The sequence below is a fragment of the Aythya fuligula genome, chromosome W, assembly GCF_009819795.1.
Source record: "Aythya fuligula isolate bAytFul2 chromosome W, bAytFul2.pri, whole genome shotgun sequence".
NCBI lineage: Eukaryota > Metazoa > Chordata > Aves > Anseriformes > Anatidae > Aythya > Aythya fuligula.
In genome coordinates, this window is record NC_045594.1 from 6,960,826 (window position 1) to 7,076,942 (window position 116,117).

The window sequence follows — 116,117 nt, forward strand, 5'->3', positions numbered from 1 at the left end:
TGGGGTCCTTGAATAAAGACTTCCTCTCCTTCTTAAAAAGTCCTAACCTCTCTGCTGGTAAGGAGGAGGGGGTAGTTCACCTAAGAGGATACACAGTTAGTGTTAGTACTGTTAGTATCAGGGAAGGCAAAATTCTCAACATATCTTCTACCTTGTTCTAATTCTTGCCAGAGCCTAGAGTACAATCCTTCTTTAGGGACAGTGTTAATTACAGTCCCTGTCTCCCTTCCCGGAGTGACTGCTGCTGCCACCAGTTCAATATTAAGATTATAGGGAGCATAACTTGGCTCCTTCTCTGAAAAAGGAATCTTATTGTTTACACATAAATTTAAAGCCTGAATTTTCATCAGACCCGTATTTTGGCCAAAATACTGCTGTTTCCTTAATTGATTCTTTTGTCCAGACTGATACACAATGCTTAACCTGTGTTTTTTTTTTTTTAATTACTTTTCTTTTACAATCCCTCTAATTTTGGGATTATGTTTCCAATTTCTTATCATTTTTCAGGAAGAACTATTAGTAGGCACTCCCCCAGGGATATCTCCCTGTCCCCTGGAACTCATATTTTCCCATTTTTCCTAACCCTCGCCAGTATGTGCTACAGAAATTTCCCTTCTGCAGTGTACCACACACCAACGTACTGAAAAATGGGGGTGTACCGCCAAGCACTTCCCCGTGCCAGCGTTACCGCACACCTATGAGTTTACCAGATTCCCTGGAACTCGTACTTCCCATCTTTCCTAACCCTCGCCAGTATGTGCTACAGAATTTTCCCTTCTGCAGTGTACCACACACCAACGTACTGAAAGATGGGGGTGTACCGCCAAGCACTTCCCCGTGCCAGCGTTACCGCACACCTGAGTTTACCAGATTCCCTGGTGTACTTCCAAGCACTTCCCCGTGCAAGGATTACCGTACACCAGATTCCCCTGGTGTAGTGCCAGCACTTCCCCGTGCAAGGGCTTACCATACACCAGATCACCCGACCCCCAAGGCAATACTTAATATTTCTTACCTTGGTCTGTGCACAGAGTTACCGGATCGATTCTTAAAAACCCGGAGTGCCTACCTTCTTCCTTTCCCCACTACTTCACGGATCCTGCCTCTTTAACCAGTCTCGGGCCCTCTGTCAGCTTTCCGCAGAACCGCCACCGTCGATGCACAGGACCGCTGAAATCAGCGGGGCATGCCTTCCTGCTGCTGCGGCGGTGGGGCTCCCCAGTAGGTGACTGGATCCCGGACGAGCCCCCAAATTGTGAGAAACACTCTGTAGCCAATAACTTAGGCTCAGGCGAGGATCTCAGTGAAGTAGTAATTTATTCGCGATTGCAATGGCGGGCGCCCCACAAGCAGGAGAGAGCGCATCTACTAGTTCCAAAACACAGTTTATATACTTTTTGAGGACAGGACCCTCCCCTGTTTCCCCACTGAGTGGGTAATCCAGGTTCACAATCTATCTGATGCTTCACAAACGATGCATGGCCTTGCATTTTACAAGGTCGCCTGCTAAGCTTTCACATCACTGTAAGCATATCTCAGTACCACATTCCCTCCTTCCAAACAATGTAACTCTGCAAAAACAACATTTCTATTCCCACAATTGGGTGGGAATAGAAATTGTAAAATGCAGACAATCAGACTACTTAGGACAATTAGGTGAAAATCGTGGTGTTAAGTCAAGTCAGATAAGTGAAGAGACATTACCACTTCAAGCAGTAAAAATGTCAAAAGAAAATTGAAATTTAACAGGCCAGCAACTGAAGGCCATGCATCGTTTGTGAAGCATCAGATAGATTGTGAACCTGGATTACCCACTCAGTGGGGAAACAGGGGAGGGTCCTGTCCTCAAAAAGTATATAAACTGTGTTTTGGAACTAGTAGATGCGCTCTCTCCTGCTTGTGGGGCGCCCGCCATTGCAATCGCGAATAAATTACTACTTCACTGAGATCCTCGCCTGAGCCTAAGTTATTGGCTACGGAGTGTTTCTTACACAATGAAGGTAAGGATGTTTGCTAAATCAATCCCTGTTAACATACCAAACTTACCTTCATCTTCATTGTTAGACTTAAGGTCTAGTAGTGTCTGTGAGACTTTTTTTTAATTGTTTTTGTTTATTTGTTTTTAAAAGCACATTGGACTTGAAGACTCCAAAAGCTCTTCCATTTTACACACACACACACAGAGGTTTATATCAGGTGGTCTAGCAAAAGGTACCATCGCTCTTCACAAACCACTTGTTATTTACATCAAACCCGTCATAGGGTTCTTTAATACACCTAATACAAACTCCATCACACAGGTTCTATCTTGAAGGAAAAGAAAACTGATAAATATCATAGGGAGTTATCTTCTATCTGGAGGGTGGAAACCTCTCTCTAGAGGTGGCTAAAGAAGGGTGACATTTTAAAATACGTTGGCTCTAAGGGAGACAAAAACCCTGTATCTTCTACAACCTAACATGAAACCCAGCGGGAACATAAATACAGAATGAAGATGAGAGGACACAAGGGACTATGAAAAGATACTATCAGTCTGAAGCACATTTCAAGTATAGCTTTTCAAAGCGGTTTTAAAAATTTTGTGCACTCAACTTCTGAATACTTAACTATTTCTGACCTTTCCAACTGATTTTTTCTCCTCTCAAAGAGCTACAGAAAATAAAACATCACGAGAGACAACAAAAGCAGTGAGTTACCATATACTATCAAGTACAAAAAGTATTCTGTAAGCTGTCAAATAGAAGAGCAACACAGCAACTTTAATTTTCCTCCATTTAAAACAAACATGTTTTGAAGAAAATTAAAATAAATGTCCAAGCTCCTCAAAGTTTTAAAGACAGCATCTTACAACTGAGAAAGCAATTTCTTTTTATTTGTAAACCAGAGTTTGAAATACCTTAAAATATACTTTTAATTTCATTTTTCTAAGGAAACAGCATTTAAGAACTGAAAGAACAGCATGACATTAAATGTTAAGGACCATATTTTAAAAAAACTTCATTAAAAAAGTTTACTTAGGTTTGATGATGATTTAAGTTGTATTTTAAAGTCAACTACTTAAGCATATAAACAATACAAACTGAGGTGCAAAATCAAAAGTCCAGTCACAGATGAGACTGTAGAGTTGTGCTCAAGATAGAAGACGTCTACCCATGGTAGGCACAGCTGCATGCTCATACACTAATTCAGTCTGTCTTGGTCACTGTCCTGGTTTCAGTTAGCACAGAATTAATTTTCTTCCTAGTAGCTGGTGGAATGCTGTGTTTTGGCTTAGAATGAGAAGAGTGCTGATAACACCCCGATGCTTTAATTGTTGCAGAGCAGTGCTTATACTAAGCCAAGGACATCTCAGCCTTTGCTCTGTCCTGCCAACGGGCAGGCTGGGGGGTGCAGTAAGAGCTGGGAGGGGACAGACCCAGGACAGGTGACCCAAACTAGCCAAAGGGGTATTCCATACCATCTGACGTCATGCTAAACAATATATAGGGGTGGCTAGCCGGGGGGAGGGGGCCGGACTGCTCGGGGTTAGGCTGGGCATCGGTCAGCGGGTGGTGAGCAATTGCATTGTGCATCACTTGTTTGTACATACTATTATTACTTTCGTATTATCACCATTGTATCATCATTATTATTATTATTATTATTATTTTCCTGTCTTATTAAACTGTCTTTATCTCAACTCACGGGCTTCACTTTCCATTTCTCTCCCCCGTCCCAGAGAGGGAGGGGGGAGGGTGAGCGAACGGCTGCGTGGTGTTTAGCTGCCAGCCGGGTTAAACCACGACAGTCACAAACCCTGCAGATCCGAGAAACTCTGCTGATTAGGTCAGTTTGATCTACTTAATATAAACTCGCCCTTTCTAATAAGAAGGATATTAACCAAAGCCTTCAGTTAAGCAATAAAACCTTTCTAATTAGCAACAAAAAATAAAAATGACATGCTTGCTCTGTTTTAGGCACTTTCAAGATCATAGTTTATTTACTGTAGGTAAAAAGTTAGTATACAGATTAAAGGGATCTTTTAAATTTCAACTCTACAGTTATACACCATCTAGTATTCTTACTCTGAATATTAACCAATAAAGTTTCTAAACACCTGTAAGCCCCACTGTAAATCTGTGTTATAAAGAAAAAAAAAATATATAAATCAACACTTAATTTGTTCAGTGCATAATATTTACATTGTAAAGCCAATGGGAGATGTAACAAGCAATGGTAAAGAGGCAACGCATTTTAAAAAGCCAAAGTTTATATATATATATATATATATATATATATATATATATATATATATATATATATATTATTTTACAAGTGTGTTAATCAGCATAATTGTATATAAAAATTAAAATATAGTATAGTGTCCCATTACAGAAATCTTAATAATCTGAACTGCAGTCATTACTTGCTAACCATATACATGCAACACCTGCTAGGACTGACTGTTTTTAAGATGTAAAATAGATTATGACTTTTAAGAGACAAACATTAACTTGTGTACAAACAAAATTAAAAACCGCACTCAAGAACTGCACTGGTCACAAACCTTTTCCGTACAGGAGGGCAAGAAAAAAATGACAGAAAGCAGTCTCTTTCCATACACTAATTATCAAAGGCAATGCATAGACAGAGAATACCTGGATGGCAAACTCTGTAAATGCTGGAAACAAACAGCTTTTACATACATACTCTTTATAAGAGGCCTTTCTTTCCACCAAATGGCAATGACTGATAACAAGTAAGGGGCACCAGGTGTACAACTACATAGCTCTTGCAAAATACTAAGATGGGGCAGTTGTTAATGTACAACTTGAACTGTATTTACAATATAACGGAATGTATCCCATCCCAAAACTGGTTTATGAAACAATTGGACCTTTCAACACTAGCCTTGGTGACTCAGCTATCATTCTAATGAAAATATAAGTACACAAGAGACTTAAATGAAAAGTAAAATTTATGGGGTTTTACAGGAACTATTGACAAAGCTGTTAAATGGAATTTCTGCTTTTAAAGTAATTTTGTCAGATATAATTGAAACAACATTTGTGTATAAAATGCCCTGACAGACACTTCGACATGGAGCTTTGGTGATTTTTTAAAAAGACCCTTTTTGATCTGTTATGAATTGTACTGCAGAAGTATTGAGGCATGCACACATCTGTGTCAGCTGAGACTAGTGATCCAATTGCATGCACGTTTCCTCGAGGTGCTTTCCATGTTAAACCACTTCAATAACAATAAGATGAAAAACAGAGTAACAAATATTTCAGATAACTCAAATTTAAAAGGAAATGGAAAGCCAATATGGCAGTAAAACCTTTTTCTGTTGTTTTAAATGGGAAGGTCTCTTGTACCAACAGAATCCTGTATACAGATGCACAGAGAAAGAAGGAATACACCACTTATAATTCCATTAAACAAAAGCCAATTCATGTGAGAAGGTACAAATTACAGAAAACATGAATAGCCAATAGAAGAGAAACAATTGGTTTACATGAAAGAAAAGAGAACACTGCAGTCTGATTGCAGTTATTTTGTGAAAGCTGCTACAACAGCCCACAGAACCTCATTCGTGTTGGCTTTCATACATTCAACCTCAGGGTCTAAATCCAGAAGCTGCCGCATTCTCTTTGTCGCTAAATCATACTGCTCATCCAAAAGGGGGGCAAAAGCGTTCTCCAGAACATCTGAAGCATGGGCTAAATAAACGAGTGCCAACAAGCGCTTGTCCATGCGGTGGGGGTCATTCACCCATTTGTCAAGAACTGCTTCTTGAACCTTCTTGATGAGGCGCTGTTTGATATTGTTGTTGGTGAGAGGGTGCGTAGTCATGTCAAAAAGAAGGAAGTTCTGTTTCTCTGTTGTCAGTACACCTTTTTCCACTAGATTTTTAGCTAACCGTTCACGGACATTTCGTAACTGGTAGTGCAACTTTAATGGGTTCCATGTTTCACCTAAAAAAAAAAGCAAACAAAAAAGCCAACAGTCAGGCAAAATCTAAGCTGTACTACTACAGCAATTTTTTCCTCTCCCGTGGCGCAGAATGAGCTGTCAAATTCATATAGCTGACTATTACAGTAAGTTAGCGCGCTCATGTCACCATTTCTCTGATCTCTGACCCATCTAGATACATGCGTAGAGACTGAGACCACGTGAGCATCTCTGAGGAGTTTCACTGTGCATTTAAAGTTGGGATGAAACACTAGCTAAGCCATGTCTTGAGCAAAGATATGACAAACAAGCACTTCTGTACTGAAGAAAAATTAGCCATGAAGACATTTTTTTTTTTTAAACAGTAACCATAAAAATGAAAATTAAAAAAGTTTTAAAAAGCATCTCCTCCAGCCTTGTCTGCTCAGTCTTTGTCAATTCAGGGACTGGAAAAATCACAGAATCATTTAGGTTGGAAGAGACCTCCAAGATCACCTAGTCCAACCTCTGACCTAACACTAACCAGTCCTCCACCAAACCATATCAAAGTCTAAACGTCTTTTAAAGACCTCCAGGGATGGTGCCTCAACCACTTCCCTGGGCAGCCTATTCCAATGCCTAACAACCCTTTCAGTAAAGAAGTTCTTCCTAAGATCCGACCTAAACCTCCCCTGGAACAACTTTAGCCCATTCCCCCTCATCCTTTCGCCAGGCACGTGGGAGAATAGACCAATCTCCACCTTGCTACAGCCTCCTTTAAGGTACCTGTAGAGTGCGATAAGGTTGCCCCTGAGCCTCCTCTTCTCCAGGCTGAACAATCCCAGCTCCCTCAGCCGCTCCTTGTAAGACTTATAAGCATCATTGCTATTCTTTCTGTCACAAAGGCAAGCTAATGCACACCTATCCCATATGCTCTCCTCATTTCTCTTATTGTGGTGGTTTTACCGTGCTGGGCAGCTAAACCCCACAACCGCTCTCTCACTCCCCCTCTTTTAGATGAGGAGAGGGAGAAGTAAAGCAAAGAACAACTCACGGGTTGAGATAAGGATAATTTAATTAAAGGGAAATAATAATAATAATTAAAGATTATTATGAACAATTTAACTAAAGGGAAATAAAAAGGGAAAGGGGAAAAGGGAGGGGGAAAGGGAAAAATAAAAAGAAGGGAGGAAAACAAACAAATAAAATAAATGAAGGCTATGTGGAAGTGCAGAAGAAAGAAATTACTCTCTACTTCCCACAAATGAGCGATGATTGACCACGTCCTTGAAGCCGGGCCTCAACGCACGCAGCCGGTGTTCGGGAGGAGGACCGACGTTTTCCCAACAAGAGCCCACCCCTCCCCTCTTCTTCCTGTTTCCACCTTTTATTGCTGAGTGTGACATCACATGGTATGAAATATCCCTTTGATTGGTTTAGGTCAGCTGCCCTAGTGATGTTTCTCTCCTCACTTTTTGCCCACCCCCTAGGAGGGTTAGAGAGAGGCCCGGTCCCGTGCCAGCACTGCTCAGCAGTAGACACAACACTGGTGTGATACCACTGCTGTTCCAGCTACAAGTGCAGAGTACAGCACTGTATGGGCTGCTGCCGGGAAAGATAACATTCCAGCCAGACCCAGTACACTTATTTCTTCAGTTTTATGCTCTTCTTTCCACTTCTGCTCCCTCCAAGGTGAAACAGACATGCACCATGTGAGTGTGGGTGGATGGATGTACAGAAGAGCACTCGTGTTGAGAAGGGCTTTGATGTTTCTATGAAAACTATTTCTAATGCTTTGTTATGGCAGGACAAATGGGCACTTCAGAGCACATGTATGCACTTAAAGGAATTTTAAAAGCACAAAATAATACACCAGCAGCTACTGATAAAGCTGAAGTTGTTAAGCACTGAGAAATCCTTCTTTGATTAGAAGTTTACTTCAGCTAAAGTTTTTAGGTCCAGCTTAACTCAGTATTTACTTTAAGTATTAAAATCTCCTCCTGATATTAAACAGCCTATGCGCTTTAAGAAGCAAGGGAAGAAACAGCATTAAGTATTTCTTATGTAGAAGTGTTTTTTCCATAAACAATATGACAACTTCTATAGCAACTTGTATCTTAGAAAGCTTTTTTTTTTTTTTTTTTTTTAAATCTTTGGTTATCTTTTAATAATACTACTTAAAACAAAAACAAAACAAAACAAACAAAAAAAACCCCACAGATTAATTTAAGGTTTCACTCATTGCAATGGAAGGTGGCATACTGCATCTAAGTAACAGCCAGGTTAAGTACACAAATGAGGTAACACCAACTGCATAGTGAGAGGTAAAGAATCTACCTAGGCCTGAACTATGTAAGTCCCTATAGGTCCTACACCTCATTGAGGTGTGATTTCCCAGCTTGACCACAAATGAAACTATCATATGCCAGCCACCACCTCCCCCAGAAAAGGCAGTCTCCTTATAGTGTTTCACATAGTAGAGGTTATTTCCTAGATGCTTCTAAATTTGTCAGGTGAATGCATCTATATGATAATAAAAATCAGTACTGTGGTGACACCTTGTGACCAATCTCCACCATTACACAGATGTAACATTTATTTCATCTGCAGGAAGACCTGACATTTTGATCCAAACTTCTATATTCCCTATGCTTGTTTCCCTTAGAGGTGATCTTATAAACAAGAACAGCCTGGAAAATATAGCCTCAAATGTCCATACAAATATTTCTGTGATGGCTTTGAACTTGTGTGTACTGGACCTTTAAGCAGTATTCTTTGCGTCTCTGATAATTATGGCTGGAATAGCTATTTTCCAGGATCCACCCCTAAAGTAAAACTCTAAAAGAATTTACAGAAAGAAAAAAAAAATCTTCACAGGGCAGTTCTCTTAACCATGGGAAATGCAAAGAACCCTAATGCCATCAAAGAACTAGTAATTAAATACCCATGGGCAATTAAAAAGGATTGATCCCCACTAAACCATATCCCTAAGCTCTACATCTAAACGTCTTTTAAAGACTTCCAGGGATGGTGACTCCACCACTTCCCTGGGCAGCCTGTTCCAGTGTCTAACAACCCTTTCGGTAAAGAAGTTCTTCCTAACATCTAACCTAAAACTCCCCTGGCGCAACTTTAGCCCATTCCCCCTCGTCCTGTCACCAGGCACGTGGGAAAACAGGCCAACCCCCACCTCACTACAGCCTCCCTTGAGGTATCTGTAGAGAGCGATAAGGTCACCCCTGAGCCTCCTTTTCTCCAGGCTGAACAAGCCCAGCTCCCTCAGCCGCTCCTCGTAGGACTTGTTCTCCAGGCCCCTCACCAGCTTTGTCGCCCTTCTCTGGACCCGCTCAAGCACCTCGATGTCCTTCTTGTAGCGAGGGGCTCAATCACTCAATAGTGATTCTCTCCGCACTACTGCTCATGCACCTGAAGTACAGCTCTGATCTACTCCAGGGAAGCTGCATTTTGTGTTTTGTAAAAACAGCCAAACCTTGGTGATACATTTTGGCTACAGAAAAAATAATGCTTTTGGCCACTGATCTCTTCAGTTTAATTTATGTAGTTTAATTTATTTCAGTTTACTTTCCTTTACAGAAAAAGCTGCGCACAAAGTGCTCATCTTGAAGCCTTTGTTTTGAACAACTAGAAATACATATATATTCAACATATATTCTAATGTTATTACATTTCTCTAGTTCATGGAAAAACAGAACTCTCTATTGTTTCTTTATGATTGATGGCTGAATTTTCACCCTCAATTTTTACATAGGAACAGTGAGCTCTTTATCTTCTTTCCTCATCAAAAAGCTCTGAATACTGAATCCATGTGATTATACTCTAAACTTTACTACCCCTCATTTCCAGTTACAGAGGAAGGCAGTTATACGCCTCAAGGGCACAGTCCTGATTCACTTCAGATTCAGCAGAAGACATCTCTTCCATAGAGTTGATATGTTCTGACACTTCAATCTAGATCCTTTCAGTACCAACTTAAGTCAAAAGAAACAGTTACTTATGTTTGATTAAAGACTACAATCAGCAAGAGACTGCTCTAAAGGACAGACTAATTACATTTTTGCATAATTTCTTCTCCAAAGTCTTGCAGTGTAATCTCTAGCGATGCCATATTGAGTGGTATCACTAGAGATTACAAAAAAAGCAAATATGTTATGTCCAAGGCTTACCACTAAGCAGTTCAATCCAATTTTGTACTGTTTCAGGAGGTTGGGTCTCCTTTATGTGTTTCAGAGCTTCATCAAGCAGAACATCCCCTGTAGAAGTATCTGACTTGCAAATCACCTATGACAGAACGAAACACAGCATTTTCACTTAGTTCATATGCCATAAACATCCAACAATAAAAAACAGGAAAATTAACTAAACTTATAGCATTCATAAATGCTTAACTCTTTGTTTATATATACATATTTTTAAGGAAGATAATCCACTGACCTGACTAGGTCCTTCATTTCTTCCTCAAAACAAAGTACACTACAGCGTTAAACTGATCTCTGATGGCACTCTATTTTACTGCTTCAAATCAATTTATTTAAAATACTGCAGTTAAACAATTAGGCCACATGAAACTGAGAAATCAGTTAGGAACTGGAAAAAAACAGGAAAACTGGTCAATACACCATCTGTAAGTTTTTCAGCTCTGAAAAACATGCTGACCAGCAATATTACGTTCCATTCACTAACAGTTCATATATATTAAGCAAAATCTGTACGTACAATAAATGATATTATATATTACAGGGGTTTATGTTTCCATTTAATAAATTCTAAAATGATTTATTTGACTTATTTCCCCAAGAGAGCACAGGAGAAAGAAAATCATTCACAGGAATGTAATAAAACTTAAGAACTTGAGTAACTGCTTGTTTACCAGTACAAGCAGTTATATAAACCATGTACAAATACCTTTTTTTTTTTTTTTTTTTTTTTTTCTCTTGGTTAGAAAGAGGACACAGAATCACAGAATCGTCTAGGTTGGAAGAGACCTCCAAGATCACCTAGTCCAACCTCTGACCTAATACTAACCAGTCCTCCACTAAACGATATCCAACCTAAACCTCCCCTGGAGCAATTTTAGCCCGTCCCCCCTCATCCTTTCACCAGGCAAATGGGAGAATAGACCAATCCCCACCTCGCTACAGCCTCCTTTCAGGTACCTGTAGAGAGCAATAAGGTCACCCCTGAGCCTCCTTTTCTCCAGGCTGAACAAGCCCAGCTCCCTCAGCCGCTCCTCATAAGACTTGTTCTCCAGACCCCTCACCAGCTTCATCGCCCTTCTCTGGACTCGCTTGAGCACCTCGATGTCCTCTTTGTAGCAAGGGGCCCAAAACTGAACACAGTACTCGAGGTGCGGCCTCACCAGAGCCAAGTACAGAGGGACAATCACTTCCCTAGACCTGCTGGCCACACTGCTTCTTATCCAAGCCAGGAGGCTGCTGGCCTTCTTGGCCACCTGAGCACACTGCTGGCTCATATTCAGCCGACTATCAACCAATACTCCCAGGTCCTTCTCCACTAGGCAGCTTTCCAGCCACTCATCTCCCAGCCTGTAGCACTGCTTGGGGTTATTGCACCCCAGGTGCAGGACCCGGCACTTGGCCTTGGTGAACTTCATACAGTTGGCCTCAGCCCATCGGTCCAGCCTATCCAGATCCTCCTGCAGAGCCTTCCTACCCTCAAGTACATCGACACACACACCTAACTTGGTGTCATCTGCGAACTTACTGAGGGTGCACTTGATCCCCTCATCCAGATCATCGATAAAGATATTAAAGAGGACTGGCCCCAGTACTGAGCCCTGGGGGACGCCACTAGTGACCGGCCTCCAAATGGATTTGACTCCATTCACCACGACTCTTTGGCCCGGCTACCCAGCCAGTTTCTATCCCAACGAAGCATACACCAGTCAAAGCCATGAGCAGCCAGTTTCTTGAGGAGAATGCTGTGGGAAACGGTGTCAAAAGCCTTGCTGAAGTCAAGGTAGACCACATCCACAGCCTTTTCCTCATCCACTAATTATTCGGCGGTCTATAACAGACCCCCACCAGGATGCTTGGCTTGTTGACAACAGCACCAAGCTAAAAACTTATGGATTTAATTAGCCCAAGTCAATATAGTTTAATTGTAAAAAGGACACAGCCCCAAAAAGAAAACACTGTTTCTTTAGGAAAAGTATAATTACTACAGCACCAAAGCTGCTTATGAAAATAATGATTAAAACTGGCAATTCAAGTTGTTTGATAAGTTATCTTTTTACCTGATGCCTATAAAGTGCTAACAGGAAACAAAGAAAAAAACTTAACCACATCAAAACAACTCCAGAAATAGAGAAGCAGTAGGTAGAAAGTCTTATTTTTTAGTAAAGCTTCCCAGTAATCAGAAAGATGCTTGTTACCAGTCAGTAAAAGCTTTAAGTTTTCCATTGAAATACATCCCAAGTTTAATTCTGTAGTTCTAATAATTCTTGCTACAAATAGAAGAACGTATTCTCATAGGGTCTGTAGATAACACTGAACAGAAATGAGTTGCAGTGATAGGACAGCTTTGTAATGGCAAGGTGAACCTTAACTGGCGATGCGTCCAAGTATGAGATGAAATCAGAAAAAAATGCAAAGTATTACAGTCAGAGTGAAAAACAAGGAACAAATATGAAAGATATAATAAATGACTGCATAATCAGAATGGCAGAAAAAACATTAATAGTAATTCTAGCAGTAAAATAAAAACCAAATGAATTAACAAAAGGCAAGTCTTTTGACAAAGGGAAAATTTCATTCTAAGCTATATTAACAGGAAAGTTGTAGGAAAGATCTTAGTGAATACCTAGCAGGTTATAGCTAGAATATTATGTCCATTTTAGATAGTGTATATAAAGCATATGGGGTCCCGATGGGATGCATCCACGTGTGCTAAGGGAGTTGGTAGAGGTGATTGCTGAACCGCTCTCTATCATCTTTGAAAGGTCCTGGAGAACAGGAGAGGTGCCTGAAGATTGGAGGATAGCCAGTGTCACTCCAGTCTTCAAGAAGGGCAAGAAGGAAGATCCGGGAAACTACAGGCCAGTCAGTCTCACCTCTGTCCCTGGAAAGGTGTTGGAACAGCTTGTTCTGGATGCCATCTCCAAGCAATTGGAAGAGAAGAAGGTTACGAGTAGTCAGCATGGATTCACCAAGGGGAAGTCGTGCTTGACCAACCTCGTTGCCTTCTATGATGGCACCACCAGCTGGGTAGGTGAGGGGAGAGCCGTGGATGTCATCTACCTTGACTTTAACAAGGCATTTCATACTGTCTCCCATGACATCCTGCTAGCAAAGCTGAGAAAGTGTGGGATAGAGGAGTGGACAGTAAGGTGGGTTGAGAACTAGCTGACTGGCCGAGCTCAGAGGGTGGTGATTGGAGGAGCAGAGTCTGGCTAGAGGCCTGTGACTAGCGGTGTTCCCCAGGGGTCGGTGCTGGGTCCGGTCTTGTTAAACATCTTCATTGACGACCTTGATGAGGAAATAGTGTCTGCCCTCAGCAGACACAAAGCTGGGAGGAGTGGCTGACATGCCAGAAGGCTGTGGTGCCATTCAGCGAGACCTGAACAGGCTGGAGAGATGGGCAGGAAGAAACCAAATGAGGTTTAACAAGAGCAAGTGTAGAGTCCTGCACCTGGGAAGGAACAACCCGAAGTATCAGTACAGGCTGGGGGATGACCTGCTGGAGAGGAGCTCTGAGGGTCCTGGTGGACAACAGGTTGACCATGAGCCAGCACTGTGCCCTCATGGCCAAGAGGGCTAATGGGATCCTGGCGTGCATTAAAAGGAGTGTGGCCAGCAGGTCAAGGGAGGTGATCCTCCCCCTCTACTCTGCCCTGGGCAGGCCTCACCTGGAGTACTGTGTCCACTTCTGGGCTCCCCAGTACAAAAAAAGACAAGGATCTCCTGGAAAGAGTCCAGCGGAGGGCCACAAAGATGATATGGTGCCTGGAGCATCTTCCCTATGAGGAAAGGCTGAGAGACCTGGGTCTGTTCAGCCTGGAGAAAAGAAGACTGGATCTCATTAATGTGTATAAATACCTGAGGTGTGGGAGACAGAGGGATTTGGCCAACCTCTTTTCAGTGGTCTGTGGGGACAGGACAAGGAGTAATGGCCACAAGATAGAGCACAGGAAGTTCCGCACCAACATGCGAAAGAACTTCTTCACGGTGAGAGTGACAGAGCACTGGAACAGGCTGCCCAGGGAGGTTGTGGAGTCTCCTTCTCTGGAGATATTTAAGGCCCGTCTGAACACCTACCTGGGCATCCTACTCTAAGGAACCTGCTTTGGCAGGGGATTGGACCCGATGATCTTTCGAGGTCCCTTCCAACCCCTTCAGTTCTGTGATTCTGTGCTCCTGTGATTTTAGATAGTGTATATAAAGCACTAAAATTTAAAACTTTATTAAATCAGCAAGAATGAAACAGTCAGCAATGACAGGTTAAAAAGAACTAGGTTTGATCAGATATAAAAATAAAGCATGTAAAATATTTTTGCAAAGTTGATAGCAATCAGGAGTTTAGAATTTTAGTCCAGACAATCCCTACTTGAAACTAAACACACAGAACGACACATTAACTTTATGATTTACAAGCTTGTAGTGTAACTTCACTCAAAAACTTCATTAACCACATTATAAGGATATATAATATTTTCCAGTTTTATACCAATTTTTCTGAACTTTTGGAAGTTTCTATTCTTTAATTATACATTAGTATATTTCAAGTTGGGTTTTTGGTTGCTAAATTTGGCTCTATTAATACCCACCTTTCATGTATTCCTTTAATAAATAGCCAAAAAACGCCCAACAATTTTATCTTTACTTCTTCTAAAAACTGACATTCCAGCAAAATTTTAGTTTCTTTGAAGTGTCCCATATGATTAATTTCACAGTAACCTTAGTTATAGTGGATAGTTCCAGCCTCCTGAAGCTGGTAACCTATTACTACTCACCATCTCACTAACAGATAAGATGCAAAGTCAAGTTATTGGCTTGTTTTGTTAAAAACAACCACCACCACACATACACCCCTCACTGAAGAGACATAACCCAGACTTCAGAGCATTTTTGAAGAAAAAAAAAAAAAAAAAAAGATTTAAAAAGTTTAGAAAACAGCTTTCCTTGCTTATTTGGGGTTAAAATATTTTTACTGCCACTACAAGGAAGTTTAAGAAGTTAGTTTGAATATAATCCATGATGACAATCTGAGCCTCAATACACAGGCACTTAGAGCAAAGACCTATAAGGAGCATAGACTCTTCCATTCAACTCAGTCAGGACTCCATAAGCTCCTGTGAAGCCACAAAACATGGAGATTTTGTCTCCAAGTTTACCATTCTCTGAAGCCAGGCAATAAAGCACTGTTTCTTATACTATGCTACAGTGAACATTCACTGTACAGATTCTTCCAATTATCCTTCCCCTGAAACAAAAGTATTTTGATTTATACTTCTCAATATTTCTTTTCCCCCTCCCTTTCTCAGCACATGGAGACAGGCAATAATGGGAGCTCAGCCACCTCTCTCCTATATTCACAGATCTGCTCTTTCTTGGACAAGGATTTATTGATCAATGTCTCTTGGTTAATTAAAGCACAAGAAGAGTAGGAAATTGAGTGGGTCGGGCATCTTGTGAATTGAATCATCACAGAAGACTAAGTATCCTCAAGGGGAATATTTTCATTTTTTTAATAGATGAGTTAAGATAGAGAAAGAAGCTAATAGCCTGGTTCTTCAGATATGATGATCCTTAGCTCTATTAAGGAAGCCTTTCTTTATCCCAATTTTTCAGCTGTTTATCACGTAATAGCTTTGCCTGGTATCTGACTGCTAAGAACATTTCAATTATACAGAGTATTTAATTTGCATTTTCCACAATGAAGCTCTGCAATTAGGCAATGCTAAAAATGAAGTACCTCATGCATTGACTTTTTGAGTAAACTCTTTATAATTTAGTTTTAATAATAATTATGAGAAAAAAATCACTCATGCACGAATCACTCAGAATTATCAATTATAAAATACTGAAGTTAATCCACCAATGATTTGTTGAGATTTCTTTTCTTTCAAAAAACTGTAATTATTGGTTTTGCTTTCTGACATAGTAAGGAAGCCATTTTCTATCTTCAATAACCACTAGTCTTAGAAATTGCTTTATTTACATACAAACCTCGGCTTTCATTTGTTTCCAGCAGTGATACCATCAGTAGATACAACTCCAAAACAATGCAGTGATTATATACTCTCAAGCCAAATTTACAAGGATGTTGCAACATAAAAACACATCCTACTGACTTTCAGAATTTTTACTGAAGCTCATCAAGTCCGTCTGCCAGTTTCTCCATCTCATTTGTCTCCAGCATTCAAGCATGTTTATATATCTGCACTACTGACCAAAGAACTAGTTCTACCCTCCTCTTCTTCTCAGCTATTGCTTGTACCACACCTGATGACAAAACCAAGAAAATGATCTAAATAAAAATTTAATGGATCAGATACGTGAATTAGTTTTCAGCCAGAGTAATTACCTGACAAGGCTCCACAAACAGTAGTAAAAACTAAAGAGAGACTCCAAAAATAATAAGCTTCCTTGCAAAGACAGAACTGCTGTCTTTGCTGCTGTGAGGAATGTTTTAACAATTCGTGTCCATAAAGAACAATTCTGTTTGAAATGTTTGAATCCTGTCTGCCTCTGGGCCCTGCACTGGCAATTCAATGCTTGAACCGCAGCTGCAGTGTGTCCCAGTCTCCCCCTCATTCCTCATTCTAGCCAATTTATCACTTCTTAAATTTATGAACCTGCTTGCTTTTGTTATTCTGGACTTCTATTTCTAACACTGCTATAGATGTGTCTGTGAATGGCTGGGGAAGAATGTTTTAATTACCCGTGTGTCTGGGAGTTTCAGAACAACTGATAACAACTAGTGACTGTTATGGGATACTATGTGGATCTTTGGTATCTGGTTAGGGGGGGGCCGAGAAAGAAGCTGAAAGGCGGCTGGGAGACAAGATTTGAAGAAGGTGTTTTGAAGAGGGTGTTCCGTAAACTTGGGATGGTGCCCAGTAAGTACAAAGGGGAAGAGGAAGACTGCGAGCCTTCAGCATGGAAGACCCCTAGAGACCCCCAGAAGAGACCTCAGAGGAGACTGCGCATGCTCCAGTAGGAGGGACTGCACCCCGGAAGCTAATTTTAATAATCTATTTTTTTTAGAAGTAGTAATGAATATGTATTAGTCTAGGAGCATAAAAATCAGTTGCTTGATGTAATTGGTGTGCATCCTGGTGGAGCGGAGACTCCTGGTGCACCCAGCGCTGTTTGCTTACCTCTATTCCTTTATATCCTTTAATAAATCCTATTTTTCATTTAATTCTAATTTGAATCCTGAGCCATTTATAACAATTTGGGGGCTCGTCCGGGATGGCTATAGTTCCTGAATTCTGATTTACTCTAGGAGGGGCGCCCCACCATTTGGTGGCTCCTGTTTGAGTCAGATCGGGACTAATGCCATCCTGAACCTGAATAAAGGTAAGCAAAGAATTTTGATTTTTTTTGAGCTCCCTTGCCGGCTGTGTTTTTGTGCCCGTAATTCTGCGTGCGAAGATCCGGACGAAGACGACAGGGTCGTTTGGATACCGTCTGGTTGGGTTCCGGTGTCCGGGATCGAACCGGACGAAGACGACAGTCGTTTGGATACCGTCTGGTTCGATCCCAGACGAAGACGCTTGTGGATACCGTCCGGTTGGACTCTGGACGAAGACGACTGATTCGTAAGATACCGTCCGGTTGGGTAAAGGTATGGTTGCCTGTGTTTGTGTGTGAGAGTGTAACTGAGGCTTCTAAAGTCTGAAGCGTAGAAGTCTTTTTTGTTTTCTCACTGGTTCTAATCTCCTGTCGGGGGGGCTGGGCTGGTGAATGGAGTGATACGTGGGTGGGTGATAGGTCCTAAGCCCCCTGCAAGACACTCTCACTGGAGGCAACCAAGGGCTGTGGGAATTGCCACTAGTAAAATTCCCAGATGGGTCAGATAAAATCAAAGACCAAGGACCAGAAAGGGAGCGAAATACCAGATATACCACCAGAAAGTCCATTAGGAATAATGATTGGAAATTGGAACAATAGGGGCCCCAGAAAAGGAAAAAATAAATTAAAATTGGTTCATTACTGTATGATAGAATGGCCAAAAAAACCTTTAAGACCGTGTGTTTTCTGGCCTGTTTTTGGATCGTTTGATGATTGGATTTGTCAGGCTTTGAATATATATGTTAATTCAAAAGAGCCTTTCTGTCAGGAAGAAAGTGAGTATGCAGAATTGTGGATTGGGACTCCACGTCCAGCCTCAATATTAGCACTAAAAACAAATGAGGATTCTGGAGGGGAGGAAAAGCAGGAAAAAAGAAAGAATGATGAATGGGAGCCGCTGGATAATTTACCACCACCACCACCACCTCTGGGTCCTAATAACACACTCCCGGCTCTCCCGGCTCCCCCTCCTCCCCCTCTGGTAATCTCTCCGGCAGTGCAGCCATGGTCCCTGCCTCCACCACAAACAGCACCAGAATTAGACCTGCCTCCGGCTGCATGCACAAGAAGTAAGACTGCCGTACCTGAAGAAACCTCTCTATATCCATTAAGAGAAGTACCCCTTGGAGGCAATCAGGGAGGATTTGGGTTCGTGGCAGTCCCTTTAAATACCACAGAGGTGAGATCTTTTAGGAAAGAAATGGGGACTCTGTTAAATGACCCCCTCGGAGTAGCCGAAAGACTAGATCAATTCCTGGGTCCTAACACTTATACCTGGGAAGAAATACAATCCATTTTAGCAATCTTATTTACTGTTGAGGAAAGGGGAATGATTAGGCAAGCTGGAATGAGGATTTGGGAAAGACAAAATGTCGTGGTTTAACCCGACCGGCAGCTAAACACCACGCAGCCGTTCGCTCACCCTCCCCCCTCCCTCTCTGGGACGGGGGAGAGAAATGGAAAGTGAAGCCCGTGAGTTGAGATAAAGACAGTTTAATAAGGCAGGAAAAAAAAAAATAACAAAAATAATAATAACAATAATAATAATGATGATACAATGGTGATAATACGAAAGTAATAATAGTATGTACAAACAAGTGATGCACAATGCAATTGCTCACCACCCGCTGACCGATGCCCAGCCTAACCCCGAGCAGTCCGGCCCCCTCCCCCCGGCTAGCCACCCCTATATATTGTTTAGCATGACGTCAGATGGTATGGAATACCCCTTTGGCTAGTTTGGGTCACCTGTCCTGGGTCTGTCCCCTCCCAGCTCTTACTGCACCCCCCAGCCTGCCCGTTGGCAGGACAGAGCAAAGGCTGAGATGTCCTTGGCTTAGTATAAGCACTGCTCTGCAACAATTAAAGCATCGGGGTGTTATCAGCACTCTTCTCATTCTAAGCCAAAACACAGCATTCCACCAGCTACTAGGAAGGAAATTAATTCTGTGCTAACTGAAACCAGGACATCTATCCACCCCTTATTCCATACCATTTATGTCATGCTCAGGTTACACTCTTTTCCATACATTCTAATTAGTCACCTATAGTAATCATGGTAGTGATAACATACAGTATAATATACTATTTAACATGGTGCAATTCAGTTCATGGGCTATTCTCACCCAGTATTAAATCTCCTTGAGGTACACACCGGACCTCTCCGTTCTTTTGCATCACCCACCAAGTATATCCAGGTCCCTGAGCGAAAACAATTCCACGAATAGGTTTGCCTTTTCCTGAGGCAGGAGTAGCCCAGACTGTTTTACCCAGCATATTTTTTACATGCACTACAGGAACTTTATCCCCATCTACAGTACGTAACAGGTTTGATTGGGCAGGTCCAGCTCGGTTGGTAGATCCCCTAGTATTGACTAACCAGGTGGCCTTTGCCAAATGCGTATCCCAGTTTTTGAACGTCCCAGCGCCCATTGCTTTCAAGGTAGTCTTTAACAGGCCATTGTATCGTTCAACTTTCCCGGAGGCTGGTGCATGATAGGGGATGTGATACACCCATTCAATACCATGTTCTTTGGCCCAAGTGTCTATAAGGTTGTTTCGGAAGTGAGTCCCATTGTCTGATTCTATTCTTTCTGGGGTGCCATGTCGCCATAGGACTTGCTTTTCAAGGCCCAGGATGGTGTTCCGGGCGGTAGCATGAGGCACAGGATATGTTTCCAGCCATCCGGTGGTTGCTTCCACCATTGTAAGTACGTGGCGCTTGCCATTGCGAGTTTGAGGGAGTGTGATGTAATCAATCTGCCAGGCCTCTCCATATTTATATTTCAGCCATCGTCCTCCATACCAAAGAGGCTTTGACCGTTTGGCTTGCTTGATTGCAGCACATGTTTCACAGTCATGAATAACCTGTGCTATAGCGTCCATGGTCAAGTCCACCCCTCGATCACGAGCCCATCTGTATGTTGCATCTCTACCTTGATGGCCTGAGGTGTCATGGGCCCATCGGGCTATAAATAATTCACCTTTATGCTGCCAATCCAGGTCCACCTGAGCTACTTCAATCTTAGCAGCCTGATCCACCTGCTGGTTGTTTTGATGTTCTTCAGTAGCCCGATTCTTGGGCACATGAGCATCTACGTGGCGTACTTTCACAGCCAGGTTCTCTACCCGAGCAGCAATATCTTGCCACAATGCAGCAGCCCAGATAGGTTTGCCCCTACGCTGCCAGTTGTTTTGCTTCCATTGCTGTAACCATCCCCACAGGGCATTTGCTACCATCCATGAATCGGTGTAGAGATAGAGAACTGGCCATTTTTCTCGTTCAGCAATGTCTAAAGCCAGCTGAATGGCTTTCACTTCTGCAAACTGACTCGATTCACCTTCTCCCTCAGCAGCTTCTGCAACTCGTCGCGTAGGACTCCATACAGCAGCCTTCCATCTCCGATGCTTCCCCACAATACGACAGGACCCATCAGTGAACAGGGCATATTTCTTTTCATTCTCTGGCAACTGGTTGTACAGTGGGGCTTCTTCAGCACGACCCACCTCCTCCTCTGATGATATCCCAAAGTATTTGCCTTCTGGCCAGTCCATGATCACTTCCAATATTCCTGGGCGACTGGGGTTTCCTATTCGAGCCCGCTGAGTAATCAGTGCAACCCACTTGCTCCATGTAGCATCAGTTGCATGATGCGTAGAAGAGACCCTTCCCTTGAACATCCAGCCTAGTACCGGTAATCGGGGTGCTAGGAGGAGCTGCGCTTCAGTACCGACCACCTCCGAAGCAGATCGAACTCCTTCATATGCTGCCAATATCTCCTTTTCAGTTGGAGTATAGCGGGCCTCAGATCCTCTGTATCCCCGACTCCAAAACCCCAGAGGCCGACCTCGAGTTTCCCCAGGTTCTTTCTGCCAGAGGCTCCAGGTGGGGCCGTTCTCCCCGGCTGCAGTGTAGAGCACATTCTTTACATCTGGTCCTGTTCGAACTGGCCCAAGGGCTACTGCATGGACTATTTCCTGCTTGATTTGTTCAAAGGCTTGTCGTTGTTCAGGGCCCCATTCAAACTCATTCTTCTTACGAGTTACTTGGTAGAGCGGGTTTACAATCAGACTGTAATTTGGGATGTGCATTCTCCAAAACCCCACAACACCTAGGAAAGTCTGTGTTTCTTTTTTGTTAGTTGGTGGAGACATAGCTGTTATTTTGTTGATCACATCCATTGGGATTTGACGACGTCCATCTTGCCATTTTATTCCTAAAAACTGGATCTCCCGTGCAGGTCCTTTGACTTTATTTTGTTTTATGGCAAAACCGGCTTTCAGAAGGATTTGGACTATTTTCTTCCCTTTCTCGAAAACTTCCTCTGCTGTGTCACCCCACACAATAATGTCATCGATGTACTGCAGGTGTTCAGGAGCTTCCCCCTGCTCTAGTGCAGACTGGATCAGCCCATGGCAAATGGTAGGGCTGTGTTTCCACCCCTGGGGCAGCCTATTCCAAGTATATTGGACTCCCCTCCAAGTGAAGGCAAATTGTGGCCTGCACTCTGCTGCTAGAGGGATGGAGAAAAATGCATTAGCGATATCAATTGTGGCGTACCACTTGGCTGCCTTCGATTCAAGTTCATACTGAAGTTCCAGCATGTCCGGCACTGCAGCACTCAGTGGTGGCGTGACTTCGTTCAGGCCGCGATAGTCCACTGTTAGTCTCCACTCGCCATTAGACTTTCGCACTGGCCATATGGGACTATTGAAAGGTGAATGAGTCTTGCTGATCACTCCTTGGCTCTCCAATTGACGAATTAGCTTATGGATGGGAATCAGGGAGTCTCGGTTGGTGCGATATTGCCGCTGGTGCACAGTTGTGGTAGCAATTGGCACTTGCTGTTCTTCGACCCTCAGCAACCCCACAACAGAGGGGTCCTCTGAGAGACCAGGCAAGGTAGATAATTGTTTAATGCCCTCTGTCTCTAAGGCAGCAATACCAAAAGCCCACCGGAACCCTTTTGGGTCCTTGCAGTATCCTCTTCTAAGATAGTCTATGCCAAGGATACATGGAGCATCCGGACCAGTCACAATGCGGTGCTTTTCCCACTCATTCCCAGTCAGACTCACTTCAGCCTCCAATACAGTCAACTGCTGAGATCCCCCTGTCACTCCACAAATATAGATGGGCTCTGGTCCTTTATAGCTCGATGGCATTATAGTACATTGTGCACCGGTGTCTACTAAAGCCTTATACTTCTGTGCGCGTGATGTGCCAGGCCATCGAATCCACACAGTCCAATAAACTCGATTGTCCCTTTCCTCCCCCTGGCTGGAGGCAGGGCCCCCCTAATCCTGGTCAGAATCTTCCTCGTTTCTGTGTTTGAAGGACTGTCTGCTGGAAGTTGGAGCAGCAAACTTTTCGGAGAATCCCTTTTTCCTGATTGTTTTCTTTTGCAACTCACGTACCCGTGCCTCTAGGGTCGCGGTAGATTTTCCATCCCACTTTCTCATGTCCTCTCCATGGTCTCGTAAGTAAAACCACAGGGTGGCACGGGGTGAGTACCCACCATATCGTCTTCCTTGTGTGGGTGAACGCCTACCCCTGACAGCTGAGACACTGCTTTGTACAGGTGCGAAGGAGAATAATCTCTCTTCAAGTTGGTGAACCTTTTCAGAAAGTTTCTCCCAAGTGTTCTCCTTTGGTCGGTGGGCACTGGTTGGTTCAGGTGGGGAGGACAATAGATTCTCTTCAAGTTGGTGAACCTTTTCAGAAAGTTTCTCCACAGCTGAGACGCAGGCCTGTAAGGAAGAGGAGAGACTTTCTTCGTACTGCCGGAGTTGTTTAGCCGCTTCACCCACTGTGGGTTCCTCATCCTCTTTCCAGGCCATTATTGCCAATGAGCTGGCATATGATGATGGTGCACTCCGTACAAACTTCCGCCACATGGGTCGTGTACACTTGACTTCATCTGGATCTGTGGATGTTTGTTTGAGGTCTGGATCCTCATAAATCACTTCCCATACGGCTAATTCCCTCAGGTACTGGATTCCCTTCTCCATAGTGGTCCACTTGCCTGGTAGACATAAAATATCTTCCTTGAAGGGATACCTTTCCCTCACAGCTGAGAGGAGACGCCTCCAGAGGCTGGTGGGTCGTGCTCCATCTGCAATTGCTTTGTCAATGCCGGCGTCTCGAGCAAGGGATCCCAGCCGCTTGGCTTCCCTGCCGTCTAATTCCACACAATTGGCTCCAGAGTCCCAGCACCGGAGCAGCCAGGTGACAAGCTGCTCACCTATACAGCGACCAAAATCTTTTCGCACATCTCGTAGCTCGCGCTCGTTTAGGCTTCGGGTAGTTACTGTTGCTCTTTCGGCATCCTCATCTTCCTCCTCCTGAATCCTTGACGGCCCAGCGTCGTCATCATCTTCGTCATCTCTATACTTAGTTTTGGCAGAAGCCTTACCTGGATTGGCAGAAGACTCTCTGCGTTCTAAACGACTTGAATTTCTATACCATATTTTCACCTTCTCTACAGGGGCAGCTTGCACTGCTACTGCTCGTTTCTCTGACTTTGTTACAGGGTCTGCCACAGGGGTTGGAATGCCCTCTGCAGGGTCAACTTGCACTGCTACAGCTTGTTTCTCTGACACGGCCACAGGAGCTGGAGCGGCTACAGGAGCTGGAGCAGTTGCAGGAACCGGAGCTGTAGCGGCTACAGGAGCTGGAGTTGGAGCTGGAGCAGTTGCAGGAGCTGGGACTGGAGCAGCAGTAGGAGCTGGAGCTGGAGCGGCTTCAGGAGCTGGAGCTGGAGCGGCTTCAGGAGCTGGGACTGGAGCAGTTGCAGGAACTGGGACTGGAGTAGCGGCCGGAGCTGGAACTGGAGCGACTGCAGGAACTGGGACTGGAGCAGCTGCAGGAGCTGGAGCTGGAGCGGCTTCAGGAGCTGGAGCTGGAGCAGCTTCAGGAGCTGGGACTGGAGCAGTTGCAGGAACTGGGACTGGAGTAGCGGCCGGAGCTGGAACTGGAGCGACTGCAGGAACTGGGACTGGAGCAGCTGCAGGAGCTGGGACTGGAGCGGCTGCAGGAGCTGGGACTGGAGCGGCTGCAGGAGCTGGAGCTGGAGCGGCTGCAGGAGCTGGGACTGGAGCGGCTGCAGGAGCTGGGACTGGAGCGGCTGCAGAGTCCACCGTAGGGGTCACAGTGGCCGTTGGATCTGTCACAGGGTTTGGAGTGGCCGCAGGGTCTGTCACTAAGTTGACAGCAGTATCAATGGCAGCTCGATAGGCATGAGCCAGGCCCCAGCACGTTACAATGATTTGTGTTACTTTGGAACTGCCAGAATCATTACACCTTTTTTTCAAGCATTCTGCCAGTTTTTGAGGATTTTGCCATTGTTCAGGGGTGAATTTCCAACACACTGGGGGTGCCAACTGCTCTAGATGCCTGCCCATATCCACCCATACTCCCTGCCACCCACAACTATACTGCCTCCGGGCAGATCTCCGGATGAGCTTCATAAGTAGTTGTTTAACTTTAAGCAGAATCTGAAGTGCATTCATGAGGCAGAACAACAAGACTATGGTATTCTGAGTATTCCAGAAATATTCAATATCTTGGAGAGCTATTGTGACAAGCTCAGGGGATAAGAGGGTGGTGAAGGAGGAAGGCAGAGTGACCCAGGAGGATACAGGGGTGGTGAAGGAGAAAGGGAGAGTAAGCAAGTAAGGAAAAATATCCTCCCCTTTCCCCTCCACAGATTGACTCTCTAATGGAGAAAAACAATAGGTATAATTGCTAATAGTTCCCAAGATGCTGTTTCCAAAGTACAGAGTCCACGATGTTACTGAGTATAAATACCAAGTTAGAGTCATGACCAGATATCTTATCGTCTCATAAGCCATTGCTATAACACTTAGTACCATAATGGTCTGAAACCAGGGCCCGGAGAGGAGAAACAACACTACAGAGAGCAAATACGGAAAATAATGTACTATAATACTCAATTTGGAAAACAGGCGCAGCAGAGTTGTGATTAAAGCAATCAGCATCATGACAAGTGACTATTAAGCAGGTCTAATCCTTACACCAATTTTAGTTTAACACACTCTGATCAGATCTGCCGTTATCTCAACCTTTCGGGCCCCACGTTGGGCGCCAAAAAGACTGTCGTGGTTTAACCCGACCGGCAGCTAAACACCACGCAGCCGTTCGCTCACCCTCCCCCCTCCCTCTCTGGGACGGGGGAGAGAAATGGAAAGTGAAGCCCGTGAGTTGAGATAAAGACAGTTTAATAAGGCAGGAAAAAAAAAAATAACAAAAATAATAATAACAATAATAATAATGATGATACAATGGTGATAATACGAAAGTAATAATAGTATGTACAAACAAGTGATGCACAATGCAATTGCTCACCACCCGCTGACCGATGCCCAGCCTAACCCCGAGCAGTCCGGCCCCCTCCCCCCGGCTAGCCACCCCTATATATTGTTTAGCATGACGTCAGATGGTATGGAATACCCCTTTGGCTAGTTTGGGTCACCTGTCCTGGGTCTGTCCCCTCCCAGCTCTTACTGCACCCCCCAGCCTGCCCGTTGGCAGGACAGAGCAAAGGCTGAGATGTCCTTGGCTTAGTATAAGCACTGCTCTGCAACAATTAAAGCATCGGGGTGTTATCAGCACTCTTCTCATTCTAAGCCAAAACACAGCATTCCACCAGCTACTAGGAAGGAAATTAATTCTGTGCTAACTGAAACCAGGTCAAGCTGGACCCCCAGGAGATCAAAAATGGCCAAATGTGGATCCCCACTGGGATCACCAGCAACCCCAGGGAAGACAAAACATGAGAGATTTGAGAACAATGATTATACAAGGGATCAGAGAAGCGGTTCCACGAGGAAAAAACATTAATAAAACATTCAATGAACAACAAGGAAAAGAGGAATCTCCAACAGAATGGTTGGAGAGATTAAAGAAAAGTTTACAAATGTATTCGGGGATCGATCCGAATACAGCAATTGGAACCGCACTCCTTAGAACACAATTCGTAGCCAAATCCTGGGTGGACATAAGAAAGAAATTGGAAAAGTTAGAAAATTGGCAAGAGAGAGGATTAGAAGAGTTACTTAGAGAAGCGCAAAAAGTATATGTCAGGAGAGATGAGGAGAAACAAAAAACAAAAGCCAAGATCTTTGTAGCAGCAGTAAAAGAAAGTCAGAAAAAGCCCTTGTTAGGAGAGAGGGAGAAGAGAAGAAGTATAGAAGAAACCCCTAGAGGCCAGCCTTCTCAAGGGAATTCAGCGATCCCCGCTTGTTACTATTGTCAAAAAAGAGGACATTTACAGAAGAATTGTCGTAAGCGGGAACAAGACGAGAAAATGTTTAAAGAAGAATAGGGGTGTCAGGGGCTATATCTTCTGGGGACTTCAACATCAACAGAGCCCTTGATAAAACTATTAATTGGTCCCCATAAAGAAGAAGTACTATTTTTAGTAGATACAGGAGCTGAAAGATCCACTATTCAAAAGCTCCCAGAGGGAATAAAAGAAGGGAAGAGTTATACGTCTGTAATAGGGGCAAGAGGGGAGCCCTTTAAGGTTCCTGTTTTAAAAGATGTGGAAATAGAAACTGATCAAAAGATTTGTCTTAATGATTTACTTTTGCTTCCTGAAGCGGGGTACAATTTACTAGGAAGGGATTTGATTTTAAAATTGAACTTAAGCATTCAGAGTCAAGGGGATAAGTTGCAAATCAAATTATACACTTTAACCCAAAAAGATGAAGAAGTTATTAACCCTTTAGTGTGGTATAAGGAGGAAGAAATTGGAAAAATGGAAATGGACCCCATAAATGTTCAGATAATGGATCCACATCGTCCTATTCGAATTAAACAATATCCTATACCAATGGAGGGTCGAAGGGGATTAAAACCTATAGTTGATAGACTTTTGGAGGAAGGGACTTTAGAACCGTGTATGTCACCTCATAATACACCCATCCTCCCTGTGAAGAAATCGGATGGGTCATACAGACTGGTACAGGATCTGAGAGCTGTAAATCAGCGAACAATCACTAAATTCCCTGTGGTAGCAAATCCTTACACCCTGCTGAGTCATGTCTCTCCCAAATATACTTGGTATAGTGTAATAGATCTGAAAGATGCTTTTTGGACCTGTCCTTTAGATGAAAATTCCAGGGATTACTTTGCTTTCGAGTGGGAAGACCCGGAGACAGGACGAAAACAACAATTAAGGTGGACTGTGCTACCACAAGGGTTTACTGAGTCACCGAATCTATTTGGACAAACTTTGGAAAAAGTTCTACAAGATTTTACATTACCTGGGGAGGTAAAGTTATTGCAATATGTGGATGATTTGTTAATAGCTGGAGAGACTGAAGAAGGAACCCGAAAAGCCACTATTAATTTGTTAAATTTTCTGGGGGAAAAGGGATTAAAAGTGTCCCGATCAAAGTTACAATTTGTGGAACAGGAGGTAAAATACTTAGGACACTGGTTAAGCAGGGGAGAAAAGAAATTGGATCCTGACAGGGTATCTGGGATCCTCTCCTTAAGACCCCCACAAACTAAAAAGGAAATTCGGCAAGTATTGGGATTATTAGGATATTGTAGACCGTGGCTTGAAAGCTACAGTGAAAAAGTTAAATTTTTATATGAAAAACTAATTGATAATCGATTCAAGTGGTCCACAGAAGATGATCAAAAATTTGAAGAAATAAAAAAAGCATTAATACAAGCACCTGTATTAAGTCTCCCAGATCTAGAGAAACCCTTTTATCTTTTTGTGAACACATCAAACCAGACAGCATATGGAGTCCTTACTCAAGATTGGGCAGGAATTAAAAAACCTGTGGGGTATTGTTCCAAATTACTTGATCCAGTAAGTAGGGGGTGGCCTGCTTGTCTTCAAGCCTTGGTTGCTACAGCATTATTGATAGAAGAAGTGAGAAAGATTACTTTTAGTGCTCCCTTAAAAGTGTATACTCCACACAATGTCAGAAGTGTCCTACAACAGAGAGCGGAGAAATGGTTAACAGACAGCCGGATCCTAAAGTATGAAGCTATACTAATTGACTCCCCTGATTTAGAATTGAAGGTAACCTCTGCTCAGAGCCCAGCACAATTTTTATTTGGAAAACCCTCAGAGGAACTACAACATAATTGTTTGGAGGTAATCGAGACCCAGACTAAAGTGAGACCCGATTTGAGAGATACTGAATTAGAAAAGGGAGAGATACTATTCATAGATGGTTCCTCTCGAGTAGTAGAGGGAAAAAGAAAAACAGGGTATGCCATAATTAATAAACACCTGGAATCTGTGGAATCAGGCCCCCTGAGTCCATCATGGTCAGCTCAGGCTTGTGAGCTGTATGCCCTATACAGGGCCCTGGAACTATTAAAGGGAAAAAGTGGAACTATATATACAGATTCTAAATATGCATATGGAGTGGTTCACACCTTTGGAAAAATTTGGGAGGAAAGAGGTTTAATTAATACTCAAGGGAAGAATCTTATACATCAAGAATTAATAAGGAAAATTTTAAAAGCTTTAAGGGAACCTAAAGAAATAGCAGTAGTACATGTAAGAGGGCACCAGAAAGGATTGGAATACCACACTAGGGGAAATAATCTAGCAGATAAAGAAGCTCAGGAAGCAGCTTTAAGAATTCAGGCTGCTAAAATTAATATAGTACAGGAAGAAGTAAGACAAGAAGAAGAAAAACAAGAAGAAGAAAAGAAGTTTACTCCTGAAGAACAAACAAAACTGGAGAAAATAGGTGCTAAATTAGAACAAGGAAAATGGACATTGCCAGATGGACGAGAAATGTTACCAAAAGCTTATGCAAGACAAATATTGGAACGTTTGCATACCCAAACACACTGGGGTACAAGAGCATTAAGTAATCACTTACTTAAACAATTTGGTTGTATAGGGGTTTTTGAAATAGCAAAGCAAATCACACAAGGTTGTTTAACTTGTCAGAAAATAAATAAGAAAATATTTCGACAGGCGGCAGCGGGAGGAAGAAAAACAGCATATCGGCCTTTTGAGAGAGTACAAGTTGATTTTACTGAATTGCCTAAAGTAGGGAGAATCAAGTATTTATTGGTAATTGTTGACCATTTAACACAATGGGTGGAAGCTTATCCTGTGGCACGAGCTACGGCGCAAACGGTGACAAAAATTTTATTGGAACATCTGATACCTAGATATGGGATAATCCAGTACATTGATTCTGACCAAGGCACACACTTTACTTCTAAAATAATAAAATTATTATGTCAATCATTAGGTATTCAGTGGGAGTATCATACTCCATGGCACCCACAAAGCTCAGGGAAAGTAGAGAGAATGAATCAAACAATAAAACAGCAATTGGCTAAATTGATGATTGAGACACAATTGCCCTGGACTCGATGTTTACCATTGGCACTTTTAAACATAAGAACTAAATCACACAGTGAGACTGGATTATCACCATATGAAATGTTATACGGTATGCCTTACTCACAGGGAATGCCCCTGGGGGATAATGTAGTTGAGGATCGAAGTATCCAGAAATATATAATTACTATTGGGAAGAGGTTGCAAGAACTAAGAGAAATTGGAATACTGGTTCAGACACCACCTTTAGGGTTTACCATCCATCAAATACAACCAGGGGATAAGGTCTTAATAAAAACTTGGAAAGAAGAATCCTTACAACCCCGGTGGGAGGGACCGTATCTTGTTTTACTTACCACTGAAACAGCTGTGAGAACAGCAGAAAGGGGTTGGACCCATGCATCCAGAGTGAAAGGACCAATAAATACCCAAAACCTGGAAGGTTGAGTCCGCTCCTGGGGAACTAATGTTCCGGAAATAGGGCCTGCTCTGCATGAAATACCAGAAGAAAGGGACAAGCCTGCAATGAAGAAAGGGGAGAAGGCAAGACCGGGGCAGGACTCTCCACTGCGGTGTGTATAGTGTGTATAGTCTACCGAGGGAGGCAACCCCTACGGGTATTGACTGCCGAGTGTGAGGGCCTCGACCGGACTTCTCCCGCACTGAAATCAAGCTGTCCCAGAAAAAGAAACAAGCGAGCAGACGAAAAATGTATGTATGTAGTAAGAGTTTTTTTTTTTAACCTATTGTAATTAGTTTTCCAGGAGCTGAACCACCCTCGAAGGCTGAACAGTGACACCAGTTTAAGTAGATTCTGGAAGTGGATCCAACCCCTTGATTGAGGACATTTCTCACACCCCTACATACCCCCCCCGGACGACGTAGAAGGATGAGAAGAATGCTATACTTCCTGGTATTATTCTTACAAGGGCAATTGAGCCATGGGAATAACTTTTTTATTCTGGGGGAGGAAGTGGCTAAGACTTTTAATCTTAGCAATTGCTGGGTTTGTGGGGGACCAAGAGGAGCTGAAAGTTGGCCTTGGGTAGCTGGCCCAGTTGAACCTAAATGGTGGGTTAGTAATTTAAGTGAAGTTCATAATGGAACACAATTCTGGAAAGAGGAAGAAGGCCCGTGGCAATTGTATTCATCAGAAAAAGGTATATATTGTTTAAACAGAACAGGGACAGTAAAGGTGGGAGAAAGCATTTGTAAATGGACTCTGTCCCCTGGATATGAATGTACTGATCCTGAATGTAGACCTATAAACTGTACAGCAAGTAAAGGAAAATGGAATGCTACACATGTCCAGCTGAAAAATGGGACTTGGCTGAAATGCTCATCTAAGGAATTCTTTGGACCTGGGTGTAAAGCCATGGCAAGAGCACAATCAAAAGGACAATTCGATGTTCAAATCTTGAGTTGTCAGCGTGATAACACCACTAGGGAACAGCATGTGGTAAAAATCTATCGCTGGAGGTGGCAAAATGAGAACGGGACGCAAGTGTTTTTTAAACATTTCTGGTCAGCCAATAATATGACAAGTCGTGAAGGAGAAATTAGCTGTAATTGTGAGTGGGAATCTAGTGTAGGGGCTTGGAAGTGTATATATACGAGTATTAAGGAAGCAAACATTGTAACGGGGCCACTTGGTAACGAGAACACCTTGTATTTTCATGCCCCAAGGAATAGAAAAAACTGGGATGGTCCTTTTCCAAATGGGACGTGGGCTTTAAAAGGACATTATTGGATATGTGGCAAACGGGCCTATAAAAGGTTACCAAAAGATTGGTCAGGAATATGCTACGTGGGATACATAAGACCTTTATTCTTTTTATTATCTCAAATACAAGGGAATCACTTAGGAGTAAAATTATATGATGATTTCAATAGGGAGAAACGATATATTGATACCTCTTTAGCTGGAGGTAGTGCTCAAAAATGGAGAGAAAATGAATGGCCCCCTGAAAGAATCATACAGTATTATGGACCAGCTACATGGAATCCGAATGAAGTAATATCTGGAGCTCGAGAACCTATTTATAATTTGAATCGCATAATTAGGTTACAAGCAGTTCTCGAAATAATAACTAATCAAACAGCAACAGCTCTGGATCTCCTAGCTGACCAATCTACCCAGATGAGGAATGCTATTTTCCAACATAGAATGGTCTTGGACTATTTACTAGCAGAAGAAGGGGGTGTGTGTGGTAAACTAAATTATTCTAATTGTTGTTTACAAATTGATGATAATGGGAAAGTAGTTAAAAAGATAACCAAGGAAATTAGAAAATTAGCCCACGTCCCAACACAAACCTGGAAGGATATGGAATGGGATTTATTTTCATGGCTGCCTGGTGGACCATGGGCTAAAAGGGTGTTATTTTTATTATTATGTGGTATAATGACATTATTATTTGTACCTTGTATGATACCTTGTCTTACACTATTAATACGCCGGGTGATAAATAGTACATTGGTAATAACTTCATTAAAAAAAGAAGGGAATATGTCAATTATGATGCTTAAGAATTGGACCCTCCAAGAACAAACTGATGAAATCCAATTATTAATAACAGAAGAGACACGAATTGGGGATATTGAAAAGAAGATAAGGGATTGTGAGGAATGTTTTAACAATTCGTGTCCATAAAGAACAATTCTGTTTGAAATGTTTGAATCCTGTCTGCCTCTGGGCCCTGCACTGGCAATTCAATGCTTGAACCGCAGCTGCAGTGTGTCCCAGTCTCCCCCTCATTCCTCATTCTAGCCAATTTATCACTTCTTAAATTTATGAACCTGTTTGCTTTTGTTATTCTGGACTTCTATTTCTAACACTGCTATAGATGTGTCTGTGAATGGCTGGGGAAGAATGTTTTAATTACCTGTGTGTCTGGGAGTTTCAGAACAACTGATAACAACTAGTGACTGTTATGGGATACTATGTGGATCTTTGGTATCTGGTTAGGGGGGAGCCGAGAAAGAAGCTGAAAGGCGGCTGGGAGACAAGATTTGAAGAAGGTGTTTTGAAGAGGGTGTTCCGTAAACTTGGGATGGTGCCCAGTAAGTACAAAGGGGAAGAGGAAGACTGCGAGCCTTCAGCATGGAAGACCCCTAGAGACCCCCAGAAGAGACCTCAGAGGAGACTGCGCATGCTCCAGTAGGAGGGACTGCACCCCGGAAGCTAATTTTAATAATCTATTTTTTTTAGAAGTAGTAATGAATATGTATTAGTCTAGGAGCATAAAAATCAGTTGCTTGATGTAATTGGTGTGCATCCTGGTGGAGCGGAGACTCCTGGTGCACCCAGCGCTGTTTGCTTACCTCTATTCCTTTATATCCTTTAATAAATCCTATTTTTCATTTAATTCTAATTTGAATCCTGAGCCATTTATAACACTGCTGAAGCTCCACACCTCACTGAATTGCAACCTTGTATACAACTAAACAGCTCATTCCATTCACTAACCATGGTACTTGGCTTTGTTTTTTTTTCTGTGAATTAAAGCGAGCAAAGCCTGCAAGCTTGTACCAAAGGAGGGTGGAGGTGGACACTTGGTAGAGTTCAGGCACATAAATCTACTAAACATGGGAACAAGACTGCAATTTCATATTAAACAATGCAAGACTTTACATAAAATGAGAAAAGACACATGAGAATGACTTCTAAACTGAGAGGTAGGGTAGGACAGAAGAAACATCATAGATATCAATAGTTAGGGATTTTACTTGCATGAAATTCTGTAAGCAGAAATCAATCTTCATTTGAATTTTATATTGTCTTTTTCATAGAATGCTCCTGCCTGCAAAAATCTCTAGATTTTCTTACAACAAAAAGAACAAAGCATTGAATACTAGTTAGATTTAGCTCTCCTTAAAGCAGCCAAAAAAAAAAAAAAAAGAACACAGACAGACCCACCCCTAAAAATCACATGATAAAATTTTAAAAGAGGAACGGGAGGCAGACAAGAATTTGGTTTGTATGCTGTAGTAAAGATATGCATGGTTATTTCTCCATTTTCCTTAAAAAAAAAAAAAAAAAATAGAAAAGGCAGTTAAAGCTTCAGGTAGACAGACCTGACAAGGTTTGCATAGAAAGAAAATAGCTGTTAAAGAACATTCCTGAATGCCTAAGGAGCCAAAAGCCTGAATATGCTTAAATGAAGCTAAAAGAAGCAGGTGCCGTTTGCCAGAACAGAGGTTCAATTCTTTGGAGGAGAAGGAAGCTGGAAGAAGATTAGGGAATTTGGAAGTGTTCCTTTAAAAAAAAAAAAAAAATCAGCAAAGTATAATATTGACGGGGAAACAGGCTGTGAAAGAGGATTTCCTTGTGGTGGATAGAAATATTTGACCACGTATTCAATAAACTTATTTTACAAGTAACCACTAATGCTGATGAAGTAGAAATTCAAACAGTATGACTTTTCAAACAGTAGAATTCAAACTATGACTTCGCACATTTTGTACTAAGGAAAAAAAAAAACGACAGCAAAATCAATAAATTAAAGCTTCAAATCTTCATCCTAACTCAATAAAGAACCTTAAAACTTTGCTCATCTTAAAGGTCAGCGAGTACAATCAATTTAACACACCAGTCATGCACTTTACCTAGAGTTTTGCGTTCTCAGGGGCCCAAGGTACAAGGATGTTTCCTTCCTACGCACTGCAAAGCATACCATGCAGAGGATACTGTGTACACCAGCACTAACTGGTGGCTTGCAGGATACATCTGTCTTGCTGTCAGTTAGCTGTCCATCTCAGCCCCAGCTCACATCTCACCGACACTGCAAAAGCCAGTTCCTTCGACAGATTGCAACTGGTGCTGCTGGAACCCAGCAGCAACTGCTATCACTGCACCCTGGCCACAGCCACAGCCAGATGATTGCAAAAGGCTCCCAACAGCAGCAGGAACACATCAAGAGAACAAACAGGAACTGAGAACAAGTACAGAAAATTTTACAAGACCTTTCAACTCACCACTGAAACAGTTTAGATAATAACTGTGCCTGTAACGTAAGTCACTACTCAGAATCTAACCCCATTTATAGGAAAAGAAAAAAAAATGTTTTACCTTAAAACTCACTGTTACTTGTAACTACTGCATTGCAAGAACACGATGCAAAAGCAAATATGAACACATTCCTCCCACTTACCTTTCTTGTCAATAGACTTTTGCGCCTAATTCCGCAAGCCTCTAGCTGAAGACGCCCTCGCAATGCCAATTCGATTAACATGCAGCCACGCAAACCTGAGGAGATGCAATCATTCCAAAATGAAGTGTAACCCTGAGAAGATGAAAAGACAGTAAGATACTTCCACCTCCACCTGAAAACAAATAGAAGAATCATAGAACCATTAAGGTTGGAAAAGATCTCCAAGATCATCTGGTCCAACCATTCCCCCACCACCAATATCACCCACTAAGCACCATGTTCAACCTTTCCTTAAACACCCCCAGGGACGGTGACTCCACCACCTCCCTGGGCAACCCATTCCTATGCCTGACCACTCTTTCTGAGAAGAAATGCCTCCCAATTTCCAACCTAAACCTCCCCTGGGCAACTTGAGGCCATTCCCTCTAGTCCTGTCACTAGTTATCTGTGAGAAAAGGCCAACCCCCAGCTCCCAACAACCTCCTTTCAGGTACCTGTAGAGAGCAATAAGGTCGCCCCCGAGCCTCCTCTCATCCAGACTAGACAACCCCAATTCCCTCAGCCACTCCTCATAGGACTTGAGTTCCAGGCCCTTCACCAGCTTCACGGCCCTTCTCTGGACATGCTCCAGGGCCTCAATGTCCTTCTTGTAATTAGGGGTCCAAAGCTGAACACAGTACTCGAGGTGTGGCCTCACCAGAGCAGAGTACAGGGGGACAATCACCTCCCTGGTCCTGCTGGCTACGCTATTCCTGATACAAACCAGGATGCCGTTGGCCTTCTTGGCCACCTGGGCACACTGCTGGCTCATGTTCAGGCAAGCATCAGTCAGCACCCCCAGATCCTTTTGCTCCGCACAGCTTTTGAGCCACTCTGCCCCAAGCCTGTAGTGTTGCATGGGGTTGTTGTGGACAAAGTGCAGGATCCGGCACTTAGCCATGTTCAACCTCAACCCATTGGCCTCTGCCCATCAATGCAACCTGTCCAGGTCCCTCTACAGGACCTTCCTACCCTGCAGCAGATCAGCACTTCCCCCCAACTTGGAGCCATCTGCAAACTTTCTGAGGATGCACTTGATTTCCTCATCCAAGTCATCAATAAAGATATTAAAGAGGATAGGCCCCAACACTGATCCCTGGGGAACTCCACTAGTGACCTGTCACTGTTGAGGATTTCTTGAAACAGCAAAGATCCCATGGCTTGCTGCAGCTGAGCAAACCAAGCTACCAGGACGACTACGAGAAGTTCCCATGACAGTGTTCCCACATCGCCCGATTGAGGAATTTAGAAAAATATTGTTACCAGCCTCTGGCTTCAAGGATGGGATCTACATGACTGCTAATCACAAGGGGGTTGTTTTCTTGCAGGTGGGGTTGTTTTCTTGCAGTTGTTTGTCTGAGTGCTTTTGACCAATAATCTTGTGTGAGATACTATCCGCCCCTGTTAAGTTCGCTATAAAAGTCAGGCTATTCGGGTAATAAAAGAGAGCATGATCTGACCATACTAGTGTCTGTCGTGTTTCAGCCGTTCTTCCTGCAACAGGTCACCAGCTGGATTTCACTCTGTTCACCACCACTCCCTGGGCCTGGCCGACCACACAGTTTTCAACCCAGCAAAGAGTGTTGCTGTCCAAGCCATGGGCTGCCAGCTTCTCCAGGAGAATACTGTGGGAGACCATGTCAAAGGCCTTGCTGAAGTCTAGGTAGACTACGTCAACAGCCTTTCCCTCATCAACCAGGCGGGTCACCCCATCATAGAAGATGAGGTTGGTCAGGCAGGACTTGCCTTTCATGACCCCATGCTGACTGGGCCTGTTTCTATGGTCGTCCTGCATATGCTGCATGATTGCATTCACGATGACCTGTTCCATCACCTTTCCTGGCACCGAGGTCAGGCTGACAGGCCTGTAGTTCCCTGGGTCCTCCTAATGACCCTTCTTATAGATGGGTGTCACATTACAGAATCACAGAATCATCTAGGTTGCAAGAGACCTCCAAGATCACCTAGTACAACCTCTGACCTAACACTAACAAGTCCTCCACTAAAACGTATCACTAAGCACTACATCTAAAGATCTTTTAAAGACCTCCAGGGATGGTGCCTCAACCACTTCCCTGGGCAGCCCATTCCAATGCCTCACAACCCTTTCAGTAAAGAAGTTCTTCCTAAGATCCAACCTAAACCTCCCCTGGAGCAACTTTAGCCCGTCCACCCTCGTCCTATCACCAGGCACGTGGGAGAACAGACCAATCCCCACCTCGCTACAGCCTCCTTTAAGGTACCTGTAGAGAGCGATAAGGTTGCCCCTGAGCCTCCTCTTCTCCAGGCTGAACAAGCCCAACTCCATCAGCTGCTCCTCGTAGGACTTGTTCTCCAGACCCCTCACCAGCTTCGTTGCCCTTCTCTGGACTTGCTTGAGCACCTCGATGTCCTTCTTGTAGCAAGGGGCCCAAAGCTGAACACAGTACTCGAGGTGCGGCCTCACCAGAGCCGAGTACAGGGGGACAATCACTTCCCTAGACCTGCTGGCCATGCTGCTTCTTATCCAAGCCAGGATGCTGCTGGCCTTCTTGGCCACCTGAGCACACTGCTGGCTCATATTCAGCTGACTATCAACCAATACTCCCAGGTCCTTCTCCGCCAGGCAGCTTCCCAACCACTCATCTCCCGGCCTTTAGCACTGCTTGGGGTTGTTGTGCCCCAGGTGCAGGACCCGGCACTTGGCCTTGGTGAACTTCATGCAGTTGGCCTCAGCCCATCGGTCCAGCCTATCCAGATCCTCCTGCAGAGCTTTCCTACCCTCAAGTACATCGACACACACACCTAACTTGGTGTCATCTGCAAACTTACTGAGGGTGCACTCAACCCCCTCATCCAGATCATCAATAAAGATATTAAAGAGGACTGGCCCCAGCACCGAGCCCTGGGGGACGCCACTAGTGACCGGCCTCCAACTGGATTTGACTCCATTCACCACGACTCTTTGGGCCCGGCTACCCAGCCAGTTTCTATCCCAACGAAGCATGCACCAGTCCAAGCCATGAGCAGCCAGTTTCTTCAGGAGAATGCTGTGGGAAACAGTGTCAAAGGCCTTACTGAAGTCAAGGTAGACCACATCCACGACCTTTTCCTCATCCACTAAGCGTCACTTTGTCACAGAAGGAGATCAGGTTCGTCAAGCAGTACCTGCCTTTCATGTGTTAATGTCTCTCCTCAGTGTTCAATGGGGATAATCCTACCTCAAGGTAGGGGATGCCTTTAAATCTGATGGAGCTCACAGTAGATGCTGATGGATTTAGGTATCAAATCTGTAGTGATTAAAACTATTTGTTTGGAGCTTGTAAACACACAAAGATATATATAAGAAAAGTTAGGAGAGTTTTTGAACTTCATGTATTATTTGATTGTCAAGACACTTTTACTTTAGCTCCTGGAAATTATATCACAGTGAGCTCACACTCATAGGACTCTGCCTGGATTTATTGACTTCCATTGTGGGTGTAAGTGAGGGAGAGGGCTGAAACTTGTTCTAAGAACTACTCTAAGCTGCTAAGACCAATTACAGTTTGTCCTGGTTTCAGCTAGGATAGAGTTAATTTTCCTCCTAGTAGCTGGTAGGTTGCTATGTTTTGGATTAGGATGAGAAGAGTGCTGATAACATGCTGATGTTTTAATCGTTGCAGAACACTGCTCACACCAAGCCAAGGACATTTTCAGCTTCTCACTCTGTACTACCAGTGGGCAGGCTAAGGGTACAGCAGGAGCTGGGAGGGGACAGACCCAGGACAGCTGACCCAAAGTGGCCAAAGGGGTATTCCATCCCATCTGACGTCATGCTAAATATATGGGGGGGCTAGCTGGGGGGTGGGGAGGGCCAGCTGCTTGGGAATAGGCTGGGCATCGGTCAGCGGGTGGTGAGCAATTGCATTGTGCATCACTTGTTTTGTACACATTTATTATTATTGTTATTATTTTCCTGTCTTAATAAACTGTCTTTATCTCAACCCACAGGCTTAATTTTCCCATTTCTCTCCCCCATCCCAGAGAGGGATATATCCTGCCGTATCTGTTCCCCTGTACATTGTGCAACAGAAACCATAAGTCCTGCCAGCTCCTGGGTTAGGATCCCTTTCCCCCTTTGAGACAGGTGGGACCCATTGGCAGCCAGCAGGCCAGGTGCTGAGTAAATCTCCCCACAGTCAAAAACAACAACAAAATAAATAAACAAACAAACAACCTAATTCCTGCAATGGCACCAGCCTCTCAGCCATGTATTAATCATCTGGGCCTTCCAGGTCTGCTCAGTATCCCTCCTTGCCCCTGAAGGGATAGAGGAAGACACCACCTGTGCTCCCACTTCATCCAGTAACTGTCCCAATCCCCTGAAGTCCTTTTTGATAGCCTTCAGGCTTCTCTCAGCAATTTTGTCTCTGCCAGGATGAATTATCACTAAGGGATAATAATCGGAGGGGTGAATCAGGCCAGGAAGTTTCCTGGTAATGTCCCTGACCCGGGCCCCAGGGAGGCAGCAGACTTCCCTACAGGTAGGGTCCAGCTGACAAATGGGGCCCTCTGTTCCCCTCAGAAAGGAGTCGCCTACAACCATTAATTATCCTCCTTTCCTTTCTTGGTGGAGGAAGCCTTCAGGTATGGACTTGACTTCCTTGTCCTAGACAACCTCCTGTGTGGACCTTCCCCCACATCCTCACCAATCTGTCTCTCAAGCTCCAGGGGCCTCAAGCCTATTGTGTAAGGGCACCTGGGGAGTCGAGGTGAGCAGGGAGGAGGCTCACCTGCAATGTCGAGTAGGGACCTGTTTCCATTCCTCTCTATCTCTCAGGTCCCCTCCCCCTCCAACAGCAATAGGGCAGGGGGTCCACCACTATTTGCGGTGTATCGCCCAGGTACCTTTCTCGCAGGCATGTGTCGTGACTAACCAGGTGGCCTTTGCCAAATGCGTATCCCAATTTTTGAATGTTCCAGCGCCCATTGCTTTCAATGTAGTCTTTAACAGTCCGTTGTATCGTTCAACTTTCCCAGAGGCTGGTGCATGATAGGGGATGTGATACACCCACTCAATACCATGTTCTTTTGGCCCAAGTGTCTTAACCCGACCGGCAGCTAAACACCACGCAGCCGTTTGCTCACCCTCCCCCCTCCCTCTCTGGGACGGGGGAGAGAAATGGAAAGTGAAGCCCGTGAGTTGAGATAAAGACAGTTTAATAAGGCAGGAAAAAAAAAAATAACAAAAATAATAATAACAATAATAATAATGATGATACAATGGTGATAATACGAAAGTAATAATAGTATGTACAAACAAGTGATGCACAATGCAATTGCTCACCACCCGCTGACCGATGCCCAGCCTAACCCCGAGCAGTCCGGCCCCCTCCCCCCGGCTAGCCACCCCTATATATTGTTTAGCATGACGTCAGATGGTATGGAATACCCCTTTGGCTAGTTTGGGTCACCTGTCCTGGGTCTGTCCCCTCCCAGCTCTTACTGCACCCCCCAGCCTGCCCGTTGGCAGGACAGAGCAAAGGCTCAGATGTCCTTGGCTTAGTATAAGCACTGCTCTGCAACAATTAAAGCATCGGGGTGTTATCAGCACTCTTCTCATTCTAAGCCAAAACACAGCATTCCACCAGCTACTAGGAAGAAAATTAATTCTGTGCTAACTGAAACCAGGACAGTTGTTTCGGAAATGAGTCCCATTGTCTGACTCTATTCTTTCTGGGGTGCCATGTCGCCATAGTACTTGCTTTTCAAGGCCCAGGATAGTGTTCCGGGCGGTGGCATGAGGCACAGGATATGTTTCCAGCCATCCGGTGGTTGCTTCCTCCATTGTAAGTACGTGGCGCTTGCCATTGCGAGTTTGAGGGAGTGTGATGTAATCAATCTGCCAGGCCTCTCCATATTTATATTTCAGCCATCGTCCTCCATACCAAAGAGGCTTTGACCGTTTGGCTTGCTTGATTGCAGCACATGTTTCACAGTCATGAATAACCTGTGCTATAGCGTCCATGGTCAGGTCCACCCCTCGATCACGAGCCCATCTGTATGTTGCATCTCTACCTTGATGGCCTGAGGTGTCATGGGCCCATCGGGCTATAAATAATTCACCTTTATGCTGCCAATCCAGGTCCACCTGAGCTACTTCAATCTTAGCAGCCTGATCCACCTGCTGGTTGTTTTGATGTTCTTCAGTAGCCCGATTCTTGGGCACATGAGCATCTACGTGGCGTACTTTCACAGCCAGGTTCTCTACCCGAGCAGCAATGTCTTGCCACAAAGCAGCAGCCCAGATGGGTTAGCCCCTATGCTGCCAGTTGTTTTGCTTCCATTGCTGTAACCATCCCCACAGGGCATTTGCTACCATCCATGAATCGGTGTAGAGATAGAGAACTGGCCATTTTTCTCATTCACCAATATCTAAAGCCAGCTGAATGGCTTTCACTTCTGCAAACTGACTCGATTCACCTTCTCCCTCAGCAGCTTCTGCAACTCGCCGTGTAGGACTCCATACAGCAGCCTTCCATCTCCGATGCTTCCCCACAATACGACAGGACCCATCAGTGAACAGGGCATATTTCTTTTCATTCTCTGGTAACTGGTTGTACAGTGGGGCTTCTTCAGCACGACAAACCTCCTCCTCGGATGATATCCCAAAGTATTTACCTTCTGGCCAGTCCATAATCACTTCCAATATTCCTGGGCGACTGGGGTTTCCTATTCGAGCCCGCTGAGTAATCAGTGCAACCCACTTGCTCCACGTAGCATCAGTCGCATGATGTGTAGAGGAGACCCTTTCTTTGAATGTCCAGCCTAGTACCGGCAATCAGGGTGCTAGGAGGAGCTGCGCTTCAGTACCGACCACCTCCGAAGCAGATCGAACTCCTTCATATGCTGCCAATATCTCCTTTTCAGTTGGAGTATAGCGGGCCTCGGATCCTCTGTATCCCCGACTCCAAAACCCCAGGGGCCGACCTCGAGTTTCCCCAGGTTCTTTCTGCCAGAGGCTCCAGGTGGGGCCGTTCTCCCCGGCTGCAGTGTAGAGCACATTCTTTACATCTGGTCCTGTTCGAACTGGCCCAAGGGCTACTGCATGGACTATTTCCTGCTTGATTTGTTCAAAGGCTTGTCGTTGTTCAGGGCCCCATTCAAACTCATTCTTCTTACGAGTTACTTGGTAGAGCGGGTTTACAATCAGACTGTAATTTGGGATGTGCATTCTCCAAAACCCCACAACACCTAGGAAAGTCTGTGTTTCTTTTTTGCTAGTTGGTGGAGACATAGCTGTTATTTTGTTGATCACATCCATTGGGATTTGACGACGTCCATCTTGCCATTTTATTCCTAAAAACTGGATCTCTCGTGCAGGTCCTTTGACTTTATTTTGTTTTATGGCAAAACCGGCTTTCAGAAGGATTTGGACTATTTTCTTCCCTTTCTCAAAAACTTCCTCTGCTGTGTCACCCTACACAATAATGTCATTGATGTACTGCAGGTGTTCAGAAGCTTCCCCCTGCTCCAGTGCAGACTGGATCAGTCCATGGCAAATGGTAGGGCTGTGTTTCCACCCCTGGGGCTGCCGATTCCAAGTATATTGGACTCCCCTCCAAGTGAAAGCAAACTGTGGCCTGCACTCTGCTGCTAGAGGGATGGAGAAAAATGCATTAGCGATATCAATTGTGGCGTACCACTTGGCTGCCTTCAATTCCAGTTCATACTGGAGTTCCAGCATGTCCGGCACTGCAGCACTCAGTGGTGGCGTCACTTCGTTCAGGCCACGATAGTCCACTGTTAGTCTCCACTCGCCATTAGACTTTTGCACTGGTCATATGGGACTATTGAAAGGTGAATGAGTCTTGCTGATTGCTCTTTGGCTCTCCAATTGACGAATTAGCTTATGGATGGGAATCAGGGATTCTCGGTTAGTGCGATATTGCCGCCGGTGCACAGTTGTGGTAGCGATTGGCACTTGCTGTTCTTCGACCCTCAGCAACCCCACAACAGAGGGATCCTCTGAGAGACCAGGCAAGGTAGATAATTGTTTAATGCCTTCTGTCTCTAAGGCAGCTATACCAAAAGCCCACCGGAACCCTTTTGGGTCCTTGCAATACCCTCTTCTAAGATAGTCTATGCCAAGGATACATGGAGCATCCGGGCCAGTCACAATGCGGTGCTTTTCCCACTCATTCCCAGTCAGACTCACTTCAGCCTCCAATACAGTCAACTGCTGAGATCCCCCTGTCACTCCACAAATATAGATGGGCTCTGGTCCTTTATAGCTCGATGGCATTATAGTACATTGTGCACCGGTGTCTACTAAAGCCTTATACTTCTGTGCGTCTGACGTGCCAGGCCATCAAATCCACACAGTCCAATAAACTCGATTGTCCCTTTCCTCCCCCTGGCTGGAGGCAGGGCCCCCCTAATCCTGGTCAGAATCTTCTTCATTTCTGTGTTTGAAGGACTGTCTGCTGGAAGTTGGAGCAGCAAACTTTTCAGAGAATCCCTTCTTCCTGATTGTTTTCTTTTGCAACTCACGTACCCGTGCCTCTAGGGTCGCGGTAGATTTTTCCATCCCATTTTCTCATGTCCTCTCCATGGTCTCGTAAGTAAAACCACAGGGTGGCACGGGGTGAGTACCCACCATATCGTCTTCCTTGTGTGGATGAACGACTACCCCTGATAGCTGAGACACTGCTCTGTACAGGTACGGAGGAGAATAATCTCTCTTCAAGTTGGTGAACCTTTTCAGAAAGTTTCTCCACAGTGTTCTCTTTTGGTCGGTGGACACTGGTTGGTTCAGGTGGGGATGAAGATAGATTCTCTTTAAGTTGGTGGAACTCTTCAGAAAGTTTCTCCACAGCTGAGACGCAGGCCTGTAAGGAAGAGGAGAGACTTTCTTTGTACTGCCGGAGTTGTTTAGCCACTTCATCCACTGTGGGTTCCTCATCCTCTTTCCAGGCCATTATTGCCAATGAGCTGGCATATGATGATGGTGCACTCCGTACAAACTTCCGCCACATGGGTCGTGTACACCTGACTTCATCTGGATCTTTGGATGTTTGTCTGAGGACTGGATCCTCATAAATCACTTCCCGTACGGCTAATTCCCTCAGGTACTGGATTCCCTTCTCCATAGTGGTCCACTTGCCTGGTAGACATACAAGTTCTTCCTTGAAGGGATACCTTTCCCTCACAGCTGAGAGGAGACGCCTCCAGAGGCTGTGAGATTGTGCTCCATCTGCAATTGCTTTGTCAATGCCTGCGTCTCTAGCAAGGGATCCCAGTCGCTTGGCTTCCCTGCCGTCTAATTCCACACAATTGGCTCCAGAGTCCCAGCATCGGAGCAGCCAGGTGACAGCTGCTCACCTATACAGCGACCAAAATCTTTTCGCACATCTCGTAACTCACGCTCGTTTAGGCTTCGGGTAGTTACTGTTGATTTTTCGGCATCCTCATCTTCCTCCTCCTGAACCCTTGATGGCCCAGCGTCGTCGTCGTCTCCGTCATCTCTATACATAGATTTGGCAGAAGACTCTCTGCATCCTAAATGACCTGAATCTCTATACCATTTTTTCACCTTCTCTACAGGGGCAGCTTGCACTGCTACAGCTCGTTTCTCTGACCCCGTTACAGGGTCTGCCACAGAGGTTGGAATACCCTCTGCAGGGTCGACTTGCACTGCTACAGCTCGTTTCTCTGACCTTGTTACAGGGTCTGCCACAGAGGTTGGAATACCCTCTGCAGGGTCAACTTGCACTGCTACAGCTCGTTTCTCTGACCCCGTTACAGGGTCTGCCACAGGGGTTGGAATACCCTCTGCAGGGTCAACTTGCACTGCTACAGCTCTTTTCTTTGACCCAGCCACAGGAGCTGGAGCAGCTGTAGGAACCGGAGCTGGGACTGGAGCGGCTGCAGGAGCTGGGACTGGAGCGGCTGCAGGAGCTGGGACTGGAGCGGCTGCAGGAGCTGGGACTGGAGCGGCTGCAGGAGCTGGGACTGGAGCGGCTGCAGAGTCCACCGTAGGGGTCACAGTGGCCGTTGGATCTGTCACAGGGCTTGGAGTGGCCACAGGGTCTGTCACTAAGTTGATAGCAGTATCAATGGCAGCTCGATAGGCATGAGCCAGGCCCCAGCATATTACAATGATTTGTGTTACTTTGGAACTGCCAGAATCATGACACCTTTTTCTCAAGCATTCTGCCAGTTTTTGAGGATTTTGCAGTTGTTCAGGGGTGAATTTCCAAAACACTGGGGGTGCCAACTGCTCTAGATGCCTGCCCATATCCTCCCATACTCCCTGGCACCCACAACTATACTGCCTCCGGGCAGATCTCCGGATGAGCTTCCTAAGTAGTTGTTTAACTTTAAGCAGAATCTGAAGCGCATTCAGGAGGCATAACAACAAGACTAGGCTGGTCTGAGTATCCCAAGGATATTCAATATCTTGGAGAGCTATTGTAGCAAGCTCGGAGGGTAAGAGGGTGGTGAAGGAAAAAGGGAGAGTGATCCAGGAGGATACAGGGGTGGTGAAGGAGAAAGGGAGAGTAATCAAGTAAGAAAAAATATCTTCCCCTTTCCCCTCCACAGATTGACTCCCTAATGGAAAAAAACAATAGGTATAATTGCTAATAGTTTCCAAGATACAGTTTCCAAAATACAGAGTCGACGATGTTACTGAGTACAAATACCGAGTTAGAGTCATGACCAGATATCTCATCATCTCATAAGCCATTGCTACAACACTCAGTACCATAATGATCTGAAACCAGGGCCCAGAGAGGATAAACAACATGACAGAGAGCAAATACGGAAAATAATGTACTATAATACTCAATTTGGAAATTTGTCCCGCAACTACGACATCATCGGCATAAGCAAAACCTGGTGGGATGAGTCCTGTGACTGGGGTGTTGCGATAGATGGTTACAGGCTCTTCAGGAGGGACAGGCAGGGTAGGCGAGGTGGTGGGGTGGCGATGTATGTGAAGCAGGGGCTGGACTGTGTGGAACTTCAGGTCGGCAATGGCAAAGTTGAGAGCCTCTGGGTAAGGATCAAGGGACGAACGAATAAAGGGGATGTCGTTGTGGGAGTCTATTACAGACCGCCTGGCCAGGACGATAGCGCCGATAAATTATTCTTTACAGAACTAAGAGAGGCCTCGAGATTAACTCCCCTTGTCCTTATGGGGGACTTCAACTTGCCGGACGTTAACTGGGAGTGCCACACGGCTGACACGAGCAAGTCCAGAACGTTCATGAAGCACCTAGATGATAACTTCTTGGTGCAGGTGCTAACGGAGCCAACTAGGAAAGGTGCCCTCCTAGACCTGTTGCTAGAAAACAGAGAGGGTCTGGTGGGAGATGTGGTGATTGGTGGCCGCCTCGGTCATAGCGACCATGAAGTGGTTGAGTTCAAAATTTATGGTGACAGAAGGAAAAGTGCCACCAAAACCTCATCCCTAGATATGGGGAAAGCGGACTTCAGGCTGCTCAGGGAACTAGTCAGTAAGGTCCCCTGGGAAACTGCTCTTGAAGGCCTCGATGTCCACCAGTGCTGGTCACTCTTTAAGCGATGCCTCCTAGAAGCACAAGATCAGGCAATTCCAAAATATCGCAAGTCAGGCAGGCGGGGAAGGAGGCCGGCGTGGCTGACCAGGAATGTTCTAATGGAGATTAGGCGGAAACAGAGAGTGTTTCGCTACTGGAAGGAGGGCCAGGCGTCATGGAAAGAATACAGGGATGCTGTTCGTGTTTGTAGGGAGAAAGTTCGAGTGGCCAAAGCACACCTAGAGTTGAAGCTGGCTGTGTCTGTGAGAGAAAATAAAAAGGGTTTTTTTAGATATGTAAATGGAAAAAGGAGAACTAAAGAATACATAGGGCCGCTCCTTGATAGGGAAGGTCTCCTCACAGACGATGACGTAGGCAAAGCAGAGACGCTTAACGCCTTCTTTGCCTCTATCTTCAATGCCGATGATGGGCTTCGGGACCCAGGGTGCCCTGAGCTGGAGGACCGGGACGGTGGGGATGACAAACTCCCAACCGACCCTGAACGTGTGCGGGATTTGCTAATCCACCTGGATCCCTACAAGTCCATGGGTCCGGATGGGATTCATCCCCGGGTGCTGAAAGAGCTGGCGGATGTCATCGCGGAACCTCTCTCAATTATTTTTCAACGATCCTGGGAATTTGGAGAGGTCCCGGTAGACTGGAAGCTGGCAAATGTTGTGCCAATTTTCAAGAAGGGTCAGAAAGAAGACCCTAGCAATTACAGGCCTGTCAGTCTCACGTCAGTGCCTGGTAAAATCATGGAGAAGTTGGTTCTCGAACTTATTGAGGCGCACCTGGGGGACAAAGCAGTCATTGGTCCCAGCCAGCATGGGTTTGTGAAGGGTAGGTCCTGCCTAACTAACCTGATTTCCTTTTATGATAAGATCGCCCGTATGGTGGACCAAGGGAAACCAGCTGATGTGATTTTTTTGGACTTCAGCAAGGCTTTTGACACGGTTTCCCATAGGATCCTCCTGGACAAAATGTCCACCATACAGCTAAATAAAAACATCATACGATGGGTGAGCAATTGGCTAACGGGCAGGGCCCAAAGGGTTATGGTAAATGGGGCTGCGTCAGGCTGGCGGGCGGTCACCAGTGGGGTCCCTCAAGGCTCCATTTTAGGGCCAGTACTTTTCAATATTTTTATAAACGATCTGGATGTAGGAATAGAAGGTATTTTGAGCAAGTTTGCTGATGACACCAAACTTGGAGGAGTTGTGGACTCAAATGAGGGTGGAAAGGCCTTGCAGAGGGATCTGGACAGGTTGGAGAGCTGGGCGATCACCAACCGCATGAAGTTCAATAAGAGCAAGTGCCGGGTCCTGCACCTGGGACGGGGAAACCCTGGCTGCATGTACAGACTGGGCGATGAGACGCTGGAGAGCAGCCTAGAAGAGAGGGATCTGGGGGTCGTGGTAGACAGCAAGTTGAATATGAGCCAGCAGTGTGCCCTGGCAGCCAGGAGGGCCAACCGTGTCCTGGGGTGCATCAAGCACGGCATCGCTAGTAGGTCAAGGGAGGTGATTGTCCCGCTCTACTCTGCGCTGGTGCGGCCTCACCTCGAGTACTGTGTGCAGTTCTGGGCACCACAGTATAAAAAGGACATGAAACTGTTGGAAAGTGTCCAGAGGAGGGCTACGAAGATGGTGAAAGGCCTTGAGGGGAAGACGTACGAAGAACGGCTGAGGTCACTGGGCCTGTTCAGCCTGGAGAAGAGGAGGCTGAGGGGAGACCTCATCACAGTCTACAACTTCCTCGTAAGGGGTTGTCAAGAGGCAGGAGACCTTTTCTCCATTAACACTAGTGACAGGACCCGCGGGAACGGGGTTAAGCTGAGGCAGGGGAAATTTAGGCTGGACGTCAGGAGGGGGTTCTTCACAGAGAGGGTGGTTGCACACTGGAACAGGCTCCCCAGGGAAGTGGTCACTGCACCGAGCCTGTCTGAATTTAAGAAGAGATTGGACTGTGCACTTAGTCACATGGTCTGAACTTTTGGGTAGACCTGTGCGGTGTCAAGAGTTGGACTTGATGATCCTTAAGGGTCCCTTCCAACTCAGGATATTCTATGATTCTATGATTCTATGATTTGGAAAACAGGCGCAGCAGAGTTGAGATTAAAGCAATCAGCATTATGACAAGTGACTATTAAGCAGGTCTAATACTTACACCAATTTTAGTTTAACACACTCTGGTCAGATCTGCCGTTATCTCAACCTTTCGAGCCCCACGTTGGGCGCCAAAAAGACTGTCGTGGTTTAACCCGGCTGGTAGCTAAACACCACGCAGCCGTTCGCTCACCCTCCCCCCTCCCTCTCTGGGATGGGGGAGAGAAATGGAAAGTGAAGCCCGTGAGTTGAGATAAAGACAGTTTAATAAGACAGGAAAATAATAATAACAAAATAATAATAATAATAATAACAATAATGTTACAATGGTGATAATAGGAAAGTAATAATAATATGTACAAACAAGTGATGCACAATGCAATTGCTCACCACCTGCTGACCGATGCCCAGCCTAATCCCGAGCAGTCCGGCCCCCTTCCCCCGGCTAGCCACCCCTATATATTGTTTAGCATGACGTCAGATGGTATGGAATACCCCTTTGGCTAGTTTGGGTCACCTGTCCTGGGTCTGTCCCTTGCCAGCTCTTACTGCACCCCCAGCCTGCCTGTTGGCAGGACAGAGCAAAAGGCTGAGATGTCCTTGGCTTGGTATAAGCACTGCTCTGCAACAATTAAAACATTGGGGTGTTATCAGCACTCTTCTCATCCTAAGCCAAAACACAGCATTCCACCAGCTACTAGGAAGAAAATTAATTCTGTTCTAACTGAAACCAGGACAGCATGGCAGGGAGTTTCTCCACCAGTCTAACTCCTGTTCACACTCCCTGATAGTCCTTAATCTCTCCACCTCCTCCTTGAGCACTACCTCCAGGCTGATCAGATCCTCCACCTGCTCGCACCTCATGCGAGCAGTATCTCTGCCACCCTCCACTGGTAGCAACAGGCTCAGGCACTCCCTGCAGCCAGAGACCTGAACAGCCACATTTTTGGGCAGTCACTTGGTCTGGGTTGCCGCAGTCCGTTTGGCAAGAGGAGGCTTGCTGCGTTCTGTAAGCAGTTCTCTTACCCTCATGCACTTTTGAAGTAGCACTACTAGACAACCACCATTCCTGTACTGTAAACATGAAAGAGAAACAGACTCATCCTCTGTTAATTTTGACTTAGTCTGTTCTTCAAAGAACAGAGGAACTTCAGGAAAGTGACAAACAAAACAGTACATAATTTTGACTACATATAAACTAAATGTTAACTAATTACATTTTAAGACATCAAGCATTTGGCATTACTGACATCACACAGGCTTATCTGAGTTTCCTGAGACACGTTAATATGCTTTAATATCCATAAACAATATGGCACTGAAGTAATAACCTGAAAAGCAATATTAAGAGATATATATAGTTCTTATGTGGATTACAAAGCTGCAAATCACATTCATTCTATGAACCACACCATACCTATCACACTTCATCTGTATTTCTGCATTGATAGCTGTCTGCTTAAATAGCAGAACCAAATATTTGACACAATAAATTTACTCAATCACTAGAAACACATTTATTCAATTTTGTACTCCACTACTTGACAACCGTGACAAAAAAAAAGAAAATGATTCTATTTAAATTATACAGTTGCCAACATTTAATATTACCAAACATGCAAGAACAGTATGTAGGACAAAGCAAAATCATTCTGAGAAATTTCTTTTGAGAAATGATTGTGGAAACACTTGGTATGATCTAGAAAGACCTTCCAAAACTCCTCCAGCAATGCATCCTCTTTATGAAAAGATCCACTTTGGAATACAGAGAAAAAAAAAAAAAAAAAAAAAAAAAAAAAAGGAGCACACACTCATAACATTTACCCTAGCCAGTAACAACAACCAGCTTAAATCACGAGTAATGCAACTTTATCTTGAATGCAACTTTATCTTGTTCACAAATGACAGCTGCCAGTGTACACACCAGATGGACACACCTGAAGTCCACTAGACGTACAATCCAGTCACCAACTAATAATGTCATCAAATGTAGACTTCTAGGAACAAAAAAAAGTTTCCATTTAGCACTTAGCTATTTTCAAGAGCTTTATTACATAGATGATCTTCTAAAAATTCTACAAAAAACACTGAATTAGTAGAAAGCCATTACTGAAATGTCACAGATGTTTACTTAAAAGGCCATAGACATAAGGTTGGAAAGGCATTTGAGGAATTATCTAGTCATCCTTTTTACTGAAAAACAATGCTTTGTATCAGCTACTCTCAGAAGCCAGGCATTCTGTATATTGTTTTTGGTAAGCACCAGACATTTCCTTGCCATTTGGATTTTTGCCATGGATTTCTTTCAATCCATTACGCTGGTCTTTCCAGGTAGTTCAAACAGATGGATGGATAATGTTTTGCTCTTACTGCAAACACTTCAGACAACTGAAGAAACCTTCAGAGAAGGTCAGGTTAGCACACAACAGTCTAAATCATCCTTTAAATTAACTCAAACTTCCCGGCGTAGCTGAAACGGAATAAAGCGAACATTTATCTTCAATGCTGCAAACAGCTCCTTGACACCTATCTCAAGTGGCATACAGCACAACTAGAAAAAGGTACAGAAAAGAGAAACAGTAACGCTCAGCATTACAGAACTACTGCCTATTAAAGAGGCAATAGAGGGACGGTGAAAAATCTTAGAATCATTAAGACCATTAAGAACTCGAGGCCATTCCTTCTAGTACTATCGCTGGTTATCTGCAAGAAGAGGATGACCCCCAACTCCCCACAACTTCTGTTCCAAATACCTAGTCTGTTCCAAATACCTAGCAGTCTCAAAACACTTGCATTAAAGATCATTGTTTACAGATGCAAGCCATTCCGCTATTTAATACCCTTAAATAGCACTAATATTCCCACCAAATACAACACCAATTTTTTTTGCTGTATGTCTTCCTTACAAGTCTTTTCTAATTTTATAAACACCTTAACTCAATGAAATACTTATTTCATTATAGTTGCTAAGCAAGGTGTCTGTCTTAAAAGGTAATGAATTGTTATTTGACAGCAATCGCATTAGAACAGCGCTTTAAGCTATGAATAGCTCACAAGCCAATTTTATATCTGCATTGATTCAATAAGAATGTTCACAACTGTCATGTTTATTTACACAAAAGTGGTTTTCTTCTGAGCTGACCTAGAAACGCTAAGATTAAAAAAATACTTGTACTAGACAAGCATAAAGGGGAATGAAAATAAGGTTTACAATAGAAACTTACTACTCTATTAACTTTGAAAGCTCAAACTTGCCACTCAAGTATGGCAAAGCACATAACTAACACCAACATCTTCTTTCTACTTAAAGAATAGGTTATCCAAAATCCACATTCATTACACCATTTCCCTCCCATCACCTCTTGCATCATTTATTCTCTTTCTCCTCTTTGTATGTCCCTTCCTCAATTCCCAGCTGACACAAGCCTTCCTGCTCAGTTAGCCTTTAGTTACCTGGAACCTAAATCCCACCCATCTCCTGACCATGGCCCTATGCCTGAGTATTACCAACCTACCACCTTACCTTCTACTTTCCATTTTTACTTTGCCTTTTCAGCTGCATGTCCCCACCACCTGCCCGTGACACCCTCTCCTACAGCTGCCTGCTTCCCCACCTCATGCTCCTGTAACATAAAATACATTAAATTTTCACTTCTGGGTTTATAAAGGATTGAGTTTCTGCAACCCTCATGATTTCCTTAGATGTGTTCAAACAGATGGGGCAGACAAGGCAGAGAAAGTATTTACAGTATACAGCCATCTTACAGTAAGTATTTACAGAATTTACTTACTTACAGTAAGTACTTACAGAAAGTATTTACAGTGAACAGCCATCTTACTCTCTTCCTGGCTCCAAGAAGGGTAGAAAAGCAGCATGATTATATTAAAACACATTCAAGCAAGCAAGCCTTACCAACACACTGGGTCTAGCTTTGCTGAGCAAGGCACAAGCTCTTGCAGCAGGAATCCACATGCTCACATCTGTATACAGCAAGGTGTAACCATGTGCTAGGACCCAGTCCCCTAGAGATGCTGGCATGCAGAGCACAATGGGGCAGGGCTCATGCACACACCCCACAGGGAAAAGACCACGACTTGAAAGGTCCTACCAACATCCCTCAAATCCTTCACTTATGTTATTCCCTAAGGACATCCTTACCCAGCTCGCCAAGATCCCTGAAACTCAACCTTCACAAAACTATACTTATAATAGAATAGGGTCCTAGGACTTGCAAAAGAGTGTTTATAAGGACTGCTAGAAATTGTGAAAAATGCTGCACAGACAAAAAATGATGTCTTAAAGAACGTAAAACATTTTCACTGTGGTTACAAAAAGTCTAGTGCCATCATCTGGTTATGCTGTAACAAAGCTACAGCAAGAAAGACAAACTGTAAAAATAGAAAAAACATACACAACACTGACAACACCAGGATTCTGTGCAGAGTCTATTCAAGTATTTTGTTGAATCACTCAGTACTATTACAGAATAAGTTGTAGAAGTATCAGAGTACACTCCCACAAAACACATTTATTTCCAATTTTCCACGACACTCAAAATTTAAGTTTCTGGATATATAAAATTCATAAATTACTCAAATGCCATGATTTGAAGATATTAAAAAAAAAATCAAGTAACAAATAAGACAACACTTTCTTCCTCTCGGATCCCAAAAGCTGCTGTGCCAATGACCATTATAATTGACCGAGTATGTAACAATCAGAATGAGAAGACCATTACATGACCAGAACAACTACAGGTATTTGGTAAAGACCAATGCCAAGTGTGTTAGCAATTTCTACACAATCAACACTGCTAAAAAAAAAAAAAAAAAAAAAAAAAAATTGCAAGAAACTTCAAGAAATGTTTCACTTAAGCTTACTTAATGCCTTCACAGAGCAGTCATTCAGTTACCGCCTTCATTGCTCTATTCAGTTTCAAGGCAATTGTCAATCTTGTTCTATTAAGAAAAAGTTCAATAATTTCTCTATCCCAAGTGCAAATTAAAGCCACCTAGCAGTAGCAATGAAAAGAAAATTAAATTGCTGAAGCCATTTCACATTAACAGCAGTTCTCAAAACATTGTCTGAGAAAGTCTAACAGATTGCAGAGTGAAGGTTAAAAAAAACAATACTTCCTTTTTAAAATGAGGTCCAAAAAGACTTGTATGGGACCATAACAAAAGACTTGTATGGGACCATGTAATGTCTTACTTCAGAATACTTTGTTTCATCCATAAGAATTACTTAAAAAAAAAAACAAACCAAACAAACAAAAAAACCACCTTCCCATTACAGAAGAAACACATTCTCTCTCTCTCTCTCTCGCTCTCCCCCCAATTCTTCAATTAACTCACAACAGAAGACCAGTAGTTTTAGCCTACCTGGCTGAGATCAGAACAGAGTGGGGAAATCTGAAAAATCTGTGGAAGCATTTCAGATTCAAATGAAAGGAAGAGAAGAAAAGTACTTCCAGAGTTCCAACCCTGAAGCTTCAAGATACACATACAATAATAAAAATCACATTTACATGACTTGGTTAAGACTAGCTGTTTACAGATTCTTCTACGACATACTGCAGACGCCAGTGCATTCCCTGGTCTAACCCAGTGTCCTGGTTTCAGTTAGAACAGAATTTTCTTCCTAGTAGCTGGTGGAATGCTGTGTTTTGGCTTGGGATGAGAAGAGTGCTGATAACACCCCGATGTTTTAATTGTTGCAGAGCAGTGCTTATACCAAGCCAAGGACATCTCAGCCTTTCGCTCTGTCCTGCCAACAGGCAGGCTGGGGATGCAGTAAGAGCTGGGAGGGGACAGACCCAGGACAGCTGACCCACACTAGCCAAAGGGGTATTCCATACCATCTGACGTCATGCTAAACAATATATAGGGGTGGCTAGCTGGGGGAGGGGGCCGGACTGCTCGGGATTAGGCTGGGCATCGGTCAGCGGGTGGTGAGCAATTGCATTGTGCATAACTTGTTTGTACATGTTATTAGTAGTAGTACTATTATCACCATTGTATTATTATTATTATTATTATTATTATTTTCCTGTCTTATTAAACTGTCTGTATCTCAACTCACGGGCTTCACTTTCCATTTCTCTCCCCCGTCCCAGAGAGGGAGGGGGAGGGTGAGCGAACGGCTGCGTGGTGTTTAGCTGCCGGCCGGGTTAAACCATGACACCCAGCAAGCCTCATGTTATTACAGATTACTTTATAGACCACAGAGCCAGAGCAACTGAATATCAGCAAGATATGAGATCTATCCATAGAAAGCAAGACAAGAAATCTACTGTAACCAAACTGAAATAAACCAAACAAAGGGGAACGTTCTTGTTGTGGTTTAACCTGGCCAGCAGCTAAACACCACACAGCCATTCGCTCACCTTCCCCTATCTCCCTCTCTAAGATGGGGGAGAGAAACAGGAAAGCAAAGCCTGTGGGTTGAGATAAAGACAGTTTATTAAGACAGAAAAATAATAATAGCAATAAAAATAACAGTAATGATGATAATAGTACTACTAATAGTAATGTGTACAAAACAAGTGATGCACAATGCAATTGCTCACCACCCGCTAACCGATGCCCATCCTATCCTGAGTAGCACGGCCCTCCCCACCCCCCGGCTAGCCACCCCTATATATTGTTCAGCATGTCAGATGGGATGGAATATCCCTTTGGCCACTTTGGGTCAGCTGTCCTGGGTCTGTCCCCTCTCAGCTCTTGCTGCATCCTTAGCCTGCCCACTGGCAGGACAGAGTGAGGAGCTGAAAGGTCCTTGGCTTGGTGTAAGCACTGCTCTGAAATAATTAAAACATCAGCATGTTATCAGCACTCTTCTCATCCTAAGCCAAAACATAGCACCCTACCAGCTCCTAGGAGGAAAATTAACTCTGTCCTAACTGAAACCAGGACATATATCCACCACTTATTCCATACCATTTATGTCATGCTAAGGTTGCACTCTTTCCCATACATTCTAATTAATCACCATTTTCATCTACGGTATATAGCAATCACGGTAGCGATGACATACAGTATTATATAATAATTAATATGATACAATTCAACTCATGGGCTATTCACACCCAGTACTACATCCCCTTGAGGTACACACCGGACCTCTCCGTTCTTTTGCATTACCCAATAAGTGCATCCAGGTCCCTGAGCAAAAGCAATCCCACAAATTGATTTGCCTTCTCCTGAGGCAGGAGTAGCCCAGACTGTTTTACCCACCATATTTCTTACACGCACTACAGGAACTTTATCCCCATCTACAGTACGTAACAGGTTTGATTGGGCAGGTCCAGCTCGGTTGGCAGATCCCCTAGTATTGACTAACCAGGTGGCCTTTGCCAAATGCGTATCCCAATTTTTGAATGTCCCAGCGCCCGTTGCTTTCAATGTAGTCTTTAACAGTCCATTGTATCGTTCAACTTTCCTGGAGGCTGGTGCATGATAGGGGATGTGATACACCCACTCAATACCATGCTCTTTGGCCCAAGTGTCTATAAGGTTGTTTCGGAAATGAGTCCCATTGTCTGATTCTATTCTTTCTGGGGTGCCATGTTGCCATAGGACTTGCTTTTCAAGGCCCAGGATAGTGTTCCGGGCGGTGGCATGGGGCACAGGATATGTTTCCAGCCATCCGGTAGTTGCTTCCACCATTGTAAGTACGTGGCGCTTGCTGTTGCAGGTTTGAGGGAGTGTGATGTAATCAATCTGCCAGGCCTCTCCATATTGATATTTCAGCCATCGTCCTCCATACCAAAGAGGCTTTGACCATTTGGCTTGCTTCATAGCAGCATGTCTCATAACCATGAATAACCTGTGCTACAGTGTCCATGGTCAGGTCCACCCCTCGATCACGAGCCCATCTGTATGTTGCATCTCTACCTTGATGGCCTGAGGTGTCATGGGCCCATCGGGCTATAAATAATTCACCTTTATGTTGCCAGTCCAGGTCCACCTGAGCCACTTCAATCTTAGCAGCCTGATCCACCTGCTGTTTGTTTTGATGTTCTTCAGTAGCCCGATTCTTGGGCACACGAGCATCTATGTGGCGTACTTTCACAGCCAGGTACTCTACCTGAGCAGCAATATCTTGCCACAATGCAGCAGCCCAGATGGATTTGCCGTTGTACTGCCAGTTGTTCTGCTTCCGTTGCTGTAACCACCCCCGCAGGGCATTTGCTACCATCCATGAATCAGTGTAGAGATAGAGAACTGGCCACTTCTCTCGTTCAGCAATATCTAAAGCCAGCTGAATGGCCTTCACTTCTGCAAACTGACTCGATTCTCCTTCTCCCTCAGCAGCTTCTGCAACTTGTCGCATAGGACTCCATACAGCAGCCTTCCATCTCCGATGCTTTCCCACAATACACCAGGACCCACCAGTGAACAGGGCATATTGCTTCTCATTTTCTGGTAACTGGTTGTACAGTGGGGCTTCTTCAGCACGGACCACCTCCTCCTCTGATGATATCCCAAAGTATTTGCCTTCTGGCCAGTCACTTCCAATATTCCTGGGCAGCTGGGGTTTCCTATTCAAGCCCACTGAGTAATCAGTGCAACCCACTTGCTCCACGTAGCATCAGTTGCATGATGTGTAGAGGGGACCCTTCCTTTGAACATCCAGCCCAATACCGGCAGTCAGAGTGCCAGGAGTAGCTGCGCTTCCACACCAACCACTTCCAAAGCAGATCGAACTCCCTCATATGCTGCCAATATCTCCTTTTCGGTTGGAGTGTAGCGGGCCTCAGATCCTCTGTGTCCCCGACTCCAAAACCCCAAGGGTCGACCTCGAGTTTCCCCAGGCTCTTCCTGCCAGAGGCTCCAGGTGGGGCCATTCTCCCCTTGCTGCGGTGTAGAGCACATTCTTTACACCTGGTCCTGTTCAGACCGGCCCAAGGGCTACTGCATGGACTATTTCCTGCTTAATTTGTTCAAAGGCTTGTCGTTGTTCAGGGCCCCATTCAAACTCATTCTTCTTACGGGTTACTTGGTAGAGCGCGTTTACATTCAGACTGTAATTTGGGATGTGCATTCTCTAAAACCCCACAACACCTAGGAAAGTCTGTGTTTCTTTTTTGCTAGTTGGTGGAGACATAGCTGTTATTTTGTTGATCACATCCATTGGGATTTGACGGCGTCCATCTTGCCATTTTATTCCTAAAAACTGGATCTCTCGTGCAGGTCCTTTGACTTTATTTTGTTTTATGGCAAAACAAGCCTTCAGAAGGATTTGGACTATTTTCTTCCCTTTCTCGAAAACTTCCTCTGCTGTGTCACCCTACACAATGATGTCATCGATGTACTGCAGGTGTTCAGGAGCTCCCCCTTGTTCCAGCGCAGACTGGATCAGTCCATGGCAAATGGTAGGGCTGTGTTTCCACCCCTGGGGCTGCCGATTCCAAGTATATTGGACTCCCCTCCAAGTGAAAGCAAACTGTGGCCTGCACTCTGCTGCTAGAGGGATGGAGAAAAATGCATTAGCGATATCAATTGTGGCGTACCACTTGGCTGCCTTCAATTCCAGTTCATACTGGAGTTCCAGTATGTCCAGCACTGCAGCACTAGGTGGTGGCGTGACTTTGTTCAGGCCATGATAGTCCACTGTTAGTCTCCACTCGCCATTAGACTTTTGCACTGGTCATATGGGACTATTGAAAGGTGAATGAGTCTTGCTGATTGCTCTTTGGCTCTCCAATTGACGAATTAGCTTATGGATGGGAATCAGGGAGTCTCGGTTGGTGCGATATTGTCACTGGTACAGTTGTGGTAGCGATTGGCACCTGCTGTTCTTCGACCCTCAGCAACCCCACAACAGAGGGGTCCTCTGAGAGACCAGGCAAGGTAGATAATTGTTTAATACCCTCTGTCTCTAAGGCAGCTATACCAAAAGCCCACCAGAACCCTTTTGGGTCCTTGCAATATCCTCTTCTAAGATAGTCTATGCCAAGGATACATGGAGCATCCGGGCCAGTCACAATGTGGTGCTTTTCCCACTCATTCCCAGTCAGACTCACTTCAGCCTCCAATACAGTCAACTGCTGAGATCCCCCTGTCACTCCACAAATATAGATGGGCTCTGGTCCTTTATAGCTCGATGGCATTATAGTACATTGTGCACCGGTGTCTACTAAAGCCTTATACTTCTGTGCGTCTGACGTGCCAGGCCATCAAATCCACACAGTCCAATAAACTCGATTGTCCCTTTCCTCCCCCTGGCTGGAGGCAGGGCCCCCCTAATCCTGGTCAGAATCTTCTTCATTTCTGTGTTTGAAGGACTGTCTGCTGGAAGTTGGAGCAGCAAACTTTTCAGAGAATCCCTTCTTCCTGATTGTTTTCTTTTGCAACTCACGTACCTGTGCCTCTAGGGTCTCGGTAGATTTTCCATCCCATTTTCTCACGTCCTCTCCATGGTCTCGTAAGTAAAACCACAGGGTGGCACGGGGTGAGTACCCACCATATCGTCCTCCTTGTGTGGATGAACACCTACCCCTGATAGCTGAGACACTGCTTTGTACAGGTGCGGAGGAGAATAATCTCTCTTCAAGTTGGTGGAACTCTTCAGAAAGTTTCTCCACAGCTGAGACGCAGGCCTGTAAGGAAGAGGAGAGACTTTCTTCGTACTGCCGGAGTTGTTTAGCCACTTCATCCACTGTGGGTTCCTCATCCTCTTTCCAGGCCATTATTGCCAATGAGCTGGCATATGATGATGGTGCACTCCGTACAAACTTCCGCCACATGGGTCGTGTACACCTGACTTCATCTGGATCTTTGGATGTTTGTCTGAGGACTGGATCCTCATAAATCACTTCCCGTACAGCTAATTCCCTCAGGTACTGGATTCCCTTCTCCATAGTGGTCCACTTGCCTGGTAGACATACAAGTTCTTCCTTGAAGGGATACCTTTCCCTCACAGCTGAGAGGAGACGCCTCCAGAGGATGTGAGATTGTGCTCTGCAATTGCTTTGTCAATGCCTGCGTCTCTAGCAAGGGATCCCAGCCGCCTGGCTTCCCTGCCCTCTAATTCCACACAACTGGCTCTGGTGTCCCAGCACCGGATCAGCCAGGTGACAAACTGTTCACCTATGCAGCAACCAAAATCTTTTCGCACATCTCGTAGCTCACAGTGGTATAGGTTTCGGGTAGTTACTGCTGATTTTTCGGCATCTTCCTCCTCCTGAATCCCTGATGGCCCAGCCTCGTCTTCTCTATACCTAGATTTGGCAAAAGACTCTCTGCGTTCTAAACGACCTGAACCTCTATATCATTTTTTCCACCTTGTCTACAGGGGCAACTTGCACTGCTACAGCTTGTTTCTCTGACCTGGCTGCAGGAGCCATCGTAGGTGTTGGAGTGGCCATTGGGCTTTCACTAGGTTGATAGTAGCATCAATTGCAGCTCGATAGGCATGGGCCAGACCCCTGCATGCTAGTGATTTGTGTCACTTTGGAACTGCTAGAGTCATGACACCCTTTTTTCAAGCATTCCACCATTATTTTTTTATTTATTTTTTTTTAGGATTTTGCAATTGTTCAGGGATGAACTTCCAAAGCACTGGAGGTGCCCACTGCTCTAGAAACCTGCCCATATCCTCCCACACTCCCTGCTACTCACAACTATCCTGGCTCAGGACAGATCTCTGGATGAGATTTCTAAGTAGTTGTTTAACTTTAAACAAAACCTGAAGCACATTCAGGAGATGCAACAAGAAGAACATGCTGGTCTGAGTATCCCAAGAATATTTAACATTTTGGAGAACTATCATAACTAGCTCGGAGGATAAAAGGGTGGTGAAGGAGAAAGGGAGAGTGAACAAGTAGGAAAAATATCTCCCCCATCCCATCCACAGATTGGCTCCCTGATGAAAAAAGGCAATAGGTGTAATTGCTAACAGTTTCTGAGATATGGTTTCCAAAGTATAGAGTCAACGACAGTACTGAGTACAAATACTAGGTTAGGGTCATGACCAGCAATTTCGTCACATCATAAACCACCATTACACCACACAGTACCATAACGATCTTAAACCAGGGCCCGGAAAGGATGAACAGCATGACAGGGAGCACATATGGAAAGTAACGTGCTATAAAATTCAATTTGGAAAACAGGCACAGTAGACTTGAGATTAAAGCACTCAACATTGTGACTAGCAACTATTAAGCAGGTCTAATACTTATGCCAATTTTAGTTTAACACACTCTGGTCAGATCTGTCATTATCTCAACGCTTGGTGCCCCACATTGGGTGCCAAAAAGGACTGTTGTGGTTTAACCCAGCCGACAGCTGAACACCACGCAGCCATTCGCTCACCCTCCCCCTCCCTCTCTGAGATGGGGGAGAGAAACAGGAAAGCAAAGCCTGTGGGTTGAGATAAAGACAGTTTATTGTGGGAATAGAAATGTTGTTTTTGCAGAGTTACATTGTTTAGAAGGAGGGAATGTGGTACTGAGATATGCTTACAGTGATAAGAAAGTTTAGCAGGCGACCTTGTAAAATGCAGACAATCAGACTCCTTAGGACAATTAGGTGAAAATCACGGTGTCAAGTCAAGTCAGATAAGTGAAGAAACATTACCACTTCAAGCAGTAAAAATGTCAAAAGAAATTTGAAAGTTAACAGGCCAGCGACTGAAGGCCATGCATTGTTTGTGAAGCATCAGATAGATTGTGAATCTGGATTACCCACTCAGTGGGGAAACAGGGGAGGGTCCTGCCATCAAAAGGTATATAAACTGTGTTTTGGAACTAGTAGATGCGCTCTCTCCTGCTTGTGGGGCGCCCGCCATTGCAATCGCGAATAAATTACTACTTCACTGAGATCCTCGCCTGAGCCTAAGTTATTGGCTACGGAGTGTTTCTCACATTATTAAGACAGAAAAATAATAATAACAATAATGATAATAGTACTACTAATAATAATGTGTATGAAATTAGCGATGCACAATGCAATTGCTCACCACCCCGATGCCCAGCCTAACCCCAAGCAGTTCGGCCCCCCCCACCCCCGGCTAGCCACCCCTATATATTATTTAGCATGACGTCAGATGGTATGGAATACCCCTTTGGCTAGTTTGGGTCAGCTGTCCTGGGTCTGTCCCCTCCCAGCTCCTGCTGCACCCCCAGCCTGCCCACTGGCAGGACACAGCGAGAAGCTGAAAAGTCCTTGGCTTGGTGTAAGCACTGCTCTGCAATAATTAAACCATCAGCATGTTACAAGCACTCTTCTCATCCTAATCCAAAACATAGCACCCTACCAGCTACTAGGAGGAAAATTAACTCTGTCCTAACTGAAACCAGGACAGTTCTGAACCAGAAACATCAATGAAGCTACCCAAAATCCCAAATTCTTGTTCTCAGGAAATTCTAAGTTCTTCTTTTATGAAAGACACAAACCAAAAAAATTAAAAAGTAAAGAATGCAGTTTCTGAAACTTCATGTAGAGACATCAGAAAGGAAATAAAAAATGTTGTAACCCTTTTGAACCCTGATAGCCCCATCAGAATATGAGGTGGCCAACTTGGGAAGTAACAGAAAGCCAAGATAAACAAAAATTGCAGTTCCCAAGGGGCTTGAAAGTCCTAGCTCCAAAGCAATGCAGCTCAGAGTCTACCATGAAGACATGAAACTTAACTTCAGGATTTCTCAGCCAGGAGGCACAATCTAGGTTAAAGAAAACTTTTGCTTTAGCTAACAGTAAAACCGAAATTTACAGATAGCCTGTTTCCCATTAGAAGAATACTTCAGAAGATTTTCAATCAGCTCTACTACTTGGATGCTGAGAGAAAAAAAGAAAAAAAAAAAAAAAAAAACAAACTTCTTGAACTCTGCTGGAGTTTGCTATTATTTTACTTCTGCATGAATGACATTCAAATACTGCATCAGTGGCAGCAGTATAAAAGCTCCATGACAAAACTTATTATGTTTATACATGCATATTACATATATGTTTAACAAGTATCTAGCTTTCCCAACAGTGGCTTTCTTCATTGCCTTATATTCTTTCCTGATATGTAGCAGACTATTTATGGTATGTTCTCAGAAATCACAGATGACAAACATACTGGAAAAAATTCCGTGCCTGGTAGCATCATAGGATGTTATTGAGGTCAATTATCTCCAGGTCTCATTGATCAACTTCACCAAATTTACATGTCAACATAATAAATATAGTGTTGGAGACCTCACGGCCTGCTCTTGAGCCACGATTCAGGAATGTAAAAAAAAATAAAAATAAAAAAAAAATACAAGGTGGTTCAGTTCTCTTTTGAAGATGAGGGTGAGGAAAAATAGCTGTCAACGGATGTATAGCCTGAGATGAACCAGATAAAGCAAACGTGGAACAACTTTGGAAGTCAGTTTGGGTCATTTGTAGGATTGTACAAAGCAACAATCTGAGTAGTCTGCTGGTAGAAGTTATATGTTGCACTGCACAATTATCAGGGAGTCTTCTAGCATTTACACAGCATGGTGCATCATGAAGCAGGAATACCTGAATGATTGTTTTCAATGCTGAGATAAGAACTCACATTTTGTATGTACATAAATTCAAGTATCTTTTCTTAGAGGCACTTAACACTGCAGCAAGAAACACCAGGGAGGAAAAAAAAAAAAACAAACAACAAACTAAAACTGAGAACAAAATGACATCTTAGCATTTAACTACTTTGCCAGCATAAGCATCTCTTGAACTGTACAACTTTTCAACTATCCTTCCTTCAAGAGACTTGCATCAGTTTTGAAACCTACTGGCAGGCAGAGACAATTACTCTTGAAACGTTGGCTGCTGCAAGTCTTATTTCATTAAGGACTTGATCACAATTGCAACTCAATTCTCACTTTTTCAGTCAAGGAGTTCCTGTCTGAAGCAATAATTTAGGGATCTACAGGAAGAGAGCTAGGCAGTACAGAGGGCAAAGGAGTAACAACAGACACTGTCCAGGTGCAGCTGTGTTGGGTCTGTCTGGGATGGAGTCACCTTTCCCTGCAGCAGCCCACACAGTGCTGTGCTCTACACTCGTAGCTGGAACAGCACTGATATCTCTCCAGTGTTGTGTCTATTGCTGCATAGTGCTGGCACAGCATCAGGACTCCTTCCAAGCCCCCAAGAGCCAGCAGGCTGGGGGTGGGCAAGTGATGGGGAGGGGACATCGCCAGGGCAGCTGACCTAAACCAGCCAAAGGGATATCCCATAACACCTGATGTCACACTCAGCAATAAAAAGGGGAGCTCTCATGGGGGAGGGGGCCATCGTCCTGAACAACTGCTACGCTTTTTGAGGCCCTGCTTCCCAGGACATGGCTGAACATCGCTCCTTGATGGGAAGTAGAGAATTTTTTTTTTCCCTTCTCTCTGTGTTTCCACGCAGCCTTGTTGTTTCTGTGGTTTCTTTTTTCCTCCCCATTCCCTTTCCCTTTAATTAAACCATTCTCATCTCAAACCTTGAGCTCTCTGTGTTGTATTCCCCCCCCCTTCCTCTTTGAGGAGAGAGGGAGTGAGAGAGCAGTTGTGGTGAAGCTCGGCTGCCCACCCGAGTAAAACCATCACAGCAGGTTAAAAGGCAATAGGGATTTTTTTCTGCCAGTTTTCAGGCCAGGGATGGCTGTTTCCTTCCCCTTACATCCTCTCACTGACATAATTGTAAAGTGGCTTGCAACAGATTATCTGCTGCACAGCTATCATCATTGATGCCAAATGCTTTTGAAATATTTTGATTTTAATGAAGAATACTAGCAGTTCGGGGAGCATGGGGCTATCATAACCCCCAGAAAGAGGAGAACCACCTTAATATACTGTTCCCTTTACGTAGTCTGAGATTACTAATACTATTTTGAATTTTTGAAAGTAGCTGGAATCACCTCAAGAACGTCAACATCTCCTTAAAGCTGTTATCAAATCCAAAGAGGTAAAATACAAAAAACAAGCAGTATATATTCATAAACTAGATGCTCACGTAACCATTTATTATAATTTATGCTTTAACATAAAATTTCACTCCTTCATATTGATTCAAAAGGTTCATTTTATCAATTCCAAATGCACCTATTGTCAACATTCTTCTACAACAAACATATTTCATCTTCTTGGATATTCAGGTCAAGTCATACAACTAAATGGAGATCCCAGCAGATAGGGGCAGGAAAAGACAAAGAAGAGCAAGTGAATTTCAAATTTGGACAATTCTTTGTACAATTCCATTGTTCCTATCCTTTTAGCTGAAAGTAAAATCACTGATTAAAAAGTTAAAAATTAATCCTGTTGCAGGTAAGTAAATAGTTGTTTTTTTTTTTTTTTTTGTGATAACGCAACTTTAAGCAAAAATCTCATGCAGATCAAAGTCAATAACCAAGTTTGTGTTATAAGTTTACAGTCTTTAGATAAGAACCCCCCCTTGGAAGCTACTGTTTTATTTAGAAACACCATCATTCTGTAAGGAAGAGCAAATAGAATTTCTGAATCTCGTGTGGAAGTCAGCAAGATTTACGCAATGTATGCTTAATTTAACATTGAGCATATTTATGAAGCATTTGTCCAACAAATCTGGTACCTGACTTCTCTAGCTAATCCTAAAAGCTTCAACCACATCCTTTTTCAGGAAATTCTTATATTAGAATAACAAACACAGATTATTTTCATTTATTATTCCAGAATATCATTGCAAGAAGCTTCTCAACATAAAAATAAGTAAACAAGTTTTGTAAAAATGAACACAAAGTACAAAAAATGAGTTTCTCCAAGTTCTCGATAACACATAGGAAAAGCCTATCACTACTTGGAGAAATATCTGCAAATTCATTCTTATCATTTGAATCCCTCAGATCAACGTTTCTCAAACTGTATTCTATGTAACATGGCTGGGTGGAACAACTTCAGATAATATACACTGCCACGTCAGTAGGAACGGTTGACAATCACGCATCTAAATACAGAAATATCAGAAAAGCAGGCACAGAAGTTACTAAGAAGTTGTTAAACTTTCAAAAGCATTGCAAAAGAAAGTGCTGCTTATGTCTCCAACCTGCACAAATACTTAATTTGATGTAATACTGGTTGATCTTCTTCTGTATATTTCCTATAGGCCACTAAAATACTTCAGTACTTGGCAACATTAGACTCTTAATGACCAGGCCATCAGGAATATAAAAGAGTTTAGAGGGAACAAAGAAGGGTGATTCAGGAGACTCCATGCAGTCTCTGGTTTCTTGTTCTCCAGCCCTTAAGGCATGGATGTTTCTGGGTGTTTGCTGTTGTTGTTACATTCAAAGTTGTTTGACCAATGAAAAGTTGTTTTGAAAAGAACTGCTGTGGAGAGAAGGGTATAAGAGGGGAGCCTGCCCTCAAGAAAGAAGAAGAAAAAAAAAAAAAAAAAAAAGGAAGGCAACACGATGTGATGAACTTACATCAATAAAGAAGCAGGAAAAAGAAGTGAAGAGGAACAGGCTGGCAGAACGGAGACTAGGATGGGAACAGGCACATTGATCGCCTTATGAAGATAGGTTTAGCCAAACTCAGCAAACCGCTCAAAGAAGCTTGTACAGAAAGTCGATGGAAATGGGCGCACCAGAGCTGGAAAGAAGCTCGAGCTGAGAGAAGTGGACCTGCGCACACAACTGCCCCTCGCTGGTAAGCAGCTGCGCATTATGGGGAATCATATGTCCTTAGGAACAAAGACTGCCCTGATAACCTTACAGCTTATTCTCCTTATTAACAATCAGACAGTTTATGAGCCTGAAATATGGGACCAAACTGAGGTCAAGGTGTGGGACTCTGCAACTAAAAACGACAAGGTTGCAGTGGGATTGCTCGGCACCTGGCGAGCAGTCTCTGAGGACTTAAAGAGCCATGTGGGACCACAGTCAGAAACGTGTGGTTTGACAGATAATGAGGGAGCTGCAGGCTCCTTTACTGACCCGACTGCTACGCCATCGGCCCCTCTGCTGCTACAGCCATCTAAGGCTTTTGCTGTTATGCCCCCTGCTGACCTGGACGTTCCTTTTGACCCAGGCCTATTGGCCTTGAAAAGGAGATGGATATGCTTTTCTTCGATCCAGGAAGAACGGGATACATAAGGCCTGTAGACTGAGCTGCTTGACAACTTAAAGCGAGACATATTGTTCAAAAGGAATGGAAAATGAAGACTGTTAAGTCATGGAAATTAAAGGATTGTTTGTTACCTTTCCTGATTGTATGTATGTATAGGCATACTCAGGTTTAGTATGTAAAAGCAATGTTCTGTTGTCCTGGTTTCAGTTAGAACAGAATTAATTTTCTTCCTAGTAGCTGGTGGAATGCTGTGTTTTGGCTTAGAATGAGAAGAGTGCTGATAACACCCCGATGTTTTCATTGTTGCAGAGCAGTGCTTATACCAAGCCAAGGACACCTCAGACTTTTGCTCTGTCCTGCCAACAGGCAGGCTGGGGGTGCAGTAAGAGCTGGGAGGGGACAGACCCAGGACAGGTGACCCGAACTAGCCAAAGGGGTATTCCATACCATCTGACGTCATGCTAAACAATATATAGGGGTGGCTAGCCGGGGGGAGGGGGCCGGACTGCTCGGGGTTAAGCTGGGCATCGGTCAGCGGGTGGTGAGCAATTGCATTGTGCATCACTTGTTTGTACATATTATTATTAGTAGTACTATTATCATCATTGTATTATTATTATTATTATTATTATTTTCCTGTCTTATTAAACTGTCTTTATCTCAACTCACGGGCTTCACTTTCCATTTCTCTCCCCCGTCCCAGAGAGGGAGGGGGGAGGGTGAGCGAACGGCTGCGTGGTGTTTGGCTGCCAGCCGGGTTAAACCACGACAGTCTTTTTGGCGCCCAACGTGGGGCACGAAAGGTTGAGATAACGGCAGATCTGACCAGAGTGTGTTAAACTAAAATTGGTATAAGTATTAGACCTGCTTAATAGTCACTTGTCATAATGCTGATTGCTTTAATCTCAACTGTGCTGCGCCTGTTTTCCAAATTGAGTATTATAGCACGTTATTTTCCGTATGTGCTCTCTGTCATGTTGTTTATCCTCTCCGGGCCCTGGTTTCAGACCATTATGGTACTGTGTGTTGTATCAGTGGCTTATGAGATGATGAAATATCTGGCCATGACTCTAACCTGGTATTTGTACTCAGTAACATCTTCGATTCTATACTTTGGAAACTGTATTTTGGAAACTATTAGCAATTGTATCTGTTGCCTTTTTCATTAGGGAGTCAATCTGTGGAGGGGAAAGGGGAAGATAATTTTTCTTACTGGATCACTCTCCCTTTCTCCTTCACCACCCCTGTACCCTCCTTGATCACTCTCCCTTCCTCCTTCACCACCCTCTTATCCTCTGAGTTTATTACAATAGCTCTCCAAGATATTGAATATCCTTGGGATACTCAGACCAGCATAGTCTTGTTGTTCTGCCTCCTGAATGCACTTCAGGTTCTGCTTAAAGTTAAACAACTACTTAGGAAGCTCATCCGGAGATCTGCCCGGAGGCAGTATAGTTGTGGGTGGCAGGGAGTATGGGAGGATATGGGCAGGCATCTAGACCAGTTGGCACCCCCAGTGTTTTGGAAATTCACCCCTGAACAAGTGCAAAATCCTCAAAAACTGGCAGAATGCTTGAATAAAAGGTGTCGCGATTCGGGAAGTTCCAAAGTAACACAAATCATTGTAACATGCTGGGGCCTGGCTTACGCCTATCGAGCTGCCATGGATACTGCTATCAACTTAGTGACAGACCCTGCGGCCACTCCAAGTCCCGTGACAGATCCAACGGCCACTGTGACCCCTACGGTGGATTCTGCAGCCGCTCCAGTCCCAGCTCCTGCAGCCGCTCCAGTCCCAGCTCCTGCAGCCGCTCCAGTCCCAGCTCCTGCAGCTGCTCCAGTCCCAGTTCCTGCAGTCGCTCCAGTTCCAGCTCCGGCCGCTACTCCAGTCCCAGTTCCTGCAACTGCTCCAGTCCCAGCTCCTGAAGCTGCTCCAGCTCCAGCTCCTGAAGCCGCTCCAGCTCCAGCTCCTGCAGCTGCTCCAGTCCCAGTTCCTGCAGTCGCTCCAGTTCCAGCTCCGGCCGCTACTCCAGTCCCAGTTCCTGCAACTGCTCCAGTCCCAGCTCCTGAAGCCGCTCCAGCTCCAGCTCCTGAAGCCGCTCCAGCTCCAGCTCCTACTGCTGCTCCAGTCCCAGCTCCTGCAACTGCTCCAGCTCCAGCTCCAGCTCCTGCAGCTGCTCCAGTCCCAGTTCCTGCAGTCGCTCCAGTTCCAGCTCCTGTAGCCGCTACAGCTCCGGTTCCTGCAACTGCTCCAGCTCCTGTAGCCGCTCCAGCTCCTGTGGCCGTGTCAGAGAAACGAGCTGTAGCAGTGCAAGTTGACCCTGCAGAGGGCATTCCAACCCCTGTGGCAGACCCTGTAACAAAGTCAGAGAAACGAGCAGTAGCAGTGCAAGCTGCCCCTGTAGAGAAGGTGAAAATATGGTATAGAAATTCAAGTCGTTTAGAACGCAGAGAGTCTTCTGCCAATCCAGGTAAGGCTTCTGCCAAAACTAAGTATAGAGATGACGAAGATGATGACGACGCTGGGCCGTCAAGGATTCAGGAGGAGGAAGATGAGGATGCCGAAAGAGCAACAGTAACTACCCGAAGCCTAAACGAGCGCGAGCTACGAGATGTGCGAAAAGACTTTGGTCGCTGTATAGGTGAGCAGCTTGTCACCTGGCTGCTCCGGTGCTGGGACTCTGGAGCCAATTGTGTGGAATTAGACGGCAGGGAAGCCAAGCGGCTGGGATCCCTTGCTCGAGACGCCGGCATTGACAAAGCAATTGCAGATGGAGCACGACCCACCAGCCTCTGGAGGCGTCTCCTCTCAGCTGTGAGGGAAAGGTATCCCTTCAAGGAAGAACTTGTATGTCTACCAGGCAAGTGGACCACTATGGAGAAGGGAATCCAGTACCTGAGGGAATTAGCCGTATGGGAAGTGATTTATGAGGATCCAGACCTCAAACAAACATCCACAGATCCAGATGAAGTCAAGTGTACACGACCCATGTGGCGGAAGTTTGTACGGAGTGCACCATCATCATATGCCAGCTCATTGGCAATAATGGCCTGGAAAGAGGATGAGGAACCCACAGTGGGTGAAGCGGCTAAACAACTCCGGCAGTACGAAGAAAGTCTCTCCTCTTCCTTACAGGCCTGCGTCTCAGCTGTGGAGAAACTTTCTGAAAAGGTTCACCAACTTGAAGAGAATCTATTGTCCTCCCCACCTGAACCAACCAGTGCCCACCGACCAAAGGAGAACACTTGGGAGAAACTTTCTGAAAAGGTTCACCAACTTGAAGAGAGATTATTCTCCTTCGCACCTGTACAAAGCAGTGTCTCAGCTGTCAGGGGTAGGCGTTCACCCACACAAGGAAGACGATATGGTGGGTACTCACCCCGTGCCACCCTGTGGTTTTACTTACGAGACCATGGAGAGGACATGAGAAAGTGGGATGGAAAATCTACCGCGACCCTAGAGGCACGGGTACGTGAGTTGCAAAAGAAAACAATCAGGAAAAAGGGATTCTCCGAAAAGTTTGCTGCTCCAACTTCCAGCAGACAGTCCTTCAAACACAAAAACGAGGAAGATTCTGACCAGGATTAGGGGGGCCCTGCCTCCAGCCAGGGGGAGGAAAGGGACAATCGAGTTTATTGGACTGTGTGGATTCGATGGCCTGGCACATCACGCGCACAGAAGTATAAGGCTTTAGTAGACACCGGTGCACAATGTACTATAATGCCATCGAGCTATAAAGGACCAGAGCCCATCTATATTTGTGGAGTGACAGGCGGATCTCAGCAGTTGACTGTATTGGAGGCTGAAGTGAGTCTGACTGGGAATGAGTGGGAAAAGCACCGCATTGTGACTGGTCCGGATGCTCCATGTATCCTTGGCATAGACTATCTTAGAAGAGGATACTGCAAGGACCCAAAAGGGTTCCGGTGGGCTTTTGGTATTGCTGCCTTAGAGACAGAGGGCATTAAACAATTATCTACCTTGCCTGGTCTCTCAGAGGACCCCTCTGTTGTGGGGTTGCTGAGGGTCGAAGAACAGCAAGTGCCAATCGCTACCACAACTGTGCACCGGCGGCAATATCGCACTAACCGGGACTCCCTGATTCCCATCCATAAGCTAATTCGTCAATTGGAGAGCCAAGGAGTGATTAGCAAGACTCATTCACCTTTCAATAGTCCCATATGGCCAGTGCGAAAGTCTAATGGCGAGTGGAGACTAACAGTGGACTATCGTGGCCTGAACGAAGTGACGCCACCACTGAGTGCTGCAGTGCCGGACATGCTGGAACTTCAGTACGAACTTGAATCGAAGGCAGCCAAGTGGTACGCCACAATTGATATCGCTAATGCATTTTTCTACATCCCTCTAGCAGCAGAGTGCAGGCCACAGTTTGCTTTCACTTGGAGGGGAGTCCAATATACTTGGAATCGACTGCCCCAGGGGTGGAAACACAGCCCTACCATTTGCCATGGGCTGATCCAGTCTGCACTGGAGCAGGGGGAAGCTCCTGAACACCTGCAGTACATCGATGACATTATTGTGTGGGGTGACACAGCAGAGGAAGTTTTCGAGAAAGGGAAGAAAATAGTCCAAATCCTTCTGAAAGCTGGTTTTGCCATAAAACAAAACAAAGTCAAAGGACCTGCACGAGAGATCCAGTTTTTAGGAATAAAATGGCAAGATGGACGTCGTCAAATCCCAATGGATGTGATCAACAAAATAACAGCTATGTCTCCACCAACTAACAAAAAAGAAACACAGACTTTCCTAGGTGTTGTGGGGTTTTGGAGAATGCACATCCCAAATTACAGTCTGATTGTAAACCCGCTCTACCAAGTAACCCGTAAGAAGAATGAGTTTGAATGGGGCCCTGAACAACGACAAGCCTTTGAACAAATCAAGCAGGAAATAGTCCATGCAGTAGCCCTTGGGCCAGTTCGAACAGGACCAGATGTAAAGAATGTGCTCTACACTGCAGCCGGGGAGAACGGCCCCACCTGGAGCCTCTGGCAGAAAGAACCTGGGGAAACTCGAGGTCGGCCCCTGGGGTTTTGGAGCCGGGGATACAGAGGGTCTGAGGCCCGCTACACTCCAACTGAAAAGGAGATACTGGCAGCATATGAAGGAGTTCGATCTGCTTCAGAGGTGGTCGGTACTGAAGCGCAGCTCCTCCTAGCACCCCGATTGCCGGTACTAGGCTGGATGTTCAAGGGAAGGGTCTCTTCTACGCATCATGCAACTGATGCTACATGGAGCAAGTGGATTGCACTAATTACTCAGCGGGCTCGAATAGGAAACCCCAGTCGCCCAGGAATATTGGAAGTGATTATGGACTGGCCAGAAGGTAAATACTTTGGGATATCATCAGAGGAGGAGGTGGGTCGTGCTGAAGAAGCCCCACTGTACAACCAGTTACCAGAAAATGAAAAGAAATATGCCCTGTTCACTGATGGGTCCTGTCGTATTGTGGGGAAGCATCGAAGATGGAAGGCTGCTGTATGGAGTCCTACGCGACGAGTTGCAGAAGCTGCTGAGGGAGAAGGTGAATCGAGTCAGTTTGCAGAAGTGAAGGCCATTCAGCTGGCTTTAGACATTGCTGAACGAGAAAAATGGCCAGTTCTCTATCTCTACACCGATTCATGGATGGTAGCAAATGCCCTATGGGGATGGTTACAGCAATGGAAGCAAAACAACTGGCAGCGTAGGGGCAAACCCATCGGGGCTGCTGCATTGTGGCAAGATATTGCTGCTCGGGTAGAGAACCTGGCTGTGAAAGTACGTCACGTAGATGCTCATGTGCCCAAGAATCGGGCTACTGAAGAACATCAGAACAACCAGCAGGTGGATCAGGCTGCTAAGATTGAAGTAGCTCAGGTGGATCTGGATTGGCAGCATAAAGGTGAATTATTTATAGCCCGATGGGCCCATGACACCTCAGGCCATCAAGGTAGAGATGCAACATACAGATGGGCTCGTGACCGAGGGGTGGACCTGACCATGGACGCTATAGCACAGGTTATTCATGACTGTGAAACATGTGCTGCAATCAAGCAAGCCAAACGGTCAAAGCCTCTTTGGTATGGAGGACGATGGCTGAAATATAAATATGGAGAGGCCTGGCAGATTGATTACATCACACTCCCTCAAACTCGCAATGGCAAGCGCCACGTACTTACAATGGTGGAGGCAACCACCGGATGGCTGGAAACATACCCTGTGCCTCATGCCACCGCCCGGAACACTATCCTGGGCCTTGAAAAGCAAGTCCTATGGCGACATGGTACCCCAGAAAGAATAGAGTCAGACAATGGAACTCATTTCCGAAACAACCTTATAGACACTTGGGCCAAAGAACATGGTATTGAGTGGGTGTATCACATCCCCTATCATGCACCAGCCTCCGGGAAAGTTGAACGATACAATGGACTGTTAAAGACTACATTGAAAGCAATGGGCGCTGGGACATTCAAAAACTGGGATACGCATTTGGCAAAGGCCACCTGGCTAGTCAATACTAGGGGATCTGCCAACCGAGCTGGACCTGCCCAATCAAACCTGTTACGTACTGTAGATGGGGATAAAGTTCCTGTAGTGCATGTAAAAAATATGCTGGGTAAAACAGTCTGGGCTACTCCTGCCTCAGGAAAAGGCAAACCCATTCGTGGAATTGTTTTCGCTCAGGGACCTGGATACACTTGGTGGGTGATGCAAAAGAACGGAGAGGTCCGGTGTGTACCTCAAGGAGATTTAATACTGGGTGAGAATAGCCCATGAACTGAATTGTACCATGTTAATTGCTATATAATACTGTATGTTATCACTACTATGACTACTATAGGTGACTAATTAGAATGTATGGAAAAGAGTGTAACCTGAGCATGACATAAATGGTATGGAATAAGGGGTGGATAGATGTCCTGGTTTCAGTTAGAACAGAATTAATTTTCTTCCTAGTAGCTGGTGGAATGCTGTGTTTTGGCTTAGAATGAGAAGAGTGCTGATAACACCCCGATGTTTTCATTGTTGCAGAGCAGTGCTTATACCAAGCCAAGGACACCTCAGACTTTTGCTCTGTCCTGCCAACAGGCAGGCTGGGGGTGCAGTAAGAGCTGGGAGGGGACAGACCCAGGACAGGTGACCCGAACTAGCCAAAGGGGTATTCCATACCATCTGACGTCATGCTAAACAATATATAGGGGTGGCTAGCCGGGGGGAGGGGGCCGGACTGCTCGGGGTTAAGCTGGGCATCGGTCAGCGGGTGGTGAGCAATTGCATTGTGCATCACTTGTTTGTACATATTATTATTAGTAGTACTATTATCATCATTGTATTATTATTATTATTATTATTATTTTCCTGTCTTATTAAACTGTCTTTATCTCAACTCACGGGCTTCACTTTCCATTTCTCTCCCCCGTCCCAGAGAGGGAGGGGGGAGGGTGAGCGAACGGCTGCGTGGTGTTTGGCTGCCAGCCGGGTTAAACCACGACATCTGTATATTTAGAACATTTGATGTTTGTGTTTGCGTGTTGGTGGAGTGTAGACTCCCCGCACACCCAGTGCTGTTTACTTACCTTTTATACCTTTTGTAAATTTTCTTTTATAAATATTACTAAATTCAGATTGAGTTGAGGCTTCATTTATAACACAAATGACCTTCAAATCCAGAGAGAACCAATTAGAAGTCCTTTTACCAACATAAACATGTTCATAAGGAGTGGGGTGAAATTGCAAACAGTAGAAAACAATGATGAAGAAAAGATGAAGAAAAACTTCATTGCAACATTAGTTGAAGAGAGGTTGGAATGGCTAAAAAAGTTTTAGACATCAAGGTAATATAAGGCTGACCTCACCACAGGTACTTATTATACACATTAATCCATTTTCACCTTCAGAGGATAAAAAGATACGTTATTTTCTTTCCACTGCAGGTTATTGCAATTTAATCTACCTGAAGACAAGATTAACCAGAGCACAGAAGCTGCAACTGACAGTGAAAAGGAGACATGGTCAAATGCTGTATGTGCTTTAATAACCTAGGGAATCTCCGTTACTTTCTAATACACATTCAAAGCTCCTGTATTAATCTCAAGTCTAACAGCTATAGATTTTTTTATTTTTTTTTTAACCTCTAACAAAATCTGATACTCCTTGACACTACAGTAGTGCACGATGCCAGATGGATCAAAACACAAAAACAAGTTCAGCTTCTGTGGCAGAAATCTCTAAGAAGTCCCAAGTCAATTTCCTTTGTCAAGGAACTGTATAGGCCCAATTGCCTAACAGCTAGGCAGTATTAAAACTACAGTTTTCTCCCCTGAACTTATAAATATACCGTATCTGTCCCCAAATACAACAGCTTTTTTTTTTTTTTTTTTTTTTTCTTTTTCCCTTTTTTACCCAGTAAGACCATAAAGGGAGATGATTAGAAAGTACCTAGCAATAAGCAGCTTACACATGCTTAAAAGAAAATTAACAGAAAGATATGCAAAGAAGCCCAATAGCCTGATTTCCTAGCACGAGGAATAAATCATACAGCATCTACAAACAAAGAACCTGCAAACGTTCAATTCATTTGCAATTACAAAGATCTAGCTCACAAGGCATACCATTCATCATTTTAACAGTCCACCACAAACTACTATATTTCAGTCCTTTTGTTTATTTAGGGTTTGGGGCAGGGGGCAGATCTGACATATATAATACAGGTTAATCGTAATACCACAAACCTATGTGCTTCTACTCGTCCAGGCTTATATACAGCACAATTTAGAGGAATAGATTTATATTATTTTACGTGCAATTTTATTTCTGAAATCTTTCTGCAGTAATGTTTTATGAATATTTCTTTATGAAAGGAAAGAAAAATTACTGAAATTCACATTTTACAAGCAGGTTAGCTGTGAAAAACAGTCAACAGTGGCACAGTAGGCTGACTTTTTTCCTATAACTTTTTTCCTTTCTTTACCAAAAGTTCTGACAAAACAGCCTGAGAATGTTTTCCATGTAGAAGAAACTAAAACACACACCTACTGGAGACTAGCTTCCTCTTTCCCCAATACCGCAACACAAGCAAACGTGCAGTAGTCATTTGCTCCAAGTAGAACAGTCATTCTCAACTTTTCTTACTGTCTGCAGCACTTTGGCTGGTCAATTTAGTCTTGCAAAGAAGGCCCATTACATGTAGCTTAACAGAGCTAAGCACAGCAGTTCCTGAAATACTTTAATATAAAAAAACACCGCATCTGAATACCACTTCTTTAATGTAAAATGTTATTTTTTCAGTTCCACGATTACTTACTCAATGATTAGTCAGCCATACTTTCTCAGGTATACCTCATGCAAAATTTTCAAAATAATCACCTTGCTGTAGGAGAGGAACAGATTTGCTTTTTACAAGCACTTAAAAAAAAAAAAAATTAGAAATATCACTAGAAAGGCTCTGGCAAATTTTTGTCTGGCCTTCTTACACAAGACAGCTTGAGATTAAAGAACGAACTACACTACACTTGAAGATATTCACAAAGAAGTAATATAGATTACAAATTACCCATGCTAGAAGAGCAGGGATAACCATACTGTCTACATGAAGAAACATGAAAAATAAAGACTATTTTAATACGTAAAGTCAACTTGTATCTACAATGCTGCCTCCAGATGAACATGTCCTCCAAAGAGCCCCAAAACAGCAGGTTTTACTGAAAAGCCTGGCAAAGAGGCACTTCACTGCATCTTGTAGTGCTCAGAACTTGGGTACTCCTCCTCCCATGCCATCTCTTCTGATGACCTGTAATTTATGTATGGCCATGAAAACAAAACAAAAAAAGACCAGAAAGGTAGGCAATTATGAAAGAATTTTTCATCACAGACATTACACGCTTCGTTGTTATTAGGCCTTGAACTTTTGAGAAAAAGCATGTCTTTGTCAAGGTTTCAGCATTCATACAGCATTCTTCAACTCTGATGTGAATTCCCAACAGACACCTCCTCACATTTCATTCATTTGTCCCAAAATTTTTTCAGCAAAACCTGGGAGCTCTTGAGTGGATATTCTGGCTATTACTGAAGCTTTTTATTAAACAGAAAAGAACAACTGAAAACTAGAGATACCAAGACAACTTTCCAGAATTTCTTTGTTACACAGGAGGAAAAAAAAAAAAAAACACACACAACTCTTCTGCATCAAAATATGAATTCCACAAATCCAAATTTTAAGATTATAGAAAATGCCACCCATATTCCAGATGTTTTTAAAAACTCTTCTTACTTCTTTTTAAAAAAATCTTTAGGATTAAAACACATTTCAGTAACAAACCCAGCTGCTCAGATTTATATATTATATAATAGATTTGTTCTAACTGAAACCAGGACAGAGGAATAAAGAATAAAGTTTCATTTTTAGCACTAATCAACACAAACCACCACATTTAAAGCAGGCAAAACACCTCCCTAATAACTTGTTTATTTCCATACAATGAAAACACAATCCAGAAACCTTCATAGGAACTACTTGAACAGAAAGCTATGCTGTAAGACTACTGCAACACTAATTTTTCAGTAATAAATGAACCAATTTGAGTAGCAAAGATCCAAGAAAATTTCTGTACTGAACAAAGTGACTGAACACCACTTCACTCTCACTGCTTTGGTGCGACAATATCGCACCAACCGAGACTCCCTGATTCCCATCCATAAGTTAATTGGTCAACTGGAGAGCCAAGGAGCAATCAGCAAGACTCATTCACCTTTCAATAGTCCAATATGACCAGTGCGAAAGTCTAATGGCAAGTGGAGACTAACAGTGGACTATCGTAGCCTGAACAAAGTCACGCCACCACTGAGTGCTGCAGTGCCGGACATGCTGGAACTTCAGTACGAACTTGAATCGAAGGCAGCCAAGTGGTACGCCACAATTGATATCGCTAATGCATTTTTCTCCATCCCTCTAGCAGCAGAGTGTAGGCCACAATTTGCTTTCACTTGGAGGGGAGTCCAATATACTTGGAATCGGCAGCCCCAGGGGTGGAAACACAGCCCTACCATTTGCCATGGACTGATCCAGTCTGCACTGGAGCAGGGGGAAGCTTCTGAACACCTGCAGTACATCGATGACATCATTGTGTGGGGTGACACAGCAGAGGAAGTTTTCAAGAAAGGGAAGAAAATAGTCCAAATCCTTCTGAAGGCTTGTTTTGCCATAAAACAAAATAAAGTCAAAGGACCTGCACGAGAGATCCAGTTTTTAGGAATAAAATGGCAAGATGGACGCCGTCAAATCCCAATGGATGTGATCAACAAAATAACAGCTATGTCTCCACCAACTAGCAAAAAAGAAACACAGACTTTCCTAGGTGTTGTGGGGTTTTGGAGAATGCACATCCCAAATTACAGTCTGAATGTAAACGCGCTCTACCAAGTAACCCGTAAGAAGAATGAGTTTGAATGGGGCCCTGAACAACGACAAGCCTTTGAACAAATCAAGCAGGAAATAGTCCATGCAGTAGCCCTTGGGCCAGTTCGAACAGGACCAGGTGTAAAGAATGTGCTCTACACTGCAGCCGGGGAGAATGGCCCCACCTGGAGCCTCTGGCAGAAAGAACCTGGGGAAACTCGAGGTCAGCCCCTGGGGTTTTGGAGTCGGGGATACAGAGGATCCGAGGCCCGCTATACTCCAACTGAAAAGGAGATATTGGCAGCATATGAAGGAGTTCGATCTGCTTCGGAGGTGGTCGGTACTGAAGCGCAGCTCCTCCTAGCACCCTGATTGCCGGTACTAGGCTGGACATTCAAAGAAAGGGTCTCCTCTACACATCATGCGACTGATGCTACGTGGAGCAAGTGGGTTGCACTGATTACTCAGCGGGCTCGAATAGGAAACCCCAGCCGCCCAGGAATATTGGAAGTGATTATGGACTGGCCAGATGGGCTCGTGATCAAGGGGTGAACCTGACCATGGATGCCATAGCACAAGTTATTCATGACTGTGAAACGTGTGCTGCAATCAAGCAAGCCAAACGGTCAAAGCCTCTTTGGTATGGAGGACGATGGCTGAAATATCAATATGGAGAGGCCTGGCAGATTGATTACATCACACTCCCTCAAACCTGCAACAGCAAGCGCCACGTACTTACAATGGTGGAAGCAACCACCGGATGGCTGGAAACATATCTTGTGCCTCATGCCACCACCCGGAACACCATCCTGGGCCTTGAAAAGCAAGTCCTATGGCGACATGGCACCCCAGAAAGAATAGAATCAGACAATGGGACTCATTTCCAAAACAACCTTATAGACACTTGGGCCAAAGAGCATGGTATTGAGTGGGTGTATCACATCCCCTATCATGCACCAGCCTCCGGGAAAGTTGAACGATACAATGGACTGTTAAAGACTACATTGAAAGCAACGGGCGCTGGGACATTCAAAAATTGGGATACGCATTTGGCAAAGGCCACCTGGTTAGTCAATACTAGGGGATCGGCCAACCGAGCTGGACCTGCCCAATCCAACCTGTTACGTACTGTAGATGGGGATAAAGTTCCTGTAGTGCGTGTAAGAAATATGCTGGGTAAAACAGTCTGGGCTACTCCTGCCTCAGGAGAAGGCAAATCAATTTGTGGGATTGCTTTTGCTCAGGGACCTGGATACACTTGGTGGGTGATGCAAAAGGACGGAGAGGTCCGGTGTGTACCTCAAGGGGATTTAATACTGTGTGAGAATAGCCCATGAATTGAATTGTACCATGTTAATTACCATATAATACTGTATGTTATCACTACCATGACTACTATATACCCTACATGAAAATGGTGACTAATCAGAATGTATGGAGAAGAGTGTAACCTGAGCATGACATAAATGGTATGGAATAAGGGGTGGATAGATGTCCTGGTTTCAGTTAGGACAGAGTTAATTTTCCTCCTAGTAGATGGTGGAATGCTATGATTTGGCTTAGGATGAGAAGAGTGCTGATAACACCCCGATGTTTTAATTGTTGCAGAGCAGTGCTTACACCAAGCCAACGACGTCTCAGCTCCTTGCTCTGTCCTGCCAGCGGGCAGGCTGGGGGTGCAGCAGGAGCTGGGAGGGGACAGACCCAGGACAGCTGACCCAAACTAGCCAAAGGGGTATTCCATACCATCTGACGTCATGCTAAACAATATATAGGGGTGGGTAGCCGGGGGGAGGGGGCCGGACTGCTCGGGGTTAGGCTGGGCATCCGTCATCAGGTGGTGAACAATTGCATTGTGCATCACTTGTTTGTACACATTATTAGTAGTAGTACTATTATCATCATTGTATTATTATTATTTTGTCTTATTAAACTGTCTTTATATCAACTCACGGGCTTCACTTTCCATTTCTCTCCCCCGTCCCAGAGAGGGAGGGGGGAGGGTGAGTGAACGGCTGCGTGGTGTTCAGCTGCCGGCCGGGTTAAACCACGACAAAAGGATAAATAAATCCAGAAATATTCACTGTTGCAACACTATGGGACTATTATTTCAGCAGACTTCATATGAGTTTTCTTTTAGCAAATAAAGAAATAGTTACAGATAAAATAAGTATTTTTATCTTATTAAGCACAATTATGTGATCTACAGAAGTAGGTGTCACATCTCTATAGCTAGTTCAATTTGTTGATCTGTGGCACATTGTGTACAGGAACAGCTGTGAGCGTTGCTGCATTTGAACAGATTCCCCACTACTACTACTACAAAAAGGAAAACTATATATATATATACACACACACACACACAAATGAAACAGAGACAGTCAGAGCACAGCCACCTTGCAGCCTCTCAGTTTTCTATGGGACAGAGTCACAAGATGTCCAGAAGGGCCATAGCAAACAAACTGGTCTATACTCATCTCTAAGCTGTCATTTTCAAATAAGCTGTTAGTATTTATTACTCCATTCTTTTGGCAGCAGTGACCTTAGATGCTTCAGGAGTTCTACATAATAGCCTCTCTTCCACTGCAGCTTTGACCTATCCTATTGCAAAACTATTTTTAACTTAATACAGCAAATTATTTTATTTCAGTGAGTATTTTTTATTCCTATAGCAACAGGCTATTATTGCTCTGCTCTAAATGGATGAGCACAACTCCCATTCCCAGCTTTATTTCTGAAGGGATTCCAAGTATTTCCTCAGGGATGCTCCCTCTAGAATTGTAGTAATGCATTCTATTCTAGTGTATTACCTGCTTCTCCAAGGACACTGCATTTGTCATATTATATGCGGGCATTTCAGCGTATGCCCCTTGCAACCTATTTTGACTTTGGAATACAGAAATAGTTACATATACATAGAAGATACAGATGAAGAGGAACCATTGGTGGAAAAAAAAAAAAAAAAAAAAAAGAGCAACCAGCCCTACATAAACTACATTTTAATAAGATTAAACTGGGGGGGAGTTATGAGTGAAGGCATGCAAGCATTAAGAATTGCATGCAAGCATTAAGAATGGGCTGAGGCGTGCTGTGTTTTAGGGCAGCTAGACATTCACATCACTGAACCAATACTGCAGCAACAACCATGCAACAACTCAAGAGTTCTGCTATGGCTGTTAAAGGCCTTGCTCTGTTCTGAAGGCAGGAGTCACATAAGTATCTAAATCTCCTAAAAACATACAACTCATCTATCCATCACTGCCTGAATCTTCCTGTAAAACTCTAAGAGTAAAGGCTCTTCCACCTACACATACAAATTATAAACTGTCTACTTGCATGAAAGGCATTCCATACACAATTTACACTGTATTATGCCATATTCACCAGCGTTTAACGTTAGAAAAAAAAAATTACCCCCAGAAAATCTCAAAGCTAAGTTATCGATGCAGTTATCAGTGACTTCTCAGAGAGAAGCTATTTTCAGGGAAAAATGCTCTTATACCAATTCAGACTTGAAGCCAAATTATTATTTTATTCCAAGAGGATAAAATAATTTAGTGTTTAGTTGAACGAACAGGAAGGATGTTCTCAGCTTTAGATTTACTGGTTTTCAGTTTAAAGCTCACATACCTGCCTTTGCCTTTCCCTTACACTTTGTGTAGTTTCACAATTATACTTTACAGACCTTATTTTACTTTTCTCTGTTTGTTGTCGTAAGATAGACTCGCACAAATGTCACTTGGAACCAACTCTATTGGAAATAAAAACTTTATAAAAACTATTCCCAGTTCCATAAATTTCTTTTGCTTACTTATTCAAAAAATAGAGAACGAAAAATTCATCTTTGAAAATGAACCTATAGTTTAAAATAAGAAAGACAAAGAGCTTTATTTACTATAAGGGAGAGAGGCACAAGGGACACAAAAACAAAACAAACCCTGGTGATTCATATCTAACAAACCTCAGGAACTTTCTATGCTGTTTATGCACATAAGCCCCTACCCTAGAGACGACATTACCATTCTTCTTGGCTGATGTTTCAACTGCAAAATCTTAAGGGAGTCATGAATATCCACATCACTGTAATCAGTTCTTTTTTCATTCTAAGAAATAATACATTATCTGTAGCACATGCCCCTGCTGCTCTTAGTAAAGTCATGTGATTTATAATTTTGATGCACACCAGTGCAAAGCTGGATTTTTTAGGCCCAATATTAATTACTAACTTTCATGTACTAGGAGTACTTACACTGTATATTCCTAGGCAGACAGAACGCTACCTAACTTGAAATCTTTACAGCCCAGTACCCACAAATTCAGCAGATTTACCACAGATTCATGAGAAACGGGGCTGAAAGATCACCCGGTCTATCACATCTTTCTTGTAGGCAATCCTGACAGAAACCTGTCTTGGTACGCCTAACACTTCCCTGCAACTATTCAGCTGAGTCAGAAGAGAAATGTGCATAGGCACATACATCTTCAGAGTCAACAGGTGGAAGCACACATCATTGTGAATATCTACTGACTTTATTAGGATATCATGGCAAGGTCCATCTGAAAAAAAAAAAAAAAAAAAAAAAAAAAAAAAAAAAAAAAAAAAAAAAAAAAAAAAAAAAATGGCCTAAAGCACATAGCCAGAGAGAAATAAAGCATGTTACTGTAGCAGGTATGCACACAGATACACCCCCCACACATTAGAAAACAAACATTAAGCAGGAAAACTACTCTTTAATCTAATCATCATCAACCAGCAAATCTATTTTAGATGCAATGCACTGTCAAAGAACATACAACTTATCACCTACTCCCCCCCCCCCCCCCGTTACTCTGTGCTCATAAACAGGCACAACTTCAAGATACTTTCACTCAAATCAATGAGCTGTCTTCATTAGTTTACAACAAAAAATAAAGCAGGTCACTTAATGACATTCATGTCATAACTCAGATCTGAAATAAACATATTATGCTTCACCACACACCATATCAAACTATTTCCCCTGATAGGGCTGACTTTCAGCAGTGTGCGTATTTTTTATATTGATTATCCCTTCCAAATGATAATCAATATAAATTTGACTCCCATGTCAGTAGAAATATACCTTCTGTTATTCACAGTACGATGGTGAACAATCTATAAATTCAATAAAAACACTGAATTATCATTTTGACCCACTTAGGACTCAAAACCTATTTTTGTCACATGTATTGCCTTAAATTTTAAGACATTTAAGACATTTTTAAGACATGTGCATTAGTCTGAAAAGTTTTTTTAGAAAGAGCTGCTGCACATCCTAAAGCCCTGTAAGTACAATATAGTTGTGTCTGACAAAACATGGACAAGTCTCCCAGGTAAGAGCTACAGGTAAGTTGGAGGAGGAGTATAAACATCATAGGTCTACACAGGCCTTCAAGCCAAGCTCTAGTGCTGTCTGAAGGCCTTGGCCCTCACCTCAGGGTACCTGTCCACCAAACCCTTCCTCAAGCCTTCCTTGAGATGCTACAAACTGAAAAACCATTCCACCAGCCCCATGTCCAAAAGGGGGGGGGGCAACTCTCCCTCAAGTGTCTTCCCCACCTCCAAATCCCTTTGCATACACCCTGTCCTCCAGCAACATCATGAACAGAGAATCACAGAATGGTTTGGATTAGAAGGGACCTTAGAGCCCCTCCAGTTCCAACCCCCTGCCATGAGCAGGGACACCTCCCACCAAAACAGGCTGCCCAAAGCCCCATCCAGCCTGGCCTTGGGCACCTCCAAGGATAGGGCAGCCACAGCTTCTTTGGGCAACCTGTGCCAGTGCCTCACCACCCTTTCAGTGAAGAATTTCCTCCTAACCTCTAATCTAGATCTCCCCTCTTTTAGTTTAAAACCATTCCCCTTTGTCCTGTTATTATCCAATTGAGCAGAGAGCCACTCTCCTTTTTTTTTTTTTTTTTTAATAAGTCCCCTTTAAGTACTGAAAAGCTGCCTTGTTTTCTCTAGACAATCCCCCCTCTCCCAGCACCTGCCCCAAACCCTCAAGTTACCCCGCGCCTGCCCTGCCCTGCCCCATCCCCCCCGCACCCTAATTCGCCGACGCCCTCCCCCGACCTCCCTTTCACCGTCAGCACCCCCCACAACCCCTCGACAAATCCCGCTCCCTTCAGGGGCCGCCGCACCTCGCGGTCCTTGAGGCCGAGGAGTAGCACCTCCTCCATGAGGGTGAGCCGCGTTTCCTTGGAGTCACCCTTCACGTCATCCCCCAGCTCATCTCGGTGGCCTTCGTCCTCCAGGCCGCCGCCAGCCCCCCACTCCTTGTCGGCGGCGGCGGCACTGCGGGAGGCCTCAGTGCGGCGCTGCACCAGGCCGGAGCTGCGCTGGGTAAGGGAAGTCATGGCCGGAGGCGGCGGGGAGGGTACAGGGAGGGGGAGCGGGGAAAAGTAAAGCGCGGGAGCCGCTCCCACCTCGGCCCTACCCGCACCGCCGCTGCGGCCGGCCGGGAGGACTCATGAGGAGCAGGGCTGGGGCTCGGCCACAGTGAGGGAGGTGGAGGCGGCCGGCGTCCTCCCCTGCGGCGACCGAACTGGAGGACTGCGCTCCTCGCCCAATATGGCGGCGCGGGCTGATGTCAGCGGAGGATGTGGCAGCGGCGGTCGGGGGGAGGCACCGGAAAGGGAGCGAGACCCGACCCATCCCCGCTCTCCTGCCCGCCCCGCTCTGCCCTGAGGGACAGCGAGGACGGTCCCCCGGGAGGGGCGGCAGTGGGCGGGGGGTTTCGGGGGGTTCCACAGCAACAGACGGGCGAAGTGCGGTACAGAGGGAGGGGGACAGGGACAGGGACAGAAAGGGGGAACGAAGCCCAGGGGGTGCCGGCTGCCGTCGGGGGTATCTCGGCTATAGCCGGGGCGAGTCTGTGACTCCTCGGGAACTGTCCCCCGAGCCGGCCATGGCACTCGATAGACAGTGCCTTACTGACGGCCATCGCTCTGCTTGGTTTCAGTTTTAGCTGCCACACCTTGCCTCATGGATACCATGGCACTCTCAATATGAGCATCTGATATATATAAACACAACAACGAAGCTCAAGCCACATTGAGCTCTTAACAGTCTTGACTTCAAAATGAACAGATGCAGTCCCTTGTCCACAAGGCATCTTGCCAAGCCTTCAACTGCTCCTGCAGGCCTGTCCAACACCTTGACACCAGTGCTGCTGCTGCTTCAGCCACAGATGGAGGCAGCACAACTTCTCTTCCCATGCACTTCTATTTACCCAATTCAAGCGCTGCAATGGCCGTGTTTGTGAGAAACACTCTGTAGCCAATACCTTAGGCTCAGGCAAGGATCTCAGTGAAGTAGCATTTTTATTCGCGATTGCAATGGTGGGGGCCCTACAAGCAGGAGAGCGCGCTTACTAGTTCCATAACACAGTTTATATACTTTTTTTTTTTTTTTTCCTCGAGGACCAGGACCCTCCCATTTCCCCATTGACTGGATTTGGGTAATCCAGGTTCACAATCTATATGGTGCTTCACAGACAAGACATGGCTTTCAGTTGCCAGCCTGTTATAAGTCAAATTTCTTTTGACTTTTATACTCTTTGAGGTGGTAATGTTTCTTACACAGTGATTTCTGCCTAATTGCTCTAAGGATTCTGGTTGTCTGCATTTTACAAGGTCGTCTGTTAAACTTTCTTATCACTGCAAGTATATCTCAATACCACATTCCTTCCCTTTAAGCAATGTAACTCTGTGCAAAAACATTTTTATTCCCACATGTTTCACCAAAACCTCAAACTATCAAAGCCAAATCCCACATGTATTCATTCCGAAGTAGTGTATTTTGTTGCAGAATAAAGGTGCCTCTAATGAAAGGATGGCCTATACTCCAGGGTTAGTGAAGCCAAGGATAGAAGAATGGGGACTTGCTTAGTCGCATTAAAAATAGATGTTGCTGAATGTCTTTACTTACTACTGTGCAAATTAACTGAAACAAGGACTCTTGGGGCCCCTCACAAAGGATGGTTCCTGACAAAAATGGGGAAACTGTCTCAAAAACCATCTGAGACCGACCTTGTGGTTTGGACAAGAGCCAAGGAGCAGCTGAGCCTGCACAAAGGCAGGAGGTCAACTAGTGGTGATGAAGAAGAGTTATCAGACATCATCCCTATGACCCCCGGCGACCACCATGAGAAGGCACTGCACAAGTGCAGACAGAGGAGTTTATGGAAATTACTTCTTGGAACTAATTTTAATATGAAGCAGGGATAGGTTATGCATATGTATAGGTATATTGGGAAACTTCATGCATATGTAACTTTTTACTGCATATAACCAAGGTAAGTTGCCGCGTTGGGGTGCACGTACCTTTGGGAGCTATCCTGCATGCGCCCGGCGCCAAAATAAACCACATACCTACTTTATAACTCATTTGCTTTCAGTTGTAGAGTTATTCCATGAATCATTTTGGCGAGCCAGGCAGGAAGCTCTCTGCCTGCCCACAGCAGTGGCTGTGCTGCGGATGTCCTAGCGCGCACCGGGCACATTACCCTGAGGGAAGTCTGCTCCTCGGCCGCTTACTGCACAGGCAGACAACAACCTGCTGGACTGTGGCCAAACAGTATGTGTAACAGTACAGGAAGGGCAAATAAGTCGTACACGTGGCCAGGGCAGCTGGTAAACCGCACAGAGACGTCTGGCGTGCAGCATAGTCCCTGTAAAGGAGGAGGGTACACTACAGGCTGACTGATGGAGTGGTTGAGGGGGATTTGCTGAGGGATAAAGTGGTCAAGAGGGATTTGCTGACCAATGGAGCGGCTGCTAGTGATCTTGGGAGCAGATCGAGCAAATCCGAGGTTACTGCTGCATCCCAGTTCTGGGAGGACTTGCTAATGACTGTATAAGAAGCAGGAAAAGGGTAAGCGGACCTCTCACAATTGTGACAAGGTTACCTGGGTAATATTTGCAGCTGCAGGAGGGATGCTAACTGGAGTGTTAATAATTGTATGTCTTATTTCTAGATGTCCGGGTATCTAATGTTGAAAGTGTGGGAATAAAAATGTTGTTTTTGCACAGTTACATTGTTTAGAGGGAAGGAATGTGGTATTGAGATATGCTTGCAGTGATAAGAAAGCTATAGCAGGCAACCTTGTAAAATGCAGACAACCAGAATCCTTAGAGCAATTAGGCGGAAATCACTGTGTAAGAAACATTACCACCTCAAAGAGTATAAAAGTCAAAAGAAATTTGACTTATAACAGGCCGGCAACTGAAAGCCATGTCTTGTCTGTGAGTGCATGGACTCTGGAGGTTCTGCAGATTGCTGACAGAGGGCCCGAGACTTATTAAAGAGGCAGGATCCACTGTGAGAATAGAAATGTTGTTTTTGCAGTTACATTGTTTAGAGGAAAGGAATGTGGTCTTGAGGTATGCTTACAGTGATAAGAAAGCTTAGCAGGCGACCTTGTAAAATGCAGACAACCAGACTCCTTAGGACAATTAGGTAACAATCACGGTGTTAAGTCAAGTCAGATAAGTGAAGAAACATTACCACTTCAAGCAGTAAAAATGTCAAAAGAAATTGAAATTTAACAGGCCAGCAACTGAAGGCCATGCATTGTTTGTGAAGCATCAGATAGATTGTGAACCTGGATTACCCACTCAGTGGGGAAACAGGGGAGGGTCCTGCCATCAAAAGGTATATAAACTGTGTTTTGGAACTAGTAGATGCGCTCTCTCCTGCTTGTGGGGCGCCCGCCATTGCAATTGCGAATATATTACTACTTCACTGAGATCCTTGCCTGAGCCTAAGTTATTGGCTATGGAGTGTTTCTCACACCATGAAGTAGTGGAGAAGGGAAGAAGGTAGGCACTCCAGGTTTAAGAATTGATCCAGTAACTCTGTGCACAGACCAAGGTAAGAAATATTAAGTATTGCCTTGAGGGTCGGGTGAAACTCTGTGTGAAGAGTCTCAGGAAATTTGGTGTACGGTAATCCTTGCACGGGGAAGTGCTTGGAAGTACACCAGGGAATCTGGTAAACTCATAGGTGTGCTGTAACCCTTGCACGGGGAAGTGCTTGGCAGTACACCCCCATTTTCCAGAATTGGAACGTTAGTGTGTGGTACACTGCAGAAGGGAAATTTCTGTAGCAACATACTGACGAGGGCTAGGAAAAAGGGGAAATATGAGTTCCAGGGGATAGGGAGATATCCCTGGGGGAGTGCCTACCAATAGTTCTTCCTGAAGAATGATAAGCAATTTGGAAAAATAATCCCAATATTAGAGGAGATGATAAAAGGAAAAAAAAGAAGAAAAAAAAAAAAGAAAAAAAAAAGTTAAATATTGTGTATCAGTCTGGACAAAAGAACCAATTAAGGAAATAGCAGTATTTTGGCCAAAATACGGCTCTGATGAAAATTCAGGATTTAAATTTATGTGTAAACAATAAGATTCCTTTTTCGGAGAAGGAGCCAAGTTGTGCTCCCTATAATCCTAATATTGCACCGGTGGCAGCACCAGTCGTTCCAGGAAGGGAGACAGGGACTGCAATTAACACTGTCCCTAGAGAAGAGTATACTCTAGGCTCTGGCAAGAATTAGAACAAGGTAGAAGATCTATTGAGAATTTTGCCTTCCCTGATACTAGCAGTACTAACACTAACTGTGTATCCTCTTAGGTGAACTACCCCCCCTCCTTACCAGCAGAGAGGTTAGGACTTTTAAGAAGGAGAGGAAGTCTTTATTTGAGGACCCAGTATCCCAAGGGCTCTTGGAAGTTCATTGTGTGATTAAAGCCTGGCAAAATACACAGAAAATGTTTCAGAAGGTGGGGGGATGTAGCGAACGGTCACTGGGGGACCCTCCTACGGGAGGCCCTTGTGGGAATAGAAATGTTGTTTTTGCAGAGTTACATTGTTTAGAAGGAGGGAATGTGGTACTGAGATATGCTTACAGTGATAAGAAAGTTTAGCAGGCGACCTTGTAAAATGCAGACAATCAGACTCCTTAGGACAATTAGGTGAAAATCACGGTGTCAAGTCAAGTCAGATAAGTGAAGAAACATTACCACTTCAAGCAGTAAAAATGTCAAAAGAAATTTGAAAGTTAACAGGCCGGCTACTGAAGGCCATGCATTGTTTGTGAAGCATCAGATAGATTGTGAATCTGGATTACCCACTCAGTGGGGAAACAGGGGAGGGTCCTGCCATCAAAAGGTATATAAACTGTGTTTTGGAACTAGTAGATGCGCTCTCTCCTGCTTGTGGGGCGCCCGCCATTGCAATCGCGAATAAATTACTACTTCACTGAGATCCTCGCCTGAGCCTAAGTTATTGGCTACGGAGTGTTTCTCACAATTTGGGGGCTCGTCCGGGATCCAGTCACCTACTGGGGAGCCCCACCGCCGCAGCAGCAGGAAGGCATGCCCCGCTGATTTCAGCGGTCCTGTGCATCGACGGTGGCGGTTCTGCGGAAAGCTGACAGAGGGCCCGAGACTGGTTAAAGAGGCAGGATCCGTGAAGTAGTGGGGAAAGGAAGAAGGTAGGCACTCCGGGTTTTTAAGAATCGATCCGGTAACTCTGTGCACAGACCAAGGTAAGAAATATTAAGTATTGCCTTGGGGGTCGGGTGATCTGGTGTATGGTAAGCCCTTGCACGGGGAAGTGCTGGCACTACACCAGGGGAATCTGGTGTACGGTAATCCTTGCACGGGGAAGTGCTTGGAAGTACACCAGGGAATCTGGTAAACTCAGGTGTGCGGTAACGCTGGCACGGGGAAGTGCTTGGCGGTACACCCCCATCTTTCAGTACGTTGGTGTGTGGTACACTGCAGAAGGGAAAATTCTGTAGCACATACTGGCGAGGGTTAGGAAAGATGGGAAGTACGAGTTCCAGGGAATCTGGTAAACTCATAGGTGTGCGGTAACGCTGGCACGGGGAAGTGCTTGGCGGTACACCCCCATTTTTCAGTACGTTGGTGTGTGGTACACTGCAGAAGGGAAATTTCTGTAGCACATACTGGCAAGGGTTAGGAAAAATGGGAAAATATGAGTTCCAGGGGACAGGGAGATATCCCTGGGGGAGTGCCTACTAATAGTTCTTCCTGAAAAATGATAAGAAATTGGAAACATAATCCCAAAATTAGAGGGATTGTAAAAGAAAAGTAATTTAAAAAAAAAAAAAAAAAAAAGGTTAAACATTGTGTATCAGTCTGGACAAAACAATCAATTAAGGAAACAGCAGTATTTTGGCCAAAATACGGGTCTGATGAAAATTCAGGCTTTAAATTTATGTGTAAACAATAAGATTCCTTTTTCAGAGAAGGAGCCAAGTTATGCTCCCTATAATCTTAATATTGAACTGGTGGCAGCAGCAGTCACTCCGGGAAGGGAGACAGGGACTGTAATTAACACTGTCCCTAAAGAAGGATTGTACTCTAGGCTCTGGCAAGAATTAGAACAAGGTAGAAGATATGTTGAGAATTTTGCCTTCCCTGATACTAACAGTACTAACACTAACTGTGTATCCTCTTAGGTGAACTACCCCCTCCTCCTTACCAGCAGAGAGGTTAGGACTTTTTAAGAAGGAGAGGAAGTCTTTATTCAAGGACCCCAACAGCCTAGCTGAACAATTAGACCAGTTCCTACGACCTGATTTATACTCTTGGGGGAGGGAATTATGTCTATAAGTATGTTGTTTACAGGGAAAGAAATGGGAATGATCAGGAGGAGAGCTGCTATACAAGAATGGGAAAGAGCTCATCCTCCAGGACCAGGGGTAATACCGGCAGGGCAGAAATACCCACTTGCCAATCCTGGCTGGAATAATAATAGTGTGCAACACAGAAATCATATGAGAGACTTCGGGTTAGAATGAGAAAGTACTTGGGGATGAGACCTGAGGACCCAGTATCCCAAGGGCTCTTGAAAGTTCATTGTTTGATTAAAGCCTTGCAAAATACGCAGAAAATGCTTCAGAAGGTGGGGGAATGTAGTGAACAGTCACTGGGGGGAAAAAAAAAAAAAAAAAAAAAAAAAAAAAAATATCGAAACTAATGGTATTGACAGTGCAGCGGGTAGTGAGGCAGAGGGTTGGAGAAAGATGAAGAAAATCTTCAGGGGGAGTCAGGGCCAGGATGGAAAGGAGAGGAAGAGAGATGAAGGAATGGCAGGCAAAGAAGGCTGCCTGTGTTGTGGCCCGAGTCCTAGCAGAGACAGGCTTTGATAAGATGTTTTAAGTGCGGCCAGGCTGGCCACTTCGAATGGGAATATCTGGAGTGGAAGAAGGAGGAAAGAAGGAATATGGGATGAAATATGCTATATTGATATGTTGTTTCAGTATCTTGGAGGGAAAAGGTATGGAATTAAGTTGGACCCTGACTGAGCCTTTGATGCTGGTATTAGAAAAGTACAGGCTGGAAAAAGATAAAGGAAGTGTTAAAAGAGTTGCTGAAGGTGTTAAAGGTGTGGCATGTAATATTTAACAGAGCTGTTTGAAGTTGAATGAGCAGGGAAAGAGGATGTAGGCATTATCTAAGTAACAGTCTAGAAGTTATGGTATATTTGCATATTTGCTGTGGTGTTTGGTCAGTTTCCCAGGCATCGGGGAGGGGGGAACAGCCTGCTCCACCAGGGGCCTCTCCAGCGGCCGCAGGGGGGCTTCGGCTCCAGCGCCTGGAGCGCCTCCTCCCCCTCCTTCTGCACTGACTTTGGTGTCTGCGGGGGGGTTTCTCGCTCTCTCAACTGCTGTTGAGAAGCAGGTTTTTGTTTGTTTCTTTGTTTGTTTGTTTTCGTGGATGTGCTCTCACAGAGGCACTGACAGTATTGCTCATGGCTTGGCTCTGGGCAGCAGTGGGCCCCTTAGGGCCAGATGAAATTGTCCCTTATCTGCCACGGGGAGGCTTCCGGGTTTTTTTTCTCACGGGGGCTGCCACTGCAGTTTCCCACCCCCCTACTCGCAGCCCCCGAACCTTGCCATCAAACCCAATACACTGGGGAACAGCTAGGTCATTACTGACCTGTAAAGTATCAGGGATTAAATTAACTAATGAAACCCTAAAAAGTGGGGCTGGGATAACAGTGCCACTTTGGGGGGGATACCAAGCTGAGACTAGGGGATAAAATGATCACTGGGTAATTATTGTATGTACCCAAGGCAAGGACTAATTTGTTGGGAAGGGATTTGATGATTAAATTGGGCATTCAAATAGTAAATTGTTAGACTGGAATAACAGTGTTATTAATGGAGTGCTCTCTGGCCCTGAGAGCAAACATACATGTATATTCACCTCTGACTGGAAAGACCCTTAAATGGGGGCGGAAGCAACAATATAGGTGGACAATTTTACCTCAGGGGTTTACAGGGCCACCTATCTATTTGGGTCAGTTTAAATAACAAAAGATTTTGGAGCAATTACAACCTCCCAAGGAGGTATTAATGTTAACAAATATGTGGATCGTTTTCTATTGTCAGGACAGGAGAAAACAGTTGTAAAGAAAGCTACTAACAAGCTATTCAACTTTCTGGGAAAGCAGGGCTTGGGAGTATTAATAAATAAATAAATAAATAAATTACAATATGGAGAAAGAGAAGTCAGGTATTTAAGGCATCTAATGTCTGAAGGAAAACAGAATAAATGCAGAGAGGATTCAGGGAATTGTTGAAAATTAAGAAAGAACTAAAAAGTTTTAAAAGAAAGATTTTTTTAAGGAATCAGGAGCCATGAAGTCTGAAGGAAAATCGATACTCCCTGATGGGAGAGAAATGCTGAATAAAGTGATAATGAGGCAAATATTAACTGTTTTACATCAGAAGAGTCATTAGGAGGTGCAAGCAATGTGTGATGTTGTTCTAAGAAAGTATGTCTGTGTAGGAATATACACTTTAGGGAAGCACATATGTAGCGGGTGTACCATATGTCAAAAGGTAAATAAAAAGGTGTTCTGTAACCCATCTAGAGGGGGACGGGAGCCAGGGGTTTGACCTTTCCAAAGTATACAGGTAAACTTTACTGAGTTACTTGTTTGTCCTAATTGACCACGTGACTAGATGGGTGTAAGCTTTACTGCAAGGGTTAAAGCAGGCCTTAGAGATTGAGTGGGATTTTCACAGCCCCTGGCACCCCTCCTCTTCTGGGAAGGTGGAGCGAATGAATCAGACATTAAAGAAGCAATTAACTAAACTAGTGTTAGAAACCCAACTTCCTTGGGTAAAATGCTTACTCCTACAGGTTCAAACAGCACCAAGAAAGGATATAGGAATTTCACCATATGAGATGCTGTTCAGATTGCCCTATCTGGGCAGAAGGGATGAGATACCACAATTCAAAATAAGAGAGTTTCCTTAAGAGCTGTATTCTGGGGTTGTCTTCTTCTTTGTCATCTCTCAGGACCTGTGGGTTGTTGGCTCAAACCCCACCTTTGGAATTCCCCATTCACCACCATCATCCAGGAAACTGGGTCCTGATTCGGACCTGGAAAGAGTCAACTCTGGCCTGAATGGGAAGGACAATTACTGACCACTGAAACAGCCGTAAGAACTGCGGAAAAAGGTTGGACTCACTATACTCGAGTGAAGGCATCTGTCGACGCTAGTACCTGGGAAGCTGTTCCTACAAAAGACTTGTTGGAAGTTGAAATTGAAGAGAAAAATTTCGTAGTGGACTCTGAGCAGGATAAGAGCTTACAATTGTAAACGAACCTTTTATTTTCACAGGTAACTAATGAGTGTGACTTGTGATTGAGAGAAAGGACAGACCTATAGGGAACTGCAGTGCTCCCAAGGGGGGGGTTGTTATAGTAGTAGTGTACATCTTATTTTTGTATCGATAATTATTTGGAAACCTAAGGTTTAAAAATAATGACAGGGAAAAATTGATTACTAATTTTGTTTTTAGTGATTCTAGGCCTCAGAGAAGGCCTTGGTCAATTGGTAACTTGGAAAAGGCATGACCAGATAATAGCAAAAACGGGATACCCCATCAAAATATGGGTGACTGTGACAGAGGGTTATGTACCACAAGCCGTCACGTTTGATGCTTGTGAGGTGTTAGCTTGTGGAGATTTAAATGCCCAATGACAATTGAGCAGAAAGAACAAATAACTGGGAGAGACACAACAGCCAGATTGAGAATAGCTGTATGGAAACAATCCTCTATTGCCATCAGAGAAAGGGAGAAACTCAAGGAGAAAACAGGAGAGTAAACAGGAGGCCCTCTGAAATGTGGCAGTTCAAACATTTGAGATTCAAACAGGGTATGGGGATGTGAATGCCTGGATAGAATGGGTCAAATATACTGTCCAGAGTCTCAATCGTAGCTACTGCTATGCTTGTGCCTCGGGATGACCGATTGCCCAGATAGTGCCCTTCCCATGGGGGTGGACCAAAGACTCCCAAGGGATGCGATGTATGATTGCATTGTACCAAGAAAAGACTGCCTGGGGAAATGAGGCCTGTAAGTCTCTCTTTGCTGTTTCTTGCATGATAACAATATCACAGTTCCCCCTGCATTCTCTACAGCTATAGGTAACCATACAGCTTGCCTCTCACAGCAGGGTGTGAGTGCTACCTGGCATCTGGGAGAATTTGCCTTGTGCTACCAAAGACTTGATGGGAAACTGCTCAAGACTAGAGATCCCCAGGGCAGATCTCTGGTGGTACAGTGGAGGGAAGATCTTACGGTCCACCCTACCATCTAATTGGGAAGGCACTTGTGCACTTGTTCAATCAGCTATACCCTTCACCCTGGCATTTGAAAGAGAAACATCACAAATACCCAGAAGAAGTAAAGGAGGCTTAGGAATATCATTTGATGATAGAGTATACATAGATTCTGTTGGGGTACCTAGAGGAGTTCGGGATGAATATAAAGCCAGAAATTAAATTGCTGCAGGGTTTGAGTTACTGTTCTGGTGGGTAACAATCAATAAAAATGTGGATTGGATTAATTATTTCTATTATAATCAGCAGAGATTCATCAATTATACCAAGGATGCGATGAGAGGAATCGCTGAACAACTAGATGCCATCAGCAAAATGGCTTGGGAAAACAGGATAGCATTAGATATGATGCTTGTGGAGAAGGGTGGTGTATGCGTGATGCTGGGCAACCATTGTACTTTTATCCGTAACAATACTGCCCTGGATGGCACAGTAACAAGAGCATTGCAAGGGCTTACCACAGTTGCCAATGAATTAGCAGAAAATTCGGGAGCAGACACTTCCATCACAGGATGGTTGAAATCTTGGTTTGGTAAATGGAAAGGGATGGTAATGTCCATATTTACATCCTTGATTATAGTAGCAGGAGTTTTGACAGCTATTGGCTGTTGCGTTATCCCCTGTGTAAGGGGACTTGTCCAGCGGTTAATTGAAACCACATTATTGAAACAAATGACCATAGATCCACCACCCTACTCAGATAAAATGATATTAGAGGAAATGGAGAGCAAAGAAAGTGAAGAAGAGGAAGATATTTACCAAATTACACTTAAAATAAATAAATAAATAAAAATAAAAAGAGTTTTTGCAAAAATCAACAGTTTATAAAAAAAAAGAAAAGGGGGGAATTGTGGGAATAGAAATGTTTTTTTTGCAGAGTTACATTGTTTAGAAGGAGGGAATGTGGTACTGAGATATGCTTACAGTGATAAGAAAGTTTAGCAGGCGACCTTGTAAAATGCAGACAATCAGACTCCTTAGGACAATTAGGTGAAAATCACGGTGTCAAGTCAAGTCAGATAAATGAAGAAACATTACCACTTCAAGCAGTAAAAATGTCAAAAGAAATTTGAAAGTTAACAGGCCGGCGACTGAAGGCCATGCATTGTTTGTGAAGCATCAGATAGATTGTGAATCTGGATTACCCACTCAGTGGGGACACAGGGGAGGGTCCTGCCATCAAAAGGTATATAAACTGTGTTTTGGAACTAGTAGATGCGCTCTCTCCTGCTTGTGGGGCGCCCGCCATTGCAATCGCGAATAAATTACTACTTCACTGAGATCCTCGCCTGAGCCTAAGTTATTGGCTATGGAGTGTTTCTCACACCCTGGAGGTGTGTGTCTGGAGGGGAGATGAGAAGGAAAAGCAGAGAGCGAAACTAATGGTATTGACAGTGCAGTGGGTAGTGAGGCAGAGGTTTGGAGAAGGAGGAAGAAAATCTTCAGGAGGAGTCAGGGCCAGGATGGAAAGGAGAGGAAGAGAGATGAAGGAATGGCAGGCAAAGAAGGCTGCCTGTGTTGTGGCCTGAATCCTAGCAGGGACAAGCTTTGATAAGATGTTTTAAGTGTGGCCAGGCTGGCCACTTCGAATAGGAATATCTGGAGTGGAAGAAGGAATAAAGAAGGAAAATGGGATTAAATATGGTATACTGATATGTTGTTTCAGTATCTTGGAGGGAAAAGGTATGGAATTAAGTTGGACCCTGAGTGAGCCTTTGGTATTAGAAAAGTACAGGCTGGAGAAAGATAAAGGAAGTGTTAAAAGGGTTGTTGAAGGTGTTAAAGGTGTGGCATGTAGTATTTAACAGAGCTGTTTGAAGTTGAATGAGCAGGGAAAGGGGATGTAGGCATTATCTATGTAACAGTCTAGAAGTTTTGGTATATTTGCTGTGGTGTTTGGTCAGTTTCCCAAGTATCGGGGAGGGGGACGGAGGGGGGACAGCCTGCTCCACCAGGAGCCACAGGCCGCAGGGGGGTTTCGGCTCCAGCGCCTGGAGCACCTCCTCCCTCTCCTTCTGGGCTGACTTTTATGTCTGTGGGGAGGTTTCTCACTCCTTGCTCTCCCAGCTGCTGTTGAGCAGCAGGTTTTTGTTTGTTTCTTTGTTTGCTTGTTTTCGTGGATGTGCTCTCACAGAGGCATGGACTGTATTGCTCATGGCTTGGCTCTGGGCAGCAGTGGGCCCCTTTGGAGCCAGATGAAATTGTCCCTTATCTGCCACGGGGAGGCTTCTGGGTTTTTCTCACAGGGGCTGCCACTGCAGTTTCCCACCCCCATACCCCTCACACCCCCCGAACCTTGCCATCAAACCCAATACACTGGGGCAGCTAGGTCATTACTGGCTTGTAAAGTATCAGGGATTAAATTAACTAATGAAACCCTAAAAAGTGATGGGGGCAGAAGGGGCTGGGATAACAGTGCCCCCTTTGGGGGATACCAAGCTGAGACTAGGAGATAAAACGATCACTGGGCAATTATTGCATGTACCCAAGGCAGGGACTAACTTGTTGGGAAGGGATTTGATGATGAAATTGGGCATTCAACTAGTAAATTGTTAGGCTGGAATAACAGTGTTATTAATGGAGTGCTCTCTGGCCCTGAGAGCAAAGATAATATTCACCTCTGACTGGAAAGACCCTTAAATGGGGGCGGAAGCAACAATATAGGTGGACAATTTTACCTCAGGGGTTTACAGGGCCACCTATCTATTTGGGTAAGTTCTAAAAAAAAAGATTTTGGAGCAATTACAACCTCCCAAGGAGGTATTAATGTTAACAAATATGTGGATCGTTTTCTATTGTCAGGACAGGAGAAAACAGTTGTAAAGAAAGCTACTAACAAGCTATTCAACTTTCTGGGAAAGCAGGGCTTGGGAGTATTGAAAAATAAATTACAATATGGAGAAAGAGAAGTCAGGTATTTAAGGCATCTAATGTCTGAGGGAAAACGAAGAATAAATCCGGAGAGGATTCAGGGAATTGTTGAAAATTAAGAAACAACTAAAAAGTTTTAAAAGAAAGATTTTTTTTTTTTTTAAGGAATCAGGAGCCACAAAGTCTGAAGGAAAATGGATACTCCCTGATGGGAGAGAAATGCTGAATAAAGTGATAATGAGGCAAATATTAACTGTTTTACATCAGAAGAGTCATTGGGAGGTGCAAGCAATGTGTGATGTTGTTCTAAGAAAGTATGTCTGTGTAGGAATATACACTTTAGGGAAGCACACATGCAGAGGATGTACCATATGTCAAAAGGGAAATGTCGTGGTTTAACCCGGCCGGCAGCTAAACACCACGCAGCCGTTCGCTCACCCTCCCCCCTCCCTCTCTGGGACGGGGGAGAGAAATGGAAAGTGAAGCCCGTGAGTTGAGATACAGACAGTTTAATAAGACAGGAAAATAATAATAATAATAATAATAATAATAATAATAATAATAATAATAATAATAATAATAATAATAATACAATGATGATAATAGTACTACTACTAATAATATGTACAAACAAGTGATGCACAATGGAATTGCTCACCACCCGCTGACTGATGCCCAGCTTAACCCCGAGCAGTCCGGCCCCCTCCCCCCGGCTAGCCACCCCTATATATTGTTTAGCATGACGTCAGATGGTATGGAATACCCCTTTGGCTAGTTTGGGTCACCTGTCCTGGGTCTGTCCCCTCCCAGCTCTTACTGCACCCCCAGCCTGCCTGTTGGCAGGACAGAGCAAAAGTCTGAGGTGTCCTTGGCTTGGTATAAGCACTGCTCTGCAACAATTAAAACATCGGGGTGTTATCAGCACTCTTCTCATCCCAAGCCAAAACACAGCATTCCACCAGCTACTAGGAAGAAAATTAATTCTGTTCTAACTGAAACCAGGACATCTATCCACCCCTTATTCCATACCATTTATGTCATGCTCAGGTTACACTCTTTTCCATACATTCTAATTAGTCACCTATAGTAGTCATGGTAGTGGTAACATACAGTATTATATAGCAATTAACATGATACAATTCAGTTCATGGGCTATTCTCACCCAGTATTAAATCTCCTTGAGGTACACACCGGACCTCTCCGTTCTTTTGCATCACCCACCAAGTGTATCCAGGTCCCTGAGTGAAAACAATTCCACGAATAGGTTTTCCTTTTCCTGAGGCAGGAGTAGCCCAGACTGTTTTACCCAGCATATTTTTTACATGCACTACAGGAACTTTATCCCCATCTACAGTACGTAACAGGTTTGATTGGGCAGGTCCAGCTCGGTTGGCAGATCCCCTAGTATTGACTAGCCAGGTGGCCTTTGCCAAATGCGTATCCCAGTTTTTGAATGTCCCAGCGCCCATTGCTTTCAATGTAGTCTTTAACAGTCCATTGTATCGTTCAACTTTCCCGGAGGCTGGTGCATGATAGGGGATGTGATACACCCACTCAATACCATGTTCTTTGGCCCAAGTGTCTATAAGGTTGTTTCGGAAATGAGTTCCATTGTCTGACTCTATTCTTTCTGGGGTGCCATGTCGCCATAGGACTTGCTTTTCAAGGCCCAGGATAGTGTTCCGGGCGGTGCCATGAGGCACAGGATATGTTTCCAGCCATCCGGTGGTTGCTTCCACCATTGTAAGTACGTGGCGCTTGCCATTGTGAGTTTGAGGGAGTGTGATGTAATCAATCTGCCAGGCCTCTCCATATTGATATTTCAGCCATCGTCCTCCATACCAAAGAGGCTTTGACCGTTTGGCTTGCTTGATTGCAGCACACGTTTCACAGTCATGAATAACCTGTGCTATAGCGTCCATGGTCAGGTCCACCCCTCGATCACGAGCCCATCTGTATGTTGCATCTCTACCTTGATGGCCTGAGGTGTCATGGGCCCATCGGGCTATAAATAATTCACCTTTATGCTGCCAATCCAGATCCACCTGAGCTACTTCAATCTTAGCAGCCTGATCCACCTGCTGGTTGTTTTGATGTTCTTCAGTAGCCCGATTCTTGGGCACATGAGCATCTACGTGGCGTACTTTCACAGCCAGGTTCTCTACCCGAGCAGCAATATCTTGCCACAATGCAGCAGCCCCGATGGGTTTGCCCCTACGCTGCCAGTTGTTTTGCTTCCATTGCTGTAACCATCCCCATAGGGCATTTGCTACCATCCATGAATCGGTGTAGAGATAGAGAACTGGCCATTTTTCTCGTTCAGCAATGTCTAAAGCCAGCTGAATGGCCTTCACTTCTGCAAACTGACTCGATTCACCTTCTCCCTCAGCAGCTTCTACAACTCGTCGTGTAGGACTCCATACAGCAGCCTTCCATCTCCGATGCTTCCCCACAATACGACAGTACCCACCAGTGAACAGGGCGTATTTCTTTTCATTGTCTGGTAACTGGTTGTACAGTGGGGCTTCTTCAGCATGACAAACCTCCTCCTCGGATGATATCCCAAAGTATTTACCTTCTGGCCAGTCCATAATCACTTCCAATATTCCTGGGCGACTGGGGTTTCCTATTCGAGCCCGCTGAGTAATCAGTGCAACCCACTTGCTCCACGTAGCAGCAGTTGCATGATGCGTAGAAGAGACCCTTCCTTTGAACATCCAGCCTAGTACCGGCAATCGGGGTGCTAGGAGGAGCTGCGCTTCAGTACCGACCACCTCTGAAGCAGATCGAACTCCTTCATATGCTGCCAGTATCTCCTTTTCAGTTGGAGTATAGCGGGTCTCAGACCCTCTGTATCCCCGGCTCCAAAACCCCAGGGGCTGACCTCGAGTTTCCCCAGGTTCTTTCTGCCAGAGGCTCCAGGTGGGGCCGTTCTCCCTGGCTGCAGTGTAGAGCACATTCTTTACATCTGGTCCTGTTCGAACTGGCCCAAGGGCTACTGCATGGACTATTTCCTGCTTAATTTGTTCAAAGGCTTGTCGTTGTTCAGGGCCCCATTCAAACTCATTCTTACGGGTTACTTGGTAGAGCGGGTTTACAATCAGACTGTAATTTGGGATGTACATTCTCCAAAACCCCACAACACCTAGGAAAGTCTGTGTTTCTTTTTTGTTAGTTGGTGGAGACATAGCTGTTATTTTGTTGATCACATCCATTGGGATTTGACGACGTCCATCTTGCCATTTTATTCCTAAAAACTGGATCTCTCGTGCAGGTCCTTTGACTTTATTTTGTTTTATGGCAAAACCGGCTTTCAGAAGGATTTGGACTATTTTCTTCCCTTTCTCAAAAACTTCCTCTGCTGTGTCACCCCACACAATAATGTCATCAATGTACTGCAGGTGTTCAGGAGCTTCCCCCTGCTCCAGCGCAGACTGGATCAGCCCATGGCAAATGGTAGGGCTGTGTTTCCACCCCTGGGGCAGTCGATTCCAAGTATATTGGACTTCCCTCCAAGTGAAAGCAAACTGTGGCCTGCACTCTGCTGCTAGAGGGATGGAGAAAAATGCATTAGCGATATCAATTGTGGCGTACCACTTGGCTGCCTTCGATTCAAGTTCGTACTGAAGTTCCAGCATGTCCGGCACTGCAGCACTAAGTGGTGGCGTCACTTCGTTCAGGCCACGATAGTCCACTGTTAGTCTCCACTCGCCATTAGACTTTCGCACTGGCCATATGGGACTATTGAAAGGTGAATGAGTCTTGCTGATCACTCCTTGGCTCTCCAATTGACGAATTAGCTTATGGATGGGAATCAGGGAGTCTCGGTTAGTGCGATATTGCCGACAGTGCACAGTTGTGATTAAAGCAATCAGCATTATGACAAGTGACTATTAAGCAGGTCTAATACTTATAACAATTTTAGTTTAACACACTCTGGTCAGATCTGCCGTTATCTCAACCTTTCGAGCCCCACGTTGGGCGCCAAAAAGACTGTCGTGGTTTAACCCGGCTGGCAGCTAAACACCACGCAGCCGTTCGCTCACCCTCCCCCCTCCCTCTCTGGGACGGGGGAGAGAAATGGAAAGTGAAGCCCGTGAGTTGAGATAAAGACAGTTTAATAAGACAGGAAAATAATAATAATAATAATAATAATAATAATAATAATAATAATAATAATAATAATAATAATACAATGATGATAATAGTACTACTACTAATAATATGTACAAACAAGTGATGCACAATGGAATTGCTCACCACCCGCTGACCAATGCCCAGCTTAACCCCGAGCAGTCCGGCCCCCTCCCCCCGGCTAGCCACCCCTATATATTGTTTAGCATGACGTCAGATGGTATGGAATACCCCTTTGGCTAGTTTGGGTCACCTGTCCTGGGTCTGTCCCCTCCCAGCTCTTACTGCACCCCCAGCCTGCCTGTTGGCAGGACAGAGCAAAAGTCTGAGGTGTCCTTGGCTTGGTATAAGCACTGCTCTGCAACAATTAAAACATCGGGGTGTTATCAGCACTCTTCTCATCCCAAGCCAAAACACAGCATTCCACCAGCTACTAGGAAGAAAATTAATTCTGTTCTAACTGAAACCAGGACAGGAAATAAAAAGGTCTTCTGTAACCCATCTAGAGGGGGACAGGAGCCAGGGGGTTGACCTGGTACAGGTAGACTTTACTGAGTTACTTGTTTGTCCTAATTGACCACGTGACTGGATGGGTGTAAAGCTTTACTGCAAGGGTTAAAGCAGGCCTTAGAGATTGAGTGGGATTTTCACAGCCCCTGGCAGCCCTCCTCTTCTGGGAAGGTGGAGCGAATGAATCAGACATTAAAGAAGCAATTAACTAAACTAGTGTTAGAAACCCAACTTCCTTGGGTAAAATGCTTACTCCTACAGGTTCAAACAGCACCAAGAAAGGATATAGGAATTTCACCATATGAGATGCTGTTCAGATTGCCCTATCTGGGCAGAAGGGATGAGATACCACAATTCAAAACAAGAAAGTTTTCTTAAGAACTGTATTCTGGGGTTGTCCTCTTCTTTGTCATCTCTCAGGACCTGTGGGTTGTTGGCTCAAACCCCACCTTTGGAATTCCCCATTCACCACCATCACCCAGGAAACCGGGTCCTGATTCGGACCTGGAAAGAATCAAACCTCCAGCCTGAATGGGAAGGACCATTACTAACCACTGAAACAGCCGTAAGAACTGTGGAAAAAGGTTGGACTCACTATACTCGAGTGAAGGCCTCTGTCGACTCCCAGGGGATGCGATGTGTGATTGCATTGTACCAAGAAAAGACTGCCTGGGGAAATGAGGCCTGTAAGTCTCTCTTTGCTGTTTCTTGCATGATAACAATATCACAGTTCCCCCTGCATTCTCTACAGCTATAGGTAACCATACAGCTTGCCTCTCACAGCAGGGTGTGAGTGCTACCTGGCATCTGGGAGAATTTGCCTTGTGCTACCAAGGACTTGATGGGAAACTGCTCAAGACTAGAGATCCCCAGGGCAGATCTCTGGTGGTACGGCTGAGGGAAGATCTTACGGTCCACCCTACCATCTAATTGGGAAGGCACTTGTGCACTTGTTCAATTAGCTATACCCTTCACCCTGGCATTTGAAAGAGAAACATCACAAATACCCAGAAGAAGTAAAAGAGGCTTAGGAATATCATTTGATGATAGAGTATACATAGATTCTATTGGGGTGCCTAGAGGAGTTCCGGATGAACATAAAGCCAGAAATGAAATTGCTGCAGGGTTTGAGTTACTGTTCTGGTGGGTAACAATGAATAAAAATGTGGATTGGATTAATTATTTCTATTATAATCAGCAGAGATTCATCAATTATACCAAGGATGCGATGAGAGGAATCGCTGAACAACTAGATGCCATCAGCAAAATGGCTTGGGAAAACAGGATAGCATTAGATATGATGCTCGTGGAGAAGGGTGGTGTATGCGTGATGCTGGGCAACCATTGCTGTACTTTTATCCCTAACAATACTGCCCCGGATGGCACAGTAACAAGAGCATTGCAAGGGCTTACCACCCTTGCCAATGAATTGGCAGAAAATTCGGGAGCAGACACTTCCATCACAGGATGGTTGGAATCTTGGTTTGGTAAATGGAAAGGGATGGTAATGTCCATATTTACATCCTTGATTGTAGTAGCAGGAGTTTTGACAGCTATTGGCTGTTGCATTATCCCCTGTGTAAGGGGACTTTTCCAGCGGTTAATTGAAACCGCATTATTGAAACAAATGACAATGCAAAGAATCGCTGAACAACTAGATGCCACCAGCAAAGTGGCTTGGGAAAACAGAACAAGGATTGTTTGTTACCTATCCTGATTGTATGTATATATAGGCATACTCGGGTTATTATGTAAAGCAATGTTCTGTATACATGTATTTAGAATGTTTGATGTGTGTGTGCATGTTGGTGGAGCGTAGACTCCCCACACACCCAGCGCTGTTTACTTGCCTTTTATACCTTTTATAGCTTTTATACCTTTTAGAAATATTTGTTTTATAAATATTACAAAATGCAGATTGACTTGAGACCTCATTTATAACAATTGCTTTACATACTAAATGCAAGTATGCCTATACATACCTACAGTCAGGAAAGGTAACAAACAATCCTTTAAGTTCCATAACTCAACAGTCTCCATTTTCCATTCCTTTTGAACAATATGTCTCGCTTTAAGTTGTCAAGCAACTTGGTCTTCAGGCCTTATGTATCCCATTCTTCCCAGATCGAAGAAAAGCATACCCATCTTTTTTTCAAGGCCAATGAGGCCTGGGTCAAAAGGCACATCCAGGTCACCAGGGGGCGTAACAGCAAAAGCCTTTGATGGCTGTAGCAGCAGAGGGGCCGATGGCGTAGCAGTCGGATCAGTAAAGGAGCCCACAGCTCCCTCACTATCTGGCAAGCCACACGTTTGTGATTGTGGCTCCAAATGGCTCTTTAAGGCCTCAGAGACTGCTCACCAGGTGCTGAGCAATCCCACTGCAACCTTGTCATTTTTAGTTGCAGAGTCCCACACCTTGACCTCAGTTTCGTCCCATATTTCAGGCTCATAAACTGTCCAATTGTTAACAAGGAGAATGAGCTGTAAGGTTACCAGGACAGTCTGTGTTTCTAAGGACTTATGATTCCCCATAATGCCCGGCTGCTTACCAGTGAGGGGCAGTTGTGTGCACGGGTCCGCTTCTCTCAGCTTGAGCTTCTCTCCAACTCCGGTGCGCCTATTTGCAGCAAGTTTCAGTGAGAGCTTCTTTGAGCAGTTTGCTGAGTCTGGCCGAACCTATCTTCATGAGGCGATTAATGTGCCTGTTCCCGTCCTGGTCTCCGTTCTGCTAGCCTGTTCCTCTTCACTGCTTTTTCCTGCTTCTTTATTGATGTAACTTCATCGTGTTGCTTCTTTTTTTTTTTCTTTTTCTTCTTTTTTTTTTTTCTTTTTCTTCTTTTTTTTTTTTTTTTTTCTTGAGGGCAGGCTCCCCTCTTATACCCTTCTCCCCACAGCAGTTCTTTTCAAAACAACTTTTCATTGGTCAAACAACTTTGAATGTAACAACAACAGCAATCACCCAGAAACTTCCATGCCTTAATGGCTGGAGAACAAGAGAACCAGCTGGGGAACAAGAAACTGGAGACTGCATGGAGTCTCCTGAATCACCCTTCTTTGTTCCCTCTAAACTCTTTTATATTCCTGATGGCCTCATCATTAAGAGTCTAATGTTATCTCAACCATGGGGCTTTCCAACCCCCATGGCCACACTCCCAAATCTCCCCCTTCTTTATTAATATCAACCATTTTCTTGACACCAATTACTACTCCATATATAACATTACTAAATTCAGATTGAGCTGTATCGTCATTTATAACAATGGGGAAGTGCTTGACAGTACACCCCAATTTTTCAGAATCGGAACGTTAGTGTGTGGTACCCTGCAGGAGGGAAATTTCTGTAGCAGCACACTGACAAGGGCTAGGAAAAATGGGAAATATGAGATCCAGGTGTTATAAATGAAGTCTCAACTCACTCTGAATTTAGTAACGTAAAAGAATATTTATAAAAGGCAAGTAAACAGCGCTGGGTGCGTGGGGAGTCTATGCTCTACCAACATGCACACGCACCTGTCGAACTTTCCAAATATATATAGGACATTGCTGTTACATATTTACAAGAAACCCGAGTACGCCTATACATATGGATATCCTATCCCCGCTTCATATTATAATTCTCTTTGTGGTGGTCCTTGTGGGTGAAAGGCTCATGGTTTCCCCATCACCATTAGCAACCTTTTGTTCCAGACTGCAGGAGCGGCTTCGACTGTCTCCCTCTTCTTCTGCACATGCTCTGCCCACCACAAGGTTCCCAAAAGCAACAAAACGTGATTGCTTTTCCCGCGTTTCGTTAACCCTTGAAACCACACTAATAATATTATTATCATATAACATTAAAGAATAAATGTTAACAGTTCTAACCAGCAACCCCCCCAGCAACTTCTGTGCCTTAACAGAGGGGAAAACAAGCAACCCCAGATGGCAGGGCGTCACCTCAATCACCCTTCTTTATTTCCTCTAAACTCTTTACATTCCTGATGATCTCATCATTAAGAGTCTGATGTTTTCACCAACCTCCAGGCTTTCCGACCCCCATTGCCACATTCACAAATCTCCCCCTTCTTTATTAATATCAACCATTTTTCTGACACAAATTACCACTCCATATATAACAATCCCTCCTCTTCTTTTGAATGTCATTAATTCGTGTCTTGGCTTCGAATTTGGCCAATGCCAATTGAACCATAAAAGAATGCTTTCACAATGTTCTCTGTCAGATTTATAAACAAGTTTTTAGCAATGGTTGGAATCCCATATTTAGCTCGTGTTTCAATTTCATGATTCCGCCGGGTGTATAATAATTGTACTTTTCCCAATTAACCCTCCTTCATTATTAGCTCTTACCTCCATCCACCATTGATAGGGGATCTCTTTTGGCTCATAACTGGTTATCTTATTGCTTTCATTACATGGAGCATACTCTGGTTTCCATAGTGAGGGAATAGAAATGTTGTTTTTGCAGAGTTACATTGTTTAGAAGGAGGGAATGTGGTATAGAGATATGCTTACAGTGATAAGAAAGTTTAGCAGGCGACCTTGTAAAATGCAGACAATCAGACTCCTTAGGACAATTAGGTGAAAATCATGGTGTCAAGTCAAGTCAGATAAGTGAAGAGACATTACCACTTCAAGCAGTAAAAATGTCAAAAGAAATTTGAAATTTAACAGGCTGGCAACTGAAGGCCATGCATTGTTTGTGAAGCATCAGATAGATTGTGAATCTGGATTACCCACTCAGTGGGGACACAGGGGAGGGTCCGGCCATCAAAAGGTATATAAACTGTGTTTTGGAACTAGTAGATGCGCTCTCTCCTGCTTGTGGGGCGCCCGCCATTGCAATCGCAAATAAATTACTACTTCACTGAGATCCTCGCCTGAGCCTAAGTTATTGGCTACGGAGTGTTTCTCACACATAGCATAGGTTTAACAGGCGTAGTACTGTTTGTTCCTGCATTCTTCCCCTCTGGGTGTTAACAATACATTCACTACAATTCTGAGACCAATGGCATGTAATTAGGAGAGGTCCGGTAAAGGCCATGTTACCCGGCGGTTATTATCCTAAGGGGTTGCAGCCCTTGGTAAACCTTCTTGAGCCGCAGTACTGGTCCCTTCTCCGGTCTTGCCCTCTCCCTGATGCTTCTTAGGAAATGGTCCAGGCTTACACAAACGATGGTTCTTCTATTTGTGTTCAACTTTTCCACGAGTTAGTGGGGGCTCGATTCAAAGCAGATAACCAATCATCTAGGTAAATTTTCCCACCTATTATTAAATTTTCAGGTAATTCAATATGTTGCGGGTATCTCTACTGGAGGTGGCACTCCCCCTATGGGACTTTGGGGTCCCCAAATCCTTCTATTAGGGCCTTTATATGAGTTTCCAATGATTGCTAATATTCTAATCAATACAAGATTTAATATACATACAATTAGCATCCAAAGGGTACCTATGCCCTGATATACTTCAAGTTCTTTTAAGCTTAACTTTCAGATCTCCAGGAGTAGACTCAACCTTCCAGGTTCCTGTTACGGGTCCCTTTACTCGTGATGCATGTGTCCACCCCTTTTCCACCATTCTTATAGCCATCTCTTTGGTAGTTCAGTAAAGTCCACCTGTATTCTCTCAAATGGTCGATATGCAATTCTTCTTCCTCCAGCAGGTGCTTGCCTAATCACCTTCTTATTTACTTTTTGACACGTTAAGCATCCTTGTATGGTTTGTTTGGCTATCTCATATATTCCTACACACCCATAAAATTTTAGAAATTGATCACTCAGTGCTTTTGTTCCCCAGTGGGTTTGTAGGTGTAGCCGTAAAAGTAGACGCCTAGTTTGTTCCTTTGGCAGTATTTCTCTTCCATCAGGCAGAATCCATTTTCCTTCTTTCAGTTCTGCTCCTATGGTCTTTATAATTTTTATTTCTGCTTCTGTATACTTTTTCTTTTGTGTCCCTTTTCCGTTATCCGTTTCTTGTGGGGTTAGGACTACACCATGCTTCCTAAGAGCTGCTTCCCTAGCTTCTCTATTCGCTAGGTTATTCCCTCTTATGTGGAAGCCAGTTCCCTTTTGATGTCCTCTGACATGTACCACAGCAATCTCCCTAGGTCCTCTCAATGCCTGCAATCTTTGAGTAACTAAAGTTTGGTGAATCAGCCCTTTTCCCTGTGTGCCTATGAGTCCCCTTTCTTCCCAAATTTTCCCAAATGTGTGGACTATTCCATAAGCATATTTAGAGTCTGTACAAATAGTGCCACTTTTTCCATTCAATAGTTCTAGGGCTCGTAATAATGCATAAAGTTCACATGCTTGAGCGGACCAGGCAGCTCTGAGTGGTCCCGATTCTATTAGGACCATATCCCCATTTACAATGGCATATCCTGATCTTCTTGATCCATCAATAAGTAATTTTTCCTCTGTTTCTAATTCTGTCTCCTCGAGATTGGGTCAGATTTTAGTTTGCAATTCAATCACTTCTAGGCAGTTATGTTGTAGTTCTGTTATAAATGAGGTCTGAATTCAATCTGAATTTTGTAATATTTATAAAACAAATATTTCTAAAAGGTATAAAAGCTATAAAAGGTATAAAAGGTATAAAAGGCAAGTAAACAGCGCTGGGTGTGCAGGGAGTCTACGCTCCACCAACACGAAAACACACACATCAAACATTCTAAATACATGTATACAGAACATTGCTTTACATAATAACCCGAGTATGCCTATACATACATACAATCAGGATAGATAACAAACAATCCTTTAAGTTCCATAACTTAACAGTCTCCATTCTCCATTCCTTTTGAACAATGTCTTGCTTTAAGTTGTCTCCTTTTCAAGGCCAATAGGCCTGGGTCAAAAGGAACGTCCAGGTCAACAGGGGGCGTAACAGCAAACACCTTCGATTGCTGTAGCAGCAGAGGGGCCCATGGCGTAGCAGTTGGATCAGTAAAGGAGCCCACATCTCCCTCACTATCTGGCAAGCCACATGTTTCTGACTGTGGCTCCGCATGGCTCTTTAAGGCCTCAGAGACTGCTCGCCAGGTGCTGAGCAATCCCACTGCAACCTTGTCATTTTTATTTGCAGAGTCCCACACCTTGACCTCAGTTTGGTCCCATATTTCAGGATCATAAACTGTCTGATTGTTAATAAGGAGAATAAGCTGTAAGGTTTCCAGGACAGTCTTTGTTCCTAAGGACGTATGATTCCCCATAATGCGCAGCTGCTTACCAGCCAGGGGCAGTTGTGTGCGTGGGTCCGCTTCTCTCAGCTCGAGGTTCTCTCCAGCTCCAGTGCACATATTTCCAGCGACTTTCTGTAAGAGCTTCTCTGAGCGGTTTGATGAGTTTGGCTGAACCTGTCCTCGTGAGGCAATCAATGTGCCTGTTCCCGTCCTGGTCTCCATTCTGCCAGCCTGTTCCTCTTCACTTCTTTTTCCTGCATCTTTATTGATGTAACTTCATGTTGCCTTCTCTTTATCTTGAGGGCAGGCTCCCCTCTTATACCCTTCTCTCCACAGCAGTTCTTTTCAAAACAACTTTTCATTGGTCAAACAACTTTGAATGTAACAACAACAGCAAACACCCAGAAACATCCATGCCTTAATGGCTGGAGAACAAGAGAACCTGCTGGAGAACAAGAAACCCAAGACTGCATGGAGTCTCCTGAATCACCCTTCTTTGTTCCCTCTAAACTCTTTTACATTCCTGATGGCCTCGTCACGAGTCTAATGTTATCTCAATCATGGGGCTTTCCAACCCCCATGGCCACATTCCCAAATCTCCCCCTTCTTTTTTTTAATATCAGCCATTTTCTCGACACGAATTACCACTCCATATATAACAGTTCTGTTAGGGGTTCCCCATATAGAAATTGTGCAGGGCTCTGTGCAGCAGTTACTTTTAGTTCTAAATCAGGGGAGTTGATCAGGATGGCCTCATATTTCAGCATCCTACTATCAGTTAACCATTTTTCAGCCTTTTGCTGGAGTACTCCCCTAACATTATGTGGAGTATATATCTTCAGAGGTGCCCTAAAAGTTACTTTTCTAGCTTCCTCAATCAGTCAGGCAGTAGCCACAATTGCCTGTAAGCATACTGGCCACCCCCTACTCACAGGGTCTAATAGTTTGGAACAATATCCCACAGGTTTCTTGATTCCTGCCCATTCTTGAGTTAGTACTCCATATGCGGTTTGGTTAGAAACATTTACAAATAAATAAAAGGGTCTTTCTAAATCTGGGAGGCTCAGCACTGGAGCTTCTATTAACGTTTTCTTGATCAACCTCAACTTTTCCTCATCTTCCTCGTTCCACTTATTTTTTTCTCCAATTTTTCATATAAAAACTTTGCCTTTTCACTAAACCCTTCAATCCAGGGTCTACAACATCCCAAGAGGCCGAGCAGTTGCCTCACTTCCTTCTTCGTTTTGGGTGATGACAGGGCTAAAATCCCAGATACCCTGTCAGGATCCAATTTTTTCTTTCCTTGGCTAAGCCAATGTCCTAAGTACCTTACTTCCTTTTCCACAAACTGTAATTTAGATTTTGAGACCTTCAACCCTTTTTTCCCTAAGAAATTAAGTAATTCAATAGTGGTTCTCCGTGTCTCTTTTTCAGTCTCCCCAGCTATTAATAGGTCATCCACATATTGCAACAATTTCACTTCCCCCTTTACCTCAAAAAGTTGTAATAATTTTTCTAAGGTTTGGCCAAATAAATGTGGGGATTCAGTAAATCCCTGAGGAAGTACAGTGCATCTGAGCTGTTGTCGCCTTCCTGTTTCGGGGTCTTCCCATTCAAAGGCGAAGTAATTCCGCGACCCTTCACTTAATGGGCAGGCCCAGAAAGCATCCTTCAAATCTATTACACTATACCATTTATGCTGAGGTGTTAGGTGGTTTAATAAAGTATATGGGTTAGCCACCACTGGAAATTTGGTTATGGTTCGCTGATTCACAGCCCTAAGATCCTGAACCAACCTATATGATCCATCAGCCTTTTTTACTGGCAAAATGGGGGTATTATGTGGGGACATACATGGTTCCAACATCCCCTTTTGGAGCAACCTGTCTATAACTGGTTTGAGTCCTCTTTTCCCCTCCAATGGGATAGGATATTGCCTAATCCTTATTGGCTGTTGTGGATACACTATTTCTACTGCCAAGGGTTCCATATCTAATTTTCCCGAATCTCTCTCTTGATACCATACCTGTGGGTCTATTTCTCCCTCATCTTCTTGGGTTAGGGTATATCACTGAATTTTTAATTCTTCCCCCTGGCTCTTGATTTCCAACCCTAATCTTATTATTAAGTCTCTTCCAAATAGATTGTGCTCAGCCTCAGGCACCAACAATAGGTCATTGAGACATAGTTTCTTTTCTGATTCTATTTCTATATTTTCCAATATAGGAACCTTAAAGGGCTCACCTTTTGCTCCTACTACCATGGTATTCCTCTTCCCTTCCTTAACCCCTTTTGGTAATTTTCTAAGAGTTGATTTCTCCGCTCCAGTATCTACCAAAAAATACACCTCTTCCCTCTGGGGACCTATTAATAATTTTATCAAGGGCTCATTCGATGTTCGGGTCCCCAAAAGATATAGCCCCTGACACCCCTAGACTTCCTTAAACATTTAACATTTCTTCATCCTGTTTCTTTTTTTCTACAGTTCCTCTGAAGATGACCCTTTTTGCCACAATAGTAACAGATAGGGATTTTATCTTGTTGTCCTTTCCATTTATCCATGGGTTCTCTTTCACCCTGTTTTTTTCCTGATCCTTTCCTGCTTTCCTGTCCACTTGGCTTTTGACTTTCCCTTATTGCTGCCATAAAAACATTTGCTTTTGCCTTCTGTTTTTCCCCATCTCTCCTCACATAGACCTTCTGTGCTTCCCTCAATAATTCTTCTAATCCCTTTTCATGCCAATCATCAAGTTTCTCCAATTTCTTTCGGATGTCTTCCCAGGATTTTGCTACAAACTGGGTTCTCAACAGTGCCCCTCCTGCAGGGGAATCAGGATCTATACCCAAGTACATCTGAAGGCTTTTTCTCAGCCTGTCTAACCATTCAGTTGGAGATTCGTCTCTGCACTGACACTCGTTAAAAGCTTTATTTATATTTTGTCCCCTTGGAACCGATTCCTTTATCCCTTGTATCATTATGGTCCTAAGATCCCTCATATTTTGCCTCCCCTGAGCAGCCTGATGCTCCCAGTTAGGGTTGGTATTTGGCCATTTCACATCCCCTGGAGGACCTCCCTGATTTTGTCTTTCCCACAGTCTCATTCCTGCTTGCCTGATCATTCCTCTTTCTTCTATAGTGAAGAGGATTCCTAATATGGACTGCATTTCTTCCCAGGTATATGTGTTTGGACCTAGGAACTGGTCCAATCTTTCGGCAACTCCTAAAGGGTCATCTAAAAGGTTTCCCATTTCCTTCTTAAAATTTCTTACATCTGACGTGTTCAAAGGAACCACTACAAACCCTATTCCCCCCTGGTTCCCCCCAAGGGGTACCTCCCTCAAAGGGTAAAGGCCTCCTAAATCATCAGTCCGGCCTCGTGTTTCACTTTCCTCCCTTTCTGTGGCCCTTATCTTACTTCTAGTCCTTTGTGCAGGAGGAGAGGGAGAGAGAACAGGGGCCGCGGACAATAGACTTTCAAAATGTGGCAGTTCTGGTTGCCATGAATAGGGAGGGGGTATATTATCCAGAGGTTCCCATTCTTCCTTTCCCCTGTCAGTTCTTGTATTTAATGCAAATATTTGTTTTGGGGGAAATGCGTTTGAGGCTCCTACCCATAGAGCCGCATAATCGCTTTCTTCTTGGTTAAAAGGCTCCTTAGAGTTAACATAGCGGTTTAATGCCTGACATACCCAATCCTCAAAGGATCCAAAAACTGGCCAAAAAACATGTGGCCTTAAAGGTTCCTTTGGCCATTTTATCATACAAAATTGAGCCATTTTCTCTTTATTTTTTCCTTTCCTCGATTCCCAAACATCCCAATATTTTAACATTATCCCTAATGGGCTTTCTGGTGGAATGTCTGGGCTCTCTGAGTCTCCCAGGTCAGAGAATCCACTTTCCCCCAGACCCATCCTGGAACCTTCAAATAAGTTCCGAATCCCTGGAACCCTTAAAAAGGTTCCGAATCCCTGGAATCCTCTAAGAGGTTCCGAATCCCTGGCCGAATCCCTGGAAGCTTAAAATAAGTTCCGAATCCCTGGAAACCTTAAAGAGGTCCTGAATCCCTGGCTGTGTTTGTGTAGAGGTGTCTTGCAAGTGGTTAACCCACCCACAAATTCCTAGACCAATCGCTTCGGTCCTTCACTGGCCGAGTCCCTCGCGGGAGATCGGAACCGCTGTTAGAAGACCTCCGCACTCGCTTCGGAACTAAATTCTGTCTCAGTCACACCCTTACACACAGTCACACAGCCGAATCCCACCCAACCGAACAGTATACTCACAAATCCTCTTCGTTAGGGTTTTCGCACACAAGATTATGGGTCACTGACGGAGAGCTCTTTTTTTTTTTTTTTTTTTTAACTTGCTTCTTATGTTCGAAATCTTGTTGAACTCTAACGCCACTATTGGCAAGGGCCACTGTGTGGGGCGCCTCCCTTTACCGATTGCAGATCCAAAGTCCAAGAAGATCACGTCGGGGTCACCAATTTGTTATAAATGAAGTCTCAACTCTGAATTTAGTAACATAAAAAAATATTTATAAAAGGGAAGTAAACAGCATTGGGGGCACGGGGAGTTTAATGCTCTACCAACATGCACACGCGCCCGTCGAACTTTCCAAATATATATAGGACATTGCTGTTACATATTTACAAGAAACCCGAGTACGCCTATACATATGGATATCCTATCCCCGCTTCATATTATAATTCTCTTTGTGGTGGTCCTTGTGGGTGAAAGGCTCATGGTTTCCCCATCACCATTAGCAACCTTTTGTTCCAGACTGCAGGAGCGGCTTCGACTGTCTCCCTCTTCTTCTGCACATGCTCTGCCCACCACAAGGTTCCCAAAAGCAACAAAACGTGATTGCTTTTCCCGCGTTTCGTTAACCCTTGAAACCACACTAATAATATTATTATCATATAACATTAAAGAATAAATGTTAACAGTTCTAACCAGCAACCCCCCCAGCAACTTCTGTGCCTTAACAGAGGGGAAAACAAGCAACCCCAGATGGCAGGGCGTCACCTCAATCACCCTTCTTTATTTCCTCTAAACTCTTTACATTCCTGATGATCTCATCATTAAGAGTCTGATGTTTTCACCAACCTCCAGGCTTTCCGACCCCCATTGCCACATTCACAAATCTCCCCCTTCTTTATTAATATCAACCATTTTTCTGACACAAATTACCACTCCATATATAATAAGGTGATAATGAGGAGATGGAAAGCAAAGAAAGCAAAGAAGAAATCTACCAAATTACACCTTAGAGAAAGGTTTTGCAAAAATCAACAGTTTATAATAAAAAAAAAAAAAGAAAAGGGGGAATTGTGGGAATAGAAATGTTGTTTTTGCAAAGTTACATTGTTTAGAAAGAAGGAATGTGGTACTGAGATAGGCTTACAGTGATATGAAAGCTTAAGCAGGTGACCTTGTAAAATGCAGACAACCAGACTCCTTAGGACAATTAGGTGAAAATCACGGTGTTAAGTCAAGTCAGATAAGTGAAGAAACATTATCATTTCAAGCAGTAAAAATGGCAAATGGAAATTAAAATTTAACAGGCCAGCAACTGAAGGCCATGTATTGTTTGTGAAGCATCAGATAGATTGTGAATCTGGATTACCCACTCAGTGGGGAAACAGGGGAGGGTCCTGTCCTCAAAAAGTATATAAACTGTGTTTTGGAACTAGTAGATGCGCTCTCTCCTGCTTGTGGGGCGCCCGCCATTGCAATTGCGAATAAATTACTACTTCACTGAGATCCTCGCCTGAGCCTAAGTTATTGGCTACGGAGCGTTTCTCACACACTGCCACCTTGTCGTTTTTAGTTGCAGAGTCCCACACCTTGACCTCAGTTTGGGCCCATGTTTCAGGATCATAAACTGTCTGATTGTTAATAAGGAGAATAAGCTGTAAGGTTACCAGGACAGTCTGTGTTTCTAAGGACATATGACTCCCCATAATGCGCAACTTCGGCCAGCGAGGGGCAATTGTACGTGTAGGTCAGCTTCTCTCAGCTTGAGCTTCTTTCCAGCTCCAGTGCGTCTATTTCCAGAGACTTTCTTCTTTGAGCGGTTTGCTGAGTTTGGCCGAACCTATCTTCATGAGGCGATCAATGTCCCTGTTCCTGTCCTGGTCCGTGTTCTGCTAGCCTGTCCCTATTCATTTCTTTTTTTTTCTACTTCTTTATTGATGACATAACTTCATTATATCGTGTTGCCTTTTTTTTTTTTTTTCATCTTGAGGACAGGTTCCCCTCTTATACCCTTCTCCCCACAGCAGTTCTTTTCAAAAACAACTTTTCATTGGTCAAACAACTTTGCCTGGCAACCAGCAAACACCCAGCAACTTCCATGCCTTAAGGGCTGTAGAACAAGCAACCCGAGACTGCATGGAGTCTCATGAATCACCCTTCTTTGTTCCCTCTAAACTCTTTTACATTCCTGATGGCCTCATCGTTAAGAGTCTAATGTTATCACCAACCATGGGGCTTGTCGACCCCCATGGCCCCACTCCCACATCTCCCCCTTCTTTATTAATATCAACCATCTTCTTGACACAAATTATTACTCCATATGTTACCTATTAATGTAAAAGTTTATGCATCGCATCCTAAAATCTAGGGTCCATGAATAAAAG

General features: G+C 44.2%; 1 protein-coding gene across 1 annotated transcript; it reads right to left on the reverse strand.

The window, feature by feature from the left end:
• Positions 1 to 5,287: 5,287 nt before the first annotated feature.
• Positions 5,288 to 84,691, reverse strand: LOC116501457 (Golgi phosphoprotein 3-like). The gene is made up of 4 exons (XM_032207037.1): positions 84,252 to 84,691; positions 34,975 to 35,106; positions 10,098 to 10,212; positions 5,288 to 5,957 (listed from the first exon to the last, which is right to left on the reverse strand). The coding sequence occupies exons 1-4, from the start codon at positions 84,465 to 84,467 to the stop codon at positions 5,533 to 5,535; spliced, it is 888 nt and encodes a 295-aa protein (XP_032062928.1). The 5' UTR covers positions 84,468 to 84,691; the 3' UTR covers positions 5,288 to 5,532.
• Between the last annotated feature and the right edge of the window lie 31,426 nt (positions 84,692 to 116,117).

Bases quoted from the DNA above. Each gene is read 5' to 3' on its own strand.
- LOC116501457 (XM_032207037.1), bottom strand. From the start codon at position 84,467: ATGACTTCCCTTACCCAGCGCAGCTCCGGCCTGGTGCAGCGCCGCACT. The intron at 35,107-84,251 runs GTGCGGCGGCCC...TCATCTTCTCAG, and splicing joins TCGGCCTCAAGGACCGCGAG to GGTTACACTTCATTTTGGAA. The intron at 10,213-34,974 runs GTAAGTGGGAGG...GTTCTGTCATAG, and splicing joins AAAGTCTATTGACAAGAAAG to GTGATTTGCAAGTCAGATAC.